The sequence below is a fragment of the Lampetra planeri genome, chromosome 3 (assembly GCF_965212315.1).
Source record: "Lampetra planeri chromosome 3, kcLamPlan1.2.h2, whole genome shotgun sequence".
NCBI classification, from domain to species: Eukaryota; Metazoa; Chordata; class Hyperoartia; order Petromyzontiformes; family Petromyzontidae; genus Lampetra; species Lampetra planeri.
This window is the reverse complement of record NC_136109.1, coordinates 26,231,885-26,350,175: the sequence shown is the minus strand read 5'-3', so window position 1 is coordinate 26,350,175 and position 118,291 is coordinate 26,231,885. Positions and strand designations below refer to the sequence as shown.

General features: G+C 54.4%; 2 protein-coding genes across 3 annotated transcripts; both read left to right on the top strand.

Annotated features, from left to right (window-relative positions):
- The first annotated feature begins 1,083 nt into the window (after positions 1 to 1,083).
- On the top strand, positions 1,084 to 59,270 carry LOC144717160 (cell surface hyaluronidase CEMIP2-like). Its single transcript, XM_078592489.1, has 25 exons — positions 1,084 to 1,541; positions 14,104 to 14,401; positions 26,909 to 27,049; positions 28,135 to 28,419; positions 28,876 to 29,149; positions 34,074 to 34,240; positions 34,752 to 34,940; positions 35,425 to 35,594; positions 36,500 to 36,709; positions 37,234 to 37,439; positions 38,932 to 39,001; positions 41,752 to 41,880; positions 43,255 to 43,340; positions 43,517 to 43,645; positions 43,929 to 43,964; positions 44,157 to 44,309; positions 48,907 to 49,084; positions 49,588 to 49,803; positions 50,216 to 50,445; positions 50,864 to 51,046; positions 51,697 to 52,018; positions 52,459 to 52,563; positions 55,592 to 55,737; positions 56,348 to 56,457; positions 56,792 to 59,270. The coding sequence occupies exons 2-25, from the start codon at positions 14,137 to 14,139 to the stop codon at positions 57,040 to 57,042; spliced, it is 4,251 nt and encodes a 1,416-aa protein (XP_078448615.1). The 5' UTR covers positions 1,084 to 1,541; positions 14,104 to 14,136; the 3' UTR covers positions 57,043 to 59,270.
- Positions 22,951 to 114,134, top strand: CEMIP (cell migration inducing hyaluronidase 1). 2 transcript variants are annotated; one of them, XM_078592491.1, is made up of 30 exons: positions 22,951 to 23,068; positions 76,436 to 76,553; positions 80,727 to 80,873; positions 83,288 to 83,429; positions 86,557 to 86,689; positions 87,617 to 87,780; positions 88,590 to 88,772; positions 89,569 to 89,639; positions 92,100 to 92,195; positions 93,774 to 93,895; positions 94,435 to 94,582; positions 95,046 to 95,237; positions 95,832 to 96,001; positions 96,995 to 97,204; positions 97,738 to 97,943; positions 98,330 to 98,399; positions 99,093 to 99,221; positions 100,535 to 100,620; positions 102,022 to 102,153; positions 103,492 to 103,527; positions 104,543 to 104,704; positions 105,248 to 105,428; positions 106,019 to 106,234; positions 106,648 to 106,859; positions 107,621 to 107,833; positions 108,158 to 108,371; positions 109,291 to 109,377; positions 109,595 to 109,755; positions 110,470 to 110,573; positions 111,285 to 114,134. In XM_078592491.1, the coding sequence occupies exons 2-30, from the start codon at positions 76,478 to 76,480 to the stop codon at positions 111,434 to 111,436; spliced, it is 4,215 nt and encodes a 1,404-aa protein (XP_078448617.1). In that variant the 5' UTR covers positions 22,951 to 23,068; positions 76,436 to 76,477; the 3' UTR covers positions 111,437 to 114,134. The 2 variants fall into 2 exon arrangements, with proteins under 2 accessions (XP_078448617.1, XP_078448616.1); XM_078592490.1 differs by lacking the exon at positions 22,951 to 23,068 and adding an exon at positions 75,064 to 75,270.
- The last annotated feature ends 4,157 nt before the right edge of the window (positions 114,135 to 118,291 follow it).

Sequence of the window (118,291 nt, the reverse complement as noted above, 5' to 3'; positions counted from 1 at the left end):
CCCCAACAGTGGGGTAGGGGGGGTAGGGGGGGGGTAGGGAATATTTTCCGGAACTCAGCCCCGGACAGCCTCCGGCTAAATATCACGCCCTGATCTGGCCCATTGCCTTCCTCCACAATGCTCCGTGGAGTGGATATCCGTATCTTGTTTGACACAGGCGTGCATTATTTGATATCCCTCAAGTTACCGTGCTGCTGCTGTGGAGTCCAATTAACTAGCTGATTACACGCGTTAATTGTGCAGCCTCTTGGCATGTGTGAGAGTATTAATTCCTCCATTAGGTGCTCGCTAACATCACCTGCACCTAACAGTCCGGTTAGGGGGATTGTTGTTTTGATCTTTGTGCAACAACATTGGCGCTGTAAATGCAAAAGGTGTGGTAGTGGCCACGCTACCATCTCGTGTGCCGATTCGGCCTTAATAGGCGCTCGCAAACAGCGCTTAAGCTAAACTATATTATTTTACTTTACCAGCCCACTGAGATATATAGCTAATTTTTCAGAAGCGACCAGGTCACGAATGATAGCTTAACGAAGTGGCTTATGACATGGAAATGTATATCAGTCAAATACTCTTAACGCGTGTTTTGAAAATGTGGAGGGAAAAACCGGAGGACCCGGAGATAAATCCACGCGGCCACGGGGAGAGAGAGAGACACGCAAACTCCAAATATACACCAGGCGGGCAGGGTCGGGATCGGGATCGAACTCACGACCTCCTGTATACCAGGCGAGATAGTTAACATCTCACCACCGTGGTACCCCAACAGTCTGTACAACTATATGGGGGGGAGATATTGGTATAATTTATATATATAATATATATATATAATTGTGCTAACACATTCCTAGCTCCGACCGCGCTCCCCGCAGACTCCCAACCGCTCAGCCGTGTCCGTGACCCAACTACAACCCCCACGCATCACCACCGCCACCACCTCCCGCACCCCCAACCTCCCTCCTCTCTTCGTCTCCCGCCTCCCTCCTCCCTCCCACCCGGGCTGAAGTTATCGCCGGCCGAGGAGCAAGGGAAGACGGAGGGGGGAGGGGGGAGGAGGGGGCTCGCGTCTTCTGAGCGCCGAGTGCATCGAGCGGCGCCAGGATGAGCGCTTCGGGGTCGTTCCGTCTCCTGGACGCGTCGCGACCCCCCCCGTGCCTCTTCCGCGCTCGTTCCGCTCGCCACGTCATAAATACCGCGGACGCGTCGTCTCGTCGTCGTCGTCGTCACTGTCATCGCGATCGTACCGAGGCGGGCGGGCGGGCGGGCGTATAAATGCGGAGCGCGGTCGAAAGGAAATCTGCGGAGAGAAGAGACAGCAGCGCCGTGCGGTGGAAGCCACCCGGCCTTATCCTCCCCTCCGCCGCGACCTCTTCTTCCTCCTCCTCCCTCTTGTGTTCCTCCTCCACCTCCTCCTTCTCCACCTCCCCTCGCTCCACCGCCCCCCTCCCTCCCCCCGCGCCGGCTACCGTCAACTCACAAGCGTCGCGCGTCGGCCTCCGAACGCGTCGAGTCATCTTCTCCGAGCAGAGTCCATTGAGAAGGTGAGCGCGAGATTCGCACCGCGAGATTCGCACCGCGTGCGCGATGATGACTATGGATGCGCGGCGCAAGCTGAGAAAGGCGCGGGGGGGGGGGGTCACAGCTGTCTGCTGTTGCTGTTGTTGCTGTTGTTGTTGTAATCGTTACTGCTGTTGTTGTTGTTGTTGTCTCGATGAATGTGCGCGCGGTCACGTTGTTCCACCCGAACGAGAGACTCGATCAGTAACGAGCAGACGTCGCGTTCGTAGACATTACCATGATCGACGTCATTTGTAGCAGCAGCAGCAGCTGCAGTATTCGTAGCACACTCATCAGCAGCAGTCAACAGCAAAAACATCAGGAGCAGCAGAAGTATCATCATTTCCATTATCAGCAACCGCTTCCAAAGCAAACGTCATCATCGGCAGCAGCATCCATATGATTATCACAATCAGCATTAGCAACATCCATAGCAAATAATCATCATCAGCAGCAACAGCAGTCGCGTTCTTAACACAATCACCAGCATCCCTACCATGAGCATCATCATCATCATTATGACTCGGACACTGAATTATCCGATCTCGTGTGTGATAGGTGCACGCGCGTGCGTGCAAGTGTGTGCGTACAAGTGTGTGTGCGTGCAAGTGTGTGTGCGTCCAAGTGTGTGCGCGTGCAAGTGTGTGTGCGTGCAAGTGTGTGCGCGTGCATGTGTGTGTGCGTGCACGTGTGTGCGCGTGCAAGTGTGTGTGCGTGCAAGTGTGTGCGCGTGCAAGTGTGTGCGCGTGCACGTGTGTGCGCGTGCAAGTGTGTGTGCGTGCAAGTGTGTGTGCGTGCAAGTGTGTGTGCGTGCAAGTGTGTGTGCGTGCAAGTGTGTGCGCGTGCACGTGTGTGCTATATCAAGCCGCCGTGTGCCTGTACAAGAACTGTCGTTCCCGAACCGGAACAATAATTGACCGCGTGTGCGTGCCCTTGCAATCTTTGACTGTAAGCCTATTAAGTATGTATTAACGACCACGTGGCATCACCTTAATCTGCAATGTACATCAACAGCCCGTTTGTCAATCTACTGCTGGATGTGTAACCTCCCGTGCGGGTTCAGTTGACCATATTTCACCACGCTGGTCAGTACGGGTTGGTGAAATCTGTGGGGGGGGGGGGACGTGATGGGTAGCTTCTGAGCATGGGGATTGTCGTTTTGTCTTTGCGCATTAACATTGGCACTGGCAAGGCGAAGTGTGTGGTCGTGGCCACGCTGACGGCTTGTGTGACGTTCTGGGCGCTCGCAAACGACACTTCAACTATTTTCTTTCATTTGACCAGGTAAGGCCCACTGAACTATATAGCTCTTGTTCAGAAGCGACCAGGCCACACGTTCTGAAAAACTCTACCCCCACTTAATACCCCCCCCTTGCCCCCCCCCCCCATTGGGGGTGCTGGAGGTGGTGGTGATGCGTGGAGGTTGTGGCTCTGCCGCGTTCATGGTCATAATGATGATCGCCATCATCGAGATCATCATTCGACGCCATGACAGGAATCAAAAGTAGCCACAGCCAAATTTGAAGCAGCAGCGGTCGGAATTCAACCAAAGCTGTCGATCGTGACCGCCTTGGCGAGGGGGCGGAAGCCTTCACCCAGCAGTGGATAGGCACGTACCTCCGTGTACAACATTGGTATGTATGGAGATCTGAGATGGAAAACCGAGTGAACCTCAAATGGAATAAATGACTTGCCGAATTGCGTCATTTTAGAATAATTCATGATGATTTTCTTGGTTCTTTCGGTAAAGTCACGTAGAATGGAAGTAATACAATAATAACAATAAAACATTAAATAAATTCTCACGACGTTTATTATGTTTTATTTTTATTATTTTATTATTTCCATTCTACGTGACTTTACCGAAAGAACCAAGAAGATGAATCCCTGCAGTCACGAAAGCTTTAAATCGAAATTCATGATGATGATTGCCGTGGTATTGGGACATGATGCACCACCACACGCGCGTCACAACGGGAGGTGCGTGATGTGAGCACCGAGACAAATGTTCCCCTGCACCTCGGATTAGCACGGTTGGCCACGTACGGTGCGAAAGAAGTGCAACATACATACACACAGAGACTCACACAGAGACCCATAGGCTCACGCAGAGACCCACAGACTCACACAGAGACCCACAGACTCACACAGAGACCCATAGACTCACACACCCACAGACTCATACAGAGACCCACAGACTCACACAGAGACCCACAGACTCACACAGAGACCCATAGACTCACACACACCCACAGACTCATACAGAGACCCATAAAATTAAACTGACCAACAGACTCACACAGACACCCATAGACCCACAAAGACCCACAGACTCACACAGAGACCCACAGATTCACACAGAGACCATAGACTCACACAGAGATCCATAGACTCACACAGAGACCCACAGACTCACACAGAGACCCACAGACTAACACAGAGACCATAGACTCACACAGAGACCCATAGACTCACACAGAGACCCATAAACACACAGAGACGCATAGACTCACATAGAGACCCATAGACTCACACAGAGACCCACAGACTCACACAGAGACCCACAGACTAACACAGAGACCATAGACTCACACAGAGACCCATAGACTCACACAGAGACCCATAGACACACAGAGACGCATAGACTCACACAGAGACCCATAGACTCACACACACCCACAGACTCATACAGAGACACACAGACTCACACAGAGACCCACAGACTCACACAGAGACCCATAGACTCACGCAGAGACCCATAGACTTACACAGAGACCCATAGACTTACACTGACCAACAGACTAACACAGAGACCCATAGATTAACAGAAACCCACAGACTCACACAGAGACCCACAGATTCACACAGAGACCGTAGACTCACACAGAGACCCACAGACTCACACAGAGACTCACAGATTCACACAGAGACACATAGACTCACACATAGACCCATAGACTCACACCGAGACACAACAGACTCACACAGAGGCCCACATAATCATACAGAGACCCATAGACTCATACAGAGACCCATAGTTTGTTGTCCTTCCCATCATACCTCCGATGAGCACGATTGGCTACGTACGGTGCGAAAGAAGTTCAACAAACATCCAGCAGTGCATTGACCATGGCCGATGAGAATGGTCATGAACTATTCAGTACCAGCAATCCTCGGTCTCCCTTAAACACTTTGACTACTATCGTTTCAATGGGATCTCATCTACGAATTATAAATTGCCCGAATGAATAAAGGAATGAATTTATTGAATGAGATTCGTGCCACTGTGAACTCTACGTGAAGGTTAAAGTCGCGGAATCGATTCGCCGCGCACTGCGAATCGCGCACGGCGAATCGTGTACCGCTCGCAGACACGAGCACGTCATCCGTGTGAATCATTACACGGCCATTAATTAGCAAGCTGTGCAATTAACCTCACCTCACTGGCGTTGGGGTCAAGTGTGGAGCTCCCTGCGGACTCCGCACTCAATGTGGGGGGTGGGTGACGGAGGGTTGATGGGGGAGGGGAGGGAGGGTGTGGGAGTGATGCACACTTTGGGGAGCGGTGGTGCAGCGGTTAGCGCGTTGCCATACGAAACCCGGCGATCCGAATGCCGTTGTACACTCAAGGTCAACACTGGTGGCGATTGATTTAACCCGTCCTGGGCCTCCGCTAGGTCGACTCAGCCTCAAATTATCTGAATAAGATTCGTGCTGCGGGCCATTCCAACCGCCCGCCCCCACACCCGTCTCGTGTCACGTGCCGGCTTCGCAGGTGCTCGCTAACAGCACTTGCCTCCGAACGTCTGCTAAGGCTATACGGGGGGTCTTTGTCTTGTAATGGAGACGCGGGGAGAAGAGTGGCAACGGCAAGAGCGTGGCATGAAGCGAGCGCCGCGCGTGGGTTTGGAACTACCGTCAGGGGTCAAGGTTCGCCGCTATTTCGGATGAGTTATTGTTATTTTTGGGAGCGCCTATGACCAATCGCCCGGAATGTTCCCGGTTCTCGCCACACCTCGCCAGGCTCAGCAGGGGTTGAGCCTGGATAGTGTTTGGATGGAGCCGTCGGCAGTCGCGGAAATGGGCCGGAACGCTGTGGGGGGGGGGGGGGCAGTGAAAATTTGAACTCATGTGGCTGCGTTCCTGAAGGAATAAAGGATTCATCTCTTGTTGTTGTTGTAAATTTACTCGGCTCACAGACAGACCCCCAAGGATAACAAAGAGACCCACAGACACACACAGAGACCCACAGACACGCACAGAAACTCACAGACACGCACAGAGACCCACAGACACGCGCAGAAGCCCACAGAGACGCACAGACATCCCACAGACACGCATAGAGACCCATAGACACACACAGATATCCTAAAGACACGCGCAGAGACCCACATGCACGCGCAGAGACCCACAGACACACACAGAGACCCACAAACACACACAGACACAGACACACACACAGACAAAGATAAAGATCCCCCGTATAGCCTTAACAGACTGTAGGGGCAAGTGCTGTTAGCGAGCACCTATGAAGGCCGGAACAGTACACGAGGGGGTGGGTGGCCAGCACCACGCCCGACCGCCTTTGTCTCCCCAGTGGCGATGTTTACACACCGCACCAGGTACTCATTTCAGGCTGAGTCAACCTAGGGGAGGCCCAGGACCGGTTCAGATAATCGTCACTGGTGTTGGCCGTGAGCGGGAATCGAACCCGGGTCGCCAGGTTCATAGCGCAGCGTAGCGCTAACCACTACACCACCGCTCCCCCTCCTCGTGCTCAGATCTCGTGGGGATGGAGGGAATCGTGTATAAGTTCCCCCGGTGATTTCTTCCCATTTCCAGCCCTGGCCGTCAGCAAGCACAGCGAGGCTGCTGCTGTGAGACGACTCGGTAGGGCAGCAACGAGCCGGACAGAACATCTCTGCTCCCCGGCGCCTTCACCAACCGGCAGTGCCAATCGTTCTCATAACATTTGATGGTGATGACGATGATGGTGATGATGACGATGATGGTGATGATGGTGATGGAGATTATAACGTTGATGGTGATGATGATGACGATGATGACGATGATGGTGATGATGATGGTGATGATGATGATGGTGATTATGACGATGATGGTGATGGAAATCATCATGCTTCGACCTGCACAGACATGGGTGAGCGGGAGGGGCGGGGGCTGTCAATCCACTGCCTCATCCAGCAGTGGATTGACACAGGGGATGTACGTGCACGTGTACGCAGCACTGCTGGGCCCACAGTGATATCTAGCAAGTCCGTGAGCTCTGCTATAGCTCTGTGAGCGACAGGCTGTCACTCACTCACACACACTCACACACTCACTCACACACTCACACACACACTTCCGCACACACTCGCGCACTCACGTACACACTCACACACGCGCACACGCGCACTCACGCACACACTCACACACGCGCACACTCACACTCTCAAACACTCACGCACTCACACGCACACACACACGCGCACACTCACCCAGGCGCACACTCACGCACTCACACGCACACACTCACACTCTCACGCACTCACGTACACACTTGTGCACACACGCGCAACAGGCTGTCACTCACACACTCACGCGCTCACGCACGCGCACACTCACTCACTCACACACTCACGCGCTCACACACTCACGCTCTCACGCGCTCACGCACGCGCACACTCACTCACTCACACACTCACGCGCTCACACACACACTCGCGCGCACTCACGCAAATGCACGCGAAGGAAATATCGTGTTACTTGTTACCCACTTACGCACTTGCAAGTGCACCCGGCATACCCACGTGGCATACGCAACGTCCGCTCCGTCCGCTCAAATACACGCGCAGCCCTTTAAAGCGTCCATCAATATACAGAACGGGGCAGCAATGGTGCGCGCAGTGTGCTGCGTAAAACCTGCCACCTGAGTTCGATCCCCGCGTCCGGTTCATCTCTTAATGTGAATTCCGTTCGAGGAGGGGGGGGGGGAGCGGTGGTGCCGTAGTGGTGAGCGTACTGCGGCAATGACTTGAGCTCGATTCCAGGCCATGGCGAGTGAGATCTAAACCGCTTCATCTTCCCAAACTGACCAGCGTGGTAAAAGTATGGCCCAGCAGTTGCCGACACATAATTCAGAGGCCTTCACCCTGCAGTGAATTGACTAAATCTTGTACATTGTTAAATAATACTATTACGCACACAGTAATAATTTACCGCGCGCGTAAACGATACTGATTTTTCTTCATTTGACTGTTGACAAAAGTTAGTGGGATATGGCTGGGCACCTGGTGGCTGGAAGGGATGACGGCCGGTAGTCGAGACCAGCTACGGAGTGGCAGTCAACGGAGGGAACGCTCCCCAGAGGACGTCCACGCGTATGCGGGTGTTGGGTGATCATTACGTCGCAGGGTCGTGAGAAATGGTTGCAGGCTTGGGGATGCCTTCATCCACCAGTGGATTGACCATGGCTGATGTCAGTACTGACACACAAAGATAAAGATCCCCCGTATAAGCTGTTAGCGAGCACCTATGAAAGCCGGCACGGCACACGAGGGGTTGGGTGGCCGGTACCTCGCCTTGCCGCCTTTGATCTCCCCAGTGGCGATGTTTACACACCGCGCCAGGTACTCATTTGAGGCTGAGTCGACCGAGCGGAGGCCCAAGACCGTTTCAGATATTCGTCACCGATGTTGGCCGTGAGCGGGAATCGAACTCGGGACGCCGGGGTCGTAGAGGAGCGCCCTAACCGCCACACTACCGTTGACACATTCACTTTCACACGTAGATACATACACAGTCAATGACATCGCATGCACACGTTCACAAAACACACGCGCATACACAAATCACTCCTAAGGCGTCCGATCTCGTCAGATTCTTACACGCTAAGCAGGGACTTCATCCTGGCCAGTACTTTGACAAGCGAGGTAGGCTTGGGCTACGAGGTGTCCGGCCTATGGATTCTTGAACTCATCTGTGCGGAGTTTAAACTATCGCCCCCACCAATGCATGGTGGATTTTCTCCGGGTTCCCAACTTTCCTCCCATACGCGAAGTGGCCACACATCCCCACGGTAAGGCAGGACGCTCGCGACTAAACGCGTCCAGAGACTCGGCGAGGCTTCAGCCGGGTGGATAAAGGTCGCGGGGCCGACTGACTCCGTTCTCACCATCTCAGGCATGGGGCCCCCCGCGTGTTAAATTTAGCAGCAGCTGGCCAAGGGATCAGGGTGCTGCTAAGATGACACCGCGGCTAGCAGCAGCAGAGGCGCACGCAAGAGTGGGGGCCTAAAGGGGGCGGTTGACTCACCCCCCCCCCGACACCCCCCCCCCCCGGACCCCCCTCCCGAACCTTCCCCCCCCCCCGGGTCTCCTCCGACCCCACCCCCGGACCCCCCAAACAGCCGCAATGTCGAGACAGCCGCTGTGTGTCATAAACTACTTTTGAGATTGGCCGTCAACAACTCAGATTTCGGATGTTCCGAGTCCGAAACTTGCATCTGGGTGCGGTCCCTGACCGCCAACCACCAACAATACCACCACCACCATCACAATTACCACTTAGACCGGAACCACAACCACGATTACCACTTAGACCGGCACCACCACCACCACCACCACCACGATTACCACTTAGACCGGCACCACCACCACGATTACCACTTAGACCGGCACCACCACCACCACGATTACCACTTAGACCAGCACCACCACCACCACCACCACGATTACCACTTAGACCGGCACCACCACCACGATTACCACTTAGACCGGCACCACCACCACCACGATTACCACTTAGACCAGCACCACCACCACCACCACCACGATTACCACTTAGACCACCACCACCACCACCACGATTACCACTTAGACCGGCACCACCACCACCATAATTACCACCGCAACTACCGTCACCGCCAGCAGCACCTCCATCACCGCCACTGGCTCCCGGGGAGCAAACCAGACCCCTGGCAAGATGTGCATCCCGCTCGGCAGGCAATCCCTCGCGAGCCCCACGGGAGACGGAGACGACGAGTGGGAGATGCAAGCGGCCGCCAATGAGCGCATCGCCCCGAATCGCTCTCCTCGTCTCCGGCTTCGCGGAAGCCAGGCGGGCTTTAGCGTGCGCACTTGGGGGTGAATGGGTGACCACCATCCGCATAGCGGGAGCTCTTTAGAAGTTGCCTCTGCAGCGCTCGTTTGTGCAGCGCCAAACACTCGTTGAACTGCGTCTGCGCCCCTCTATTTCATCAAACCGCACCGCGGTCAGCTTGTGGCCAAATGCGAAAACAATTCTTGGAGCTTTCGGTAAAGTCACGTAGAATGGAAATAATAAAATAATAAAAATGAAACATAATAAAATAATTCTCACGACGTTTCGGCCACAACGCAAGCAGCCGTCCTCAGATGGAGGGGGGAAGGCGCTCTTCCACCCTCCATCCCAGCTTAAATAGTCGCTCCAAGCCTGGGGTGTGTCATTCAGACTCTCGACAGACCTGTTCTCCACCTGAGGACGGCTGCTTGCGTTGTGGCCGAAACGTCGTGAGAATTATTTTATTATGTTTTATTATTTTATTATTTCCATTCTACGTGACTTTACCGAAAGAACCAAGAAGATGAATCCCTGCAGTCACGAAAGCTTTAAATCGAAATTATTGGAGCATTTATTTGCATTCTAGATTTGAAGCTTTCGTGACTGCAAGGATTCATACTCTAAGGTTTTTTCGGTAAAGTCACGTAGGTGAAAATAAGTAATAAAAATAATAATAGAAATAAAATAATAAATCACGACGTTTGGGAGGCAACACAAGTCTCCGTCATCAGGTGGGACCGTCACAGCTAGATTTACTGTATCAAGTGAGGAAACATCCAAGAGACAAGCTCTTAGTTCAAGTTCAAGTTCATTTATTAGGTATAGCCCTGTGAGCCATTCGGCTCTTGAATCGGGTGCAACCGCAACAAACAAAAAACATCTTAAAGTGAATATGTGACTAAGTGCAAACAGAAAATCCAAGAAAAAATACAAGTTAAGGGGGAGAGGGGGTTATTATTTTTACTATTTATTTTTTATTTTTACCGACGTGACTTTACCGAAAAAACCCAAGAGTAAGATTTATTTGCGGTCGGTTCTGTAATGTCTCATTCCGCGGACCGTTCTCTGGCTGGCGATGCGAGGGTTCCGGCTAGACTCGCGTCTATCCTGACGAGGCACCGACGGTGCAACTGGGAACGGGCATTGACAACGCACTCCGTTGGAATGAAACCGGGAGGAACGACGCGAATGAACGACTGAACGAGTTGCGTTCACAGCGAGCCCGTTCGCATCGGCCGCGTTAGCGTGGTGTGTGGGTGATTGCGCAATCCTGGCCTGGGATCTCCGCAGCCCCCGCTGCGCTTACAGCTGCGGATCTGGAACCAATTCAGTGACTTGGGGATTGGGAATTGGAAGCCGTGGGGGGTGGCGGGGCGGATGGGAGGGCGGGTCGAGAGTGGGGGAGTGCGGGTGAATTGGGGGTGGTGTTGGTGAGTTGGAGGTGGTGTTGGTGGGTTGTGGGTGGTGTTGGTGATTTGTGGGTGGTGTTGGTGAGTTGTGGGTGGTGCTGGTGGTGGGTTGGGGGTGGTGCTGGTGAGTTGGGGGTGGTGCTGGTGAGTTGGGGGTGGTGTTGGTGGGTTGGGGGTGGTGTTAGTGAGTCGTGGGTGGTGTTGGTGAGTTGCGGGTGGTGCTGGTGAGTTGTGGGTGGTGCTGGTGAGTTGTGGGTGGTGTTGGTGAGTTGGTGGTGGTGTTGGTGAGTTGGGGTGGTGGGTTGGGGGTGGTGCTGGTGAGTTGGCGGTGCTGCTGGTGGTGGGTTGGGGGTGGTGTTGGTGAGTTGCGGGTGGTGTTGGTGAGTTGGGGGTGGTGCTGGTGAGTTGGGGTGGTGTTGGTGAGTTGTGGGTGGTGCTGGTGAGTTGTGGGTGGTGCTGGTGAGTTGGTGGTGGTGTTGGTGAGTTGGGGTGGTGTTGGTGAGTTGTGGGTGGTGCTGGTGAGTTGTGGGTGGTGCTGGTGAGTTGGTGGTGGTGTTGGTGAGTTGTGGGTGGTGCTGGTGAGTTGTGGGTGGTGCTGGTGAGTTGGGGGTGGTGCTGGTGAGTTGGTGGTGGTGTTGGTGAGTTGTGGGTGGTGCTGGTGAGTTGTGGGTGGTGCTGGTGAGTTGGGGGTGGTGCTGGTGAGTTGGGGTGGTGGGTTGGGGGTGGTGCTGGTGGTGAGTTGGGGGTGGTGCTGGTGAGTTGGCGGTGCTGCTGGTGGTGAGTTGGGGGTGGTGCTGGTGAGTTGGGGTGGTGTTGGTGGGTTTGTGGTGGTGCGGGTGAGTTTGGTTTGGTGCAGGTGAGTTGGGGGGTGAGCTGAGAGCGGACGGAGAGTTTGTTCGAGTGAAGGTGGAGAGGAGTTGAGGGTTTGTGTGTGCGGCATGTGGGGAGATGTGGGCGATGTGGGGGGAAGCTCGTGGTGGTTTGTCTCTCTTTGTTTTTGGGTATGTGTCCGTATGTACACAGTATCACACGTGCGATGCTGTGCGTGTCTGTACGTGCGGTGCCGTGTGTCTACGTGCGATGCTGTGTGTGTCTGTACGTGCGATGCTGTGTGTGTCTGTACGTGCGATGCTGTGTGTCTACGTGCGATGCTGTGTGTCTACGTGCGATGCTGTGTGTCTACATGCGATGCCGTGTGTCTACGTGCGATGCTGTGTGTCTACATGCGATGCCGTGTGTCTACATGCGATGCTGTGTGTCTACGTGCAATGCTGTGTGTCTACATGCGATGCTGTGTGTCTACGTGCGATGCCGTGTGTCTACGTGTGATGCTGTGTATCTACGTGCGATGCCGTGTGTGTACGTGCGATGCTGCGTGTGTCTGCGTGCGATGATGTGTGTGTCTGTACGTGCGGTGCCGTGTGTCTACGTGCGGTGCCGTGTGTCTACGTACGATGCCGTGTGTCTACGTGCGGTGCCGTGTGTCTACGTGCGGTGCCGTGTGTCTACGTGCGGTGCCGTGTGTCTACGTGCGGTGCCGTGTGTCTACGTGCGATGCTGCGTGTGTCTACGTGCGGTGCCGTGTGTCTACGTGCGGTGCCGTGTGTCTACGTACGATGCCGTGTGTCTACGTGCGGTGCCGTGTGTCTACGTGCGGTGCCGTGTGTCTACGTGTGGTGCCGTGTGTCTACGTACGGTGCCGTGTGTCTACGTGCGGTGCCGTGTGTCTACGTGCGGTGCCGTGTGTCTACGTGCGGTGCCGTGCGTGCGCGCCTGAGTGAGATGCGAGTGATGGCGCGTTGACAGCGCCTGCCACACGTTACGCACGATCATCGGAATAATCGCCGCGATTTGCGATTCGTTTCGTGCACAAATCAAATTACCCCATTTGGCTGCAGAATGTGCCGCTGCTTGGTGCTCAAGCCCTGGTGCTCAATCGTTTACAAAAAAAAATAGAACGTTCGTAAATACTTAAAAAGCCGACGTTGCCCGTTGCTTAATTTGTGTTTCGACGATTTACCTTCTCAAAAAATCTGCCCACGTCTCGCACCCCCAGAAAGGGCATCTCGCACCTCCAGGGGGTGCAGAGGGCACCCCCAGGCTAAGAGCCACTGTCTTCGTGATTGTTATTATCATTACATCATCAATAATATATATGTCTTCTGCCGACACATCCACCCCAATCACCCGTTTCTCTCCGCGTCCACCCTCACCCCTCTCCATCCACCTCTCCCATGCCGCCCCCCCCCCCCGTCGCACCCCCGTTACACCCCTCCCCCAACCCACAGTCAGCTCTCTGGAGCCATCAATGAGCTCACCCACCCACCGCCACCAAATAAAGACAAAGATCCCCCAGTATAGCCTGAACAGACTTGTGGGGCAAGTGCTGTGAGCGAGCACCTATGAAGGCCAGAACGGTACATGAGGGGATGGGTGGCCAGCACCGCGCCCGGTCGCCTTTCTCTCCCCCAATAACGACGTTTTCACACCGCTCCAGATACTAATTTGAGGCTGAGTCGACCTAGGGGATGCCCAGTACCATTTCAGATAATCGTCACTGGTGTTGGCCGTGTGCGGGAAGCTAACCTGGGTCGCCAAGTTCTAAGCGCAGCGCGCCAACTACTACATTACCGCTACCCACACATACTAACGTAGACACATATCCATTTAAATACAAATGCAAAGACCCCCCGTATAGCCTTAACAGACTGTTGGGGCAAGTGCTGTTCGCGTGCACCTATGAAGGCCAGCACAGCACACGACGGGGATGGGTGGCTAAGACCACGCCCAAGCTCCCACCTGCACACGCACAGACCCAACACAAATACAAAGATCCCCCGTATAGCCCTAACAGACTGTTGGGGCAGGTGTTGTTGTCGAGCACACACACACACACACACGTACTCATCCACACACACAAAGCAGCCTCGCACCCCACGTGTCCACCAACAGGCATTGCGTTTGCCGTCACGTCGCCCTGGGTTCGTAGCGCAGCGCTCAGAGTGGAACTGACTCAACGGCGTCGTGACTTCACCAGGCAAGGAAGGACCTTACCGAGCTCCTCCTCGGGATGGGGACGGAGCGCGCGCGCCCTCCGGGTCGCGACGAGAAGCGCGCGACCCGCGCCTGCTGGGTGCGCGAGACGCCGTGCGGACGCTTCCTCGCCACCGCCACCCCCCCCCAAGTCCTCCTCCTCCTCGCCGCCTCCGTCGCCCTGGTCGTCGTCGTCGTCGTCGTCATCGTCGTGATCGTCGCCGCGGTCGTCTCGACGCACGGCGGCGGAGACGGCGGCGCCGCGCCGACCGACGGCGCTCCCCGCCTCTTCCCTGCCGACGGTGAGCGGCACCCGCGCGGCCCGGGTGGCGCTCCGCGTGAGCTCGACGCCACTCGATGTGTTTTTGTTGCTGTTGTTGTTGTATATATACAATCTCTTTATATATTTAAATTGCGCTCAACTCAACGAGCGACGCGACCGGAGTTGACCCGAAGGTGATTCGACGCTGAATGTAACGCGCGGCGTTGACCCCGTTGACCCCGCTGACCCCGTTGACCCCATTGACCCCTTGACCCCGTTGACCCCGTTGACCCCTTGACCCCGTCGCGACGTTTGACACCACGCGACTCGGCTCGGCGTGACGCGGTGAGCTTCTTCACTCGACGATTGAAGGCGAACTCGTGCGGCGAGGTCGTCGGAGGGCAGAGAAGCGACGTTGACAGACGCGCCCGCCATCTGGATTCCCACACATAGCCCATACTCATAGCCCCTACTCATAGCCCATACTCATAGCCCCTACTCATAGCCCATACTCATAGCCCATACTCATAGCCCATACTCATAGCCCATACTCATAGCCCATACTCATAGCCCATACTCATAGCCCATACTCATAGCCCCTACTCATAGCCCATACTCATAGCCCATACTCATAGCCCCTACTCATAGCCCCCACTCATAGTCCCTACTCATAGTCCTTACTCATAGCCCCTACTCATAGCCCCTACTAATAGCCCATATTTCATAGCCCCTACTCATAGCCCCATACTCATAGCCCCTACTCATAGCCCCATACACATAGCCCCTACTCATAGCCCAAACTCATAGCCCCTACTCATTGCCCCCACACATAGCCCCTACTCATAGCCCATACTCATAGCCCCATACACATAGCCCCTACTCATAGCCCCTACTCATACCCCCTACTCATAGCCCCCACACATAGCCCCTACTCATAGCCCCTACTCATAGCCCCCTACTCATAGCCCCTACTCATAGCCCCATACTCATAGCCCCATACACATAGCCCCATACACATAGCCCCCACACATAGCCCCCACACATAGCCCCCACACATAGCCCCCACTCACAGCCCCCACACACAGCCCCACACACAGCCCCCACTCACAGCCCCCACACACAGCCCCCACTCACAGCCCCCACACACAGCCCCCACACACAGCCCCATACACATAGCCCACTACTCATAGCCCCCTTCATAGCTCTGAAGGGGCTCTGTGTAGATGTTTGTTGTATTGCGGCTTGTGGGTTCTACGAACGCCCTGCGCTCGTGAGAGCGAGTCAGACGTTCAACACACACGCCATGGACAGTGCGCTAACCACGACACTACCGCTCCCCACGACCGCGCGTGAGCCAGGTGCAAATACAAAGATCCCCCGTATAGCCTTAACGGACTGTTGGGGCAAGTTCTGTTAGCGAGTAGCACCTATGAAGACCGCACACGGCACACGAGGGGGTGTGGTGGCCAGCAACCACGCCCGACCGCCTTTGTCTCCCCCAATAACGATGTTTACACACCGCACCAGGTACTCATTTGAGGCCGAGTCGACCTAGGGGGAGGCACACGAGCGTTTCAGATAATCGTCACCGTCAGCGGGATTCGAACTCGTGTGGCCGAGTTTGTAGGCGCAGCAGCGCTGCGCTAACCGCTCCGCCACCGCTCCCCACAGGCCCAGGTGCGCGCACGCACCGACACACACACACGCGACTCAACATTGTTCTGACCCAGCGGTCAACGGGAGCTCTCTCACGATCTCGCCATCCGCTCATCCGACCAGACGGGGGAGCCCCGGCTCTGGCAAAAAAATAAAAACGAGAGCTCAGCGTGTCCCCAAGTGGCTCCTGCACGGCCACGTCGCTCATTCTCTCAACGACTCACGTGCTCAGTCAATCGCCGCTGCGTAATTAGACACGGGGACCGCCGCCACCTCGGCAGTGGCGTGGTAGCCACATTATCAGCTCAGGGGGTGCGGTAGTCGCTCAGGTGGGACCCCAATATTGTTGCAAACAAATCTCATGGTCAAGGGGACCCTCCCCCCAACTCGTAGCTTTGGCCACCAAGGGGAGGGGGGCGGGGGGCAAGGCACCTCCCTGCCCACCCCCACGCTCGTTACGTTACTGCCAACGAGGGCTTGCGAGGCGATGTAGGAATGTGGTCACGCGTTGCAAGACGTGGCCAGGTCACGCTGCTGTTGAGATGTCACTACCCCCCCCCCCACAGAGCCACGTATGTAGGGTGGCTCTGGACTTTCTCCCTGGGGTTTCCGATCGTTTTCTTCCTTCCTCCTCGCGAAAGAATCCGATGAAATAAATGTTTTCAAAAAAGACTCAACGACGTCGTTAAGGGGACGTGAGCCAAACATCTGGACGCACGTCCCTCGCGCTAGAAACGAAAAAGTCGTGAGAGTCGGCGAGGCCCTGCCTAGTAGAAACGACGATAATTCAATGTCGCGACTGTTGCAGCTGTGATCTACCCCAACCCCCCCCTCCTCTATTATGGATGATATTGGTGGCGAAAGCCTGCGTGTTAAACTGCCCTTTTTTGGCGAAACTAAAAAAACAAAACGAAAAAAGTCCACGGGCACAGGTCACGGTGCCCACGTTGAGCGAGCGAGGCAGGTCGGGGTAGTGGGATGGAGGCGGGGAGGGGGGGGCGAGCCAGGGATGGGTGGGTGAGTGGGGGTGAGTGTTTGGGGGGTGAGTGTTTGGGGGGTGAGTGTTTTGGGGGGTGAGTGTTTGGGGGGTGAGTGTTTGGGGGGTGAGTGTTTGGGGGTACGAGGGAGGCAATGGTTATTGTAATGGTCCTGTTGGCATGCGGGCGGGGGTAAGGGTGAGTGTTTGTGGGGGGGGGGTAAAAGGAAGTAATCTTGTGTTGTGTTGGTGCCACTGCGCGAGCGTGGGATCTGGTGTGAGTCCGTGATATCTTTCTCGGGGAGCACTCTGCCCTCACCCTCGCATGGACCGCCCGAGGCGGCTGCACGACCCCTCGCGGAATGAAACGCCCTCGGAATGAAACGCATGTCTCGATCAACCGCGGCCTCGCGTGAACACAAGTCCCCGCGCAGGCGTGCGAGGACTCACGGCACGAAGGGGAACGCCGGGCTGCGTCCGCCGCATTTGCGTGCCGAAGCGTGCTTCTTTCCAGGCGCTGCGCATTTTTCAATCGCTGGGTGTCAACGATGCATCGGTTGATATCGATTGCCTTGGCGGTGCTGCGGTGGTGCAGTGGTGAGTGCGCTCCGTTATTAATCCCGACGGCCTGATTTCAGTGGCGAGCGATATCTTAAACTAACGCGCACTGACCAGCGTGGTGAAGTATGGTCAAATAATACCCCAATTTCCGACACACCCTGGGTGAGATTTCATAGTTCTGGGGACTAATTGTAACGTTGACCCACATCGATTCGTGACATCAAATGGTAACGCAGTCGGAGGAGTGGGTGGGGGAGGCAAGGTTCGAGACGCGAACGCAGCTCAGCGCTGTGCGGTGTCGTCTCCGCGCCGAGCGCTGGCGGGGATCGCGCGTGGAGGAGTCGGCGACCCCCGGGGGAGGCGACGCAGCATGAGCCCCGGCATGAACCACGGCATGAACCCCGGCATGAACCCCGGCATGAACCCAGCATGAACCCGGCATGAACCCCGGCATGAACTACGGCATGAACCCCGGCTCCTCCAGCAGCCACAGAAGATCGGCGCCCGCCCGCCCGCCCGCCCGCCCGCCCGCCCGCCCGCCTCCCTCCGTTTATTTTTCCATCTTCGTTCTCTGTCTTCTATCATCGCCGTTGCCTCCAGAGAGCCACGCGTTTCCTTCTTAACGAGGCGTCGTGCGTCGTTCACGATGCCCTTCCCCCTCCACCTCCGCATGAAGGAAGTTCCAAAAAACCATCACCGCCCAACTCCTCCTCTCCCGCTATGTCGATCTTCTGCTGCCCGACTCCGGCCTCTTCATCAATTAACTCGTGGCCACATTGTGAGCATGAAGTTTGCTGTCAGATGTCAACTCTTCCTTGAAGCCACTTTTGTTGACGATCGAGTGGCGAGTAACTCCTTCCTACATCGCCGCACCAGCTCTCCATCGCATCCATCCACCCTCCTTTTCCTCCACCCACCTCCCGGTTCAAGTCTGAGTGAACCGCTCTCCGTCTTACCCATCCTCTCGGCACCCGCCCTTCCCGCCCAACTCCTTCCCGTGCAACTCCTCTCCAACCCCGCAGCCAACGACGCCTCCGACGGATGCGTCTCGACCCGGGGACACGCGCAGCGGCCGCGGCTTCTTGGCGAAGGCCGCGCGAGGTCACGACGCGGGGCAGGGGACGAAGGCGACGCCTCCCGAGACTTTTGGTGGAGGAATTCCTCCACGGTGCTCGCCGCCAGGGTCGAGAGGTCGGCTCCCGTCGCCGCGTGGACGGGGAGGCGAACGGCGCGGGTGGAATTCGCCGGCGGAAGAGGTGGAACCGGCGGCGGTGGAGACGGAAGGTTGCTGAGAAGTGGAGGAGGAGGAGGGGTAGGACGAGCAGGATGGGGACACGTCGATGGTGCATTAGGAGGATACAGAATACGATTGGCAGGAAGAGTGAGTAGTGGACGAGTAGGTCTAAACTCAAGAGGACGAGTGGGAGATGTGGTTCGTGGAGGGGGAGGAGAACGCGCGGTGGTCGTGGTCGTGAGAGGAGCAGGAGGAGGAGGAGAGTTGGGACGCAGAGTGGCTTACGGAGGTCGAGAAGAACGCAACGAGGAAAGATTACGAGCAGGCTCAGCGGTCCCTACAGGAGGAGGAGTTTCTGGCGGAGGACGAAGCCACGCAGACGGCAAACTTGGAGTGGCTGCACGAGTCATCTCGGCGGGTGGTCGAGCCACGAGTGATGGACGAGAAGGCAGAGGAGGTGTGGGTGGAGGCGTGGGCGGTGCAAGACGAGGAGGAAGAGTGATCTCTGCTAGAGGAAGAGAAACGAATGGCGGAGGAGTTGCTGATGGAGGACGAGGAATCGGAAACGTAGGTGGAGGATTAGGAGGAGGCGGTGGAAATGTGGGAGGGCGAGTGATCATCGCAGGGAGAGTGAGCGGCGGAGTGAGAGTGGGCGGCGGAATGGTGGAGTCGAGGGTGATCGCCGCAAAGAGGGTAGGAGGAGGAGGCGTAGTGGCTGTCGGGGGAAGAGTGGGCAATGTTGGAGGAGACGGAATACGAGACGGCGCTAAGGTGGAGGCACGAGTGATCCAGACGAAGAAGGGGGGAAGACAAGCGGAAGGAGGACGGGCGGCAGGAGGAGGCGGCGTGGTTGATGGCGGCAGAGTGGGTGATAGAGACGACGGAAGACGAGGCGTAGGAGGAGGTGGGGCAGCAGGAGGCTACCAAGGAGGAAGAGGGGGCCCAGCGGGCGCAGGGCATCGAGGAGGGGTGGATGGCGAAATTCGAGAAACTCATGGCGAAGGAGAAAGACAAGACAGAGGAGGGCGAGGAGGCCATCAAGCGGGGGGAGAGGTGCTTGGTGAAGAACGAGAAGACGATCGAGCAGGAAGAGGTGGGGGACAAGGAAGGCGAGGTGGAGGAGACCATCGACGAGTAGGAGTGGTCGGTGAAGCCCGGGTAGCTGTCGGAGCAGGGGAAGAAGGGAGGCAGCGCGGAGCAGGGAGGGGAACGGGAGGAGCGGATGGAGCTGGAGGAAGAGGACCCGGTTCGGGAGGACGAGGAGGAGGAGAAGGAGGAGTAGGAGGAGGACGAGGAAGAGGAGTAGAAGGAGGAGGAGGAGGAGTAGAAGGGGAGGGAGGAGAACTCGGCGCGGCTCTGGGCGAGAAGCGCGCGCGCCTCGTGCGCCTCGCTCGCCTCGTGCTGTCGCGAGCCCTCGGGGAGCGCGAGTCGCTGCGCGTGCTCCCGAGGGGCCACGCGTTCGGCGCCAGGGCCGGGGCCCGCGTGATCGGCGCGGCCGCGGCGGCGCGACTCGCGCGGCTCGCGTGGCTCGGGCTCGCCCCGAGGGGTCGCGGCGGCGGCGGCGGAGGAACGGGGGTCCTCCTGGCTCCGCGTCTCGTGCTGCTCGCGCTCCGCTACCTGCACCGCGCGCGCGCGCTCACGGCGCGGGACCTGGTGCGCGCCGCCTCCATCGTGTGGAGCCACTCGCGCACAGGTGAATCTCGTCGAGTGAATGCATTGATCGGCGGGATCACGGTGAGCGTGCGTCGTCGTGGGTGGGTCGCGCGTCGTCGGGATCGCGAGCGGATGTCGTGGTGGTCGGAACTTGTCCGGCGTCCTCGTTGGTTATCGCGTCGTCGTTCGCGTGGATTTCCACGTCGGTTTAAATGCTCCGGCACGAGCGATTCGAACGCTTTGTTGTTCGTATCCGTGTCGGCGCCGATCGACTTTTGGCGTTCTTTTGGCCGTTACACCCGTGAGACAAGACCATACAGAGGGCCGCTGTCTCTGATGGAGGCCACTCCGTTTCGTTATTATCAAAGCATGTTTGTTTCCACGTTTTACCACGAGCATGGTGTGGTTAATGCAGACTCGATGCCGTGTGATAATGGGTGTCTATTTGGTGATTGGATATTCTAACACCTCTTGTATCCTTGCCTGCAAGGGCAAAGACTATATATAGTTTCCATTATCTTGAGATTGGCAAAAAGGGCCCCTTAGATCGACATTGTATTCATCATTTTCATTTTTTGTTTTTATTGATCGTCATCATTTTCATCATCATCATCATCATCGCAGTTGTCATCATTTCACTTACAATATCTATTTTATTTTATTTACAAGAGAGCACTAAATTAGTACCAAATATACACTATTTATAATTTCATTTATCAAACCCTGACTTTTAAGTCCAACCAACCCATCGTACTCAGAAAGTAACGCTTTCATAAACTCGAGCTCCTCGATTTGTAAACACCACACGCTGCCTTTGATGACAAGTGACGCACTCACCGAGGAAAAGTCATTCACGGGGCTGAGACCCCTTGTGACCAAACTGCCGGCAGCAAATACTTGGCGCTTAGATGACGGCGATGTTGGCTCGTGCTGATGATGTTGCTGATGCTGGTTGATGCTAGTGCTGACGCTGCTCCTGCTACTGATGCTGCTGCTGATGTTACTGCTGCCTCCGCTGATGCCGACGAATGTGCTGTTGATAATGATTGGAGGGAGCATTGCTGCTGCTGCTGCTACTGGCAGTGGTGGATTACGGTTTTGAAGGTCCTGCTGCTCGTGCCGATGATGATAATGCTGCCGATGTCGGCGCTACTGCTGCTGTTGCTGCTGCTGGTGGTACTGGTGTATGTGATAATGACACTGCAGTGGTAATGCAAATGATGGCGATGCTGCTCCTGTTGCCACTGCTGCTGTTTTATGATGGGCGGCGTTTATGCTGCTGCTGAACAACGATGACTCTACTGGCATGATGATAATTATAAAGGCATCGTTGCTGCTGCTGCTGCTGCTAATAACGATAGAAGTAACGATGCTGCTGATGACTCTGTTGGGATGATCATGGTGATAACGGCACCTCTGCTGATGCTGCTGCTGATAACGATAGAAGTAACGCTGATTACTCTACTAGGATGATGATGATAACGGCACCCTTTCCGATGCTGATAACGACATTAGTAGCGCTGCTGCAGCTGCTGCTGCTGCTGCTGCAAACTTCCGTGCGCTTAGCGCCCCCACGCGAGAACGCACGAGGCTCGACTCGAGCAGAGAGCACGCGCGGAGCCAGAGATGAAGGACGAGGGGTGGGGGGGGGCAGCGGGGTGTGAGCTGCCACAGACGGGGAGGGGGGATGGATTAAAGAGGTGGGAGTTGGGGAGGTGATTCTGTCTGCTTGGGAATTTTACAGGGGATCTGTATGGAGTTTGGAGGGTGGCTGTGATGGGTGGGGTGGGTTATTTGTCAGGAAGGGGATAGAGGGTCGGGGGACTCTTGATTGCACCACGCGCGCCGAGGTCGCGTGTTGCAGAGGAACGCCAGCAATGTGGATCCGCATTCCTCGGCGTCAGAATTTGGAAACAGTTCAGGGCGTCTGGCCACGGCTGTGCGCGCGCGTGCGTGTGTGTGTGTGCGCGCGCGCGCGCGCGTGTGTGTGTGTGCGCGCTTGTTTTATTTCATTCCATTTGGTTTGCGTGGCTGCGAGCTTATTTATTTATTTACACGACCGCCAATTTTAAGGTTGCGCCGAGAGAGAGGGGGGTGGCGGTGTCGGCGGAGGGGGGGAGAGAGGAAGGGGTGGGGTGGTGATGGGAGAGCGAGGGAGTCAAGCGAGGGGGTTGCGGATGGTAGCGGTCAGGGTTGGAGGAAGGTGAGGGGGGACGAGGGTGGGGGCGTGGTGGGGAGTGAGGGGAGGTGAGGGAGGAGATGAGAGGAGGGAGGGAGGGAGAAGGTGGGGGTGTAGTGGGGGGGAGTGTGGGGGGGGGGTCCGTTCGGATTCTGTATAAATAGAGGCAGATTCATCGGCCGCGGCAGAATTCAATAACTCATCGACCTCATCACAACCTTCACGAGAAACGTCTCTGAGCGAGAGTGGCGGATAAGACAACGCGAAACGTTCCGACTCAACTGCTCAATTAGTGGCTGTAGAGGCACGACGGGCGATCGGCGGCCACGTCGTTGTGCAGAGAGCACGTTGCTTCGACTCGCATCTTCATCGTCCGCGTCAACATCGTCGTCTTCGTCGTCGTCGTCTTACGGCGCGCGAGCGGTGGAGTCGCAGTGGAACGGTGTCGGTGAGTCCCTCGGTTGCATCTCAAACAAAAAAAATGAACAACAAAACCACCAAACGACTTCTCGTGGCCACTCGGCAACACCGTCGGCATTGGGGCTGCAGCATTCTGCTGGGGCGCGTGAGCGTGCCACGTGAGTGCGTGCGCGTGGCGTGTGTTGTTGTTGTTGTTGTCACGTGCCGTGCTGGATTATGTTTGGTTTTAAAAATACTGTCAATTTATTTTGCTTAATTTTTTTTCTTCTTTGGGTCAGTCGCGGCACTGGCGGTAGCAATGAGCACGCGCCCGTGTCTGAACCGTGGCTTGCATTTGAAATTGATCCGCGACCTCGCAGTTTCCCCCCCACACCTCTCCGTGTGTGACTCTGTGATTTTTGTGTCGAGGCTGTGCGCTACGCGGTAGCGCGTTAGATGGGCGCTGCAGGTGCGTATGGGTGAGCGCTGGTGAGTGGTGGCGATTGCTGGTGAGTGATTGTGATTGGCTGGCGAGTGGTCTATTTACTGGTGAGCGGTGGTCGTAATCTATGGTGAGCGGTCGTGATTTATGGCGAGCGGCTCAAATTTCCTGGCGGTAGCCGCTGGCGAGTGCCGACGGCTGCCGCTCGCGAGTTCGGCGGCGGTGGCTTTGAGTTGCTGCTGAGCGTTGTTTACCGGCTGGCTGAGCGCTCGTGAACTGGTGAAGACGTGGAACCTTACCGGCGAGTCGTGGTGGCCGTGGTGGCGGTGGTGGTGGTTGGGGCGTTTCTTGAACGAAGCCGTCTCGTTACGCGATTCGTCTCCCGGTGCGTCTTGGCGTTGAGGGCAATCGGCGCACTGGGGGGGGGGTGGGAGGAGGCTGCCGTGCGCGTTGTGCTTTGATGCCGCCGTTGTTCCAAGTAACGCGCCCGTGGGAATGATGAACATCCCGAGGAGGAGGAAATCGGGCGTGGCGCGCGTGCTCCTGCGGCGAGCGCATCTTTGGCACCAGCAATCCGAGGTCGGCTTCCCGCGTGTGAAGTTATTGCAGATGTTACGGGTTGTGTTGTTTTTTCTTGATTTCTTTCAAATTATTACTTTGGTTATGATGGGAGGGGAATGCGCGTTGTCGAGCCAGAGTTGTGTGTGTGTTTTATCACGTGCCAGTATATATACACACACACGCACTCGTGCATTGTTCTGTTGTTGGCATCCCGAAATGTATGAGCGGCAGTCGTGCCCGCCTGCGGATCTGCGCTTACGCAATTGAGAGCGAGCGCGGAGTGCGAGAAGGGGAATGAATTGTGTCGCGTATGCAGCTGAACCTGCACCTTTAAAAGGGTTGTTTTTCTCTCTCTCTCTCTCGCTGTGCCTGTTATTCAGTTCCCCGGGACATGAACTCGGGAGAGAGTTGGGAACTTGCCTATTTATGGGAAGAATTGTGAATGATGGATGGGAATTATTTTCTTTCTGTTTTTTTTTTCAATATTTTTTTGTTGTCGCTGGATGCTGCGACAATTTAGTTTTTTCTTCTTTTAAAGTTATTTTTTACGCAACAATGCGCGCGTTCTATCGTACTGTAAAGGCAAAGATCCCACCCCCCCGTATAGCCTTCGCAGACGTTTGTAGTTAGTGCTGTACTGGTACGACACACGGCGCTGTGGGTGGCCAACACCACGCCCGGCCGCCTTTGTATCCCTCGCGGCATCAGGTACTCAGTTGAGGCTGAGTCGACCTAAGAGAGGCCCAGGACCGGTTCAGATGATTGTCGCTGGTCTGTGTTGACCGCGAGCGAAGATCGAACCCGGGACGCCGGATCCGTCGCGCAGTGTGCTGACCGCTATACTTCCACTCCCCACGTGACACTTATTTAGTTATTTGCATTAGAAAAAAAGACAAAGATCCCCCGTATAGCCTTCATAGACTCTAGGGGCAAGTGCTGTTAGCGAGCACCTATGAAGGCCACATACATACATACACACATACATACACAAATACATACACACATACACACATACATACACACATACATGCGTGCGTGCATACACTAACAAAGTTCAGCTCCCGTGTGCGGGGAACGGATATGAGCGCGCTGCTGCAGCTGCGGAAAAATCCTGATGTGTGCGGATTTTTTCCTTTGTTGCTTCGGAAATGTAACTTCCCATCAACACCACCATCATCGTGATGGTCATCATCGTCATCATGGCCATCACCCGCATCGCACGGGAGTCTTGGCCGTCTCGTGTCGCCTAAAAAAAAAAGTGATCTCATCTCACAACTTGGGAAATTTCGCCCTGCTTTCGTTTGGCTCTATGAGCCTTAGGAATTTCCTGTGAATAATAATAATGATGTTGAGGTCGGCGAGGGTGAGAGAAGAAGAACGTGGTGGTGGTGGTTGTGGTGGGTGGGCGACCTCCCGCAATACATTTTTGTTGTGTTTAAATGCGGAGTGCAAATCCTGAGCGTTCGCGTTGCGTCACAAGGAGAGAGAAAGATGGGAGGAGGGTGGGGGGGTGAAGAAGAAGCAGGGTGGGGGAGAAAGGGGGGTGGGGGGGAGAGGGGGAGATGGGGGGAGTGGTGGCGAGAAAACCTCGCACTTCCGAATCTGCGAGGATCGCGTGAGCGAATCGCTAATAGGTGCTCGCAAACAAGCGCTGGCACCTTACGGCGCCTCCTCGATCTCCGTGTGGTACCAACTGAGCAACAGCAGCAGCAACAGCATCAACAACAGCAGCAACAGCAGCAGCAACAGCAGCAGCAGGTCTGTATAGTCTTAGACTCGTCACCGCGACCATGCCGCTCCCTCCTCTGCTTTACGACTGGGATTACTCTGACTGCCACTCCTCGCGACCAGCTACGTGTGATCGTGTTTTCCCGAGTTTACCCAAGCGTCCTCCGTTCGTACGTGCAGCGTAGTGGTCGTTACATAGGCGCTGCACGAGCCTGATGATTGGTAGAAAAGACGTGTCGTGAGTAAGGTCGACTCAACCACCTTAAATGAGTACCCGGTGCGGTGGGTAAACAAAAAAAATCAGCACTGGGGAGACAAAGGCGGCCGTGCGTGGTGTTGGTCACCCACGCCCTCGTGTGCCGTGCCAGCCGTCATAGGTGCTACTCGCTAACACCGCTTGTCCCCAACAGTCTGCTTGAGACTGCGCGGGGGATCTTTGTTCCCACGTGACGCGCAATGCTGCTTCAAATGAAGAGAGGAGGGAGCACGAGGCGTGTGTATGTGCGTGCGTGTGTGTGTGCGTGCGTGTATGTGTGCTTGTGTGTGTGCTTGTGTGTGTGTGCGTGTGTGTGCGTGTGTGTGTGCGTGCTTGTGTGTGTGTGCGTGCTTGTGTGTGTGTGCGTGCTTGTGTGTGCGTGTGTGTGTGCGTGCTTGTGTGTGTGTGCGTGCTTGTGTGTGCGTGTGTGTGTGCTGGTGTGTGTGTGTGTGTCTGTGTGTGTGTGCGGCGTGCCCATTGTGGACGTGTGTGTCGCACGTGGAGCACAGAGCTCCGAGTCCACGTCAACTAGCGCTCCCATTGTGACGCCTGCGGTGGGTGGGTGGGAGCGTTTAGCAATCATCAGGCGCGTGTAGCGTGTCACGTGTTAATATTCCGTTGGAACGGCGGTAAAATCGGTAAGACGCAAGGTGGGGGGCGGGGGGGGTCGCTCGAAGCGAGAGGAAAGTTCACGCCATGTTGGTCGTGTCCGTCTCTTCCGCCTCTTCCTCCTTTGTCTTCCTTCCTGTCCGCGCCGCACCGCATGCTGTCATCATCTCACTCCTTCCCACCCTTCACCCGAGCCTTCCTCTCAACGATGATGTCAACCCCGTGAACATCGACTCCCCACCTACCCCTTCCCCCACCCCCCACCCACTCCACAAACGAACACACACACACAGACAATTGCCCGGATCAGAACTTATCCCTGTCACCTTGGCGACCGGGCTTGGACGAGTCGAGGAAGGTGGTCATCGGCGAGGGTCAGTTCCTGCGCCTCGAGGAGTCGGCGTCGTTGGATTCCATCGAGATCCGGGATGGAGGTGGGGGCGTCCTTCCTGTACCCCCCCCCTCTACTCCCCCTCCACCCCCCCCTCCACCCCCCCTCAACCCCCCTCAACCCCCCTCTACCCCCCCTCAAACCCCCCTCTACCATCCCCCTCCACCCCCCCTCCACCCCCCCTCAACCCCTCCCTCAACCCCCCTCAACCCCCCTCCACCCCCCCTCAAACCCCCCTCTACCATCCCCCTCCACCCCCCCTATACCCCCCTCAACCCCCCCTCCACCCCCCTTCTACCCCCCCCCTCTACCCCTCCTCCACCCCCCCCCATGTTCTCCGAGGACCGGGATGCAGCCGTGGTTACCACCCGTTCCGTATTTTAAGGAACGCGTGAGTTTAAATCTTATCTCGCTGTCGCAGTTGCTTACTTGGTCGATGTGATTGAGACTTCGCGTGATGTGCACGCGCAAATTGTGACGACGACGACTGCGGTGCCCTTCATGATGGTGACGATGATGCAAATGACGAGATCGATGATGACGACTGATAGCACGTGTTATCGACGATGTGAATGGACCACTCACATCATCATCATCATGACGATCGCTAAAATGATCATGATCACTGCAATAATGATGATGATGAGGATCAACACGACTGACGAATATTTTAACCAACACCTCGTGCGGTGTCTAATACATCAGCACTGGGAGAGACAAAGGCGGCCGGGTGTGGTGCATGCCCAGCGATCTTATCTACAGTGCAGCGCAATGACGAATCATTGCACTCAAAAGCAATGATTTATTTGCTGCAATAAATGTCCACATGATAAGCCACTTCGCTGTGATAGCCGGTTCGCTTCTCAAAAATAAGCTAATAGCTCAGTGGGCTTTACCTGCTAAGATATAAATAGTTGAGTATAATTTGTATATTTATTTTTCAGCGATTTGGTTACCTTTCCTATATTTTGCACTCAAATAGTTTTTGTGTGTGTAATGTTTGTTGTTGTCAACGTTCTGACCCACCCCTACCGGAGCCATCCTGTGAACAACAACAAAAAAAGAGATTTGTAGCTCATCGGATTCTTTCAGTATATATAGAAACATTCCGATTGATTGTGAACACAGGCAAGCTGGTGTTCGCGGACCGGCCCGGCCTGCACGTCGCCCTGCGCGCGCGCCACCTGCTCGTGCACGCGGGCGGGGAGCTGCACGTGGGGGCGCGCGCGTGCCCGTACCGCGCGCGCGCCACCATCGCGCTCTACGGGCGCGCGGACGAGGGCGTCCCCGTGCCGGGCTACGGCAGGAAATTCATCGGCGTCGGCGCCGGCGGCGTCCTGCAGCTCCACGGGCGGCCTGCGCTGTCGTGGACTCGCCTGGCGCGCACCCTGCACCCGGCCGGGTTGCCCCACGGTGAGCGGGCGGGCGGGAAGGAGTAAGAGGAGAAGGGAGCGTGGTGGGGGGGGGGGGGGAGCCTCAGAGAGCAAATGGAGGAGGGTCATGGCCCGGAACGTTGCCAGTTATGTATCGGTTTCATTTCAAGGACGTGTTATTGACGAATGTGTTGAGTCGCAATTTGTGCTCGTGCATCACTGCCAACCTTGCTGCTGATCTCGTCAAAGAGCATAAACCGTCACTGCATCGCGCGTTTTCAGATGTGCTTCTGCGGCCGTCTGGAACGTTCTCCCTTCCGATGTTAGGAAACCACTGGAGCTAACCGCTACACATCCGCTCCCCATACACACAAACACACACGCGCGCACGCACACACACAAATACACGCGTGTGCACATACATACATACACACGCGCGCATGCACACACACACACGCATGCACACACGTGCGGACACGCACACACACGCGCGCAGGCGAGTACTCGTTCGAGTGGCAGTGGGGGAGCCGGGGCATCAACGTGCGGGTGCTGGACCCGCTCGAGGCACAGCTCCTCCACTCGGAGCGCTTCGACACCCACGAGTCTCCCACTGAGTCGCAGCGCCTCCTCCACTTCCTGCGAGCGCTGCCTCCCGGCACCGTGGTGGCTGTGGCCGTGGGTGACTCGGCGGCCAAGAGCCTGGGGCGAGAGGCGCGGCTCGCGGTCGGGAGCATCACGGGCAGCAGATTCGTCGCCGAGCTGCAGTACCGGTAAGGGGTGGGGGTTGGCAGTTGCGCCAGGAGGTTGTTGTTGTTGTTGTTGTTGTTAAAATCACGGTTGCTGAGCGCAGGTCCCAACATGTGACAAATGTCCAAAATGTCACGCGGCCAGCGACCAAGTTCGTGGAGACGTGAGATTGCTTCGAGGTGGTGGCACGGGTGGGTGGGTGGGGGGTCTGGTTTGTGTGTTGCGTGAGTGGAGGTGTGACGGTGGTAATAAGGGGCAGGGACGGGAATGTGCCACGGTTATTACTTCGTTAATCTGGGCAGGCAAGGATTCCAACCTGTTGAAACAAAAGTGACATTTTCGATGCGTTCCCCAGTCGGTCATGTGAGTTTGCTTGAGCGGGGCTTTCCTTATAAATGTCCGGTGTAGCCCGGGTCAAGGACCATCCCGAGAAGCGAAACCCGCGCGGCAGAATTCTGCATCCTGCCCGACCGATGGCAGTCAACTCGAGTCGCACAACGAGGCGCTTTGAAACGGCTCCCCGTGTTCTGTTGTGGTCACGATTGCAAGGCCGCGTTTAAATCTCCCCGACTCTCACGTGCGTGAGATGCGTTCATATTCCGTCCCCTCTCCCATTCCGACGAGAGCGTGAATCTCACGCCACCACCCGAAGCAAACAAAAAACAATTACTGACATGAAATCACATTTAGAGTAATCAGCATGGTTGGCCTTCTCTTCCAATGCCCTCCGGTAGCATTTTGTTTTTCAGCAAGGCAAAACTTTTGAGCCCCACCCCCCGCCCGGTTTTGACTTTCTCGGTTTCATCAGCAGGGTTTGTCCCAGTGGTAGGCTGCCGTTCCACGCTCAAAGGAACCCATGTGTGTGTGTACGTACAGCTGGGGTACAGCTGGTGCATCTGCCAGTAATGTCAATCAGTCAATCCATGGCACCTGGGTCTGTCCAGTGACCCCGTCTGTCAGCGAGCCTTCGATACTTCACGTGCCCTCAAAGTGCACCTTGCCTGGCACGGTCGCCGTGGGTGCCGTCACCGTCACTTAGTGGCGAACGGCGCCTAATTGGTATTGGTGTGCTCGCCAACAGCACTTGCCCCAACAGTCTGTTGAGGCTACAACTTTGTGCGTTTTAAATCGGGGCCAGACTCGAGGCTAAGTGCCCGGCTGCCAAATAAGCCACGCGTTGTGCAACAGCCGACTAAAGGGACACGTGGGATGTGAACTTCTCTGGTGCAACATTTTTTTTTTGAATTTTTGTCGGAGTGGGGCTTCTGTACTCCCCCACATGTGTCTGCACCCGGACCATATTATCCGATTGCATCACTTATCTGGGGTGCGAGAGAGGGTGGTGTCTGCACACAAAAAAAATAGTGCGCGTGAACCCTGAACTCTGCTACAGCTGTCTGCATTTATTCATTCACTGGCGCGCGCGTGCCCGCTTTGTTGGGGAGGATTGTTCGTGTAATTGGGTGAAGAGCGTCCGTATTGGAGGTTTGGGGCCGTCAGACGGAGCTATGCAGACTGGCACTCGCGCGCCTGCGCAGTGTCGCAGTTTGAATTAACATTCTCATCGTTTGAATGTTTGGGAGGGGTGGGGGCGTGGTGGAATTCGCGACCGTAGCAATGTTTTCTTGATCACGAGGTTTTATCATTTCCTGTTGTTGTTGCTCCTCTAAGCAAGTCCTGTTTTTTTTTATTGGGGGAGGGGGGGGGTAAACTGGGGCCAGATGCACGCTGATTGGACGGATGAAAATGTTTTTCATCCGAGAAGTAAGGAGAAGATGTGTGCTTGACAATGTACCCAGAGAGAGAGAGACGGGACACGCACGGAGGTAGATCAGAGAGAGAGATAGAAAAACAAATCCAATTTGCAATTTGGAGACGTAATGTTGGCCGTTAAGATGGCTGTTGAGGACTCTCGCGCCCTGCCACGCGGCTTCGTGGAGATTTATTCAGCCATAAATTCACTCTACGCCGCTCAGTGCGTGCCGGTAAAGGCGGTAGGCGTGGGAACATAGCAGAGGTGGGACAAAGTCATTGTTATGCAAGTCCAAGTCGAGTCGCAAGTCATCAAATTCATGACTCGAGTCTGACTCGAGTCCAAGTCACATGACTCGAGTCCACATCTCATAGGTGGGACAAAGTCATTGTTATGCAAGTCCAAGTCGAGTCGCAAGTCATCAAATTCATGACTCGAGTCTGACTCGAGTCCAAGTCACATGACTCGAGTCCACATCTCATAGGTGGGACAAAGTCATTGTTATGCAAGTCCAAGTCGAGTCGCAAGTCATCAAATTCATGACTCGAGTCTGACTCGAGTCCAAGTCACATGACTCGAGTCCACACCTCTGGAACATAGAATGTTGGTTTCTCTCAAGCGCTAGCCTCGAGCCGGGAGGCCCTTCCGCCAGCAATCGGCACTTGCGAACAATCGCAGGGCTGCGCCGCTAGCGTTTCACGGACGGCACCAACCAACTCGTTTGTCGGTTGTTCCCCCGCTCGCTCTGCACGTGGTTTCACGTGAGCTTCGACTTTGTGGCCGAGCAAGCATCGGCTGCCAAATAAAACCGGCAGATGTCATTCATTGAGGTATAAACGTTCTAGAGACGCACGGGCTCGCACGCGCCTCTCACTTCGTCAACAGTCGACGGGTCCCTTTTTTACAAGGAGTCATGTTTACATTGACCACAATACCTGCAGTCATAATGCAAACAAAAAACATAACTCTGATAATGTATGCACTGTCCTTGAAGTTGATTGGTCCACACCCGAGACAGCTTTCCTTAGAGCCTCGTCTCACATGGGTTGGACCATGTGAGACTAGGCTTTTGGCGTCATCTGGTCCAACCCATGTGAGACTAGGCTCTAAGGAAAGCTGTCTCGGGTGTGGACCAATCAACTTCAAGGACAGTGCACTCATTATCAGAGTTATGTTTTTTGTTTGCATTATGATTGCAGGTATTGTGGTCTATGCAAACATGACTCCTTGTAAAAAAAGGTGTCAGTTTTGTTGCCAGATAGAAGGGTAAAAAAAAACAATTATCATATTTTTTACTGGCAAATGAGGTTCCAATGGAGTCGACGGGTCCTTTGTCAAACATCCACTTAAACTATTAAACAAACTAAACTATTATTTTTTATTTTACCAGGTGTAATGCCCACTGAGCTATGCAGCTCTTTTTCAGAAGCGACCTGGCCATCACAAATGATAACTCAACGAAGTGGCTTATCATCGTGTGAACATTTACAGCACCCAGATATTCAACACGCGTGATGTTGATTCTCAATACGGAGGTGAAAACCCCGGAGAACCGAGAGAAAAATCTACGCGACCACGGGGAGGGAGAGAGAGAGAACATGCAAACTCCAAAAATTACACCAGGCGTTAGGGTCGGAATCGAACCCACGACCTCCTGTATACCAAGCGAGGTAGTTAACATCTCCTAGCCACCGCGGGGCCCACTTGCTGGGTGAATGAAGCGCCACCCCACGCCCTGTCGTGTGGGTCGCTGGGGTTGTTTGACCATACTTCACCACGTTGGTCAGTACGTGTTGGTGAAGAAGAACAGATGGTGTGGAGTCGAGGGGTGGGGCAGGTTCAGATGTCACACGTTTCCCTGATGTTAGCCGTCGTCAAGTGCGCTGCAACCACCGCAACCACTATTCCCTGCCAACTTGGTGTGACGTGGTCAACGTCACTCTGCACCAGAGAGACACGGGTGGCTGGGCACCGTTGCGGCCACACCACCACCACCACCACCGTTGCATCCTCGGCCTTTAATCGTCATCACGATCCATGGGGCAGATAGCCCCGCAGGAGGTGTCCACTCCACATTTCGTCATTTGTTGTTTCCACGACCCTCTCCCTCTGCCTTGCGCCAATGTGGCTCGAGTAAGTGCCACGACTTCCTGGCATCGATCTCTCGTGACGACGTCGCCCTCGAGCCGTTCTCTCTCTTCCTTGTTGCCTACCTTACGCATGTGTCCAAATAGTGCCACTCTACTTCTCATCACTGCCTGCATCATCCTCATCATCACCAGGTGGTCTTCTTCTATGTGCAACGTTTTTTCTTACTTCTACGCTGGTCACTGTTTCAGTTTCATGTATTAGGTATAGCCCTGTGAGCCATGCGGCTCTTGAATCGGGTGCAACCGCAACAAACAAAAAACATGAACAAGAAAACATCTTAAAGTGACTTTGCTCAAACAGAAAAATCCGGGAAAAAACAGCAAAGTCTTCCAGAAAAAGCACCGCATATCAATGCTGTGTGCAACAATCCCAGCTTAGATGCTGCAGCAGCAGCAGCAGCAGCAATATCCTTCTGCAGCAAATACATTAACAGTGTCAATATCTCATCTCTGTCGGTATTTTTTTTCAATGTCAAAGTCTCGCAGGCGTACATAGCCGGACCGAACACGCGGCCTTAAATAGGCGCTCGCCAACAAGCGCCTGCCCTCGGTGCGCTCCCAGATTCACCCTCCAGAGGGCAGTGGTGCGGTGCAACTTGCATGGCCACACACACAGACGCACGAAGCACGTGCACACAACTACTGAACATTATAAGACTACTTTCTTTTAGAAAAAAAGTCAACACGAGTAAAGCCATCTTGGGCCATGTTTAATACCATACGTCTATTGCACGTGGAAGATCAAGCTGCATTCGAACAAATCCCTCAAATTTAAATAGTTTTCATACGGTATGAATGAATATGGCTATCGTCGAGGCCATCATCCGGCAGTTGAGAGACCATGTCTGATTATGATGATAATCCTAATCTTGTGTGTGCATAGACGTATATGTGGCAGTGCCTTCATCCAGCAGTGGTAGAACCTGGCTAACGATGACGAAAATGTCGCTGATGATGACAAGAACCTCGAGTGTGATGCAATGCCCCCACCTCCACGTCCCCCCCTCCCTCACCCCCCATCCGCTCTGACCGGTGTCACTGCAGATACTCTTGGGCTATGGTGGCAGTGATCGGGGGGCCGGGCCCCCCACAAGAGGACCTCCGGGAATACCGCAACATGGACTCGCACGGGGTCGCCTCCGCCAGCCACGCTTTCCGAACAACCGATGGGAGCAACTACAGCGTGACGGCCTACAGCGCCTGGGAGGAAGGTGACCACCACCAGCCCCCCCCCAACCACTATGTTATTGGGGGGGCACTAGTGGGGTGGGGACTAGGGGCGACCTTAGGAGAGAGGACATGGAGGAGGTTGAGGCGAGGCCCGGACTGGCCATAAGGGCAGCAGTCCGTAGGGGCAGGTTCATTCCGAGGGCAGGTGGGCTGCTGTGTGCGGGGAAATTGAAAATGTGACCACAGTCATTAAAATATACTCTTTGGTTCTTTGGGTAAAGTCACGTAGGTATAAAATAAATCACGACGTTTCGGGCGCGACGCATGCGTCCGTCATCAGGTGATGATGTATGGATTCCTGCAGTCACGAAAGCTTCAAATCAAGATTAATTAAAATATGTTATTACCTCTAATGTGTACGCTTTGTTGTTAATTTACGCTCTCAGTTGGCATTAAGTCCCCACATTCGGCAGCCTCCTTGTCCTCCTCCTCCATCAACCCTCGTCCTCCACCACCTCCTCCTGCCGCCCCCACCGGCCCCGTCCTCCCCAGGCATCCCTCGCTGTGGGTTCCGCGTGGAGCTGCTGGGGTCGCCGCTGCTGACCCTGGCGGAGGACGTGCGGTCGTGGCGTGCGGGCGATCGCGTGGTCGTGGCGAGCACCGACTTCTCGATGCACCAGGCGGAGGAGTTCACGCTGCTGCCGTGCCCCGAGTGCGCCGCCAACCAGGTCAAGGTGGACGGTGAGGCCGGCAAACCCCCCCCGCTCGCGTGTCCCCCAATGTGTCCGTGTGTCCGTGTGCCTGTCCACGTGTCCGTGTGTCTGTGTTCGTGTGTCTGTCCGTGTGTCTGTCCGCTTATTCATGTGTCTGTCAGTGTGTCTGTCTGTCCGCGTGTCCGTGTGTTTGTGTGTCCGTGTGTCTGTCAGTGTGTCCACGTGTCTGTGTGTCCGTGTTGCCGTATTGGAATCTGGGTAGCTACACTACCGATAACGTGACATGACCTGGGCCTCCTCTAGGTCAACTGGGCCTTAAATAAGTACCTCGTGTGGTGTACAAGTATCAGCACTGGGGAGACAAAGACGGCCGGGCATGATGCAGGCCACCCCCAACTCCTCGTGTGCAAATGCCAAACTTCAAAAAGGTGCTCGCAAACAGCCCTTGGCCCCTTCGGTCTGCTAAGCCTATCTCGGGGGTGGGGGGGCCCTTTGCCTGTGCGCGCGTGCAGGCAAGCCGCGGTTCACGCACGTGGGCGAGGTGGTGGACGGCGTGGACATGAGGGCCGAGGTGGGGCTCCTGACGCGGAACGTCGTCGTCCAGGGGGAGATGGAGCCCAGCTGCTACGGGGACAACGCCTGCCGCTTCTTCTCCTTCGACACGTTCGGCGGGCACATCAAGGTGCGGGCGGGGGGTGCAGGGGGCACCCCGAGGAGACGTCACAATCTTGGTTCTCTATCGGCGTTGCATTGTGTCTGACGCATCTTTGTAAGTTCGTTACCACAGGCGGTTCATCGCCGTCGTTGTCATCCGTGCAGCATCAGAGTAATCATCATGGCAGGATGATCATCATCATCAACAACACTGAATCATCATCTTCGTCATGAGCACAGGATTGACATGGTCATAATCATGTGCACCTACGATTAGCTACGTACGGTGCGAAAGATGTTCAACATGCATATGACATACAATCAAAGAAGGATAAACATTCTTATCATCACAAAATTATCATTATCATCATCAACGCATTACAAGCATCATCATCGCATACACTGCACCGTGGGAACATCGTTAGGGTAACCATCTACTCGCGAATCAATGCATCGTTACGCCTGTATGTAAATACTGATCAATACCAACCATCGAGAGTTGAAATTTCACCACGTTCATCAATAACTCTGCGGCTTTTGAAAAGGAAATGTCTATTTTTATAACAAGCGACGTTTCGGGCAATGACCCTTCTTCATTACTAATTGCGCTTGTGCACCATTGCCAAAATAATTTGAGATCCAATTTCGATCTCTGCCGTTGCTTTCTCCCATCGTTAAATTAAAAACTATTTAGTTCTTTTTTTACCCACTGAGCTAATCGGCTCGTTTTTCAGAAGCGGCCTGGCTGGCTATCGCAAGCGACAGCTCATATCGAAGTGGCTCGTCGCCACGTGGCGTTGTATCGCGGCCAAGTCCTCTAAACGCGCGGCGTTGATTCTAAAATGCGGAAGGGAAAAAAAAGGAGGACCCGGAGAAAATCCATCACCCCCCCCCCCCGCCCTTCCCCAACCCCCCCCCGCCCTTCGCCCCCAGGTGACGGCGAACTTCTCCGCGGTGGAGCTGTCGCACGTGGAGCTGACGCGCATGGGGCAGCAGGTGCTGGGCAGCTACCCGCTGCACTTCCACATGTGCGGCGCGGTGGACGAGCCGGCGCTCTACCCCGCGCCGCCCGCCGTGGTGGGGCTGGCGGTGCACCACTGCTTCTCGCGCTGCGTCACCATCCACGGCACGAGCGGCCTGCAGGTGAGCGAGCGAGCGAGCGAGCGGACACAGGTGGCCCCATCCACCCCACCCCACCGCCCCCAACCCCCCCCCGTACAGCCTCAACAAGACTGCTTGGGGCGAGGGCTGTGAAGCGAGCGGCACCCGGGGTGGGTGGTCAGCACCACCACGCACGGACGCCCTTGTCTGTCTCTACCCGGTGACGGTGTTTGTACACCGCACCAGGTACTCATTTCTAGGCTGAGTCGACAAAGGGGAGGGCCCAGAACTTGTTGAGATATTCGTCACTGGTGGTGGTGGCCTCGAGCGGGTCTCCGGATTCGAAGCGCGGTGACCTGATCACTGGGCCTGTCGTTCGATCGGAAGCGATTGACAGATTGCACAGTTGATCAGCTGATGTTGATTCGATTCTCGTATTTGTCCCCCCCCCCCCCCCACCCCCCGACCTCGCCACCGATTTCCCACCATCTGGAGCAATGTTTTGACTTTATATAAAAGTCTTAATTCATTTATCTCCCACCGGCCGCCGCCGCCGCCGCCGCAAGGTGAACGACACCGTCGGCTACGACACGCTGGGCCACTGCTTCTTCATGGAGGACGGAGCGGAGCAGCGCAACACGCTGGCGCGCAACCTCGGCCTGCTCACGCGGCCCGGCACGCTGCTGCCCACCGACCGCGGCGACGCCGCTTGCTCCGCGCTGCGGGGCGCCGTGCATCCGGGGTACACGCCCAACCCCAGCGCCGACTGCATGTGAGCGATCCCACGAAACTCCCCAACGCCAGTTGCAGTTTCATTTATTTAGGATTTACCCTGTGAGCCATTGGGTTCTTGATTTGGGTTCAACCGCAACAAACAAATAAAATTACAAGATGCATCTAAAATTAATTGTACATAAATCTAAACGTCACACACGTAAACAATAAAATCCTACAGAAAAAGCACAACCGGTCCATTCTTGCGTACAAAGAGTGCAAAAAATTCCATTTCGATGTTTGATCCCAATAACAATCATAATACAATAAAGATCAAAATTTTAAGTATAAATCTACACTAAATCAAAAAAATTGGGCCAAACCAAGCCCCTCCAAAACTTACTAAAACAATGCTATATAAACAACATAACCGTTTTGCCAACAAATGTGATTAAAAGTTTACAATAGCGACACACACAACACACATCACTAAACCTAGCATCCTTCGCTATCTGCATAAGTCAATCCATAACAGCCCGATTAACAATAGCAGTAGCAGCGCACTATAATCACAATACACCCACCCCACCCACCCACCCCCCATCTCCGCCGCGGTTAATCCCGCAGGAGCCGCCGTCTCGCCTCCGCTCCGTTTGGATCATCCCGTCGCGGTGGTTCTAACTTGACGGCGTTCGTTGATTGATTGCCGTAGGATTTGTTTTTGTTCACTCTGATGATTCTGCGGACATTTGACCCAAGAAGGCTGCTGTTGTGCTGCTGCTTCTACTGCTGCTGCTTCTACTGCTGCTGCTTCTGCTGCTGCTGCTGCTTCTGCTGCTGCTTCTGCTGCTGCTGCTTCTGCTGCTTCTGCTGCTTCTACTGCTGCTGCCTCTACTACTGCTGCTTCTGCTACTGCTTCTACTGCTGCTGCCTCTACTACTGCTGCTTCTGCTACTGCTTCTGCTGCTGCTGCTTCTGCTGCTGCTTCTGCTGCTGCTGCTTCTACTTCTGCTGCTGCTACTACTGCTGCTTCTGCTACTGCTTCTGCTGCTGCTGCTTCTACTTCTGCTGCTGCTACTGCTGCTTCTGCTGCTGCTGCTGCTTCTGCTGCTTCTACTGCTGCTGCTTCTGCTTCTGCTGCTGCTACTGCTGCTTCTACTGCTGCTGCTTCTGCTGCTTCTACTTCTGCTGCTGCTACTGCTGCTTCTACTGCTTCTACTGCTGCTGCTTCTGCTACTGCTTCTACTTCTGCTGCTGCTACTGCTGCTTCTACTGCTTCTACTGCTGCTGCTTCTGCTACTGCTTCTACTTCTGCTGCTGCTACTGCTGCTTCTCCTGCTACTGCTTCTACTTCTACTGCTGCTACTTCTCCTGCTTCTCCTGCTTCTGCTGCTACTTCTACTGCTGCTGCTTCTCCTGCTTCTGCTGCTGCTTCTACTGCTGCTGCTTCTGCTGCTGCTTCTCCTGCTGTTGCCGCTGCTGCAGTTTGCGGGTGGCGCACTAATCGCCCGGCCGCTGTGCTTGTTTGCGTGTGCCGCCCTGCGACGCAGGGCCGTCTCCACCTTCTGGATTTCCCATCCCAACAACAACCTGATTGACAACGCCGCTGCGGGTGCTCAGGTGAGCTCGTCGTTAACCCGCTCACCCATCCACTCATTTCCCCGGCCTCTCCGACCGACTGCTTGGCCCATTCACTGATCACCTCGTTTATTAGATCAGAATTATTTCAGGTGATCAGGGGCGCCGCAGTGGCGAGATGTTAACTACCTCGACGGGTATACAGGAGGTCGTGGGTTCGATCCCGATCTCGACCCTGACGCCTGCTGCTGTATTTTTGGAGTTTGCGTGTCTCTCTCTCTCTCTCCCCGTGGTCTCGTGCATTTTTCTCCGGGGTCCTCAGGGTTTTCCCTCCCCAGTTTAGAATCGACACCACCACGCGTTTAGAGAATTCTGGCCGCTATACATTTCCACGTGACGACAAGCCCACTTCGTTGAGCGATTATTTATGATGGGCCAGCTCGCTTCTGACAAAGAGTTCATTCGGTAAAGTCACGTAGGTAAAAAATCTAATTAAAAGTTAATAAAAGTAATAATGGAAATAAAATATTATTACTTTTATTAACTTTTAAATGTATTTTTTACCTACGTGACTTTACCGAAAGAACCTAAGAGTATGAATCCTTGCAGTCACGAAAGCTTCAAATCTAGAATCTCACAACGAGCTTTACATCTCAGTGGGCTTTACCCAGCAAGTAGTAATACATTAATTAATCGATAAATAAATAATTGTCGAGTTGTTACGGCCCTGGACGGACGCGCACCGTCCACGGCCGCAACGAATGTCGTGCGCCGGCGTCAACGCTTCCCAAATTCGACCCCCCCCCCCCCCCCCAATGTGACGAAAGATGACGCGGCAACTCTACTCAGCGGGCAGCTCACGTGGCAGCATGTTGCCCAATGGAGGCCGCGGCGGCGGAGGTTTCGCTGGGTTAAAGGAACATCATCAGAATATGATACAAAAAAAAATGAAAGGGTTTCCGTGGCGGGGGGGGTCGTGAGGGCATTTGGAGGGGAGGGCGTCTGGGGTGGAGATTCTTACCAAACAAAGAAGCCCAAATAACCCAGAGGCGCATAACTGGACTAATTAAGTTACATCGGTGGGCCACGTGTGTTGTCGTTACGGGTTACTCGTAGGTACAACCCAAGTTTGTGAATGTTAATATCGCCTTGATTTCCTTGCCCAAGGGCAGCTCCATGGCTCGAGTTCCTTCCATCTAAGAATAATTGCAAATTCAAGTTTTGTTTGGGTTTTTTTTTACGGGGCATGACCTGACCTGGAGAGCGGAGCGAGAGCACCGAATGGAATGCGCCTTGAGCTCCGATGGCTTTGCTAGCGATCCCAAATTGACGGATGGCTGAATTGTAATATTCATCAAATCATCATCATCATCATCACCCAACTCTTGATATTTGAAAGACACTATCTCATCACTATTATTATAATAATAATTATTACTATTATACCACGATTTATTATAAATCTAATCAATCATGGTAAAGTCACGTAGAAGGGAAGTAATAAAATAATAAAAATAAAACATAATAATGTTTTATTATGTTTTATTTTTATTATTTTATTACTTCCCTTCTACGTGACTTTATTTTACATAATAATGTTTTATTATGTTTTATTTTTATTATTTTATTACTTCCCTTCTACGTGACTTTACCGAAAGAACCAAGAAGATGAATCCCTGCAGTCACGAAAGCTTTAAATCGAAAAATCATGGTAAAGTCCAAGACAAACGCGGCGACATAGACGCGGGAACATGGACTTAGAGCCACGGATAGACGAGGAAACGGGGGATGGATGGAGAGAGAGCGAAAGGGCGAGTGAGAGGGCGAGAGAGCAAGCGAGTGAGTGAGAGAACGAGAGAGTGAGCGAGCGAGAGAGCGGGCGAGAGAGCGAGCGAGTGAGTGAGAGAACGAGAGAGTGAGCGAGCGAGAGAGCGGGCGAGAGAGTGAGCGAGTGAGTGAGAGAACGAGAGAGTGAGCGAGCGAGAGAGCGGGCGAGAGAGCGAGCGAGCGAGAGAGCGAGCGAGCGAGAGAGCGGGCGAGAGAGCGAGCGAGTGAGTGAGAGAACGAGAGAGTGAGCGAGCGAGAGAGCGGGCGAGAGAGTGAGCGAGTGAGTGAGAGAACGAGAGAGTGAGCGAGCGAGAGAGCGGGCGAGAGAGCGAGCGAGCGAGAGAGCGAGCGAGCGAGAGAGCGGGCGAGAGAGCGAGCGAGTGAGTGAGAGAACGAGAGAGTGAGCGAGCGAGAGAGCGAGCGAGAGAGCGAGCGGGAGAGCGAGAGAGCGAGCGAGTGAGTGAAAGAACGAGAGAGTGAGCGAGCGAGAGAGCGGGCGAGAGAGCGAGCGGGAGAGCGAGAGAGCGAGCGAGTGAGTGAAAGAACGAGAGAGTGAGCGAGCGAGAGAGCGGGCGAGAGAGCGAGCGGGAGAGCGAGAGAGCGAGCGAGTGAGTGAGAGAACGAGAGAGTGAGCGAGCGAGAGAGCGGGCGAGAGAGCGAGCGGGAGAGCGAGAGAGCGAGCGAGTGAGTGAGAGAACAAGAGAGTGAGCGAGCGAGAGAGCGGGCGAGAGAGCGAGCGGGAGAGCGAGAGAGCGAGCGAGTGAGTGAGAGAACGAGAGAGTGAGCGAGCGAGAGAGAGAGCGGGCGAGAGAGCGAGCGAGTGAGTGAGAGAACGAGAGAGTGAGTGAGAGAACGAGAGAGTGAGCGAGCGAGAGAGCGGGCGAGAGAGCGAGCGGGAGAGCGAGAGAGCGTGCGAGTGAGCGAGAGCTGACCCAGTCGACGTCGGTGTTATTTCTCCGCCGCAGGACGTGGGGTTCTGGTTCGCGTTCCACCGCGTGCCCACGGGGCTCTCGGCGGGCGCGCTCCCCGAGGGTCACTCTGAGCTCTCGCCGCTCGGGCTCTTCCGCAACAACCGCGCGCACTCCAACAGCAGGGTACGGCGCTCGCGCACGACGGAGATACCCCCCCCCCCCAGCCCGGGGTTGCCCATTCGGGGCCGTTAGGGTGCAGGGTTTCTACGTAGGCTCACAATCCGCGTGGCAGGCCAGCATCGCGGTGTTTACACACCGCAACAGGTACACATTTGAGGCTGAGTCGACCTAGGGGAGGCCCACGACCGGTTCAGATAATCATCACCGGTGTCGGTGACTGTGAGCGAGAATCGAACTTGGGTCGCCTGGTTCGTGGTGCAGCATAGCGCTAAGCGCGGCGCTACCGTCTGTACGCCGCGCTGATGTTTACGCACGCCGCACCGAGTTGCGAGTTAAAGGCTGAGTCCACTTAGGGGAGGTCCAGGGCGGCTTCGCCGTTGATTTTGGAAGTCAAAGGCCGGGCCGCCGGGTTGGTAACAGCAGTGCGTTGACCGCTAGAGCGACCGTTGCCCGTGCGCACGCCAATGCCTGCACACTCACACAGACGCGGTCTTGAGATTGATCCAGGATTAGCATTGGGAGCCAGTGGAGCGATCGGAGTTTCGTAAAGGTGTCGTCTCAACATGCTCCGACGTGGCTTGTTCACGTGTAGCTCGCGCGTCACTGCAAATAAAGGTTTAATGGCAATCCGAGGGTAATGCCCTTGCTGATGGATACTGTCAATGAGGGCTGGCGAAAAGATTCCTGCGGTCAAAGGGGGGGGGGGACATCGGATGGCTCCGTGGGGGAGCCACGAACATCGGGGCCACACTTGCGTCTGGAAGCGCAAAAAACTGAAGACCGCGAAGCCGCAGCAAAGGAGGGGGGGGGGGTGCGGCAACTCGCCTTTGATTTAGGGCCAAGAGAGAAAGATTGATGGATCCGGTGGGTAACAAAGATCCGCTGACGCGAGGACGAGCGTGCAATAGACTTTCGGCAGATTCAAACCGGAGACGAAGCCGTTTTATTTGTTGTGTCTTTTTTTAAAAAGCAGCATAAGAGAATCTATAAATCGCAGGGCAGCAATTGCATCGACAAGGAGGTGCACGGCCGAGGGTCTCGCCCACCGCGGAGGTGGAGCGGCAAAGTTCGCAGCGCAACGCCACGGCAGGATGGGGGATGCGCATTGATGCGGGGGTGGACACGGCTGATGAACGTGATGACGACGATGACGATGATGACGACGATGACGATGACGGCGATGATGATGTGATGACGACGATGACGACGATGACGATGACAATGGATTGCAACGTGCAGCAGGCGAAACAGACGTCTCGGCGCAGGTCGCAGCCCGGTGTTGTTCAGTGGGAGGTGGGGGCGGGTTAACGGGTTAACGTGTTAACGTGTTAACGGGTTAACGGGTTAACGGGCTAACGGCTCGCTGTTGTTCCGCAGGCCGGGGTCTTCCTGGACAAGGGGGTGAAGGTGACGCCCGCGAGCGCCCAGAGCCCCCGGGAGTTCCTGTCCCCCGTCACGGCCAGGTGAGCAGCTCCACGCGGAGTGACGCGGCAGGAGCACCACCCCCCCCCCCCACCACCATCGCTCGAAAAGTTCGAACGTGACGACTCGGCCACGAGGCAGCGGCGGCGTCACGCACGCACGCACGGTGACGCAGCCCCCCCCCCCCCTTTCTCTCTCGCCCCCCCCACCCACGAAGGTACCGGCCCCACGAGGACGCCGACCCCGCCAAGCCGGCCGTCGCTGCCGTCTTCGACCGCCTCGTCGCGTTCCGCAACGACCACGGGGCCTGGCTGCGCGGCGGAACCATCTCCGTGCGCAACTCCGCGTGAGTCCCCGCACGCCGTGTCAGGCGCTGGCGCGGAAGTTCCATTCACCCCCCCCAACCACCACCACCCCCACCACCGTCCCCCCACTCTTCCCACACGGCTCACGCCGTAACGAGAGGGGGTTATACCCGATGTGGAGTGTCGGGGTGCAGGAATCATTTCCCCCGGGGTCTCTCATTCCGGATGGACCTGCTGGGAATATTGAAGTCCTGGCTGGAGCGGTCGGTGGTCGTCGCGAGTGGGTCCGCTAACGCCGCGTCTGCCTCTTTGTCGTTCCCACAGGTTTGCTGACAACGCGATCGGCATCACCTTCGCCAGGTGAGTTCACCATTCCGAGCTTTGAATTCTCGAACGAAGCTCGTGCTGGACGGGCGGAACACGCGTTGGACTTTGTAGAGCAGCCATCCCTGGCAGTTTTCCTTTTTTGACGTTGCTGCTGCCGCTGCTGCTGCCGCTGCTGCTGCCGTTGCTGCTGCCGCTGCCGCTGCCGCTGTCTCGGCGCTTCCCCAGCGACGGGACTTTCCCGACGGACGAGGGCTCCAGCCAGGAGGTGACCGACTCCATCTTCGTCGGCGAGAGCGGGAACCTCGGCACCAACGGGGGCCAGAACCGGTTCTCGGGCGCGGGCGCCGACGGGCGGTTCCGGACGATGGCTCGTACCTCGTGAGTGCTCGCTCGCTCACTCGCTCGCTCGCTCGCACACTCGCTCGCTCGCTCACTCATGCACTCACACTCTGGAAAGGGAATTCGAGGCGCTAAGCGCAGCAAAGGAGAGTGAGCGACCTCCCAATAGGAAACGTTTGACTGTAACCTCCGGCAGAAAGCCTTGGTTCGTGGAGCGGAGAGAGAGCGCGGACGGGAGGGAGTGGAGTGAGATGAGAGGGGAGAGTTAGGCGAGTGATTCGCTTCGTGCGTCGTGAATTGATTTAATCGATTAATCAATTGACGGCCACGTGTCTAACCATCAACCATTCACATAAAACATGGCCGCCTTACAGCAGAAACACCACGTCACAAGTGAACCTTGCAGGAGTGTGACGGGCGGTCCTTGCACGTTGAGGGCTTCATCCAGCAGTGGATAGACCATGGCTTCCGATGACGACCATCATGATGGCCGTGATGAACATGTGAAGCAGTGCCTCGTCATCCCAGCGAAAGAAGGCCCCAGTGTCCCAAGCATCAGCTCGTGACGTAATTATTCCGTTGCAAATGTGCAGCTGGTTTTAATAATGCTGCTGCTGCTGCTGGTGGTGATGTTATTATTCCTGCCAGCGTTTATAAAGCACAGACAATGCGGGCTCTGATACATGCGAATGTGTACTGTTTGTGCGTGTTTGCGTGCATGTGTGTGTGTGTAATTGGGGAGCGGTGGCACAGTGGTTAGTGTACAGCGCAGCGAACCCGGCGACCCGAGTTCGACTCCGGCTCACGGCCAACACCAGTGACGATTATCCGAACCCGTCCAGCGCCTCCCCCTATGTCGACTCAGCCTCATATGAGTACCTGGTGCGGTGTGTAAACATCGCCACTAGGGAGACAAAGGCGGTCGGGCGTGGTGTTGGCTATCCCCCCATGCTCGTGTAGCGTGCCGGCCGTCATACCTGCTTATCGCTAACAGCACTTGCCCCAACAGTCTGTTGAGGCTATACGGGGGATCTTTGCCTTTATCTGTGTATGTGTGTGTGCGCCCAGGTGTGCACTCGTGTGTGTGTGGCGTGCCTTGCTTGCGTTGGCGACCGCCACCTCCTCCTCGTCTCGCGCGAGCCGCCCTTTCCGAAGTAGCGGAACGAAGCCTTGCGGGAGAATGACGATCCTTCAGAGCCGGCAGACAAACAAATCAACAAACACGCCAGCGACGGAATTCCTCCGCTGCGCTCCGCACCGCTCGCTCCACCCGATCCGGCCCGCCGCTTACAAGGTCACAGGCGCGTAACGTTTAAAAAAAGAATGTAAGCAATTTTTTTTTGTTTGCCAGGTAAGACCCCACCGAGGTATGTAGTTGTTGTTTTTCAGAAGCGACATGGCCAACACAAACGATAGCCCACCCAATGAAGTGGCTCATCATCATCATCGTGCGGAGACGTACAGCAGCACAAGCGCTCTGAACGCGCGACGTTGATTCTAAATGTGGAGGGGAAAAACCGGGCGACCTGGAGACAAATGGCGTCAGGCTCGAGATGGAACCCACGACCTCCTGTGTACCAGGCGAGGTAGTTAACATCTCGCCATGATGGCACCTTACACGCGGCGGTGGCTGCAGGGCCTCGTCACTCGCGTCTAGAAAGATCCACGCAGGGCAATAGAGGAACCCCTGATGCCAGCAACCCCCCGCTCTCCGCTCTCTCCCCTCCATCCTCCCTCCCCCTTCGATGCTCACGCGCCGAATTTCACGCACGTCTGAAGAGGCTTTAATTTGTCTCCGCGAGGGCCCGGAAAGCCTCCGGCGCGCTTGCGCCGTTAAAGCCCGAACCCGAGACGCCGACTCCAACGCGCCCGGCACACACACCCACGACACCAACACGTGCCACCGAGTCCAGTCGACCAGCGGCTCTGAAGTATTTCGACAACCGGCACACCGCGTCAAGCATATTTACCTCTCACCACGGCTGTAGCTGCTGGTGACATGCTGCCTGCAGTACTAGTGACCCGCTGTGATACGGTAGCGAGATGTTAACTAGCTCGCCTGGTATACAGGAGGGTCGTGGGTTCGATCCTGACCCTGACGATTGCATATTTGGAGTTTGCGTGTCTCTCTGCCCGTGGTCGCGTGGATTTTTCTCCGGGACCTCTGGTTTTTCCTTCCACATTTAGAAACACACCTTTAGAGTATTTGGCTGCTATGAATGTCCACATGATAAGCCACTTCGTTGAGCTATCATTTGTGGCCAGGTCGCTTCTGAAAAAGAGCTAAATAGCTCAGTGATGCCTTACCTGGTGAACAAAAGAATAGCTTAATAGTTTAGTTATATGCGACGGATTGGAAAGGTAGACATCGTCACAGACATTGAAGCTAAAGTTGAAACGTGTGCAAAGAAGGATAGAGGTGTCTGTGTGTGTTCATCTTCATACTTACACAGAATTGGCAGGAAGAGGAACACGTGGTTTCGAGAGAACATGCAAGTCAGACGTTGTCGTATTGACTGCGAGGGTGAGGACACGTCGCTAACTGGGACGATGGTCGGTTGTCGAGACTGACAACAGTGGAGAGAGGCACAGCCCCGAGAGGACGTCGACCGATGAGATGGAGCCATCAAATCGGATCGTGCGCTGGAGCCGAACTCTCAAGTAGGATTCTTAAGATTCACCAACAGTGCCCAAGCCTGAAAAATCCCAGACCTACGATCAAACGTGAGAGAGGAGAGAGAGAGACTTTGACTTTTAAACAACTTTTATTGCCGCCAGCAGCAAAAGCACTGGAGGCGATTTCGATATGAAACACACAAAGTCACCAGCAAACAAATGAAAATAAACGCTACAAATCCACGCGCTGTGGCGCTAAAAGCACCGCGCACAACACGAAAAAAAAGTCATGTGGTTGTGGTGGTCATCGCGCACGCCACGGAGAGAGAGAGGAGAGGGAGAGAGAGAAAAACAAATCTTAAAACGGAGCGGTTGAATTGTCACGAAGTCACAGCGGCGTGGCTGCCTTGCGTGTGCGTGGTTGTTCTTGTCACGGCTTCTGCGGCTCGGCGCTGTTTGCTTTCATTGTAAAACTCCTCCGGCCGGTAGCCCACGAGAGAGCGAAGCGAGCGGTCAATGGCAAACGGGGCTCGGGAGCTATAAGACACACAAAAAATCCCTTACTTTGTTGGGGACGTGCAGTGGGTGGGGGGGACAAGGCACTTTACGGGAAAAGTGCCGTGCCGACCGCGCGGGGAGGGCATCCGCAATGAATGCGCCGTGCCCGAGTGAAATGCCAAGCGGATCGTTTAACATTTGCACGGCAGCGCTGGCGGAGTCCCCCAACCCCCCCCCCCCTCTTTAGAAAGCCCGACCGCACTTGACGCCGCGAGCCAAGAGGTCGGATGACGCACCTCACCCCCCCCCCACCCCCCAAGTTTGTTTTTTTGCAAAGGAATTTGCCCGTTGCACTTTGCATAAAGCGGGTTTTTATTTTTAGGCTGACGCGGGTAACCTTTCCCAAAATCACACGCTCGCCCCTCTCCACCTCCGCACCCCCCATCGCCCCCCATCATCTGTTTACACACGCAGGAGCGGTGGCGCAGTGGTTAACGCGCTGCGCTGCAAACCCAGCCGCCCGCGTTCAGTGACGATTATCTGATCCGGTCCTGGGCCTCCCCTAGGTCGACTCAGCTTCAAATGAGTACCTGGTGCGGTGTGTAAACATCGTGTGCCGTCCCGGCCTCCATAGCTGCGACTTGCTAACAGCACTTGCCCCAACAGTCTGTTAAGGCTATACGGGGGGTGGAATCATTTTCTTTGTGCATACGGCATAGTGCATGCTTACGGTCAGTCAAACAATCAATCAATCAAAGTCCTTTATTTATGGCCGGGTGAGAGCCCATTGAGACTCGGGGTCTCTCTTTCAAAGGAGACCCCGGGATGAATAGAAGCAGGACGCGTACCGCAAAAATAGAACACGAAAATAAACAAAAACGGTTATGGAAAAAACGCTCGCGCTGAGTGCGAATCGATGAGTTGTTTTTTTTTTTGCGGAAGGCAACGGGGAAAGTGAGACGAAGAAGGAGGAATTCTTGAGCGGAATCTCAATCTCAAAATCTGTGACAGCCCATGTATAATTAACAGAGTAGCGCGCACAGCAATCGAGCGGCGTCGTCAAACGGCCGTGACTTTGCGGCTCGAAGCGAAGCGAATCGGCCGCTCGAGGGCCGGGCGAGAGAGACGTGGGGCCTCCCAGCGCCTCTCGAGAGTCGGTGCAGGTTGAACGCTGCAGCAGCTGCTGCAAATATGCAGCGTGGACGATGACGATGGTGATGATGGTCGCGTTCCAGACGATGGGGACGGCCACCCACCCCCTCGTGTGCCGTGCCGGCCTTCATAGGTGCTTACTCTTAGCTCTTTCGGTAAAGTCAAGTAGGTAAAAATGTTGTTATTTTTATTAATTTGAATTTAATTTTTTACCTACGTGACTTTACCGAAAGAGCTAAGAGTATGAATCCTTGCAGTCACGAAAGCTTCAAATCTAGAATTCATAGGTGCTACTCGCTAACAGCACTTGCCCCTACAGTCAATTAAGGCTACACGGGGGATCTTTGTCTTTGTGTGTGTGGCGGCGCAGCTCGTTCCCGGTGCGCGGCGTGCAGCTCTACGACGGGCCGTGCCGCGTCGAGCGCTGCACCTTCCGCCACTTCGCGCCGACGCGCGACCGCCGGAGCAGCGCCATCGGCTTCTTCCTGCGCAACGTGTGGCAGATGACGCCGCAGAACAACGTGTCGCGCGTGCGCATGGACGACTCGGTGGGTGCGCGGGGCCAGCACCCCCGGCGGGCCACCGCTCTCGTAGGGGACTCCCATGGGCTCGTAGAGGGCCCATTGACTCTCGTCGATTCATCGAGGACTCGGAGACTCGGATTGACACGTAGAGACTCGCATCGACTCTTGTAGGCCGCATCGACTGGCATAGACTCAGAGAGACTCGCTTAGACTCTTAGAGGCCCAATCTCACAGACTCATAGAGGAGCCATAGATTCCCATAGACTCTCATAGACTCTTGTAGGACCCATAGACCTGATCCGGTGCTGGGCAACCCCTAGGTCGACTCAACCTTCAATGCGTACCTGGCGCGGCTGGTGTAAACATCCACACTTGGGAAGCAAATGCATCCGAGGCATGGTTGCTGCTCACCCCCACTCCCCCCCCCCCCCCCCGTCATACGCTTGGCTGACCCTTCCTTCAAAGGTGCTCGTCTGTTAAAGAGTTATCGGGGGGGCGGTCTTTGTTTTTGTGTTCCACCACCCCAGGTGAAGCTCAGCGTGAACTTCGGGAAACCCGGCCCGTGGTTTGAGGACAACGACCTGGACGGCGACAAGAACTCCATATTCCACGACGTGGACGGTTCCGTGTCGGGCTTTCCCGACTCCCACGTGGCGCGCGCGGACAATGCCCTGCTCTGGACCCCGGCCTGCCACATGCAGAGCGACTGGAATGCCATGATCTGCCCGGGACGTTACGCACAGGTAAGTTACACCCACCCACTCACCCACCCCGCTCGCTCACGCGCCTTAGATCGTACGCTCGCCCAATAGCCCGCTCGCTCGCTCGCTTGCTCACCCACGTGCTCGTATGTTCACTTACTCCGCTCGCTCGTTCGTTCACTCGCTCGCTCGCTCACTTACCTGCCTCGTCTCCATCATCCCACTCTGCACTGGACGGCAATCTTGGCAGTGGCTGGGCCGTGTTCGTACGGCCAGAGCCGATATCCCTCGGATTACGGCGAATCGGGGCGACTGCCCCGGGCCCCGCGCTTTGGGGCCGGTGGGTTGGGGGAGGGGGGGAGTGCCCCACGCTTCGACGTCACGCTGTCAGATGCAACGCTTCCGATTTAGTTTGAAAACGCGTTAACGCGGACACGTGCGCGTTTTCGTTCAGCTGTACGTGCAGGCGCGGCGGCCGCAGAACCTCACGCTCTCCGTGCGGCGCGAGCGCTCGGCGGGGGCGGACGCGGGGGTCATGACCCTCCGGGGACTCTACCCGCCGTCGGGCGGCACCGCCGCCTTCCAGCAGTACCAGCCCGTGGTGCAGCTGGGCACCGACTACTCGCTGCGCTGGGACGGGCCCTCGCCGGACGAGGTCACCATCTACCTCGTCAACTTCAACAGGTGGGCGGGGGTCGCGAGCCACCTCCGTCGGAGATCTTGCCCCTTTGTACGCACGCGACGGTTCCCCCCCCCCCCCCCCCCCGCGGTACGGCTCGCCGTGATCACGTGGGTAAAAAAAGAGCTTCGTCGCTCATCGGATTCCTCCTCCTCCTCCAGTCTAAATAAATATTCCCAATCTGACGATTCACTCTACGCCGCTTATCGCGTGCCGGCGGAGACGGTAAACGTTTGACAGCACGATGACGGTGGGTTGCGTTTTCACATTTGTATATTGTCTGGGGCGGTGACGGGGGGGGGGGGGGGGTGCCCGCGCTAAAGGCCACCAAAGGGGCCGCCGGTGACCCCCGGGTGTCCCTGCGACAGGGAACAGCGGGATGGTCGGTGAGCGCCGTCGCGTGTCCCCCGTCCGCGCGTGCAGGGGTGACTGGGTGCGCGTGGCGTTGTGCTACCCGCGCGGCACCACCTTCTCCGTCGTGTCCGACGTGCACCAGCGCCAGCTGTCGCAGGTGCACGGGGCGCAGCGGCTGCAAGCGGCCGCCTCGCCCGACGCCCTGCGCACCGCCCACGGGCGCCGCTTCTACTTCCACGACGCCAGCACCGGGTGAGACGGCGCCGCCGGGGAGGCAGGACGGGGGGATGGGGGGAGGTTCAGGGCGCTAGCGTAGACACTGGATAAGCGCGATCGGTTTCTCGAGTCGATTCACGACCTGTGGTCGTGACGGCCGATTTGCTGGATTCACGGCTAGAATCCCGCAGCCGCGAGAAGGTGGAAATTCGAAATACGCAGGCATCGTCGGAGGTCGGGATCGATCCCGCGACCTCCTGTATACCAGGCGAGGGAGTTAACATCTCGACGCTGTGGCGCCCCGGAGCAATCGTCGCCCCCCTATCGGGAAAACTGGGCAGGACCCTCCTGAAAAAGAGTCCTGAGACTCGGTGAGGCTTTTCTGGATAAACGAGTGGAATAGTGATAAAAAAAAACTATTATTTAAAGAGAGCTGGTTGATTCGTTCGAGGCCTACAGCTGAGGTCACATGGGACCAGGCGGGATCAGGTGTGACGAGTCGGCTGGCTTCAGTCGGGCACCAGGTCAGGCTCAGGTACAGCTGGCTGAGTTTGATACCGGTCAAGAGGGGGGGGGGGGGGTGTGGACGCTGACTCTCCGGCACCTCGCGTGCTACGTCGGCATCAATAGGTGCTCGCTAAATGGCACTCACCCCCCCCCCCCCCTTGTTTGTGCGCCCATCGCAGGCTCCTGCACCTGTACGTGAGCTCGCGTCGGGAGCGCCACGGCAACGCCTACTGCTCCGTGACGGGGTGCGAGCGCGTGCGCATCATCGCCACGCCGCCCCGTGGCACCGCCGACTCCACGCAGCCCGCCACGTGCCAGGAAGCCAGCGACGCCACGGCCGCCACGGCCACCGCTGCCAGCGCCACCACCGCCGCCGCCGCCGCCCCGACGTCTCGCGGTCTCTCTCCGGCCGAGTCCTCCCCGTCCCCCCACGCCGAGTTTGCCCGCGACCGCCTCCTGAGCCCCGTGACTAGGCCGTGCCCAGGCTGTGGGGCTCCACAGGTGCGGTGCCCGAACAGCGTCGCACCCGCACGGTCTCTTGTCCGTCTGTTCGTTCGGTCATTCTTCGACAGGGGAGAGTTATTCATACAGCAATGCTTCCACACAGGGCCGCATTAACCCGCAGGCTGATGAGGCTGTTTCGCCTTAGGCCCTCAAATTGTGTAGGCCCTCCTTTAGACCCTCCGTTCTATGTTCAAGTAAGAGCTGAGCGACGGTAGCGTGGCCATCGAAACTTTTTTTTTTGTACTTGAATTACGATGACATCATTGGCTTGCGCGGCTGCGTCAAGATATTTATCTCGCCGCACAAATGTACGCGTTTGTGTTGAACTTCTTTCGCACCGTACGTAGCCAACCGTGCCGACATAATAGTTCGTCGCGTAACCAACGATGTCAAAAAATAACCGGGAGAGTAACCGCCGCAATTGTTTTCGCTTTCAGCTGCTGATAACGAGCGACCCGCACCGCACCTACCTGCCCATAGACGTCCACGTGGCGGAGCCCGGGGAGATTCGCGATGGGGGGAGAGTCGCAAACTACGTGGAGGTGAGAACAGCGGAGGAGCTCACCGCCCCGTCCCCCCCCCTCTATCTCTCTCTTAAGACGAGCGCCTTGGAGAGACCACAGCAGAGCGAGAGGGAGGAGTAAGTAGGAGAGAGAGAGAGAGAAAGTGAGAGAGTGTGAGACGGAGAGAGTCAGCGCCATGCTCTACCATAGACCATTTAGCGAATGTTTTCTTTTTATATAAATATGAAATTGTTCTTCATGTACATTTAATTTTAGATACATTCCTTATTGTATTTTATATAACGAGAGCATGAGTTATTAATTATAAAAGCATTCAGCAGTTTCACTCGATACAGCAGGTGAAATGTTAACTCCCTCGCCCGGTATACAGGAGGATGTGGGTTCGATTACACCCCGGACGTCTGCTGCATATTTGGAGTTTGTGTGTCGCTCTCCCCGTGGTCGTGTGGATTTTTCTGCGTGTTTTTCCCTCCAAGTTTAGAATCAACATCATTTTATAGCAGCATTTGGCTACCGCTATCAATTTCCACACGATCATGAGCCACTTCGTTGAGCTATCATTTGTGATAGCCAAGTCGCTTCTGAAAAAGAGCTACATAGCTCAGTGAGGCCTTACGCGGTAAAACAAAAACATACGTAACACGTATGTTTGTTGAACTTCTTTCGCTCCTCCTGCGCGCTCGCGCTCCATTCCGTAGCTCGCGTCGAGGTCGCCGCTCTTCCAACCGCGCGACAAAAAAAAACACACGCACACAAACCGCGCGCCGCCCAAAGTGGCCGCGGTTATTTTTGTGGCGTCTTTTTTTTCTCCCGCGCGAAGTTCACCGAGCTGTCGATCGAGCGCACGCCCGCAAGCTCGCGCGCCGTCTAACGCTCGGTTTTCCTAACTTCGTGTTTTTCCTAACTCCCCGTTCAAAAACATTCAATCATTTCGGTGGAGTATTTTAAACATCCATAATAGAGGTGTTTTTGGGTTAGATCGCATGAATATTTAAATGTGTTGTAAAAACCCGCCACCACCCAACACAGTAATCTAGTAAGGGTTGTCACGTAAATTGGGACATGCCAATTCATTTATATATTTACGCGATCTAACCCAAAAAACTTCATTATGGATGATAATGGTCGCGAAAGCCTACGTGTTATTTAAAAACATTTTCCTTATTATTACTACTTTGAGAACTTTTCAAGCGTGGTGCAACAGACGTACGGACGGACAGATGGTGAAAGGAACGGACACATGGACAGACGTACAGCCGGACGGACAGACATAGGAGACAGATGGACAGACAGGTGAATCGACGGACAGACAGCTTGACAGCTGGATGGACAGACAGAGGGACAGGCACACGCACGAATAGACAAACACATCTGGATGGACAGACAGAGGGGCAGACAGACTTCCGGACGCACAGACAGACAGACCGACAGACGCACGTACAGACAGAAGATCGATCAGTCAACCCCGCGGGCTGACGGCTCCACGTGTGATAATAAACGAGAAGGAGGGAGGGGGTGGGGTGTAGGAGGGGGTGAACGGGGTGGGATGTCAGACGATGCTGATGAATTTCCCGCCCGGTTTTCAAAACAAACGCTGCGAAGTGGCTCATTTGTAACCACTTCTTGCCACGGTGTTTACTCCAGTTTCTCTCTCGACCTCTCTCTCTCACTCTCTCGCTTTATTGTTTGTATCTTTGGCGGAGGGACATGGGTGTTTATAGGTTCAAAGGGGAGACCTGAATTATTGATTCAAAGGAGAGACGTGGGGTATAGACTCAAATGGGAGATTTGGGATTTATATATATATTTAAAGGGGAGACCCGGGATATAGATTCAAAGGGGAGACCTGGGAAATGGATTCAAATGGGAGACCTGGATTATAGAATCAAAGGGGGGACCTGGGCTACAGATTCAAGGATTTGAAATCATCTACGATGGCCGAACATGATAAGTGAATTCTAAAGACGCATTCCTCCGTGGGGCGGGCGGCCGGGGCGACTGGGGCGACTGGGCGGGCGGGCGGTTTGTAAGGGCAGGCTCGAGTCGCGACAACGAGGAGTAAAGATTGGCGGAGCGCCAGGCACCCTCGCCGTCTCGCGTTGTGTGCGGGAGCGTTACGTTGTTGTTTTTCTGCTGCCGGTCGAGGGCCCGCTCGAATCGCAGCCTTTGCTGACACACGCCCCTCGGCCCAAAGTGCGATGTTGTTCCTCTCGCGTGCTCCCCGGGCGTTCTCGTGACGCTGCGTATCGCCGTGCGCGCGGGTTTGTGCACATCCATTCATCGGTGGACTCTTAGGGCTCCGTGCTAAGGCCCGAGGCTCAGACAGCCAGACTAAGGCAGGATTCTTGTGGTTCCGAGTGGATGTCTGTGTTCTCTGACTGCCGCGATGAGGTGCCTTAAGGATTGTTTCAAATGTATTTCGTTGGCACATTTATGGGGTTTCCATGTTAACGGCAGAGACTGGCGGAGCCAGAGCAAAACACCTTTAGGATTCATCTTCTTGGTTCTTTCGGTAAAATCACGTAGAATGATGACGGCTGCTTGCGTTGTGGCCGAAACGTCGTGAGAATTATTTTTATTTTTTTATTTTATTATTTCCATTCTACGTGACTTTACCGAAAGAACCAAGAAGATGAATCCCTGCAGTCACGAAAGCTTTAAATCGACCTTTAGGATTGCTATCGCTCTGCGTTAATGCCTCTGAGGCGTGCAGAGCCCGACGGAGGCAGCCGCGGGATTCTGCAGATTCACTTGGTGACACCCAAAGCCCTTCGAGACGGGCCTCTCCGAGTGGGCACGGCTGTGGTGAATCACCCGGCTTTCGAATAGAATTCGGCACAAACGGCGAATAAATTCTTCTCTGACGCGCGCGCGCGCGATTCAATTGCGCGTATAGCGAGTCTCGGAGTCCATTTCGACCGACGCGTATATTACGGTAGCCACGAACGCAAGCAAAAAAAACACAACATCGTTGCCGACAAAAACCCGTCATGAAATAGATGCTCGCTAACAACACCGGACTCTGTGCCGGTCATCTCGGTTGCAGGTGAACGGCACTCGACTGGCGCTGGACTCGCCGGGCCTCCTGGTGGTGGCCGTCGACGCCTGCAGCGGCCGACTTCTCTCCAAGAAGACGCTCCGGACGCCGCTCGTCAACGTCACGAGATTCACGCTCGCGCGCCTCCCCAAGAGGTGCCGCCCCACGCCATTAGTGGGCAAGCGCCCCTCCCCCCACCCCGAGCCCCCCCCCCCCCCCACTACCACCCCGTAATGGCGATGGCCCCCCTAGGATCACGGCCCGGGGGAAAAAACACACGGAGCAATGCTAAAAACGCATGTAAAACGCGGTGATGAATTCCGTGTATTTTTTTGGTGGCCTGCGTAGGGAACGGCGGTGAACATGGGTTACGTTGATAGACTCTGTATGAGATGACGTCCTCAGACCTGACTCTGGTCATCATCGGCTGGATTATTATTTGACGAGATCTTTAAAGGGTAGGCTGTTTAGTCTTTCCTCACCTCCACCCCTAACTTATGTCCATTTCTCTCCAATCCTACCTCCCCTCTACCATCCTGCCCCTTACTCCCGGGGGACTGTCCCTTGCCACCACTGCCACCTCCGCCACACACCTCCACGATGATCAAAACTTTTACATCACTACCACCACAACATTTACCGATACCAATCATCACATCCCTCCGTCACCATCACCACTGTTACCACCACCACCACCTCCATCATCACCAAAATGTTTTATCGCCGCCACCACTTTTGTACCACCCTCCTTCGCCCCCTCCCAAGGTCGGTCGTGGTGCTCGCGTCCGGCCAACTAAACCAAACGCCAGCGGACGACTTAGCGGCTGCGCTGCTTCTGATCGGAGCGCCCAGCGGCGTTGTGCCCTTCCCAGGAGGTGAGAGATCACAGCACGGGTCGGTCAGTCGCTCGGTCTCTCGCCTTCACACTTTCGAATTTCTTCTAATTCCACATGGCGGGGACGACACAACGACGCTGGCTTTGGCAACGCCCGCAAAGGGTCCGGGTGCCAGAAATCTGCCGCATTACAGCTGCCACCGATTGACACGTTGGGTTGTGCGCGGTTGCGCGGGGTTGTGTGGCATTGTGTATGGTTACGTGGCATTGTGCGTGGTTCTCAATCACGACAGGCGCTCAGACATTCGGGGACGACGCTGAGAGAGAGCTGCGGGGCGAGCGATAATCTGCGCCATTTTGTTTTCCCCCCTCAGGGAGCCTGGCGATGGTGGGCTACCTCGGAGACTCTACTCCACCACCCTCCTGGGTCAAGCTGACCTCTAAGTTGCCGGGCAGCGGGGTCACCTCGCTGCAGGCCTACGTGCCGCTGGCTTGGAAGGGCTCGGGCTGCCTGGAGGCAGGGGAAATGGGCAAAGGGGCGGCCACTGAGGAGGGCCAAGGCAAGGCCCAGGCTTCTACCTCTGGCCAGAACACTGCCTACAAACCCCGCCGGACCTCCGGCTGAGGCTTGTCGCCTTTAAGTTATTTTATGTAATTTCTATTTGATTCATTTTTGTTTAAAAAAAAAAAATTCTCAGCTTACAGGTTATATTTTGAAGCTCGCTGTCATGGTGCTAAAGCTGAGTTTGATTATTTTTTCCCCTCCCTCCCCGAGGAGGCCTAGAAGCGCATCTCATGGCTTTCGGTAAGCGACGGGATTTGAGCGGCGCTGAATTTCGGCCGGGCCTGTCTGGGTCGGTGATCCAGAATATATTTTCACGTAGCCCTTGCACAGCACATCCAGCAAACCTTTCACGATGGCCGTCGCTATGCTACCAGTCGCCTACCAGTTGGGGCCTGGCAAGCAACAACAACAAAACCTGCCTCTACTGGACATCTGTGAAAAAGAGCTTTGCAGCTCATTGGATTTCTCCAGGATAAATAAAGATTCTGATTCTGAGAAATGTTCAGAAAGAAATTAAGTGCAGGTGTCAGCGAGCGGGTGCGTAGATCGCCGGACTCACTGAGAGAGCGAGCGTTGGGATCTTCTCGGCAATCGCGCAAACACTTTCATAATTTTGTTTTCTCTTCGCTTCTATTATATAGCGGTGGAAGCGATCACCGCTCATTGATTAGGGTTTACCCCAATCGGCATGATCGACTCCTCGTTCAGAGTTCAGCCTTTTAGCTTCGTCCAACCAGCCCAGGAACTGGACGCTGTGTCGGGGTTGATTGTGACGATACATTCTTCGCCGTTCACTTAAAAAAATGTTTAGCTAGGCGCTATGCGCACCTGATGATTGCTAAACGTTATACCCACGTGAAGTGGACAGCAAGCGACCAAAACGAAGATGAGTGGCTGCAGGTCGTGCACGTGTGTGTGCGTGTCCCGCACGTGGGATTTGTTCGGCAATCATCAGGCGCGTGCGGGGTGTCACGGCATGATTCGTACTCGAGTGCGGAGGCGAGGTGGTGAACTCACGAGGAACGGAGTTCGGGCAAAACCGTGCCATGTTTGGCAAAGTGCAAAACGTGGTCACGCTACCGGTGGCAACAATTAACCTCGGGAGCGTCGTGTCGCGCGCCGCAGCTGGTGAGGTCACCGTCGCGCCCTGTCAGCGCGACGGTGCGGCGAGCCGATGTCGCTCAACGACAAGACGCGTGGCGGTGGTGGTGGCGGTGGTGGTGGCGGTGGCGGTGGTGGTGGCGGTGGCTGTGGTGGATGGCACGTGGTGGCATGGGAGGTTGCTCGTGTTGGCGGCGGAGGCGATGAGGGTGTGGAGGGAAGCGAGCGAGCGAGCGCGGGAACGGTGACCGCGCGATGTTGGTTGGAACGGCAGCTTCGTGAGGCCGGGGATGATTTTCGGTCGCCGCGAGTCGCTGGGCAAAAGACAATCGCGCGGGAAAATCCCGAGCGGCAGTGGTGGCGTGATTGCCATGGTGCGCCGCTGTTTTGGTTTTATTCTGTCAAAGGTTTACAGCTTCAGGAAGAGAATCGTATATACAACAACAACAACAAAATATACCCGCCTGACATTTTACTAAACAAAGCCAAAAGGAAAGCAAAATCATGTTTTCGTAAAAAAACAACAAGATTAAAAAAAAACTGCTTCAGGACGTCTTGAGGCGGTTTTGAGATGCGTTACAAAAGTCTGCACACCGAGCCGTTCGGCATATTTTGAAGCCACAAACGGTTATAATGGCACACTAATCGTGCGTTATGTGATAATATATATATTAATATGGGTGATTTATATGGAGAGGTATGGTCGTACGCGCGTGATCGCCTGCACGAGTTTTGAAATACGATTTTAAATTACGTTCTACAAAAAATGGTGAGAATTTATCTGGGTAGTGAGGGTGGGTGAGTGAGTGGGTGAGTGGGTGGTGGTAGTGATGGTCATGGGCCTCCCCTAATTCGAGCGTCAAATGAGCACCTGGTGTAGTGCGTAAACATCGACCACTAGGGGAGACAAAGGCGGCCGGGCGTGGTGTTGGCCACCATCCCCTTCGCGGGGGCGTGCCGGCCTTCATAGTTGCTACTCGCTAACTGCACTTGCCCCTGCAGCCTGGTGAGGCTGTACGGGGGATCTTTGTCGTTGGTGGTGAGGTCGAGCAAGAGCCAGCTTATTCGAGACGCGCGGCACCACGCACTTTTATCGCGACATTTTAAATCTCAGTCGATGTCTAATAAATTGTATTTTTGTGAGCATACCCCCCCAACCCGCAACCCTGCTCCCCCCCTCCCGTCTCCCCCCCCCCCCCCCCCCCACAACGTGTAATGTTGATTAAAGATTCGTTGACACAGATGACCCTCCCCGGGGTGCCCACGCGTCACTTTCTCGTTGGGTCAAAATCGTCGTCGTCGTCTTCATCTTCCTCCTCTCCATCTTCACGTTCGAGGTTCACCTGGTTCTTGTTGTCGCTCTCGAGGCGGCTTTGTTCGGCCGTTGGCGACGTCCTCGGCCTCGTCTCTCGTGCCGTGGGGAGCTCGCGAGTGATCAGTCCTCGTGTGGTTGCGTTGTGTGTGCCTCGACGTCGAACGCCATCGGAAGCCGCTTTACGATTTGGGTTTTTTTTTCTCCTCTTGCGGATTGCGCGGTGTTCCGATCGGTGCAGCAGCAGCGTCACCTTCGATGCGCGTGCGGTTCGTCGCCTGCAACTACTGCGTTGTGGTTAGTCGCCTGCAACTGCTGCGTTGTGGTTAGTCGCCAGCAACTGCTGCGTTGTGGTTAGTCGCCTGCAACTGCTGCGTTGTGGTTAGTCGCCTGCAACTGCTGCGTTGTGGTTAGTCGCCTGCCTGCAACTGCTGCGTTGTGGTTAGTCGCCTGCAACTGCTGCGTTGTGGTTAGTCGCCTGCCTGCAACTGCTGCGTTGTGGTTAGTCGCCTGCAACTGCTGCGTTGTGGTTAGTCGCCTGCAACTGCTGTGTTGTGGTTAGTCGCCTGCAACTGCTGTGTTGTGGTTAGTCGCCTGCAACTGCTGTGTTGTGGTTGATTGCCTGCAACTGCTGTGTTGTGGTTAGTCGCCAGCAACTGCTGCGTTGTGGTTAGTCGCCTGCCTGCAACTGCTGCGTTGTGGTTAGTCGCCTGCAACTGCTGCGTTGTGGTTAGTCGCCTGCAACTGCTGCGTTGTGGTTAGTCGCCTGCAACTGCTGTGTTGTGGTTAGTCGCCTGCAACTGCTGTGTTGTGGTTAGTCGCCTGCAACTGCTGTGTTGTGGCTGATCGCCTGCAACTGCTGTGTTGTGGTTAGTCGCCTGCAACTGCTGTGTTGTGGTTAGTCGCCTGCAACTGCTGTGTTGTGGTTGATTGCCTGCAACTGCTGTGTTGTGGTTAGTCGCCTGCAACTGCTGTGTTGTGGTTGCTCACCTGCAACTGCTGCGTTGTGGTTGATTGCCTGCAACTGCTGTGTTGTGGTTAGTCGCCAGCAACTGCTGTGTTGTGGTTAGTCGCCTGCAACTGCTGTGTTGTGGTTGATTGCCTGCAACTGCTGTGTTGTGGTTGATTGCCAGCAACTGCTGTGTTGTGGTTAGTCGCCAGCAACTGCTGTGTTGTGGTTGATTGCCTGCAACTGCTGTGTTGTGGTTAGTCGCCTGCAACTGCTGTGTTGTGGTTGATTGCCTGCAACTGCTGTGTTGTGGTTAGTCGCCAGCAACTGCTGTGTTGTGGTTGATTGCCTGCAACTGCTGTGTTGTGGTTAGTCTCCTGCAACTGCTGTGTTGTGGTTGATTGCCTGCAACTGCTGTGTTGTGGTTAGTCGCCTGCAACTGCTGTGTTGTGGTTGATTGCCTGCAACTGCTGTGTTGTGGTTAGTCGCCAGCAACTGCTGTGTTGTGGTTGATTGCCTGCAACTGCTGTGTTGTGGTTAGTCGCCTGCAACTGCTGTGTTGTGGTTGATTGCCTGCAACTGCTGTGTTGTGGTTAGTCGCAAGCAACTGCTGCGTTGTGGTTGCTCACCTGCAACTGCTGTGTTGTGTTGGTGTGCCGTTCCCACCTTCATAGGTGCTACGCGCAAACAGCACTTGGCCCAACAGTCCGCCAAGGCTATGCGGGGGATCTTTGTGTTGGTGTGCGTTGGCAGTGTTTGACATCTAGGCAGGTCTAAGCCACACCTGCCTCAGCAAACACGCGCCCCAGCAGCAAGCAATGCGCCCTCGCGTCGAGAATTCAACCCGAGGATCTTGTCCGGGTGGGAGCATGTTGCCTCTGTACGTTGTGTGTCCGTGGCGTGGCGTGGTCGACACACGGACTCAACCAGTCCCCAGGGCTACCCCTCAGCCTCAAATGAGTGTACCTGGTGCGGTGTGTAAACATTGCCGCTTGGGGAGACAGAGGCGGCCCGGCGTGGTGCTGGCCAATCCACACCCCGCTCGGTGTGCCGTGTTTCGCCTTCATAGGTGGCAGCACGGGGGGGGGGGGGGCGGAGGATCTTTGTCTTTGTTGTGTGTAGTAACAAGTGAGTTGGTTAGGCAATGCAATTCGGTTAACGCAAAGAGTGTCAGCAACCAGCGAATCCCTGAGCCGCGTGCGGCTCTTTAAGAGCCGCTGGCTTCGTCACGGTTACTTATTTAGGACCAGCACCGCCGTCTCGTACTCACCGCGTGCTTCTGCTTGTTATATTTTGGTCGCCGACCTCTGGGGTCAACGCATGGACCACCCGGGCCTGTCCCGTGACCTCCTCCTGTTGCGCAATATTTGTGCCCACGAGTGCATACGGTGCTGACTTTACACCCCCCACCCCTAACCCACCACCACCACCACTTTGTGTAGCTGTGCAGCCTTACACAGGAGCTCGCTTGCAGGTTTTATTTTGTTTCCCTTACAGATATATATATGCGTATACACATATTTTTAAACACGGTTGCTGAGCACAGGGTCCAAAGGCCCCCTAAACGCCAAGCGATCAGCAACAAACAGCACCGGTACCGTATCAATCTTGTAATAGACGAGTCTGCATCGCGAAGTAAAGATGCGCTATGTGTGTGTGCGGTAACACGTGTGGGGAGCGGTGGTGTAGTGGTTAGCGCGCTGTTCTATGAACCCGGCCACCCGAGTTCGATTCCCGCTCACAGCCAACGCCGGTCACGAATATCTGAACCGGACCTGGGCCTCCCCTAGGTCGACTCAGCCTCAAGTGCGTACCCGGTGGCGGTTTGTAGACATCGTCATTGGGGGAGACAAAGGCGGCCGGGCGTGGTGCTGGCCACCCACCCCCTCGTGTGTCGTCCCCGCCTTAATAGGTGTTACTCGCTAACAGCACTTGCTCCTTACACGGATATCTTTATCCGCGCAATAACACGTGAGACAAACCATGCCCGTTACAGCGCAACATCGTCTCAGTGGTGGGGGTTGATTGACCATATTTCACCACGCGGTGCACGGGAGGAGGAAGGGGAGGGGGCCCAGGATTGTGGACGGGGAATCGAACTCAGGTGTGCCGACGTCGTGGAGTGGTGCGCTAACCACAGCACCACCAGTCATCCATCGCCCGAATCAGCACCAGAGGTCGCAACCGGGTACCCGATACCCGTACCCTACCCGATACCCGGCTACCCGTACTCGGCCAGGTACGGGTACGGGTACCCGTTTGCGACCCTGGTGCGGCCGGGTACGGGTACGGATAAGGAATCAAAACCCGTTTGCGACCTCTGATCAGCACCCGACTCGAACTTCGATGCGGTTGCTCTCAAGGGCCGTATCTGAGCCAGCCAACCGGTGCCCCCTCCCGCTCCCTATTCAACTTCTCTCTCTCTTTCTCTCGCCCCTTTGTCATCAACCGGTGACGTGAGTAAAGCCCGGTGTGACAAGGGGGGGGGGGGTGACGTTTAACGAGAGGCTGACCCCCGTGACGAGAGGCTGACCCCCGTGACACCGCTCGCCGGAGGAGGCCAATTGTGTGCCGGTGTCACCGGCTCGGAAGGCGCGGGTGTGACGCTGCCAGGACATTCGAACAGGCACAACAACAACAATAACAACAATAACAACAACAGCATAACAGCACGCCTGTCCCCGCAGCAGCTCACATCGGTTATCAAAATCCTTTCATAATATAGGTTTTTGGGTCAGATCGCGTTATTTATAAATGTGTCGTAACCCTCCACCACCCGACACGGCCAAACAGTAAAAAATGTGAGAGAATCAACAGCATTTAATTTTTTTTTTAAATGCTGTTGATTCTCTCTTCAGCACACCGGTGGGCTAAAGAAGCGAATTATGACACATTTTTACTGTTTGGCCGTGTCGGTGGTGGAGGGTTACGACACATTTATAAATAACGCAATCTGACCCAAAAACCTATATTATGAATAATATTGGTCGCAAAAGCCTGCTACGTGTTAAATTAAAATCCTTGACGCCTTCCTCCATAACACTGCCCTAAATGGAGGAGGAGAAGAAGAGTTAGATATAATATGCGACGTTTCGGGCACGGGCCATCTTTTTTGTTTCCTCCGTTGAGGGCAAGTGGCATTGGCGAGTGTGTTTGAGCTGTCGGTGTTATTTGCGATTAGGCAGGGCCATGGCCAGCACCACCCACACACATGTCACGTGTTTTAGTTTCACCAGGTAAGGCCCACTGAGCTATGTAGCTCTTTTTTATAGAAGCGACCTGGTCACAAATGATAGCTCAACCAAGTGGCTTCTCACGTGGACATTGATCGCAACTAAATATTCTAAACGCGTGATGTTGATTCTTAATCTGGAGGGGAAAAACCCGGAGGACCCGGAGGAAAATTCCACGCGACCACGGGGCGAGAGAGAGAGAGACACGCAAACTCCAAACATACAGCAGGCGTCAGGGTCGGGATCGAACCCACGACCTCCTGCACACCAGGCGAGGTAGTTAACATCTCCTAGCCACCGTGATGATGATGAGAGAGAGAGAGACACGCAAACTCAAAATATACAGCAACAGGCGTCAGGGTCGGGATCGAACCCACGACCTCCTGCCCACCAGGCGAGGTAGTTAACATCTCCTAGCCACAGCGGCGCATCTCTAACACCTCTAAGAGGAGCGATAGGCACCACAACTCGGTGCTGAATGGAGAGAGGGGGGTAGGGGCGGTGGTGGTGGGTGGGTCGGTGGTGGTGTGGAGCAAGGGGAAGCGTTATCGTCTCAGTTTTTTTTAATAACAATATAATTTTATTTATTCCCCACGAAGCGAAGGCGTTGGTCGACGCGATTGGCCCCTCGCGCCACGCACAGGTATGCCTCCCGTGGCGGACGGAATGCGTCGTGCGCGGGCCTGTTCACCTGCCTGGCCTCCGCTACCCACCTGTTCACCTGCCTGGGCCCTTGCTGTTCAGCGCTCATCATCACCTCCCACCCATCCCCACATTCCCCCACTACCCAACTGTTTACCTGACCCCCACCCCCCCATTCTTACACTCCCCCCCCCCACACACACTCCTGCCTACCTGGTGTCTCCACCACTCCTGCCTACCTGGTGTCTCCACCACTCCTGTCTACCTGGTGTCTCCACCTCACCTGCCTACCTGGTGTCTCCTCCACTCCTGCCTACCTGGTGTCTCCACCACTCCTGTCTACCTGGTGTCTCCACCTCACCTGCCTACCTGGTGTCTCCACCACTCCTGCCTACCTGGTGTCTCCACCACTCCTGCCTACCTGGTGTCTCCACCTCACCTGCCTACCTGGTGTCTCTACCTCACCTGTCTACCTGGTGTCTCCACCACTCCTGCCTACCTGGTGTCTCCACCTCACCTGCCTACCTGGTGTCTCCACCACTCCTGCCTACCTGGTGTCTCCACCACTCCTGCCTACCTGGTGTCTCCACCTCACCTGCCTACCTGGTGTCTCCACCTCACCTGCCTACCTGGTGTCTCCACCACTCCTGCCTACCTGGTGTCTCCTCCACTCCTGTCTACCTGGTGTCTCCACCACTCCTGCCTACCTGGTGTCTCCACCACTCCTGCCTACCTGGTGTCTCCACCACTCCTGCCTACCTACACCCCCCCCCTCCGCACCCCTCCACCCCCACCCCGCCAAACGACTTGCGGCCTCCTTTGTCTCCCTGCTCACCGTGAAGAGGAAGTGGGCAAGGGATGGGGAGAGAGCTCGGGTCACGGGTACCCAATGGAGCCCAGAACCTCACAACCACACCCGGAACGTTTTTTTTTTTGGCCCGTTCCTGTGAAGCGAGTTGCGACACGAGTTCGATTCTCGCTCACGGCCAACACAAGTGACGATTCTCTGAAAATCGGTCTTGGGCCACCCCTAGGTCGACTCAGCTTCAAATAAGTAGCTGGTGCGGTGTGAAAGCATCGCTACTGGGGAGACAAAGGTGGTCGGGCGTGGTGCCAGCCACCCACCCCATTTGTGTGTCGTGACAGCCTTCATAGGTGATACTCGCTAACAGCACTTGCTCCTACAGTCTGTTAAGACTTTATGGGGATCTTTGTGTTTTTTAGGAGGGTGCACCTAGCCTGGCGCAAGCGCTGCGGTGACGTCACTGCCGCTGAGTGCCAAACGGCGGCTGCTGCTGTTGTTGATGGGGGGGTGAGTGATGGGACAGTGGTTAGCGCACAGCGCTACGAACCCACCGACATTGTGTGCGATGATGATGATGTTGTTAACCCACAGCTAACAGCTGACGTACATCACTGGCGACGAAATGGTGAATTTTATTTTAGTTTTTGTCATCTGTTACATTTTAATAACGTGGGTGAAAGAAGGGGGAAAAAAAACCCACACCACATACACGGCGTGACGTGCGTGCACGGTGGGTGCCGTGTATGAGAACAGCGGGGGGTGGTGGGGGGGGGAATACCCGAAAAAAAACTTTTAAAAAAACATCGCCGCGTCTCACCGTCTGCGCTCCCTCCACCCCTCTTCCCCCTACCCCCCACCCCCCTGCCTCCCCCCCCCCACGTGTCTCACGCTCCACTCTTCTCCCCCCCACCCCCCCACGTGTCCAACTCTCCACTCTTCTCCCCCCCCCCTGGCATGAGCCGAGCGACTGCCGCGGGAGGCGATTTAATCTCGATTCCGTGGCCTGAATTAACCGACCCGAGTACGCACGCGGGGTGCTGATGATGACGAGGACCATGATGACGATGATCGTGATGATTGTGACGGCGCGCAGCGGGCGTTTCCTTAGCCAAACTCGGCCAGCAGCCCAGAGACAACACAGACGTGGGACAGAGCCTCTGGGCAGGTGTGATGGGGGTCGGGTTAGGGATAGGGGTAGGGTCGAGGCTTGGGTTATGATTAGGAATAAGTAGAGGGTGAGAGATAGGTTTATGGTTAGATGAAGTGTTGTGGTCATGGTTAGAGACAGGGTTCGGATTGGGTCAGGGTATTAGATGCTGTCAGCAATGTGTGTAAGGTAAGGAGTAAGGATCGGGTTACGTTTAGGACTGCGGTTTGCTTGTTTAACGCGGTTCGAGTTTGGTGTAAGAGTTCGTGGTAAGGGTCTCGTTGTCCCATGTGGTAAGAGTTCGTGTTTGGGGAGTGTCAAGCTCGCGTGGTCTCAGAATATCAGAATTTACAATGTTTATTTTGTACTGGAGAAATCCGATGAGCTATAAAGCTCAGCATAGTAAAGGTAAGCAAACCACCTTAAAAATATATACAAATATAACTAAACTAAATATATTTTAATCTTACCAGGTGAAGCCCACCGGTTACCTCTCGCGTGGTTAGGGTTAGGTGTGTGCAGGGTTAGTCTGTTGTAGGTTCGAGTATCTCGTGACCTCGGCCACCCTCGTGCTTGAACCCTTCCCCTAACCACCAAGCGTGGCATTTTGTACATTTTGTTCGGCTCGCGATGTGGTGTGGGAGTGCGGTTTTCTCTCTCTCTCTTCTTCTCTCTCGCTCCGATGTGTTTACGACGTTCCTCTTTCATTCCGCCACAGCGAACGGGGAGATACGGAATTTTTTCTCTTTCTCTCTCTCTCACTCTGTTAAAAAAATGTACCGCATACCGCACGTTGTGCATGAATTTCAAAGTGGACAAAAAAAAGGGCCGCCGCGTGTTTTCCCCCGCAACCTGTACAGACGTGGTGTCATCTTCAGGCACCAGAGTTCTGAGTGTCTCCAATAATCCCGCTCGGCTACAGCCCCGGTGCCTCGAGGGGCTGGGGAGGTGAGGGAAGCTGTCAGGGGCTCCCCCTCCCTCCCTCCCTTGCAAAAACCCACCAAGTGACAAAATATCGGCTACAATATTTAACACGACACAGTGACCAGAGTCTTCTTTTAATTCAAAATGTGTGTCAGCCAGGCTCCTCTTTTACCACGCGTCTACGAGGGTAGAGCAGCTTGGAGCCAAGCAGGCCGACGCGGATTCACAGACGCGTGTTTACGAACACGAACAACCACGGGGAATGACTACAATTTCTTGCGCGGGGAGGGTGGGGGAGCTGCTGAGCGAAACGCAAAGGTGGGGAGAGTGAACGATACGACGAGCATCGCCAGAGCTGAGGTGCACGATGGAGACACAGGCGGGTGGCATCACCACTCCATTTCTATTCCATTTCGGATCTACAAAGCGCCATGTTCCAGGGCGCTTTTAAAGCGCAAGCCGACGGCGGGATCAGTGAGGGAGGCGGCGGAATGGATGATGGAGGAACAGGGGCTGGGAATGGAGCTGCTATTCTTAGGTTTTTTCGGTAAAGTCACGTAGGTGAAAAATGAAAATGAAAATTAATAAAAGTAAAATAAAATAAAAATCACGACGTTTCGGAGGCAACACAAGCTTCCGTCTTCAGGTGGAACCGTCACAGCACGATTGCTGTATCAAGTGAGAGAAATTCCAAGAAAACAGTCCTTGTATATATACTGGTTGAGGGTGGGAGGAGCCAAGGTAGGCCCTGAATATTATTTTTGTGAGGTTCGGTGCGGCTGTTGCCGGGGTAGGTAAGGCAGAGTAAGGTGGCGTGTGATGGCGAGTGAAGGTGTCCGATGGGTGCAGCGTGGATGAGAGGCGGTGGGGAATGGGGCACGTGCTTGTGGTGGTGAAATGGGCATGGATGAGGGGAGGTCAAGGGCGGTGAGCGTTGAGCATTTGTTTCGAAGTGTGCAGTTTTAGTTTGGACTGTGTCGTGGCCCCTCCTCCGCCCGATGGTTATTTGTTCCACCCACCTCCTCTTTGCACGAGGCCACGCTACAGAGACACCTTGTGTGCGATGTCGGTGACGGACGCATCGATTCTTCTGTTAACCATTAAAATCGTGATGGCTTGACAAAGGACTGCAAGCGTCTATACATTTGTAATTCAATAAATATCCCCTCCGTAAACATAAACCAAAAAAATATTTTGCAAGCAAAACTGAAAGAAAAATCCGATTGGGAATTCCTGCGACGCACCGACGCACTCACCCGCCTCCCCGCGCGCCGTCCACGCAGACGCGTGTGACAGCGCGGTTGCGGTACGGTGCACCGAGACACGCGCGCGCGTGTCACTGAGAGATGTGACAATTAGGGTGCTCTCGGGCAAAGGAGGGCGTCTCGAGTCATTCGCCCCGGGGCCGGGGCATGCGATCCAAGCTTTCTCTCTCTCTCTCGCTGTCGCTGTGTGTGTGTGTCGCCCCGTACTCTTCCCAGCCCCCCCCCACCTCAATCGTGTCCCGCACTGAAGGATACAATGTAAATATTGCGCCGGCAGGGCCTGTCACTGCTGTCACGCGAACATCAGCTAGGGGTAGGGTACACGAGGTGTGTGTGTGTATGCTAGGGCGGGTGGAGAGGGAGGGGCTTATTCTACTGTTACGTATGGCAAAATGTTCAGGAGTTTGATGCCAATGTCGAGGTCTGTTAGCCACGGTGAGAGGGCTTCAGCAGTTCCACTGCTGGATGATATTTTTTCCGCCTGAGGACGACCGCTTGTGTTGCGATCGAAACGTCGTGATTTATTTTATTTTATACCTACGTGACTTTACCGAAAGAACCAAAGAGTATGGATTCCTGCAGTCACGACAGATTCAAAGCAATATTGAGATAGAGAGAGTTGGTGTGGTTTTGCTGTTGCTCATCCTCATCCGTTGAAGGAGCGCGGACTGCCGTGGGTTTACAATGTATCATCACCACCATCATCACCACCACTATCATCATCACCACCGTCATCACCACCACCATCATCATCATCACCACCGTCATCATCATCACCATCATCACCGGCACCTCCGATTTTGCACAGTTGGCAACGTACGGTGCGAAAGAAGTTCAACACACACGTACAACTTGTTTCAGTTGCGTTAATGATACGCATTACGGTTGTTGTTTTATTATTATTATTTTTCTGAAACAAAAAGAAACACTGAAAAAAAACAATAATACGGCCAATCAGAATCGGTTTGGTAGGCAACAGTATTTTTATTTTAATATTTTAGAGTCGGGGGTGGGGTTGTTTCGTTCCAGCCACTGGACGTGTGAACATTGCCCGCTAGAGCATTGTCCACGGTGGCCGTTTGTGGCTCCAGATTGAGAAGGGTGCAAGAGTCCACCTCGGGTTGTCCAGTCTCACGATGCAGGCGGAATCAATCGAGCCACTACCAGCGGCTTCGATCCACTGGCCCCTTTGTAGCATAGAGAAGCGTCGGCTTACACAGAGGCACGGAGATTTACATTGAGGCACACTGACTCATGCAGAGGCCCGTATACTCACATTGAGGCACACAGACTCTTACAGGGGCTCGTATACTCACATAGAGGCACACTGACTCGCAATGTGTTCGACTGAGCTTGTAAATCTGACCAATGTATTCAAAATTTGAATCGAACAAGGAGCCGTTTCATGGCGCGCATATATATCAAGTTCTCGTTTTAAAGTCCATCGGCTTATGCGCCGTCTGGAACCGCTACTTGCCAGTGCGCAGTTACTTTGAGCAGGGGAAAACGAATCCCAGGAGCGGTTCCGATGTCCGAGTCTCATCAGCAGGGTGTGCGGCCCGCTACTCGGAATGAGGCTTCCCATTGTGCACGCGCAGCAAGCCTCGCTCGCTCGCGGCGCTGTCAAATCGAGAGTCCTGCGGCGAAACTCGGTGTGTTGGGAGTGCGTGAAGCAGCCGGTAGTGGAGCGGTTGACCCTGGGCCTCCCCTAGGTCGACTCAGCCTCAAATAAGTACCTGGTGCGGTGTGTAAACATCGCCACTGGGGAGATAAAGGCGGTCGGCCGTGGTGCTGGCCACCCACTCCCTCGTGTGCCGTCCCGGCCTTCATAGGTGCTCGTTAACAGCGCGTGCCCCGACAGTCTGTTAAGGCTATACGGGGGATCTTTGTCTTTGTATCAGCCGTGGGCAGTGCAGCGACACCGACGACGCCGCGTTGCGTCTGGTCATTCCTGCACTTCGCGTTTGGCAAAGTTTATTCGCGAGTGCAGACACGTCGCCGGCATTGGTTCGAGTAAGGCGTGGCTCTGCTGATGAGAAGCTGAGTTTTGTTTTTGTTTTGGTGCCTTGAACTAAGGCTGCTTGGGTGATATAACGCAACTCCCAGAAGGCCGTGCGGCTGATGTTGACGTGTATGGAGATATGTCGATATTTTGTACGCGGAGAGACATGTGATGGGAAGGAGGTGTTGTTTTTGTTACTGTCAGTAGCCGTCAGCTGGCTTGGTTGACAGAGTGCTGTCTGTTTCGTGCATCACCCAGCTACTTCATGAAGGAGCTGGGGTTGTTGGATCGCGTGCAGATGGGAGCGTGCGTTGTAAACACACCCACCCACAGGGCGATGCCGGCGTTCCTTAATACAATGCAGGGGAGCAAGTGGGTGTTCTAAGAGGCTGTTGACCTGCGCTGAGGACCGCGATCGTTATCAACCGCGGAATGCGAGGGGTTTTCTCCGCATACTTCAGTTTCAAGTCAAATGCGACTTAAAAAAAAAGAAGCAAAGGAATTGACCAAATATCTTAAATCACTGCCCTCCTGACAAAATAGTCTTGGGACTCAAAATCACGCTTTCGTGGCCAGATCCAAGGCTCGTCAAGGGACATAAACCACAATCGAGCCAACTCCGATCATCCTTGCAGCAGCAGCGGATTTTGGCTGCTCGCCATCGAACAAAGACCGCGGTCACCGCATCGCGCGGCGCTTTCGCATTCGCTTCTGCGGCCGTCTGGAGCGCTCTTCATTCCGATATTCGGAAGCCACTGGAGCCACGCACTTTTAAATCATCTCGATTGAAAACTCATTTGTTTAAAACTGCTTTGTTGTGTTTAGTTTGTTGTCCTTCCCCCGCACCTCCGATTAGCACGGCTGGCTCCTACATACGACGCTGTTAAAAAATATATAATACTGTAACTCGGAACTTTGCAATGGAAGATGGAAAGCAAGAAGGTTGGTGCGCGTGTAAATCAGCCAGGGAGGAGCTGGCACGTGTGCAGGATGATGGAGGACAGGTCACCGTGAGAGGTCATTCCGAGTGGTGCCCCGAGGTCAACGACCAGCGGCGACATCAAAGGCCAGATGCTTGTGGTGGTCCGAGTGATGGTTGTGGTGGGGAGCGGTGGCGCAGCGGTTAGGGGGGGGAGCTTCACAGATCATCAGATTCGTCCAGGATAAATAACAGATTCTGATTGTGAGACGATGTTAACAACTGCAATCTTGCTCCTTTGGAGGTCGAGTGTCAGGATTTAGCAACAACAGCAACAACTAAAATAAATCAAGGAGGGCGAGAGGACTTCGTGCGGGGGCATCAACAAACAAGGGCAGAAGCAGCAGCAGCAGCGGCACGACCAGCGAGGATGATCCTCTTTGCCTTCGAGTTCCAGAGCCGAGAGTCGGATGTGTGCGTCTGCCAGTCTAGCAAACACATTTCCCCGTCCGCGTACTACCCGCGGAGCAGCAACACAAATAAAGAGCGAGGGTAACGTCGCCTCTAACGCCCAGACTACGTGACCGCCGAGTTTTTTGTTTTGTTTTACGAGGCTCTCAATGACATTCTCCGTGATAGCAATAAACATAACAAAAGTCTATTACATTCAGCTTGGAGAAAGGGGGCGAAAGAAACACAGAGAGACGTAATCACCCGAGCGAGCAGACTCGCCGGAGCCACTCAACAAGGAGTTCACAGACACGCTCCTCCATTAGCTCCGACACGCGGTCGTGACTGTGCCTGTGACGCGAGGCCACGTGATTGCTATGCGCGTCGCCTTGCGTCAACGTCTGGGACGAGTGCTGCTAGCGAGGTACCTATCACTGGTAGGAACCTACCGGTTACACCAGCCCACAAGGGATTATTGTGTCCGTCCGTTGTGCAGGGAGGGGTTGGGTGGGGAGGGAGGGGCTGGGTGGGGAGGGGCTGGGTGGGGAGGGTGGGGAGGGGCTGGGTGGGGAGGGTGGTAAGGGGCTGGGTGGGCAGGGTGGGGCTGGGTGGGGCTGGGTGGGGAGGGCGTGGTCACCCCGTGGTGCCCTTATAAAACGCAACTTTAACCTACTCACGCTGGCTTGTGCCCGCCCTCACAGTCGGGCATATTTTCAGAATACACCACGCCGCCGTTGACCCTGGCCATTGACCGAGCAACCCAGCGTCCTTACCAGCTCCCTCCGCAGGAATGTGTTGAGCGTCCGTCCGTCCGTCCGTAACGACGAGGCGCAAGAACTCTCGCAAAGATGCTCCGACACGAACGAAACGTCATCGTATAGATTCGCGTCGCCGTTGGGGGACTTTTCTTTTTTTACACCCCCCCCCCCCCCCCCGTTCAAAACCGCCCACGTTGATCAAAGCGTTTGCCCAAGCAGACAAACAAAGAAAAAGACAATACAAAAAAACAACCTCGGAATCGCTTCGAGAGTGCAGCGGTGCCACGGGGCAGCGCGTGCTTCGTCTGTTGCTCCGCTACCCGCCGGCTCCCGTGATGCTCGTGACGCACCTCTTGAGCGCAAGACGCATGCTGGGGGGGGGAGGGGGGGGGGAAACATCGTGACAGAATGCACGCTTGTGCCTGCTTTTCGCACATCTCCTTTTGCGTGGAGGATTTTGCCCACGGCCCCGGCTACTTGCAGTCGTGGTGTTATTGGTGTTTGTCGTTGTTGTTGTTTGCGTGCGGTCACGTGGCTGTTGTTCTTGTTGCTGCTGCTGCTGCCTCCTCGAAATTTATAGACGTCAGGCAGCTTCCCACGCAGCAAGCGGACAGGTGCGTCGAGCACATAGGCGTGGCAAGGTGTGTGGGTGGGTGTTCTGTAGGTGTGTGTGTGGGTTATTCTGTAGGCGTGTGTGTTCTGTGTGTGTGTGCGGGTTACTCTGTAAGGTGTGGGTGGGTGTTCTGTAGGTGTGTGTGTGGGTTATTCTGTAGGCGTGTGTGTTCTGTGTGTGTGTGTGTGGGTTATTATGTAAGGTGTGTGTGTTCTGCAGGTGTGTGTGTGGGTTATTCTGTAGGCGTGTGTGTTCTGTAGGTGTGTGTGTGTGGGTTATTCTGTAGGCGTGTGTGTTCTGCAGGTGTGTGTGCGGGTACTCTGTACGGTGTGTGCGTGTGTGTGTGTTCTCGGTAGTGAATTCTAATTGTTAGCGCGCTGCGCTACGAACCCGGCGACCCGAGTTCGATTCCCGCTCGCGGCCCACACCGGTCACGAATATCTGAACCGGTCCTGGGCCTCCCCTAGGTCGACTCAGCCTACCCGGTGCGGTGTGTAAAAACATGGCCGCTGGGGAGACAAAGGCGGTCTGGCGCGGTGTTTGGCCACCCACCCGCTCGTGTGCCGTGCCGGCCTTCATAGTGGCTCGCTAACGGCACTTGCCCCAACAGTCTGTTACAGGCTACACGGGGGGACCTTTGTCTTTGTGCGTTCTGTGGTTTTGCAGGAAGCACATTCCTGCGGAGGAACGTTGGGTTGCTCGGTCAATGGCCAGGGTCAACTGTGGCGTGGTGTATTCCGCAAATATGCCCGACTGTGAGGGCGGGCACAAGCCGGCGTGAGTAGGTTAAACGTTGAGTTTTATAAGGGCACCACGGGGTGACCAGCCCCTCCCCACCCAGCCCCACCCCTCCCACCCCCCACCCAGCCCCCACCCAGCCCCTCCCCACCCAGCCAACCCTCCCCACCCAGCCCCACCCTCCCCACCCAGCCTCTCCCCACCCTCCCCTCCCCACCCAGCCCCTCCCTGCACGACGGACGTACATAATAATCCCCTGTGGGCTGGTGTAACCAGGAGGTTCCTACCAGTAATGTGTTGAAGGTGAATGGTCTACTCGCCCCTCGTACCCTTCCAGAGACCCCGTTGGCCACGTCTGGCATTGCTCACAACCACCGCAGCGTCTCCATTTGGCATCGACTGAGTGGGGAGTTGTTATTGCGCCGGTTAGAAACATTTCGTCTGGCCACCCTACGATCACATTCCCATCGGTGAGCTCCTCCGGCAGGCGTTGGCTGCGTTGGGCTGGGTCACGAAGCCCGCATGGCCCAGCCACCGCATGCCCAAGCAGCGTTTCTTTGCCCGGATAGAGGGGGGGGGGGCTAAACGGGCGCGGCACGAGCTAGACAAGAGATGGCCTGTTGTGGTACAGGAGGATGTGGAGCTGCGTGGTCTTGCGGAAGATCAGGGATGTCATGAGGTGGACGAGGTTGGTGAAGGACGCCACTGGGCAATTGAAGGCGGTCGTGCGTGAGGGCAGAGGAGCGCCGGGCGGCTATAATGCAGCAAGTTGGCACAGTGTGGGGCACAGGTGTGCGTGCGGACGTATGTTGAACTTATTCGCACCGTACGTAGCCAACCAACCGTGCTACTCGGAGGTGTGGGGGAAGGACAAAAAACTCAATATTAAAAGTGTGTACGTTGTGGAGGTGCAAGTGTGAGTGTGTGTATGTTGTGGGTGATTATATCTCGTATACAGCGGTGGCTGTGTGTGCTGATGAGTATGCCCTGTGGGTAGTTGTGGGGGGGGGGTTTGCCCTGTACGTGTGTAGGTGTGTATGTTTTACAAATAGCTGTGTGTGTGTGTATAAGTGTGTGCGCTCGCCCAGAGAATCTCTGTACATTCTGTGTCATCCTTGGAATTTACACACCGCGACGGTGGGAGCGAGCGAGCGAGAGAGCGAGGGAGGGGAGGGAGGGACAGCGGAATGCGCTCGCTCTCTGCCGGCCTATAAACTCGGCGACAAGGGAGCGCGACCCGTGCACACACGCGGCACGCACACACACACGCGGCACGCACGACGACTCGCAACACGTGCACACACGACACGCACACGCGGCGGCACACGCCGGGGCGAGTGAGCTCCGAGCGACTCGCGGCATCGCAACTCAGCTCGTTGACACGCGCGCCCTCTTCCACTGCTGTCGCCTGGCACTGCTGTAGCGAGCAGGTGAGAGGGCTCACTGCCAGTGGTCTTTCTTGCAGCCGTGATAGTTTTTGCACGATGGAGTGCGTGTGTGTGTGCGTGCATGCGTGTGTGTGAGTGCGTGTGTGTGTGGGGAGCGGTGGTGTAGTGGTTAGCGCGCTGCACTACGGACCCGGCCACCCGGGTTCGATTCCTGCTCACGGCAAACACCAGTGACGATTATCTGAACCGGTCCTGGGCCTCCCCTAGGTCGACTCAACCTCAAATGAGTACCTGGTGCGGTGTGTAAGCATCGCCACTAGGGAGGCAAAGGCGGTCGGGCGTGGTGCTGGCCACCCACCCCCTCGTGTACCGTTCCGGCCTTCATAGGTGCTCGCTAACAGCACTTGCCCCTACAGTCTGTTAAGGCTATACGGGGGATCTTTGTTATCTTTGTGTGTGTGTGCTAACAGCACTTGCCCCTACAGTCTGTTAAGGCTATACGAGGAATCTTTGTATCTTTGTGTGCGGGCTTAATATGCACGCACGGGTCCATGCCCCCCCCCCAACCGCGTGATTGGAGAGCCCCCCCCCCTCCTTCATGTCTTTATGTGTGCGTCTGTCTTTGTGTTCTCCGGTTGTGTCTGTGTTTCTTTCTCGAGGCGCGTGTCTGCTGTCGATCTCCGCGTCGTTCCTCTGCCGGTCTCGCTCTCCGCCGTCTATCTCCGCGTGCCTTAGCGTCAGTGTCTCCACGCATACCTCTGCGTGTGCGTCTCCGCGTGTCCCACTCTCTCTTCGCCTACATCTTCATTGTGTGTTCCCCTACGCACGACCCTGTCCGTGTGCGCGTCTCGCCCGTCTCCTCTGCGAGTTTGTTCCTCGCGTCCTCTCTCTGCTACCGGCTTCCTCTCCCTTCCTCTGCCTTGTCTGCTCCCGCGCAGGTCAGCGCCCCCCCCCACCGCTTAAGTGATGCCACACGCACGTGTCTAAGTGATGCCACACGTGTCTAAGTGACAGGACGACCACGTGGCCGGCTGCCGGCGCGTCGATGTTTCTGTGCAGCGCATCGAGACGCCGCGTAAATCCACATCGCAAAATGTCAATTGTCGAGGTATAATTACAGGTATCGATATTAAAAGCGGTACACCTGGCCCCCACCCCCCATCCCTCTCCTCCCTCTCCCCCCTCTGTCGTTTACCTGTGGGTGTAGGTGCGACCTGGGCACACACAGGTGTAGGAGAGCCGTGCCGCCATGCAGGAGGTGATGCCCCAGCAGCTGCTGCTGCTGCTGTGCCTCTCGCTGGGAGTCATCGGACAAAGCTCACCAGGTGAGGTCATTGACTCAACTCCGAACTCACCCTCAACTCACCCCGACTCCCCCCCCCCCTCCTGCTCCTCCCTCTCTCCATCACTTCCCCGTCTATCCCCTTGTACTCCCCTTGACTCTTTAGTTGCATTTTAAACAATTGTATGAACTAGCTGAGGTTTCAATTGCTGTGTTTGGTCCAGTACTTCGAACAAGTGTGCGCTGTGAGCATGAGGAGGGGGAGGGCATGCGAGCGAAATGACCGATGTTCTTTGAAGAAGGGCCATTGCCCGAAACGTCGCCGATTACCTACATATTTTATGATAAGGCAGTGTTGTTGACACGTTTGTTGAGTTTCAAGTGGAAATATGATGACGGTGCAATGGGAGGAGGAGGGGCGAGATTCTCTGTCACTAACTAGTTTATCTAACCAGTCACTGGTGTTAGCTCTAACACTAACTAGTTCATCTAACTAGTTACTGGTGTTAACCCTCTCAGACCTGCAGTGGACCAATGGCATTGCTAGGGGCGCACGTGTTTTTTTCTGGGCGAGCGAGAGGCATCACGTGGGCCTTGTGTGTCAACGTCTCAGTGTCACAGATCTCTCGAGAATCTGTTGAATGTTTGCGATCGCCTATTACGATCGGCGCAGCGCAAAGTGCGCGATGGGGGTGGGTGGATGAGCGTTTGCGGGGCCCGTAAGGGAGAGGCTTACGTTCGCTTAACACGTAGTCGTAGGGGCTTTCGCGAGCAATATCATCCATAATACAGCGGGTTTTTTACGTGTTAGACCGCGTAAATATATAGAGCAATGCGTCGTTAAACCCTCCACCACCCGACACGGCCAATTCGTAAGGGTTGTCACGTAAACAGAACGTGGCCAATTCGTTACTATTACAGCAACACCGGTGTGTTGGAGGGCAAAGCCGCAACATTTACAATCTGAGCACCAAGCCACAACATTTACAATCTGAGGCTTACACGTCGCACCGAAGCATTCCCTTCGCGTGCTACAGATGGTAGCAGCGGTTGGGAATCAAACTCAGGTGGCTCGGTCTGCGGCGCAGTCCTTGCTTTCCCCTCCTCCTGCAGCATCGTGATTCAGGCCAGTTCATCGAATACGCCATTAAAGCCATCATCATCATAACAACCCGAACGAATCGGTGTCCAATTACCTTTGCGGGTGACTCTACATTGCGAACGCCCCCCCCCCACCCGGCATAGGGAAGTGGAACATTTCGAGCCGCTAGTCGGAGTGAGAAGCGGCCCGAGCCGATCGCTCGAAAGATCAAAGTCGTGGGGGGCGGGGAGGGAGGGGGGGCGCTGAACGCGCGCGGCTCGGGCGCTGAGTGATTCGATCTCCGCGGGATTCCAGCGAAATCCCATCGTGCCGGGTGTGGCCATGCGTCACAGCGAGGGCGTGGCGAGGGTGGACAGGTGGACGGTGGATGGCTGGGTGGGGAGACAGGTGAGTGGGTTAGGTGGGTCATTGGGTTGGTGGGTGGTTAGGTGGAAAGGTGTGGTGGCTGTGAAGGCGAGTGGGTGGGTGGGTGAGGTGAGTGTGTGGGTGGACACAGAGGTATGTGGACAGATAGGGGTGGAGATGGCCAGGCGGGGGCTGGTAGGTACAACCGGTGGGTGTGTATGTGGGCTCGCGTATAGGTAGACGCGTGGACGAGCGGGTAGGTGCTTGGACACGTGGGTGGGTCAGAAAACAGGTACGTGGGCATGCTGGTGAATAGGTGAGTGGGTGTGTAAGCACATAGCTGGGCGAACGGGCAGCTGTACAGGTAGGTGAATAGGTAGGTGGATGAGTAGGTAGATAGGTGGGTGTGCAAGTGAACATACGTGTGGGTGTTTAGGATGGACCCAGAGTGCGCGTGGGTAGACGTAGAGATGCGTGAGTTATGTTGGGTGGACAGGTGAGGGTGACAGGTGGGCGGGGGTGGAGGTAAGCGACGGAGAGAGGGGGGGTGGGAGCGGCGTTGGGGAGGGAGAGGGGAGGGAGGGGGAGGGAGAGGGGATGGAGGGAGGGGGGGCGTTGGGAACAAGTTTCTCCCGGGGGCTGGGTGAAGTCCAACCTCGTCACCTGCGCGACCAAGGGTCGTGTGGATTACCTGGCGAATGTACATCCGAGCGGGCGACGTCACGCGCAGTCAGCGTGGTGTAACGAGCAATAACACGGCGTAACTCGCGTTCATGCAACAGCCACACGAGTGCCATTCCCGGCCACGGCTAACTTCCCTAACTGTCCCGGGCCACCCCCCCACTTCACCAGCCCCCCATTGAGTGGCGTGGTGAAGTATGGTCAAATGAAGAACCCCCGCGATTAACACCGCGGCGGATTGGCAAACGGCCTGCTGCTTTCTTTTTAAAAATAAATTGTTATTCGAACAATATTTTGAGATTCAACAAATGGGTCAGTAGCCGCCTTGTCACCCGGGGTTGGTCTGCGAGTTGAGAATACTCGGAGTTTCACACGTAGGCTTTCGCGACCAATATTATTAATAATAATATTAAACACTTTATTACGAATAATACTGGGAGTGTGCATTATGTAGTTTTCTCTCCGGCTTTCGCCACGCCACTACTGCGGGCATCTTCAGGAGACGGGAGAACATTTAAGATTGACAATTACAGCAACAAAAACAAATGGGCCAACAAAACAACAACACCCAACAACAACCAACAATTGACGGTGGAATCCACAGAGGTTAAACAATCATTACGCGACGTGTACTCGGTACAGGAATGCGACAAGCGGAGCGCCCATTAAGGCCGGCGCACGGCCACGTGTCGTTGTTCGTGGTTGTGGATTAATCAGGGTTTGTGACCACAAAGACAAAGATCACCCAAATAGCCTCGCCATAGGGGGGGCAAGTGCTGTTCGTGAGCACCATATGAAGGCCGACACGGCACACGTGGGGGTTGGTGGCCAAACACTTCGCGCGGCCGGCTTTGTCTCCCCCAGTGGTGATGTTTACACAACACACGAGGGACTCATTTGAGGCTGAGTCGACCTAGGGGTGGCCCACGACCGGTTCAGATAATCGTCACCGGGTGTTGGCCGTGAGCAAGAATCGAACTCGGGTGACCGGGTTCGTAGCTGCACCACCGCTCCCCCCACACATGCACACACACTGAGCCTTGCCCTGGTGTCACTGGTTTCGCCCAGCTCGTGAAGATGATAGATGCACGTGCGGACCTGTGTGTGACCTCTCCCGGTTACACGAGAGAGAGAGAGAGTGAGAGGGGAGTGAACGTGACACTGACCGCGGTGATGTCAAGGGGAGGACCAGGCGGGTTGCACGCGCCTGCCACGGCGGGGTGGTGGTGCTGCTGCTGCTGGTGGTGGTGGTGCACGTGGGAGGGACACATGTGGTACGGGGAGGGTTGATGGGTGGTGATGGTTGGAAGATGACGGATAGGGGGGTGTCTGTCCCATCTCCCACCCTCGGGACATTAACCGGGTTCTGAGCCAGAGCAAAGAAGATTGTTTCCATAAAAACGCGCGGGCGAGTTTGAACAAAGAACAGCTCGTCTGGGATTCAGATCTCCAGAATTGGATTTTGATTTTAAACGTATTTTTTTTTCGTGAATAGAGGATGGCCTAAAAGTTATGACACATCGGCGTTATTTCATATATTTGAACACTCACGTAAAAAAAAATGCTTATTCTTAAAATGAATATATTTTATATATCATATTTATTAAAATCTAATTTCTTCATGTGAGGGTCACATCCAATCAGTACCTTTGTAATGGATGAATGTTCAAAGATTACAACTGCATTTTTATTTCAAAAGCGAATTAATGTGTGCAGGAACGTTAATGAGAGTCAGTTTGAATACCTGTTAAAATATTAAAATGACATCACCCAATGTGACTTGTTAAAATCAATTTCACCCTGTGTCCTGTCTTTTGGGCCACCCTCTATGTATGTATATAACAGTTGCTGAGCACAGGCACCATAGCAGCCAGAAACAACAAACAGCGTCAATGAAGCGAGTGATTTGTATGAATCAATGAGTACTGGATCGTCAATCAATCTATGACATTAATTAGCAATTAATTCAGAATGCAATTTTGTATTGGATATATGCACGTTTTTATGAGCGTCTATCGTTCATTAATATTGCCTGCCTGTCCGTCTGCCTGTCTCCCTGCACCCCCCCTCCGCCTCTCTCTTCTTTAGGAGGGGCCGCGTGTCCCGAGCGAGCCAAGGGCCTCGTCCCGTGGCGCCCGGGCCACGACGCGAGTCTCCGCGCGGACATCGGCCCCGGCAAGGCCCTCCTCCTCGTGGCCTCCGCCTCCTTCCACTCGGTGCACGTGCACGGTGGAGGTAACCGAGTGAGGGGGAAGGAAGGGGAGGGGCGGGGTGGGGAGCAATGGGGGGAGAGATGGTGGGGGAGGGGGCGAAGGAATTGCGGAGTACACGCAAATGCACCTCCATCAATAACACATTCCTGCAGAGGGAGCAGGTAGGAACGTTGGGTTGCTCGGTCAATGGCCAGGGTCAACGGCGGCGTGGTGTATTCCGCAAATATGCCCGACTGTGAGGGCGGGCACAAGCCGGCGTGAGTAGGTTCAAAGGTTGAATTTAATAAAGGCACCACGGGGTGACCAGCCCCTCCCCACCCAGCCCCACCCAGCCCCACCCAGCCCCTCCCCACCCTCCCCACCCAGCCCCTCCCCACCCTCCCCTCCTCACCCAGCCCCCCTTCCCCACCCAGCCCCTCCCTGTGGGTTCCTACTAGTAAAACGTAATCATGATAATGTCAACTTGCAACGTGGCGCGCAGTCATTCAACTCACGCTCACAGAGATATGCAGACGAGCCACGATACCGCCTCCACAGGGCTGGAGTGCATGCAGCCCACGTGCATCAGTGTAGCCACCACCGCAAGCAGCACGTGACCCGCTCAGGGTGCCCCCTGCTCTCCGCTATGCAATCTGCGTTCCCTATCGGAGTCGCACTGACGGCGCATGAACGGCGCGAGCGTTTAAAATCCACCGGGAAACCCATCCGCTTGAGCTCCACGTGACGGCTGCTGCTGCTGCTGTCTGTCTTGATGTCTAAATGATTTTTTTTTCTCTCGCCGTGTTTTTGAAACGTTTAGGTAATGTTTTGGATTTTTTTGTTTGTTTGGAAGTCGCCCTGCTTCGGTTGACTGAAGAGTTCGCGCGCGTGCGTACGTGTGTGTGTGCGTGTGGGGAGCGCTAGTGTAGCGGTTAGCGCGCTGCGCTACGAACCCGGCCATCCGGGTTCGATTCCCGCTCACGGCCGACACCAGTGATCATTATCTGAACCGGTTCTGGGCCTCCTCTAGGTCGACTCAGCCTAAAATTAGTACCTGGTGCGGTGCGTAAAAACATCGCCACGAGGGAGACAAAGGTGGTCGGGCGTGGTGTTGGCCACCCTCCCCCTGGTGTGCCGTACCGCTCTTCATAGGTGCTACTTGCGAACAGCACTTGCCCCAACAGTCTGTTCAGGCTATACGGGGGATCTTTGTATTTGTGTGCAGTCCCGTGACAGTGTAGTCGTGGTTAGCGCACTGCGCTACGAACCCGAACAGGAGCCGAGTTCGATTCTAGTTCACAGCCGACACTTTTGACGATTATCTGAACGGGTTCTGGGCCTCCCCCTTACGTTGACTCAATACTTGCGAACAGCACTTGCCCCGAGAGTCTGTTGAAAGCTATACGGGGAATATTTGGATCTTTGTCTTTGTGCATTCTCGAGTGCTGTTCGTCGCGGTGTAGAGAGTTTGATCTTTGATCTTCACATCGTCATCACCATTTGTAACAAAATCACTTCGCAATTTCAATTAGGAGAAACATTGGGAAAGATTGTCAAAAATACAGTGGATATCATATTGTTGAATTAATAATAACAATAATCACCATCATCATCATCTGTGACAATTTCACTCAACTACAAAAAAAACAGGAGCCATTCGGAAAGATTGTAAAATAAAAAAATATAATATACAATCGCCACTGGTAATCCGTGTTCATAATTATAATCGTCATCGTCATTTGTCGTCCATTACATCGAGCAAGAATAGCAGCCCCCTTCCCCTGCCTTTGGCTGAAGCTCCGTTATTAGTCTCGGCCAACCTAATCCCTTCAGAATCAGAATACTTATTGATACTGGAGGAAATCCGACGAGCTCTCAAGCTCTCAAGCTTGTTTCACGGATGCCCCGTGGGAGATCGGTGAGCACAAGCGACCTGTCCTCCCCCACAAGCCAAACAGCACCGAGCATGCGCCCACGCCTGCTAGGAAGTGTCCCGGCTGCCTGCGGTAGACAAGGGAGCTACGGCCTCTCTGCACCACTTCAAAATACCTCTCGTCGGTGAGCTGCCCGGGGTGGGGGTGACACAGTCGGGCACGTGCTGCCCCCTGCCGTCTCCAACGACAAAAACACCACCACGTGCCGTTGAGCGGACGACGCGTGCCCGTCTCGCTGTCTCCGGAGCCGGGGTTACCCCATGGGCCCTCGTTTATTTGTAGGGCCCTCATTTTTGTGAGGCCATCATTTAGCCTCCCCCACCCCCCATTATTTACTGAAGTAACAGCTGAGCGACGGGCAGATGCTGCCACGCGCTATGGCGGCATCGGCCACCAACGCACAACTTCCGGCGGATAGATCGATGATGACGACGATCATGATGCAGATTATGACAACGATGCTGATGACGACGATGATTAATCGTGAACCCCTCTGACCGCCCCTGTCCCGTCCCTCGTGCAGGGAAACTCGTGATCGCCGACCGACGGGATGAGGCCATCGTGGTTCGAACTCGCTCCATCCTCATCGAGGACGGAGGGGAGCTCCACGTGGGCAGCGAGGACTGCCCTTACCTTGGCAGCCTGACCATCTCACTGTACTCCAGGTGAGTGAGCTCTCATTCCCTTTACCTGGGCAGGCTGACCATCTCACTCTGCTCCAGGTGTGTGAGATGTCATTCCCGTTACCTGGGCAGCCTGACCATCTCACTCTACTCCAGGTGTGTGAGCTCTCATTCCCTTTACCTGGGCAGGCTGACCATCTCACTCTGCTCCAGGTGTGTGAGATGTCATTCCCGTTACCTGGGCAGCCTGACCATCTCACTCTACTCCAGGTGTGTGAGATGTCATTCCCGTTACCTGGGCAGGCTGACCATCTCACTCTACTCCAGGTGAGTGAGATGTCATTCCCGTTACTTGGGCAGCCTGACCATCTCACTCTACTCCAGGTGTGTGAGATGTAATTCCCTTTACCTGGGCAGCCTGACCATCTCACTCTACTCCAGGTGAGTCAGATGTCATTCCCGTTAATTGGGTAGGCTGACAATCTCACTCTACTCCAGGTGTGTGAGATGTAATTCCCTTTACCTGGGCAGCCTGACCATCTCACTCTACTCCAGGTGAGTGAGATGTCATTCCCGTTACTTGGGTAGGCTGACAATCTCACTCTACTCCAGGTGTGTGAGATGTCATTCCCGTTACTTAGGCAACCCAATAATCTCACTCTACTCCAGGTGTGTGAGATCTAATTCCCTTTACCTGTGCAGCCTGACCATCTCACTCTACTCCAGGTGTGTGAGCTCTCATTCCCTTTACCTGGGCAGCTTGACCATCTCACTCTACTCCAGGTGTGTGAGCTCTCATTCACTTTACCTGGGCAGGCTGACCATCTCACTCTACTCCAGGTGTGTGAGATGTCATTCCCTTTACCTGGGCAGCCTGACCATCTCACTCTACTCCAGGTGTGTGAGCTCTCATTCCCTTTACCTGGGCAGGCTGACCATCTCACTCTACTCCAGGTGTGTGAGATCTCATTCCCTTTACCTGGGCAGGCAGACCATCTCACTCTACTCCAGGTGTGTGAGATCTCATTCCCTTTACCTGGGCAGGCTGACCATCTCACTTTACTCCAGGTGTGCGAGCTCTCATTCCCTTTACCTGGGCAGCCTGACCATCTCACTCTACTCCAGGTGTGTGAGCTCTCATTCCCTTTACCTGGGCAGCCTGACCATCTCACTCTACTCCAGGTGTGTGAGCTCTCATTCCCGTTACCTGGGCAGCTTGACCATCTCACTCTACTCCAGGTGTGTAAGCTCTCATTTCTTTTACTTGGGCAGGCTGACAATCTCACTCTACTCCAGGTGAGTGAGATCTAATTCCCGTTACCTGGGCAGCTTGACCATCTCACTCTACTCCAGGTGTGTGAGATGTCATTCCCTTTACTTGAGCAGGCTGACAATCTCACTCTACTCCAGGTGTGTGAGATGTCATTCCCGTTACTTAGGCAGCCCGATAATCTCACTCTACTCCAGGTGTGTGAGATCTCATTCCCTTTACCTGGGCAGCCTGACCATCTCACTCTACTCCAGGTGTGTGAGCTCTCATTCCCTTTACCTGGGCAGCTTGACCATCTCACTCTACTCCAGGTGTGTGAGCTCTCATTCCCTTTACCTGGGCAGGCTGACCATCTCACTCTACTCCAGGTGTGTGAGATGTCATTCCCTTTACCTGGGCAGCCTGACCATCTCACTCTACTCCAGGTGTGTGAGATCTCATTCCCTTTACCTGGGCAGCCTGACCATCTCACTCTACTCCAGGTGTGTGAGCTCTCATTCCCTTTACCTGGGCAGGCTGACCATCTCACTCTACTCCAGGTGTGTGAGATCTCATTCCCTTTACCTGGGCAGGCTGACCATCTCACTCTACTCCAGGTGTGTGAGATCTCATTCCCTTTACCTGGGCAGGCTGACCATCTCACTTTACTCCAGGTGTGCGAGCTCTCATTCCCGTTACCTGGGCAGCCTGACCATCTCACTCTACTCCAGGTGTGTGAGCTATCATTCCCTTTACCTGGGCAGCCTGACCATCTCACTCTACTCCAGGTGTGTGAGCTCTCATTCCCGTTACCTGGGCAACTTGACCATCTCACTCTACTCCAGGTGTGTAAGCTCTCATTTCTTTTACCTGGGCAGGCTGACAATCTCACTCTACTCCAGGTGAGTGAGATGTCATTCCCGTTACCTGGGCAGCCTGACCATCTCACTCTACTCCAGGTGTGTGAGCTGTCATTCCCTTTACCTGGGCAGCCTGACCATCTCACTCTACTCCAGGTGTGTGAGCTGTCATTCCCTTTACCTGGGCAGCCTGACCATCTCACTCTACTCCAGGTGTGTGAGATGTAATTCCAGTTACCTGGGCAGCTTGACCATCTCACTCTACTCCAGGTGTGTGCGCTCTCATTCCCTTTACCTGGGCAGGCTGACCATCTCACTCTACTCCAGGTGAGTGAGATGTCATTCCCTTTACCTGGGCACGCAGACCATCTCACTCTACTCCAGGTGTGTGAGCTCTCATTCCCTTTACCTGGGCAGGCTGACCATCTCACTCTACTCCAGGTGTGTGAGATCTCATTCCCGTTACCTGGGCAGCCTGACCATCTCACTCTACTCCAGGTGTGTGAGATGTCATTCCCGTTACCTGGGCAGCCTGACCATCTCACTCTACTCTAGGTGAGTGAGATCTCATTCCCTTTACCTGGGCAGCCTGACCATCTCACTCTACTCCAGGTGTGTGAGATGTCATTCCCGTTACCTGGGCAGCCTGACCATCTCACTCTACTCCAGGTGAGTGAGATCTCATTCCCTTTACCTGGGCAGCCTGACCATCTCACTCTACTCCAGGTGTGTGAGATCTCATTCCCTTTACCTGGGCAGCCTGACCATCTCACTCTACTCCAGGTGAGTGAGCTCTCATTCCCTGTACCTGGGCAGCCTGACCATCTCACTCTACTCAACATATCCATCGATTCACTCTCTTTATGAATGGCCACGATGCCACGTGTTAATGATGACACGTGGGGCTCAATTTGTCACTAAAGTGATCGGTAGCCACAGCCAACAGCGAGAGGTATCCTGGATGCGGTGTGCCGGGCGTGTGTTGCGCCAGCTCATTGTCTCCTGACCCCGTGGCCTCATCTTGTCAGCTCCGTGAATGTTCGTTCCTCGACGTCCGTAGGTCGGACGAGGTGACGGAGGAAGCACACCCTTACTTCGGCCTCAAGTTCGTGGGAGTGGGACACGGCGGGACCCTGGAGGTTCACGGAGCGCCAAAACTCTCCTGGACCTTCCTGAACGGCACCGTTCACCCCGTGAGTCGGCCTTTCCGCACCGCGTCTATGAACACGCGACCCCGACCCTGACCAAGCCCGCTGTATATGTGGAGTCTGCGAGCGTCTCTCTCTCGCCGTAGTCAATATTAGGCGTTTAGAGTATTTGGCTGCGATACATTTCCACGTGATATACGGGGGATCTTTGTCTTTGTCACGACACCACGAAGCACTCCGACTTGCTTTCGCGAGATTACACGTGCGCTACCACCCTTGGAAACTAAACTAAACTCTTTTTTTAGTTTCACCAGGTAAGGCCCACTGAGCTATGTAGCTCTTGTTCAGAAGCGGCCCGGTCACAAATGACAGCTCAAGAAAATGGCTGATCATCACGTGGAAATTTACATCAGCTAAATACTCTGAACGCGTCATGTTGATTCTAAATGTAGAGGGAAAAACCGGGGGACCCCGAGAAAAATCCACGCGATCACGGGGAGAGAGAGACACACGCAAACTCCAAATCTACAGCAAGCGTCAGATTTAGGGTCGAACCCACGACCTCCTGTATATCAGGCGAGGGAGTTAACATCTCAGCGCCACCGCGGTGCTCCGTGTGCATTTCATTTGGCCGAGCCGGGTGGAGGAGGGGCGTACGACACAACGGTGACACTTTTTACGCCTCTAAAACTCACCTCGACCTGAGGTTGTTACGTTAAAAAAAATTATCTTCTTGGTTCTTCCGGTAAAGTCACGTAGAAGGAAAATAACAAAATAACAAAAATAAAACATTATAAAATATAATATGTTTAATTTTTATTATTTTATTATTTTCCTTTAACGTGACTTTACCGAAAGAACCAAGAAGATGAATCCCTGCAGTCACGAAAGCTTTAGATCGAAATGAAAAAATTAATTTGATGTTTAAATCGCACGTGTGTGCGTCGCTCCTCGGCTGTCCGCCCACCGCAGCCTCCGCCGGGCGAGGAGGAGGCGGCGGCGGCTGCCGACGGGAGCCGCGGGAGGAGCGACAGCGCCGCCGTGAAGAGCTACCGCCTCGAGCAGAGCTGGGGATACCGCGGCATCGTGGTGCACGTGCTGGACCACAACACCGGCGCAGTGCTGTCCGTAGACCGGTGAGATGCGATCTCCCCCCCCCCCATTTACCCCCGCCCCCCCCCCCACCAGCTTCCCCCCCTCCCCCCACCAGATCTACCACCCCAACCCCCTGTTCGCCCCCCCCCCACCCCCGATGGCTGTTGTTGTTAATGCCATTGTTGCTCCAGTTGCTGCTGTGGCTGCTTTCTCTTTTGATCTTGTCTTTGTTGTCGTGTTGCCGTTGGTGTCATTGTCATCGTTGTTGTTGATGATGTTGTCTTTGTTGTGGTGTTGTTGTCATTGTCGTCGCTGCTACCATGAACGTCGTCGTTTGTCGCCGCCGTTGATGCTGTCTTAAATTTGCTATCGCAGCCCTCGCTGTTGTCTTTGTAATCATCACTATCATCATCGCCGTCACCAAACTCATCATCACTTCTAGATTTGAAGCTTTCGTGACTGAAAGGATTCATATTCTTAGGTTTTTTCGGTAAAGTCACGTAGGTAAAAAATAAAAATTTATAAAAGTAAAATAAAAAATAAAATAAAAATCACGACGTTTCGGAGGCAACACAAGCTTCCGTCACCTGAAGACGGAAGCTTGTGTTGCCTCCGAAACGCCGTGATTTTTATTTTATTTTTTATTTTACTTTTATTAATTTTAATGTTTTACCTACGTGACTTTACCGAAAAAACCTAAGAATACTCATCATCACTGTTGCTGCTGCTATTGCCAGCGGTTACGATCATTACCATCGCCGTCATCCAAAATCATCATCATCGTCGCGTTTGACCCTCCGACCCCCCCCCCTACCCCACACACCTCTCACTCCCCTCGGCCCCCCGTCAGCTTCGACACGTTCAAGAGCCGCGCCGAGTCGCGCCGCCTCGCCTCGCACCTCGACTCGCTCGCCAGCGGCCGCGTCGTCTCCATGGTCGTCAACGACGACTGCGGCTCGCGCAGCCTCGACGCGACCGCGAGGGTCGCCGTGCAGAGGCTCGGCGGTCGTTCCGTGGGCCGCCTCGCGTTCCGGTGGGGCCCCGCACCGCGCCGATTGCACCCCGGACGAACGTTTGGGTTGGGCGTCGGGCACGCGTTCAGGGGGGGCCAGGGAGAACGTGTCCACCGTCCCCCCCCCCCGCACTGAGCTTAGAAGCGAAGAGGTTTACGCGTGCACAGTTGCAGCCACTCGCTCGCTCGCTCGTTCACGCACGACAAAGAATCACCCGAATCTCCTTAACTGAATGTCGGGGATAAGTGCTGTTCGCGAGCGCCGGGTACTCATTTGAGGCTGAGTCGACCTAGGGGAGGCCCAGGACCGGTTCAGATAATCTTCACTGGGTGTTGGCCGTGAGCGGGAATAGAACTCGGGTCACCGGATTCGTAGCGCAGCGCGCTAACCGCTACACTACCGCTCCCCACACACACACCCACAAAGATAGACAAAGATCCCCCGTATAGCCTTAACAGACTGTAGGGGCAAGTGCTGTTAGCGAGCACCTATGAAGGCCGGAACAGTACACGAGGGGGTGGGTGGCCAGCATCACGCCCGACCGCCTTTGTCTCCCCAGTGGCGATGCTTACGCAACGCACCAGGTACTCATTTCAGGCTGAGTCGACCTAGGGGTGGCCCAGGACCGGTTAAGATAATCGTCCCTGGTGTTGGCCGTGAGCGGGAATCGAACCCAGGTCGCCAGGTTTATAGTGCAGCGCGCTAACCGCGACACACACACCCACACAAACAGCCACCCACACACACCCACACACACCCACACAAACACACTCGGTAATTGTCGGTCCGCCGTGCCGGTGTCGTTTGTCGGATCAGGCAGCCGTGGGCGTTCGTGGCCGTGAAGGGAGATCCCAGCTCCGCCGTGGAGTCTCAGGGGTCGACTGCAGGTAACCCAACTCCCTCGAGATCCCGCCTGGGTCTCTCCAACCCTCATAGCTGCACCTTTTACGTTGCCGTATAATGTACTTGGAGAGGGAAGCCACCGCTCGCTCATTCATTACCACAAAACGAGGCGAGACGTGTTCACAGAAACAGATCGACGATCCCACTCGCTCTTCTGCTCACCGAGCGGCTTTGCGAGTGGCGTGCGGCTAGTCCTCGTCTAACGCGGTAGATGAGTTCCTGAAAAAGTGCCTCGTCAAGCGAAAAAAACGCGTTGAGCGAGTACACCGTATAGCAAGATTTTTTTTAAAGGCTGACGGAGGATGAGATAATGGCACTCGAAATGTATTGCATCAGAAGAATTCCGCATCTAAGCCGGGCCCAAAGAGCAACCAAACGTAAGGAAAACGTTGCAAGTAGAAGAAGACAACCTGGTTATGATGATGATGCAGGCAGTGATGAGAAGGAGACTGGCACAATTTGGGCGCGTGCGCAGGATGGACAACAACAGGGAAATTCAAATTTTGTTGTTCGGAAAGAATGGGAATGAACCACAGAGGGAGGAAGAGAGAGAACGGGTCGAGGGCGAAGTCGTCACGAGAGATCGGTGCTAGGAAGACGTGGCACTTACTTGAGCCACATTGGCGCAAGGCAGAGGGAGAGGGTCGTGGAAACAACAAATGACGAAATGTGGAGTGGACACCTCCTGCCCCATGGATCGTGATGATGATGATGAATCTCTCGGTCGGTAACCCACCAACCCTTTGCCTCCTAAGCGCTGGATCAGCGCAGCCGGGTGATGATACCAACTTGCTCTCTCCTCCCACCCTGAGTCCCCCAATTCACCCCCCCCCCCCCATTCCATCGCAGGGACTCTTGTGTGAGAATCTCGCATTTACCGCCGCACGCAACGAAATCCAACTTTACACGATTCGAGATAAGCGCACGCCCTTAAACGGCCAGCTGGTGGCACTATGACATCAATCTGCCCCCCCCCCCCCAGCAACCCTCCACTCTGGACTCCTGAACCGCCTGGCATTCAATGCCTGCTTACCCTGACCTGTTGAACTTCTTTGGCTCCGTACGTAACCAACCGTGCTAGTCCATCCCTGTCAACCCCTTATCGGTGCCTACCTTATCTACAGACCAATTCAGACCTCATTGGTCACCCAGTGCCCCTTGTGAATCTCAACGTTCATCCCACAAAGTCCCATCACGCAAACAAATAGACAGACAATAGTTGCCCGTATTGAAACGGCTGTTCGCCGTATGGACCTGCAAACTCAATTTCCCTGGACAAGAATACGGGGTTAACCCGTACGGGTTTACTGCGACGCTAATCGGAGGAAGGACACCAAACTAAACCCAACATCTGGCCTCGTGTCTCGTGTGGCAGCGCCGTCTAAAGCGTGCCTCGGTGGCAACCCCGCAACTCTGACTCTGTTACCTGACCTCCTTTACCACCTGCCCTTAATGTTCAATATTACCCAACTCGTGTCCATGCGCAATGGGCAGTGTGTATATATTTAACGTGGTGGTTAGCGCATTACGTTACGAAGCCGGCAACCCGCGCGTTCGTTTCTCACTCGTAACCAACATCAGTGACGAATATCTGAACCACGTCTCGGGCCTCCACCTAGGTAGACTCAGCCTTTAATGAGATACTTGCTACCGGTGGTGTACACATCAGCACCGGGGAGACAAAGGCGGCCGAGCGTGGCGTTTGGCCACCCATCCCCTGGTTGTGCCGTGCCGGCCTTACAAGGCAGCACTTGTTCCCAACAGTCTGCTCATGCTAGACGGGAGCGGGGGGGGGGGAATCTTTTTTCGATAGACATGCTGTGTAATTGTTGTATACGACTGGAGGGTGCAGTGGTTGGCGCACCGCGCTACAAACGCGGTGACCCCAGGGGTTCTCCGATTTCCCTCAACGTGAAACCAAACACTCATTTCGCGTAATTGGGCAAACGTCGCGGTTCGCCGAACTGAACACGACATCTTGAGACCCATAATGAGGCTCTCGCAGGGGTCAATCATATATTGGCTTTCTCATTTTGAATTGTTTGCGTTTATGGCCATTTGATGATACGCTCGCGTGCGATAAGTATTTGTTTATTTAGTTGTCAAAATTTCGTTGGAGGGGGGGGTGGATTGTCCAAGCCTTACCTTGAGTGTAAATATTCACAAGCCACATCCAACAACCGGTCATCGGATAACATCTCAAACGTGTAATCTCTCGTCAGGCCCCACGGTATGAACAAGCGCAGCCTTCAAAACTCCACTCCCGCCTCCCTAACGGCCTCTCTGTTCACGTGCCGCGAAAGAAGGGCCCATTGGCCTATGCTTCAGCTATCGGACACGTCGATCTGTCGTGGCCAACCGCGCGGTGGTTATTGACGCGCGTGACCACTCGTTTGTCGTTCGTCGTCGTCGTCGTTAATGAGTTCAATAACTCGCCACGGCAGGAACCACGGGTCGAACGACGGCGGAGGCGGCCAAACTCTTCCGCACCGCCGCCGGTGACCTCTACACGGTGTCGACGCTCAGCGAGTGGACCCAAGGTAAGGGGGGGGGGAGGGGGGCTTCCACCGATACATCCTAACCCAGTGCCGGATTAAGCTAGCGCGGGGCCTGTAGCATATGTTACAAAGTGGCCCTAAATTAAAAAAAACACACGTAAATATTAAAACGCACAAATATTTTAACTTGCATAGTAAAGTAATTGTATGTTTACATTTGTTATACAGCCAGATAATATGACAAATCGCTAACCTTAAACACCCAGTCGTTCAAAAAAGTGAAGGCAGTATAGTACTATAGTAATAAAGCAAGTGCAGAATCACTGAACCGGAATTGATAGCTTGGAAGCAAACGTAGTAACTACTACGGGGCCCGTAGCATATTCTACTTTTGCTCCTAGGATAATCCGGCACTGCCCCACACCCCACACCTCAACGCCCACACCCCCACGCCCCCACCCTACCAGAGATTCCAAACTCAACTTTTAATTTTACCAGCTCAGGCCCACTGAGCCGTGTATAGCTCTGTTTCGAGAAGCGGCCTGGCCGTCACAAATGATGGCTCAACGAAAGTGGCCTATCATCACGTGGACACTTACAGCGGTACCCAAACACTCTGAACGCGTGGACGTTGATTCTAAATGTGGAGGGAAAAAACCTGAGGACCCAGAGATAAATCCATGGGGAGAGAGAGACACGCAAACTCGGAGGTCACGATTTGATTCGCTCCAAATCTCTACTCTCCCTTTCTGTGCATCCCTCGCCCTGCTGAGCCCAGCCTCACTCTCTCTCGCTCCGTCTCCCTTCTCGCTCCCCCTTCACTGCTGGAACCAACTCCCCCCGCGGCACGCACAGAGAGCAATCGTCCTCACGCGATGCCCGCGGCTTCCGTCCCTCACTGAAAACAACCCCCATCTCTGCTCCCCCTCGCCCATCATCCTGATAGTACTGCTACTCCCTAACCCCCAGCAACGACCAGGCCTACCCAAACCCCTATCACGACCCCTATCAAATATCCCAACCCCTATCACTACCCCAACCCCTATCACTGCCACAGCCCCTATTACTACCCCTGCTGCTTCAGGAGCCCACCCAGTAAACATGGCCAAGTTGTTGGCTCGTGTGGCTGGAACTGTTTGACCAACGCTGGCCCATCCTTCAGTGTTTACTGGGTAGTCGTAGCAAAACTATACCGTTCGCGTGACTACTAAACGGTCAGTTTCCACGAGCACACAATGTGATGCGTGTATCACATTAATCATTTAATTAATGTCTAACATACCAACACACATACGCCTGCGACGTATGTGTGTAGGTATGTATGTTAAACATCTTTGGCACCGTACGTAGCCAACCGTGCCAACCGTAGGTGCGGGGGAGGAGGGGAAGGAAAACAAACTGAAAACAAAAAAGCACTTCTAAAGAAATGAGTTTTTAATCTCTGATTTAAAAGTGGATAGCTCCCAGTGTCTTCCTCGTATCGTAATGTTGGTCACCGCAAAGCACTCAGCTAACTACGGTATTGTGAGCGGGCCGAGTCACTCATCGTGCCACGTGCACCTTGGGCAACGCATTTCTTGCTGGTCCGTAACCCTGCGCCGTGTCCCCCGTCACCGGCAGACGTGGAGTGGACGGATTGGTTCAACCGGGACGACCAGGGCGGCACGGGCGATTGGGAGAATCTCTCGACCCTGAGGAGCGAGAATCCCGGGGCCATCTGCGCTCACCCCCTCGACATCCAGGTGAGCCCACAGAGTTCGCCCGTGCCGCGACTCCGTGCCGTGCGTTTGTCCGTCCGCCTGTCCATCCACCCACCCACCCATACATCTGTCCATGAGTCTGGTCAACTTTCGGTTTATCCATCAACCTTCATGTTTCGTCCGTCCGTCCGTTCATAAATATATCCATCCGTTAGTCCATCTATCCATCGGCTTGGGTAAGCCTACATCGAGCAGAAGATAGATCACGGCCGATCATGTTGATGATGACGACGATGTGGTCACGCAAGTGACGACGCTGGACGTCACCGCAGAATTCGTCCGTGCCGCGACTCCGTGCCGCGCGTTTGTCCGTCCACCTGTCCATCCATCCACCCATACGTCTGTCCATGAGTCACTTCACCTTTCGGTTTATCCATCAACTTTTCTGCCTCGTCCGTCGGTCCATTCGTAAATACACCCATCCATGAGTCCGCTAATCCATCGGCCCCCGTAAGCCTGCATCGAGCAGTAGATAGACCGCGGCTGACGATGTTGACGATGACGATGGTGGCGCCGTGCAGGTGACGACGCTGGACGGGCTCCCGGCCGAGCTCACGCTCCAGGGATTCCACCGCAGCAACCGGGCCTACGGCTTCGCCTGCCGCAACCAGGACCAGCAGGGCGGCCGCTGCCAAAACTACCGCGTCCGCTTCCTGTGCGGCAGCAAGGGTGAGCCAGTCGCACACACCGGTGAGCCAGTCAACCACCGGTGAGCCAGCCACACAGCGGTCAGCCAGCCACGCACCGAAGAGCCGGCTGCATCAGAAAGCCGGTAAAACACCGGTGAGCCAGCCGCATCGGGTTTTTTTGTTGTGCGGTCATTGGTGACCTGGCTGAGACCACCATCTCACCGCACTTCAAAACCCTGTTTCAGCACGGGCGGTCAAAGTCCTCGGCCTTGCCGGTTCAGCGTCTCTGACCTCGGAGCCACCCGGCCACGCTGGAGAAACATAATCAGGATCAGAATCTTTATTTCCACTGGAGGAGGAATCCGATGAGCTATGAAGCTCTGTCTCACGGATGCCCAGTGGGGCACGGGGTCAGCGAGTCACGGAATACGAACCGCGGCGGGTTAGCCAGCGACCGTGCCGGGGACCAGTTCGTCACAGTCGCGCGCGTTGTCTGACCGCAGCTCGCCCGTCGGTGCGGGTCACGGTGGAGCCGCTGTCCAACGCGACGGTGCTGACCCTGGCGGAGGACGCGCGGTCGTGGCGCGCGGGCGATCGCGTGGTCGTGGCGAGCACCGACTTCTCGATGCACCAGGCGGAGGAGTTCACGCTGCTGCCGTGCCCCGAGTGCGCCACCAACCAGGTCAAGGTGGAAGGTGAGGGCCGGCAGCCGGCGCTCGAGCACGGACACGCGGCCCCGTTTGTCTGTACATGTGTCTGTGCGCTTGTCTGTGTGTCTGCGTGTCCGTGGGTCTGTCCATGTGCCTGTCCGCGTGTCCGCGTGTCCGTGGGTCAGTGTGTCCGTGTGTCTGTCCATGTGTCCGTGGATAAGTGTGTCTGTGTGTCTCTGCGTGTGACAGTTCGTGTGTCCGTCTGTCAGTGTGTCTGTGTGTCCGCGTGTCCATGTGTCCGTGTGTCTGTATGGGGATCGGGGTAGTGTAGTGGTTAGTGCACGCGACAAACCCGCCGGCCCGAGTTCGATTCCCGACCCCGGCCATTTCCAGCAATGTGACACGACCGACTGAACCGGTCTTGGACCTCCCCTAGGTCAACTGGGCCTTAAGTGAGTACCTCGTGTGGTGTATTAACATCAGCACTGGCGAGGCAAACGCAGCCGGGTACGGTGCTGCCCACCCACCCCCTCGCGCGTTGTTCCCGCGTTCAAATGTGCTCACAAACAGCCCTTGCCCCTTCGGTCTGCTAAGCCTATCTCGGGGGTGGGGGGGCCCTTTGCCTGTGCGCGCGTGCAGGCAAGCCGCGGTTCACGCACGTGGGCGAGGTGGTGGACGGTGTGGACATGAGGGCCGAGGTGGGGCTCCTGACGCGGAACGTCGTCGTCCAGGGGGAGATGGAGCCCAGCTGCTACGGGGACAACGCCTGCCGCTTCTTTTCTTTCGACACGTTCGGCGGGCACATCAAGGTGCGCGGGGAGGGGCGGGGTGGGGGGCAAGGGAGGGGGGGAAGGGGAGGGTGGGGGGCAAGGTCGGGGGGGGGGAGGCAAGGAGGGGGTACAAATGACGGTGGACAGGCTGAACACCATGGTGGCGAGATGTTACGATGTCAACTACCTCGCTCTTGAGAAAAGAGCTACATAGCTCAGTGGGCCTTGCCTGGTAAACAAAAAAAAATAAGTTCAGTTTTCGTATTGTGGTGCACGCATATTCACAGCCTCGACTCAAACAAGTGCGGTTGAGAATTTTTCTGCGCCGTCGTGAGTTGATGAGCAACGTTTATTTGTTCGTGGCGGGGCAGAAACGGACCGTACAACGTATAAACGTCGCACTGCCCCACAAATACTCAGGAGACATCACAGCGACGAAGATACCACTCAGCTACTCCTCACGCGGTTGTCTGGCTTGGCCCACCTGCATGTGAGATTGTAGCCGTTGCTCTGCCATTGACACCAGCAGCCGTACGGAAGACGAAGAAGGGGCTGGTGAGCGAGCCGGTGCGCGGTCTCATAAACGCAGCGGCGGTTGCTGTCTGGTTGTACGGTTTGAGATCGGGGGCAGCTTTGAGTTTATGCACATACGTTGAACTTCTTTCGCACAGCACGTAGCCGACCGTGCTAATCGGAGGTGCGGGGGGAAGGGCAACAAGCTAAACTAAAAAAAAACTGTTCTAAAGAAAAATAGTTCTCAATCTAGATTATTTAAAAGTGCATTGCTCCAGCGGCTTCGGAAGAGAGAGCGTTCCTGACGGCCGCAGAAGCGCCTCTGAAATTTGAGTTTTCATTAAAGAAACTCGTTTAACAAACTCATTCATTCACACCGCGTGGCCGCTCTCAATTTCAGCTGCGTACCAGACGGCCTCACCTGCCGCGCGACATACAACTTTGGCCCAGACTTGGAAAATTGCACCCCGTGACCTCCCGACCCCTGTCACCGCCCCCCCCCCCACCCCCTTGGTGCAGATGGCCGCGGGCTTCAAGGCATGCCATCTGGAGGGAGCCGAGCTGCGCCACATGGGCCAGCAGACCATGGGGCACTACCCCGTGCACTTCCACGTCGCGGGAGACCTGGACCAGCTGGGGGGCTACGACCCCCCCACGTACGTGCGGGGCCTCTCCATCCACCACTCCTTCTCCCGCTGCCTCACCATCCACGGCTCCAGCGGACTCCTGGTGGGTGGACCGCTCACGCGCGCACCCACTTGCTCCCGCTGCAAGCCATTGGTGTGATTGGAAAATTGCAGGGCTGCGCCTTTAACCCTCGCGTTGCGACCGCGAGAATTTAAAAGATACATATATATATACAGTAAAACCTTGGATAGCGAGGATAATTTGTTCCGGAAACGTGTTTGTAATCCAAAGCACTCGTACATCAGTTGTGATCACGTGACGCTCGGCAGACAAAGCGTATACACGTACTACTCGTATTGCAAGACCTCGCTCGTTTATCAAATTAATATTTATTTTAAAAAATTGCTCGTCTTGCAAAACACTCGCAGACCAAGTTACTCGCAATCCAAGGTTTTTCTTATATGATAACAAATATTTCATGATAATTTTTAAAATCGTACAACGACAACGATGAAGACGATAATGATGGGAGCCTTCGCGCATGTGACGTGCGTCACCGCCGCGATCGGTCGGACGAAGGTCGATAGATCGACGATGATGACACGACGATGACTCGGGACGATTACGCGCGCCAGGTGAAGGACGTGGTGGGCTACGACGTGCTGGGCCACTGCTTCTTCACGGAGGACGGCCCCGAGGAGCGCAACACGTTCGACCACTGCCTGGGCCTCGTGGTGCGCGCCAGCTCGCTGCTGCCCTCCGACCGCGACGTGCGAATGTGCCGCACCATCCGCCAGGACGCGTACCCCGGATACGTGCCGCGCCCGCGCCACGACTGCACGTGAGCATTGCGCGGTTGATCAGTTTGCGATGGTGATGATGACGATGATGGTGACGGTGATGTTGCTGGGAGGTCACGCCAGGGCTTGTTTGGATTGGGAGGGGGATGGGGATTGTGGTCATGATAGTGATGTTGATAATGATTTATCGACAGCATTTTAATTTAACAGTGGTCATTTGACGACGATGATGATGTTTTGCCAGTGGTCCATGGATGACGATCATGATCATGAACCAATGGGCATTGGATGATGATTGTGATGATGATGATAATGATCAAGACTCATGTGCGACTTCGGTAAAACATTTTTGTTCACAGTGAAGAGGATCATTCGCGAAGTTAATAAATTATCGTTTGCGTTGCGCGTGTGTGGTTTCTGCTCGCAGCGCCGTATCAACCTTCTGGCTGGCAAATCCCAACAACAACATCATCAACTGCTCCGCTGCCGGCTCTGAGGTGAGACTTCAAACATCCGCGGTCAAAACATTCACAATCGAAAAACGCCTGCTCTCCGTAAAACGAATTATGCAGGCGTTAAACGGCTCGTAGAGCAGTCTGCGGCTCGTCAAAGCATGTCGCTCAGCGCGTTCACGTGTGGAACGCGCGCGGTGGCGTGCGTGTTAGGGGAACGTGCGTGAGCTAGAGACGTCAAATTGTCCGTGAAGAAAAGTTAACGAATTATCTGGTGATGTTGCTGCTGCATTGGCATTGGTGCACAAACACAAACGAAAAAAAAAACCGTGAGAGATGTGGACGGCGTGAGGGAGACGTTCATCCAGCAGTAGATAGATTATGGCTGATGATTATGGCGATGATGACGGTGTGCAGGTGTATGTGTACAGGAAGGAGCGGTTAGCGCTACGCTGCACTACGAACCCGGCGACCCGAGTTCGATTCCCGCTCACGGTCAACACCAGTGACGATGATCTGAACTGGTCTTGGACCTCCCCTAGGTCGACTCGGCATCAAATGAGTACCCGGTGCGGTGTGTAAACATCGCCGTTCGGGAGACAAGCGGCGGCCGGGCGTGGTGGCGGCCACCCACCCCCTCGTGTGCCGTGCCGGCCTTCATAGATGCGCGCGAACAGCACTTGCCCCAACAGTCTGTTAAGGCTATATGTGGGGGGGGGGACCTTTGTCTTTGCACAGGAAGGAGGTTTCTGGTTCGTGTTCCACCACGTGCCCACGGGGCCCTCGGAGGGGAAGTACGCTCCGGGCTACACCGAACACAAACCCTTCGGCATCTTTGCCGACAACCGGGCGCACTCAAACTACAGGGTAAGGAGAAGGCGAAACCCCGGGGAAACACCCTCCCCCGGGCTGACGCCACGATTCAACAAACGTACGCGGCCGTTGCGGCTGAAAGTGCCGAGAGGCTAAGCCGGCACCACTGCCGATTGCTGGGTGCGGATCTTTTCGTGTCCGACCGGGGCCCAGCCGCGATGAAGCCATCGTTCTCGAGTGGAGCGGGTCGACGGGCTGAGCCGGGTTGCCAATGGCAGGCGCAGAGGCCCAAGGACTTGAACAGAGAACCGTGACACTCACGTAGAGACCGATGGATCATTACACTCACACAGAGGCCCATAAAAATCCACAGACTCACGTAGATCTGGCCATGATCAAACTGGGTTCTCAAATAATGTACAGTTGCTGATGGTCTCAGCTGGTCACGAGTGACTGAACTAAAATACAAAAAACACAAATGAATCTTGGGTCTTCAAATAAATTCACTGCATTCCATCTCTGAGAACTTTCATTAATTAATGCGTGCACGTATGAGTTTTGCCAGCAATGCGACGGACATTTGTCTGCTGATGGGCTTGTGGGAAAGTGTGTGGCCTAGCGTGTAATTTTAAATAAATACGGATTTTTAAGCGGACAATCGATTCTTATCAGCACAATTCAGCGTCCGTATTGTAAACACCCGAAGTAATTTCAATCTATGAATGATTGCCGACCTGCTGAAAACACGATGGCATTTCTGCCTCGAGCCGGCGATCACGTTGCCAATGTCAACTGACCGCGATGAATAATAATTAGTAGCCAAACAAACATCGGACGTCGCGTACAACGGGCGGCATCGTCTCGCCCCTCGATGTTTCCAGCAGGAAACGAAATGAATTGGCAATAAGCAACTGACGGCGAGAAACGTTCAGAAAATTAAAATGCAATCTGCCTCCTCTCTCTCTCTCTCTCCTTCTCCCCCTCCCTCTGGGTCAGAACCTCTCGCTCCAGCCCGCCGTGTCGCACCGATCCCCTGGGCTCGGCCGACACGCGCTCACACACGCGCACACACCCAAGTACTCGTCCCTTTCCGCGCCGTTCACGTGTTGCAGCTTGATTCTATCGAGCCAGCGCTGGCCATTTTGTCGCTTCAATTGTGGAATGATTAGAGGACGCAATTATTCACCCCTTACCAGACGTTTCGGGCAACGGCCCTTCCTCAGAGCGCATGAATACAAAGGAGCGGTGCCGTCATCTCGACACGCACAACGGTCCCTTCCTGTTTTGCGCTTTCGCTGCCCCAGCATGCTTTGCATGTCAATATGACAGCACCGTGCGTTCGTTGTGTTCCTGCGTGCGTGCTGCAGGCCGGGATGATGCTGGACCACGGAGTGAAGACGACGAACGCCAGCGAGAGGGACAAGCGGCCGTACCTGTCTCTCGTGAGCGCACGGTAAGCGTCAACGCGGGACGCCTCGAGGCAAGAACCGTCCGAGTTCGATTCCTGATCCTGGAACTTTTCTGTCTGGAATTTGTATATTATACTCCTGTGCTGGATGGTTTTCCTCTGGCAATCTTCCATCTGTTCCTCCGAAATTAAAATAAAAAGCAGACAATGTGAATATCGGTTCGAATTTGCAACAACAACAACAACGACAAAATAAATGTACCCACAAATGACTCACATAGCGATCATCGCCCCTAACTGGCAGACTAATGCCCCCCAGGGCACTGATGCAAATGAGGATTAGCCTGGGAGTCCTCGCCCTGTTAAATAAGAATAAACCTGATCATTTTCACCAGAAGGCCCTCTCTTGAACGTATTAATGATACGCATGAGTGCAAATTGCCTGAGGCGAGACGTTAAAAAAAAAGGTCACTCTGCCCTCACGTTCGGCTCATTCTGAAACGGGGAAAAAAAATCACCCCGTTGCGCGGCACGCGCGATGGAAAGCGCAGGACGCAACTTGCGACGATTCGTGACCGAAGCATTAGGCGCGCCAATTAAGCGCGTGGCCGTTTGCCTGATTTTTTTGGTCAATGTCGAATCGCGTTCCCGCGGAACGTTCCCGTTTAAATCCATCCCGATGAATCTCATTTCCGGCACAAGTCATATTTGGCAAGTGAGTTGCAGCCCTTGGAAAGAATACAAAGATCTCTTTTGCGAAGGGGAAATGTTATCTCATAAAAAGGGCACACCGATTGCGTACGGATCAAATCATTCAGAACTTGGTAAGAATTGTCATGTATATCCATAAAATTAAATATTTTTAATATATAAATGAATAATGCCAAACCAATGGACGCGGGGCATGATTAATGGCTACAATACGGTACAACTTGCAAGTTTCCCCCAGGGGTACTATACAATTAACAAAAAGACTGAAAAATCTATTGCCCAATCAATCCAGCTGAAACATAAACTAACTCAAACTAAAGCCAGCGTTTGTGTTTATATCGACTCTGGTTCGCCCCCAACCCCCGCTCCCCCCTTCCCCCCCTTATGCACAGTGAGTCGATAATCCTGATTTGCGACTCGATTAAGATCTAATCTATTTGTCTCGGTTTTTTTTGTTTAACCCTCTCGTTGCAATTGTTTTCGCGATTTTTTTTTTGCATTATTTTCATCTCGTCTGCTTTCCGTTCCCACACCCATTGGGCCAAACGTAACGTCGCCGCGTCGTTAGCGCGCTGTCAGGTCGTTTACGTTCGTCGGAGGTCATTATCGTCCGCAGCCGAGGAGTGGAGAAGACCTTCGGGTCGAAGGTTTTCACGGCGGCAGTTTTTTTTTGCGTTCGTCAAAAAACTTCATTTGTTTGTCGTTTTTTTTGCCATCTCTGGCGATGGGCCGCAGCTATGGCCCCCACGTGGACGCCGATCCGTTCAAGCCGCGGGTGCCGGCCCTCATCACGGGCTTCGTGGCCTTCCGCAACCAGGAGCACGGGGCCTGGCTCCGTGGCGGGGACGTGTGGCTCCGCCACTGCCAGTGAGTGAGACGAACTCGCACGCGACGGCGGAGGTGCTAATCCGCACCTCCGATTAGCACGGTTGGCTACGTACGGTGCGAAAGGAGTTCAACGTGCATGCGCACGTACACAGAGGCCCGTGGGCGAATGAGATTTTAGTATAACGAGAGCCGGGTTAGCTGACACCTGCACAAATGAAACCGGAGGAGTTGAGACCTGGGATAAGAGAAGACACTTGAGTCTCGGAGACCTTGGAGACTGGTATCTGCAGAACTGGTGTCTGGTCGCTCAGAGCTGGGTAACTGAAAGCTGGATGAATAAAACCTTTGAAACAAAGAGCGGGACGAATGAGACCTGGCTGATGGAGACCTGGTGGCTGAAACCTGCGTTACTGAGACCTGGTCACCAGACGTCTGCGTAACTGAGGCCTGAATGAATGAGATCTGGACGGGTGAAACGTTGTTAACTGAGACCTGGGTGATGTAGACCTGGTCAATGGGACCTGTACGTATGAAACCTGGCTAACTGAAATCCACATAACTGGTGTCCATGTAATTAATGTATTAGTATAGATAATAACCTTACGTAATAATAATAATAATCAGGATGATTATTATTGTTGATATAATGAAACCGATCTTCACAGGCGATTCATCTTTCAGTCAGAGAGCGCCAAAAGCGTGCTTTGTGATTGAACAGCGCCGTCGTTGGCAATATTATCGGCACAGCGTGGTGATCGTCAAATCCATCCGTTTGTGCAGAGCTCGCCGTGTAAACATCCTCGCGCGCCGTTGGCTCTTTTCATCCGAACGCCCTCCCAGTTTCCTCCCAACGTTGAAGCTACGCGCTCGTAGAATCGCCACCCTCGCTCGCTCCCGATCGCGTCACCAGGAAAGAAACCTCGTGCAAAAAAACCCAGACGCGCCGAGGCATTCCCTCGCCGAACAAAGGGGGGCCCGGTGTTATTGTTGCGATGATTTTGTTTTCGACGTCGAGCAGCTGCTGCTGCTGCTGCTGATGATGTTATCTTGCCGGGCAGCCGGTTTAGTGCAGGGCTTTCAGTTCGTTCAGGTGGAGCGTGTTGAGACTATCCCTCCCCCCCTTGAGACTCTCCTCCCCACCCATGAAACTCTCCCCCCCCCCCCCCCTTTGAGACTCCGCCCCCCCCCATGTTGAAACTCCCCCCCCCCTTGAGACTCCCCCCCCCCATGTTGAAACTTTCCCGCCCCCCCCCCCTTGAGACTCTCCCCCCCACCCATGAAACTCTCCCCCCCCCCCCCTTAGAGACTCCGCCCCCATGTTGAAACTCCTCCCCCCTTTGAGACTCCCCCCCCCCCCCCCGTGTTGTCTCGTTGCAGATTTGCAGACAATGGCATCGGACTCACTCTTGCCAGGTAGGCAAATGCCAGCACATTTGAATGTTTCATTCGAATTGGAAATGTTGGCATAGATTTTTTATTCTAAACATGTTGCGTGCGATTATTATTTAAATTCCAAATTCATTCACATATTTGCATTTCTTTAAGTTTACCGTCTCGTATTATTTTGCGTCGATATGTGGTCGCACGTACATGCGATGTTCACGCAAATCGTATCGCGTTATCTCATTAGCGTATCCGCTTTGTTTTCGCTTTAACTCTGTGCGTTGCTTCGTTTGCGCACGGGTGCCGTGCATTCCATCTGCGCACCATGAAGAAGGGTCAGTGCCCGGAACGACGCCTATGATAAAAAATAATTTATTTTTTAAGGCCACGGAGTTATTGAGGAACGTTGACATTTTGCGATTGTTAGTGGCACGGCTATCGGGTGCGCAGGCGGTGCAGCTGCACTTCGGTTCAACTTCTACGGGTGGGGCGGTGGGTGGGGCGGTGGGGGGAGGCGGTGGGGGGGCAGGTGCCGGAGTACAAAGAGGGGAGGGAAAAATTGAACGGGGACGGGGGGAGGGGGCTCATTTAATTCCTCACACAGAGCCCATGCCAACCACGGCTACGCCACGGACTCAGGGACATATTTGCTAATTTGATGGATGTAATATCATCACCCAGATCTCCCTTGAAAAAGAGAGACTTCTGGTCTCACTGGATTCTCACCCAGTGTTGAAATAAGATCATGGCGGGTGTACCTTACATACCTGCCTGCCTGCTCGCCGACCCGTCCGTCTGTCCATCGATGTACAAGTTTCGCTCGCGTTTGATGAATGCAATCAAATATTTCGTTGGATGTAATATCAACACACAGATCTCCCTTGAAAAGAACAAATACACTTCTGCTCGCACTGAATTCTCATCCACAGTTAAAACAAAAAGCATGACAGGTGTTGCTTTACCTGCCTGCCTTGCCTGCACACCTACCCGCCCGTCTGTCCATCGACGTGTAAGTTCCGCTCGCGTTTGCCGCGTGCCGCCACAGCGGGGGAACGTTCCCGGATGACGACGGCTCGAGGCAGGAGGTGGTGGACTCGTTGTTCGTGGGCGAGAGCCACAACCGGGGATCTCGCGGCGGCGGCGGAGGAGACGAGTTCTGGGGCCCGGGGAGTCTGGACCACCGGGGGCGCACGCTGCCCCGCGGCATGTGAGTGACTTCCCCGTGACCGCCGTGGTGCCCGTCCGTCATCGCCGCAATCTTCATCGTCGTAGGAGTCGCACAGCCAGAGAGGATCTCGTCGCTGCTGCGTCTCGATTATTTTCGAATATTTTCCCGCTGTGAATTTCCACAGCACAGGCCACTTTTGTTGAGCTATTCGCTCTCCATTGCTCCACGGCGCCATCCAATCGTGAACTGTGTTGTAATATATGTGCGTATGTTGAACTTATTTCGCACCGTGATGTAGCCAACCGTGCTCATCGGAGGTGTCTCTCGCACCCCTTCCCCGTTGTTCCCCGTTGTTCCCTATTGTTCCCCATTCCCTGTTGTTCCCCATTGTTCCCCATTGTTCACCGTTGTTCCCCATTGTTCTCCATTGTTCCCCATTCCTCGTTGTTCCCCATTGTTCCCCATTGTTCACCGTTGTTCCCCATTCTCCATTGTTCCCCATTCCCCGTTCCCCATTGTTCCCCGTTGTCAAACGTTGTTCCTCGTTGTCCCCCCCCCCTCCCCCCCGCCGTGCGTGGGCAGCACGTTCCCCGTGCGCGGGCTGCAGGTGTACGACGGGCCGCTGCGGGTGGAGCGCGTGACCTTCCGCCGGTTTGCGGCGCTGGCCGACCGGCACGCGAGCGCCATCGGCTTCCGGCTGAACAACGCGTGGCAGAGCTGCCCCAACAACAACCTCTCCGGCATCGTCTTCCAGGACGTGCCCGTGAGCAGAGACGCGACGACGCGACGCGGGAAGGGGGTGGTTGGGGGGGGGGGTCATCGTCATGATTATGATGATGTCTAGTTACAATAATGGTGATGAAGATGAGGACGTTATGGATATATGTCGAACTTCTTTCGCACCATGCGTAGCCGACCGAGGTGATAACATCTTAATAGATAGAGGACCGCAGACCTTGGACAATTATTGGTAGCGCCAGCTCACTGCGTGGATGCTGCCTTCCCGCTCGTCTGCGGTTCCTCCTCGCACCCCTGAGTCGTCCTCTCAATCCAGTGCAGGTGGCGGCGGCACCAGCGTTACAAGTTAACATTATTTTTGTATTATTATCATTTGTTTCATCTTCTCTCCCGACCTGATGTCCCATACTTTGTTGGGGCAGCGTGGACCTCCTTTCCCCATCTTTTACCATGGTTCCGTTGCGTAGGGATTGTCCTCCGTAAAATTGTGACACCCGGTTTACGAGCGCGCTGTACCGGGGCTCGCGTTCCACCATAACGATCGCCACATCTCACGATCCCTCCTCCTCTCCCCCCCCCCCCTCCCCCCCCGCCTTGCATCGTGCGTGGACCCAGGCGGATTCGCGCGTCTTCTTTGGCGAGCCGGGGCCCTGGTTCCGGGACATGTCCATGGACGGCGACAAGACGACCGTGTTCCGGGACGGCGACGGATCCGTGTCGGGTTTCCCCGGCGCCTTCCTCGTGAAGCACGACGACGCACTGCTGCGCCACCCGGACTGCGTCGACGTGCCCGAGTGGCGCGCGGCCGTGTGCAGCGCCAGATACGCGCAGGTGATCGCGCTCGCACCCGCCTGCCCGTCCGCCCGCCCTCTCCCCGCATTCACGATGATGTTTACACACTGCACCAGGTACTCATTTGAGGCTGAGTCGACCTAGCGCCCATGTACAGGCGCCCAAGTATACCCAAATCCACACAAACACACGCAGACGCGTGCACGCGCGCGTGTGTGAACACTCGCTTCACGTTGCCCCCCTTCTCCATCGAGCCGCGTTCGGTCCTCCTCGTTGATCCACACGAACAAGTTTTCTCCTCGTCGTTGTGCCTGCTGCCGCTGATGTTGTTCGTGAGCTGGAATCGGACGGACGGACAAGGACGTGCGTTCGTCTCACTGTCATTCTCGCCGTGACGCTCAATTGCTGCCGGTGCCTTCGCGTCGTCGCGGTGCCACCGCCGGCGGGTGCAGGTCTACATCCAGGCGAGGAGCCCCTCGGACGGGCGGCTGTCGCTGGTGCGGGACGAGTTCCCCGGGCAGGCGCTCACGCTGGAGGGCGCACTCGCCCGCGGGCTGCACTACCAGCAGTACCAGCCGGTGCTCATGCTGTCCAAGGGGTACACGGCGCACTGGGACACGCGCGCCCCCCACGAGCTCACCGTCTGGCTCATCAACTTCAACCTGTGAGTGGGGGAGGGGGGGGCACTTGGGGTCAGTTAGTGGGCCACTACGGCATGTACGGCAGACATACTCGGTAGTCGTGGCGCTACGAACCCGGCGACCCGGGTTGATTCCCGCTGTCAATACCGGGGACGATGATTTGACCCGATCCTGGTCCTCCCCTAGGTCGCCTCATTTGAGCACCTGGTGCAGTGTGCAAACATCGCCACGAGGGAGACAAAGGCGGCCACCCCCTTGTGTGCCGTGCCGGCCTTCATACGTGCTCGTTAACAGCACTTGCCCCAACAGTCTGATAAGGCTGTATGGGGGATCTTCGTCTTTGTCCGTGTGTTGCTGAAAATGTGGAGCGGCTGTGCAGCGGTTAGATCTATGAACCCGGTGGCCTTATATCAATTGCCCGCCATTGCTAGCATAATTTGTGTGGTCTTGAACCTCCTCTAGATTGACCCAGCATGAAATGCCTACCTGTAGTGGTGTGTAATCATCAGCGCTGGTGCAGGAAGTTTACTCTGACGACACGTTATGAGGCTTAACAAAACCCTTAGCCTTCGCCTTGATCGATGATGATGATGATGAGACCGTGAGACTTATAATAACTACGGGATCTTATGGAAGGAAGTGACGGGCGAGGTGCGGCGACATCAACGGCGTTGTCCACGATGACCTCTCGACCTTCACCTTGACTGACAGAATCTCGCGTGTGACGTCGCGCGTGCGTCGCTGACTTGCCGCGCTTTCCGTGCCTCCGCGCGCGCGCCCGCAGTAACGACTGGGTGCGCATCGGCTTCTGCTACCCACGCGGCACGACGTTCAGTGTCCTGACGGACGTGCATGACCGCCTGCGCCGCACCACGCAGCGCACGGGCACGCTGGCGCGCGTCGCCTCGCTGCAGCGGCTCGAGCACCCGCCCCGCGGCGCGCACGCCTCACCCTCCTCCTCCACCACCGGATTCTACTTCTTCGACGAGGACACTGGGTGAGTGCGGGACAGACGCATGCACGCACGCACGGACAAGCAGTCTTTTACTTTTTCGACGGCAATACTGCGTGAGCTCACCGCAAACAGGTGGGGGCATGGATTGATGGGCAGATAGACAGACGAACAGATGTACGGACGTACTGATGGATGTACGGACAACGGGTGCATGGATGGAGATTTCATCAGGCTCATCCAGTGTCCCCTTTCGCCGAATTCCCTTTGCGGTGAACGTAGCAACCGCAGGCCGGGTTCGGCTTCTCACAGATTAAAAACCCGAGCGGGAATGAAAGCGCCGATTATCGCTCGCGCTCGTTCCCGCAGGCTGCTGTTCCTGCGGCTGCAGGCGCAGGCCCCGCGGGAGGGCGACGCGTTCTGCTCGACCCGCGGCTGCGAGCGCGTCAAGGTGAAGGCGAGCCTTCCCGCCGGCGCCGGCGCCGCGGCGGCGGACTGTCGCGCCAGGGCCTACCCCAAGTACGCCGAGCCCCCCACGGTGGACGTCCCCATGCCCAAGCGGCGGCCCAGCATCTACGCCAATGTGAGTCCACGCGCGTGCATTGTGCGTGTGTGCGCGTGCGTGCATGTGCCAGGCAGTGTGGCGGTTAGCACGCTGCGCTACGATCCCGGCAACCCGAGTTCGATTCCTGCTCACGGCTAACACCGGTGACGATTATCTGAACCGGTCCCGGGCCTCCCCTAGGTAGACTCAGCCAGTGCGTGCACAAACGCTCGCCCGTTCGGTCGTTTGTTCATTCGCCTCCTTCGAGGAGGCTCGGTTAATGGAACACCGGTTTGTAGCCTTGTTGGACTCGCGTATTCACGTGAAGTCGGCGTAGTGAGTTTGATGGGGCCGCGAGCGAATGCGGAGTGTCACGCAGGCATTTGTGGATTTATTGTAACTCGATGGATGCACGAGCAAATGAAACAACCGCCCTTCACGTTTGGGGAGGTAGGAGCGGAACAATCTTTTTTCACGATTAATCATTTAAATCAGTAATCTCAATCATATTCGAATCACACATGTAAGAGTCGATGGTTTTTTTCATCGGTGTTTGTAATGGATTCACGTGACACCCTGCGATCATGAAAACACGATTTGATGCTTGTAACATGAGATTAAGAATCTCAATTAATTGTCCTTAGGGGTGTAATGACACCGTGATGTCGTTACACCCCTAAGGAGAATGATTTGTGATTGTGATCATTCATGATGATGGATGATATGAGTGAGCACCACGTTAGCGAGATGTTAACTCCCTTGCCTGGTATGCAGGTGGTTGTGGGTTCGATCTGAACTCTGACGCCTGAATTTTTCTCCAAGTCCTCCGGTTTTTCCCTCCACATTTAGAATCAGCGTCATGCGTTTTATGTATTTAAAATGGGCCTTACCTGGTAAAATACTAAAATACTTTCATTTCATTTACATTTATTTGTTTCCCTGATTGTTCATCGTGCAGAGCTGGCCGGGCAACTTTGTGGAGGTCCAGGTGGAGTCTGCAAATTCGTGGCATCCCAGCCCAAAGCACAACTATGCCACCACCACCGTGAGCTCTAATTTTGTTCATCCTGCACTTAATTTAAACCTGCGCTGGACATAATCATTTTCACCGATTGTAACAAAATAAATTTCCCGCTGAGCGCATACCGTGTCAAGCCATACGGTTTATCCCGTATTCTTGTACAGGGAAATTGAGTTTTCAGGTCCATACGATTGAAAGCCGTTTCATCACCTCACCCCTTTCCACGTTGTCCCCTGTGCAGGTAAACGGCCAGGCATACTACCAGCTGGAGGATGGTCTGCAGGTGATCTCTCTCAATGGCTCAACGGGCACCCTTGTCTCTCGCCGCGTCTTCAAGGCCTCCCAGCTCCGCTCCATCCCAACCTTCCTGCTGTACCACCTCACTCACAACGTGCCGGACGGGTACGCCGATGACGCGCACTCACGCGCAAACACAAAGATCCCCCGTGTAGCTTACGTAGACCGCCGGGGAAAAGTGTCGTTAGCGAGCGGCCATCAAGGCTGGCATGACGCAACGATAAGTGTGGCGTGGGCTGCCTCACGCAGCCTTTGCTTACCCTTTGCCGACGTTTTCGCACCACACCAGATTCTTATCTGAGGCTGAGTCGACCTCGGGAAAGGGCCCATGACCGGTTCAGATAACGGACCACTGATGTAGAAATATTTCCGATTGTACGAAATGTCATAACTAGGCCTGATTTTCGGATTGATTCGAAAGAATCCGAATGTCGGGAGCAGATCCTCAGCGCGCGCAGTGCACCGTGTGAACATTCAAACTAAAACTAAACTATTTTTTTTATTTTACCAGATAAGGCTCACTGAGCTATATAGCTTTTTTCAGAGGCAACCTGACCACAAACGATAGCTCAACGAAGTGGCTTATCACGCGAAAATGTATAGCAGCCAGATACTCTAAACGCGTGATGTTGATTCTAAACGTGGAGGGAAAAACCGGAGGACCCGGACCAAAATCCACGCGACCATGGCGAGAACGTACAAACTCCAAATATATACGGGCATCACGGTCGGGATCGAACACACGACCTCCTGTATACCTGGCGAGGTAGTTAACAACTCTCCACCGTGGCGCGCATTTCCTCTTGCTCTCCTCCGCAGCTCCGTTGTGCTGGTGACCTCCAAAGGGAAGTTCGTTACGGAGGACGGCAAGTGGAAGAAGGCTCTCGCAACCATCGGGGTGGAAGCCGGAGCCAAATACCTGGGTACGTGCAGCCACGCGGCGAACATCCCAACACAAGCACTGTTTGCAGGCCACAGGCTTCCCCTCCTGGTGTAATGTTTAATTTTCTCTATCGTCAAATCATCATCTTAATCGTCTCAGTCGCATAATTGACTCGGCCCATCATCCCTCCAGGCACTGTAAAACAGCGAGTACCACTTTTCGTGGGGCAAGTCATCAGGAAAGACTTGCCCCCAGCCACCACCATTTATTTTTTTATTTTACTTCAAACATAGATTTACAGAATACGTCAAGCGCGGAGGTGGAGAAATTAAATTATTGCATGTGCCGGGTGGATTGAGACAGCACAGGACCGTGAGAGGTGACGGCGGCGGCTTGTGGAGTCCATTCATCCAGCAGTGGATTGATCATGGTTGACGGTAGCGATAACAATTGTAGGCTGTTGGCGGTTCGCGTTGTACGTGTATGCACGAACACCGCCAGTAACCGGCGGCCTCGCCGTCTTTCGATCGGCTTCAGGGTCACGCTTCGCAGGAGGCGAGTTTCTAGATCCCCAAATGATGAGGGGTTGTCAGCGACGACAGATGTAGAGCTGAGAGAAACAAAGAGTCACTCGAGTACAAACCGACCACCGATAACCACCCACAGTCAATGGGTGGCTCGCATGACGGCCATCGTCGTTCGAGCCTCACACACCCAACGCTGTCCGTCGTCCCGTTGCCTTTGCGCGCAGACAAAATGGTGCTCGTGGGCTTCAAGGGCGGCTTCCGGCCGGACTGGGTGAAGTTCGCGAGCAGCAAGCACCACGCCAAGATCCACCAGCTCGTGTCCGTGCCCGTGCTTCGGAAGTTCTCCACGGCATACAGCGTCGCCGAGCCGCTGTGAAGGACGCCATTGTCGAGTTGAACTCTGACCCCTCCCACACACCCCCCCCCCAGTCCCCGACGCCGAGCTCCAAGGCAAAACGCCACTGATGGCTGAGTGAATGTACGATTTCGTGGAAGTGCTGAGGGCGTCGTCGTTTCGCGGATGATTTTTGGTTGTTGTTGCTGCGCGCGGACGGAGAGCGGCGACAAACGTGCGACCCACGCGGGCGGCGGGTTTTTACGTGCACTTGCGATGACGAGGTGTTCCCTGCGAGGAGTGGCGATCCGTGGAATCGCGATCGTAATTGGGACGCGGACGAAGCGGCGCAGTTAGGATTAACGAAGGGCGGGATTTCCCAGATGCTGGTGCTCGCGAGCCACCAAAGTATCGCTGTCCACGTTTTACCGATGTTCAGTCATTCAGATACCAACGTGGCTACGTACTGCACACGCCCGTTGATTGGTAAATGCGCATGTAGATGTGTCGCGCTTGATGTGCGGAGCGCCGGTTCTGATTCACGTCATCCGAGATTGAAGCGGCACTCTCGACAGCAACAGGGAACCGTGTCTACTGATCATCGGACACGTGCGATGCGTAACGAGTTAAATTGACAGTGAATGGAGAAGATCGCTAAATCTGGGAATGCGGACAGACTGCGTGCGGTTGGTCGCGAGGAGTAGAATTCGCGAAACCCTGGGGTAAGGTTGGGATTTGTTGTTATGAGAACAAGGACCGGGCATGTTGGCATTGTATCTAGCAGGTGAGCGAGTTGTTTTCCAAACAAGAGCCAGGGCTTCATTTCGTCTGGGTCTTCTGGTTCACCGCTTGTGACGACTTAGTCACGTGCCAAAGAACTCCAGTCTACCAGCGACCCGGATAGTGTCGAGTGAGATATTTTAGCCCTGCTAAAAGGGAATGTGGTGCGTTGAAGTGAATTCTGAACAGTGTACATATACGGTGTTTCGTTGCAGAGATATGTTGAGCTTACGCGTAGAGCTAACACGACACTGATGCACAGAACCTACTGTTACAGCAACGACGGAAAAAACCTGCAGCATTGCGTTAAACTTCGGTTTCATTGTTCATATTCGATTCAGAAAAGTTGAACGCAATATTTAATTATCGGTCATCTTTTGCGACGTCGGGATAATGATATTTAAACATCACTTGGTCGGTCAAAACCTTCACATTAGCCAGGTGATAGCTTATTGAGTCTCTGAAAAAAATCACCCAGAATGACCGCCCGATCTCATCACATCTCGGAACTAAGAAGAGTTCAAAAGATGTCAGTTCAGGAAAGTACATTGTTGTACTGTACTATTTTCCCACGTCTATGGTCCTTCCCAGGGCTTAATGTCAGCCAGACCTGTCTGGTGGCTGAGCTCCAGAAAATAATTCCCCACCCCCTCCCCCCCCCCAGCCCTTTTCTCCACTCTCATAGGGGGCAGGGTTTGGGGGGGCAGCGGTGGGGGGGAGGGGTGCCCAGTAAATATTGCATGAAAAAAAATTAAGCCCTGCTCCCCCACCTTCATTATCCCGCACTGATGGGCATAGTAAAGTATGCTCAAACAACCCCTATAAGCCAGCCATGGCATGCGGAGAATCCTCTCGTCCAGCGGTGGATTCGACAAAACGAACTGGACACGCACACTAAAACTACACCTCTTTTACCGGGTAAGGCGCACTGAGCTGTGTAGCTCTTTTTTAGAAGCGACATGGCCACAAATGATAACAAAGTGGCTCATCATGTGGATTAGCTCTAAGCACATGTTGATTCTAAATGTGGAGGGTAAAACCAGAGAACCAGGAGAAAAATCCACGCGACCACGAGGAGAGAGACACACAAACTCCAAATATACAGGCATCAGGGTCGGGATCGAACCCACGATCTCCTGTATACCAGGTGAGGTAGCTAACATCTTGTCGCCGTGGCACCCGCACGACGATAGCACAACCGAGAGACCACGACGAGAGAGACCGCGGATTACGCCGGATTGACAGCCGAGCGCGGGCTCTTCGTCCCGACTGGATCCGCGGGGGTTTAGCGATCGGAGCTCAAGATTGCGGCCGGATTGAGCCTGTTGCCCAGGCGACTGCGTCCGGTCGGTGGCCGGTTCACGAGAGAAGGGAGCCAACTCAAGTGTCCCCGGCTTGTTGGGGACAGCCTGACCGTGGTGCTAGCGCTCTCTCGCTCTCACTCATGGCCGTCGTATTCACCACTCGGATTCTTCCTTTGCGTGCTTTGCTTGATCATATTTTGTGAATGCGTGCTTCTAAGAGGTGGTGGGGCAGGAACAAGATGTTCAAATTGTCGAGCTCACCCCGTTTTCAAGTCGAGTCTTTGTATGGCGGCGGCGGTGTCGCCATCGTGCATTAGTATTTATACCGCAGCTTCCGTTGCCGTACATCTCAGTGGAAGTGGCTATTGAACGTGCAGGTGGTGCAACTGCACCAGGGCACCAGGGGCCAGTCTATGACGGAGGGGAGAGGGGAGAGAGATTTGATATAGGGCCCCACACATTTAATTCCTTGCACCAGGGCCCATGCGAATCCTGCTTCTCCACTGACCGACTGTATTAATTCGTTTTGTAATATAACTCTTGCAACGCTGATACGGGGGAAGGCGTGCGTCAACATATTTAACTGCTGCAAATGTGGGTTAGCATAGAAATATCTCGTTTCCAAAACTGTCACGTTGTATATAGTTTTTTTTGGATGGGGGGGGGGGTTGGCGGGGTGGAGGTGATGTTACAGTATGGGGGACGCGAGTTCTTTCTAATTGTAAATTCTGTACTTGAAATCTCCAATTTTGGGTTGGGGGGGGGGGTAGTGGTGGAGACATTCAGGAGAAGCCCTTTGACAGGAGGAAGATTCCACCACCACCAGCACCCCTCAAGCCTCGCAGTTTCTAAAATGCCATCTCGAAAGAGATACGACACGAAGCGTGAATGTCCCTGGCATAGTGTTACTCCACGCGTGTGTACTCGGTTCAACCCTAACGAGATGCTTCCATCGACTGGACTGCTTCTGTATGAGGATTTCATTACCATCGTTGTTTTTTAATGTTGTCATTGTCGCTGTTATTGATAACTGCTAGGAGTGGAACGATGCACCTTTTTGATGTCGGCCAATATCAATTATTTCGCACTTAGTTGCCACGCGTCGAATCGCGTGCATAAGAATTGGAGATGTTTTGAGATCCGTTTTTAGTTTATTGTGGGCTAGATCATGTAGGTATAATGTCAGATTGATAAATATAACCCTCCATCACCACACAGAGCCATCCACATCAAGTTGGCACGTTGGTAAACATGCCAATTGATTTGGGGGCTGTTTTTTGTCAGCAAACCGAAGGAATGTTGGAAAGCAAGCAAAATCTTGACAATTCACTTTTTTTCGCTGAAGTCAAGGCATTAACAGAAGCTAAAACCATTGTAGTCTGCGCTCCTTCAATGGAGGAATAACGACACGAACTCTCTCATGAAACCCTCTCGTGGCTGTCTGACCTCGACATTGGCATTTATCTCCTGAAGATATTGCCATCGACAAAATTCGACTATCTTGTGGCCAATTCACATTTCCCCCTGCAGCCACTAGCGGTGCTATACCATTCACCTTCATATGAAAACAAAAAAAATTGATACTTGATTCGCGGATCATGATGACAATTCGCGTAAATTGCCGGAAGGATTGGTGGATTGTTTCACTCCTAACCAAGACAGTGCTGTAATTTGTACACTAACATTATACATTACCTGTACTTCAAGATGATGCTTTGGTTGGTAACGCTGCTTACGCCAAATATATAGCTTGACAGCTAAGTAAGATTAAGCGACTGCAATGGGACACTTTAATCTGTCTACTTGACTCTTAGCACAATTTAAGGCATAGATTAGAGGAAAGTAAATCATTTGCATTGTGTGTGTGTGTGCGGTGCATGATGTGGACAATGTAATTTATTGAAATGCATATAATTCTCCCGAGAATTAAAAACTTTTGTAACTTAAACAATATATAGCTTTCTGAAATCATTCCGTTTAGCAATTGCATTGTACGTTATTACGACTACTGTAGCACTTAAATTGGCCTTTGGCACAGGCTCTGAGTCATTGTGTCCATATTTTTATTTCAAAAAGTGGAGAAGAAACTACACAGTAACCTGTAATTATACCGTGCAAATTTTAATGAGCAATTACCCTTACGAGGCTGAAACGACCCACTAAAGATTATGTCGTTTGGTTTTTGAATCTCTCCATTAAATAAATTAGGGCACCCCATTCTTTTTGGTTGGCGTGTGGGTGTGTTGGATGCGCGTGTGTCTGCAATGTGCGCTGTGCTTGCAGAAAATGTGCTTTGAGCATTGCGACACAAATATTTCTCAATTAAAACGAAACAGAAAACCGACCGTTTGCTCCCCGTGTGCGTTCTGTCATGGCGTGTGCAAAGTTTCCTCGAGTTGTCAGCGTTCTGGCGATTTAAGAACGTATTATTAAGGTAATGTAATTGCCCCCTCGATCATTTGAGAGAGAATGGAACAAAAAAAGTTTATAAAACAGTTAAATCATTAGTAAGTTCTACATGATAATGGGTTCTTCAAAACAAAAGCGGTAATTTGAGCGTAAAGCCTCTGTCTTGGTTCTCAAAGCATTCTGGCCACAAAGCCTGGGCATTGCCCCAAGGCGACGTTGCCGACCAGCTTTGGGTTGAGTCACATCTGGGAACAAAAGTGAAACATCACTTTTTGGTTGACACCGTTTTATTAGAGCACTCTATCACCCGCTTATATGTGCACCATATAAGCGACACTGGTGTACCTAAGAGACACCGGTATACCTATTAACTAAAGTATTATTTTTTATTTCACCAGGTAAGGCCCACTAAGCTATATCGGCCTTTTTCAGAAGCGACCTGGCCACAGGTGTGATAGCTCAACGAAGTGGAATACTCTAAACGCATGTTTATAAATTTGGTGAAAAAACCCAGAGGACCTGGGGAAAAATCCACGTGTCCACAGTGAGAGAGACACGCAAACTCCAAATATACAGGCGTCGGGGTCGGGATCGAACCCACGACCTCCTGCGTACCAGGCAAGGTAGTTAACATCTCCCTGGCTTTGATATTCATCGGAGACACTGGTGTACCCATGAACTAAACTAAAACAAAATTATATTATTGGTTCTTTCGGTAAAGTCGCGTAGAAGGAAACAATAAAATAATAAAAAAAATAAAAAAAATATTGTTTCCCTTCTACGTGACTTTACCGAAAGAACCAAGAATATGAATCCCTGCAGTCACGAAAGCTTTAAATAAAAATTTAAAAAAAATTCTTATTTATAGCTCTTTTTCAGAAGCGACCTGGCCACAAACGATAAGTCGGAATCGAGCCCATGACCTCCTGCATACCAGGCGAGGTAGTCAACATATAATCAACAGGCCAATGCACACATCTCCTTCATAAATGGATATTAAAGACAAGCCACAGTAGTGTGACTGTGGCCTTGCAACCCAAACTATGGACCATATAGTGAACCACTATTGTCTGCGCTCCTTCAATGGAGGAATAACAAAACTGCACGCGAGATATGAGTATTTTATCAAATTAAATATGTATTTACTTCTGTTGATTGATTTAAATTATCTAATGGAAAGAACGAATGCGCTATACTCATCTCTTCGCTTTTCTGCTGTAAATGTGGAACCTATCAACTATAATTTTACACAAATAGATGAATTTGATTACAAATCACGGATGGGATAGGATCTAATTGTTCTTAGATGTCCTCAAGATGTTCCGAAAAATTGGCGCAAAGTATTATTAAGTCGTCATAATTAGCTGAATTTGCTAGCGGGGTTTTGCACATTTTATTTAAGCCATTCCCTTCACGAGAAGATGTCTAGAAAACTGACTCCGTTGGAGCCCCCCCACCTATCAGGCAGAGCTCACAGTAGGCGATCTCATTATCTTGACAAGAAAAAAGCCATGAACAACACATGTTTATGGTTATAAATAACCTTTCAGTTTAAACTTTTTTTAAATCCCCTTCTCCACACCACCACCAACCACCACCACCCCCCAATGAAAAAAAAATCCGTGAAAAAAATTCCCAATGCCGTGAGGGAAATGTAGACCCAAGTAAATTGTGTGTTTAGGACAATGTTGGGATTACAAGTCTGACAATGCTGACTTTATTCATTGCAAGTTCCGAAGAGAATGGTATCCGGTCGTGTCGCGTCATTCTTTCGTTGCTCAATTGGAACATACTATGTCAAGGCCGTATTCTTAAGTTTGTGTTTTTTTAAATCACGTTTTATCCATGCACATTTTCAATGTATGTTACGCATTCCAACAATCTAGGTGAGTGAATGTCTGTGTTACGTTACGTAGGAATTGCATTTTGAGCATCAGCATTTTAAGAACCCGTTCTAGCACAATATTCGGTAATTGTAATTAACCATATTATTTAACTTTGGCAGTGACTTTTTTTTTTAATCCCCGTTGTTTCATTAAAAGGAACTGATTAACTCACCTTGACGAGACAGTACTGTATTCATATTCTTGGTTCTTTCGGTAAAGTCACGTAGAAGGGAAATAATAAAATAATGAAAATATAACATAACAAAATTCTCACGACGTTTCGGCCACAACGCAAGCAGCCGTCCTCAGGTGAAGAACAGAGAATTTAATGTTTTGTTTTTATTATTTTATTATTTCCTTTCTACGTGACTTTACCGAAAGAACCAAGAATAGGAATCCCTGCAGTCACGAAAGCTTTAAATCGAAATTCAGTATTGTATTGTTACCGCCTCTTGCCGTACTCAATAAGTACCCTCAGAAATCACTGGACACAGACTTTTATGGTAAAAGTTTTACGT

Coding starts and splice junctions, on each gene's coding strand:
- LOC144717160 (XM_078592489.1), top strand. CDS start 14,137: ATGGGGACGGAGCGCGCGCGCCCTCCGGGTCGCGACGAGAAGCGCGCG. Junction 29,150..34,073: donor GTCGCCGAGCTGCAGTACCG/GTAAGGGGTGGG, acceptor GTGTCACTGCAG/ATACTCTTGGGCTATGGTGG. Junction 36,710..37,233: donor ACGGCACGAGCGGCCTGCAG/GTGAGCGAGCGA, acceptor CGCCGCCGCAAG/GTGAACGACACCGTCGGCTA.
- CEMIP (XM_078592491.1), top strand. CDS start 76,478: ATGCAGGAGGTGATGCCCCAGCAGCTGCTGCTGCTGCTGTGCCTCTCG. Junction 83,430..86,556: donor ACCATCTCACTGTACTCCAG/GTGAGTGAGCTC, acceptor CGACGTCCGTAG/GTCGGACGAGGTGACGGAGG. Junction 93,896..94,434: donor CTCACCCCCTCGACATCCAG/GTGAGCCCACAG, acceptor GGCGCCGTGCAG/GTGACGACGCTGGACGGGCT.